At 43.7% G+C, this 144,179-nt stretch overlaps 2 protein-coding genes across 4 annotated transcripts in view; both read left to right on the top strand.

Moving 5' to 3' along the window:
- Positions 1–43,717, top strand: part of SARS1 (seryl-tRNA synthetase 1) — a 408,839-nt gene extending 365,122 nt beyond the window's left edge. For all 3 annotated transcript variants that reach the window (XM_088465014.1, XM_088465012.1, XM_088465013.1), the window contains 2 exons: positions 7,536–7,665; positions 43,362–43,717. In XM_088465014.1, the coding sequence (XP_088321140.1) occupies positions 7,536–7,665; positions 43,362–43,510 (279 nt within the window). In that variant the 3' untranslated portion in view covers positions 43,511–43,717. The remainder of the gene's footprint in view (positions 1–7,535; positions 7,666–43,361) is intronic.
- A 50,303-nt stretch (positions 43,718–94,020) lies between these two features.
- On the top strand, positions 94,021–126,272 carry LOC148436346 (uncharacterized). The gene is made up of 4 exons (XM_088465017.1): positions 94,021–94,074; positions 99,500–101,010; positions 125,005–125,165; positions 125,668–126,272. The coding sequence occupies exons 2-4, from the start codon at positions 99,749–99,751 to the stop codon at positions 126,270–126,272; spliced, it is 2,028 nt and encodes a 675-aa protein (XP_088321143.1). The 5' UTR covers positions 94,021–94,074; positions 99,500–99,748.
- Positions 126,273–144,179: the final 17,907 nt, after the last annotated feature.

Below are 144,179 nucleotides of genomic sequence, written 5' to 3'. Positions count from 1 at the left end.
GGTATAGGATAACCAATTAGAGTGATTCATTCAGTTTTTTTAAATAAATTCCATAGGTGATTGGATGAGCTACACATAAAAGAACTGGGAGAGCTAACAGTTGGCTTGCCTAATTGAAGAAGCTACAGCGAAATGCGCGTCGGCATTTAGCTGTATATGTCTAGTAGATGTGCTCAAGATTAATGTTTAGAATACTGATAATATGGTGTCCATAAGCTAATAACTGGCATATGTTCTAATGAAAATGGATCGCAGTTGCGACGTTAAACAAGAGAGAGACTTGTTGTTACACGTGCACCTACAGTATTATAACTAAGCCGGCTAATACTGGAGAACACGGATTGACCGTGGTAGCGACTGAGGTTAAAACCAAAGTAGACCATAACAATAGGGAACTAATTGAGTGATTGTGGCTGCAACATTATAAGAAACAGCGTGTCTATGCACAGTCTGAGCTGAATGACCGGGGGAAACGGCACAGCTAATATATGTATATTATGAGATACAAAAACATGCTGTGATAGTAGCCCAATGAAAATGATGTGCCGTGACATGCATGATGATTAGAGAGATGTAACAGTTTAATTTTATCACATTGAGATAGTAGGATTCAATAACTTTTGAGAAATTAATCTTACAATCCTCTATATACATGTTGTCACAGGGTTACATTTATATAACAACTATAGGTGTTACACGTGGGATAAAAAAAGGGAATTTTGCTGTTAATTGTGAGCATTTAAAATAACCTTATATCAGTTTGAGACAGTGTCCATTGAAATTGAAACATTTATAATGAAGGTTGGATACAATTGTTTCAAATTGATCCTGAGTAATAATTATATTAACACAATACTGTAACTACAACAATACTCATCTAATATAAGTGATTTCAGCAGCCGGTGTATTTGCGTTGTGGACAAAATGTGTTTCTATACAATAAATGAAAAGATGGACACCTATTAATTACAGTTTAAACATCTAAAGAGAGACAGACTGTTTACAGCCTTGTTTTTAAGATTTCATCTCTTTTCTAATAAATTTTATGTAGCTGATGTATGAAATAATATTCACAATAAGTTATGTTTTAATATTCTATATCTGTTTCAATATACGTGTGCATTAATTTAATAAGACTACTTTTTCTATGTTCTTGGAAATTTGTTGCTATTATTAGTCTAGGGATAGCACCCCTATATATTCTAAAATAATAAATGTATACAGTAAGAATATTATCACATGGGGAGTATATTGACTAGATTTTTTTGTCAATAAGATACTTTGGTGCAACTATTTCAGTTTGGTTTATAGAGAACGTCAGGTTCAGCATGTTAGGAGATGATTGATGTGCCTACACTGAACGACTGCTCTTTCAGTGTAGGCACATCACAGACCGACAAATAACTGCACGATTACAATGTCGTAATCGTGCAGTCGTTTTGAAGTCTTTTAGTGGATGGGCAGCTTTAGGAAGCTTGTGAAGGTCATTTGATTATCAAAACCAGTTAATATATACTAGGGGTGTGCACCGGCCACTTTTCGCGTTTTGGATCTGGATTGGTTTTGCCAAAACCACCCTTCCGTGTTCTGGGTTTTGTGTTTTGGATCTGTATTTTTTTTTTAAAAAGAATAAAAACAGCTAAAATCACAGAATGTGTTTGGTTTTTCTGCTCCTATGCTATTATTAACCTCAATAACCTTAATTTCCACTCATTTCCAGTCTATTCTGAACACACCACACCACACCTCACAATAGTGTTTTTATGTCCAAAAGGCTATGCTAAGCGACACGAGTGGGCGGCACAAACACGTGGCCCATCTAGGAGTGGCACTGCAGTGGCAGACAGGATGGCAGTTTGAAAAACTAGGCTCCAAACAGTACATAATGCAAAGAAAAAAAAAGAGGTGCAAGATGGAATTGTCCTTGGGCCCTCCCACCCACCCTTATGTTGTATAAACAGGACATGCACACTTTAACAAACCAATAATTTCAGTGCCAGGGTCTGCCACACGACTGTGGCTGAAATGATTGGTTCGTTTGGGCCCCCACAAAACAAGCTGGCAATTAATCTGTCCATGCACAAACTGGCTCTACGGAGGCAAGATGTCGTCCTCATCCACTGATTCCTCACCCTCTTCAGTGTTGTGTACATCCTCATCCTCACAGTCTATTAACTCGTACCCACTGGAATCCACCACCACAGGTCCCTCTGTACGTTCTGGATGCTGGTCTCCCTTAAAGAGTTGGTAATTCATTTTTATGAACATCATCTCCACATTTTGTGAAAGCAGCCTCCTACGCCTTTCGCTGACAAGGTTCCCGGCTGCACTAAACACTCTTTCGGAGTACACACTGGAGGGGGGGCAACTCAGGTAAAATAGAGCCAGTTTGTACAGGGGCCTCCAAATTGCCTCTTTTTCCTGCCAGTACAGATATGGACTGTCTGACATGCCTACTTGGATGCTGTCACCAATGTAATCCTCCACCATTCTGTCAATGGTGACAGTATCATATGCAGTGACAGTAGACATGTCAGAAATTGTTGCCAGGTCCTTCAGTCCGGACCAGATGTCCAAACTTGGTCCTGCCTGCCCTGCATCACCGCCAGCGGGTTGCTTAGGATACCTAAGTTTTTTCCTGGCAGCCCCAGTTGCGGGAGAAAATGAAGAAGGAGCTGTTGACGTGTCATGTTCCGCTTAAGCTTTAAACCTAGGATCGAGCACGGTGGCCAAAATGTAGTGGTCTGATTTCAACAGATTGACGACCCTGGAATCCTGGCAAAGCAAATGAAGGGCTTCATCCACAAGTCCCACATGCCAAGCGGAATCGCTCCGTCTTAGCTCCTCCTTCACTTTCTCCAGCTGCTTCTGCAAAAGCCTGATGAGGGGAATGTCCTGACTCAAGCTGGCAGTGTCTGAACTGACTTCACGTGTGGCAAGTTCGAAGGGCTGGAGAACCTTGCACAACACGGAAATCATTCTCCACTGCGCTTGAGTCAGGTGCATACCCCCTCCTTGAATGGCCTTTTGCTGCTCCTCCATCCTCTGAAGCATATAGAGGGTTGAGTTCCACCACGTCACAACCTCTTGCTTCAGGTGATGGCGGAGCAGGTTCAAGAGTGTTTGCTGGCGCTCCAGTCTTCGGCACGCAGTCGCTGAATGGCGAAAGTGGCCAGAAATTTTTCGGGCCACCCAAAGCGTCTCCTGCACGCCCCTGTCGCTTTTCAGAAAATTCTGCACCACCAAGTTTATTGTGTGAGCAAAACATGGGACGTGCTGGAATTTGCCCAGATGTAATGCCCGCACAATATTGGTGGCGTTGTCAGATATCACAAATCCCCAGGAGAGTCTAAGTGGGGTAAGCCACTGGGCGATGATTTCCCTCAGTTTCTCTAAGAGGTTGTCGGCGGTGTGCCTCTTACTGAAACCGATGATACACAGCGTAGCCTGCTTTGGAACGAGCTGGCGTTTCTGAGATGCTGCTACTGGTGAAGCTGCTGCTGTTGCTGCGTAAGGTGATATATCTACCCAGTGGGCTGTCACAGTCATATTGTCCTTAGTCTGCCCTGTTCCACTTGTCCACATGTCCGTGGTTAAGTGGACATTGGGTACAACCGCATTTTTCAGGACACTGAGGACACTTTCTGACGTTTCTGTACAGTCTCGGTATCGCCTGCCTAGTGAAGTGGAATCTAGACGGGATTTGGAACCGGGGACACACTACCTCCATCAATTGTCTAAATCCCACTGCACTAATGGCGGATACCGGACGCACGTCTAACACCAACATAGCAGTCAAGGCCTCAGTTATACGTTTTGCTTCAGGATGACTGCTGTCGTACTTCATCCTCCTCGCTAAGGACTGTTGGAGGGTCAATTGTTTAGTAAAAGTAGTGGTGTTCCTACTTCCTCTCTGGGATGATGAACGACTCCCAGCAACAGCGGCAGCAGGAGGCGTAGCAATGCAGGATCCTCCAGAGGAATCCCGGATAGGAGAGTCAGTCATGCCAGTGACATGGCCTGCAGGACTACTTCCGATCCTGACTAAGGAGGGAGTTGACGGTGTGGTTTGCAGGCGCTTGGATACAACAGGACAACGGGATTTAGGTGTCCCTGGACTGCTTACGGTCTTAGCCAAAGTTTCTGAACTTGACAGTAACTTTTTATGAACGCGCTGCAGGTGCCGTATAAGGGAGGATGTTCCTAGGTGGTTAACCTCCCAACCCCTACTTATTTCACCTTTACATATGGCAAGACAGTTGTTGTCCGGATTTGGATAGAAATATTGCCAGACCAAAGAGGTGGAATGTTTGGTCTTCTGCCCAGGCATGACCGTGATGGGCTTTTTCATCCCACGGACAACAACTGTCTCCCCCGGAGCCTGATTTAAACAAACCACATCACCATCAGAATCCTCCTCGCCAACTTCCTCCTCAGCGCCAGCTACACCAGTATCCTCATCCTGTTGTACTTCAACAGTGACATATTCAATTTGCATATCAGCAAGTGGACTGTGGGTGATCCTTTCAGCACTTGCAGGGGGCGTGCAAATGGTGGAAAGAGCCACCTCTTCTCGTCCAGTGCTGGGAAGGTCAGGCATCGCAACCACCACCACACTTGGACTCTCCTTGGGGATTTGTGATATCTTCTTAGAACACAGTTCTTCGCTGTGCTTTTGCCAGCTTAACTCTTTTTTGATTTTTTTGTAGTGGGAGGAGGGCTTCCATCGTCATGTGAAGCTGAACCACTAGTCATGAACATAGGGAAAGACCTTAGCCATTCCTTGCCACTCCGTGTCGTAAATGGCATATTGGCAAGTTTCCGTTTCTCTTCAGATTTAAATGTTTTTTTCAAGGTCATTTTCCTGAACTTTGTCATTTGGGATTGTATGTGCCCTCTACTATGACATTGGGCATCGGCCTTGGCAGACGACGTTGATGGCATGTTATAGTCTATGTCATGACTAGTGGCAGCAGCTTCAGCACTAGGAGGAAGTGGTTCTTGATCTTTCCCAATTTTATTTTTATCGGAGAAAGTTTGGTCCTCCATTTATGTGATATTGATATATACGTGCGGCTAAGGCGCACACAAACACAGAAAATAATTTTTTATTTTTGTTGGAGACCTTTAAGAAAAGAGCCAGCCGGCTCTTTACTTATGGGACACAGGCGCACGCTTGCCGCTGCTCCTTTGTTGATGCACGTGCAGCCACAGTGCGCACACTTCACAAACACAGAAATATATATTTTTTATTTTGTTTGGAGTGCCCTTTGGGGGTTACAGCACCCTTTAGCGGTCAATCCAGCCGGTCCTTTATTTATGGGACACAGGCGCACGCTTGGCACTTCTTTGTTGACGCACGTGTGGCTACTACGCACACAATTCACAAACACAAAAAAAAATATTTTTTTATTTTGTTTGGAGTGCCCTTTGGGGGTTACAGCACCCTTTAGCGGTCAATCCTGCCGGCCCTTTATTTATGGGACACAGGCGCACGCTTGGCACTACTTTGTTGATGCACGTGCGGCTACTGCGCTCACAAACACAAAAAAATATATATTTTTATTTTGTTTGGAGTGCCCTTTGGGGGTTACAGCACCCTTTAACAGACAAGCCAGCCGGCCTTTGACTTATGGGACACAGGCGCACGCTTGGCGCTGCTCCTTTGTTGATGCACGTGCAGCCACAGTGCACACAATTCATAAACACAGAAAAAATATTATTTTTTTTTTTGCACTTGGGGGGAGCACCCCCTGGACAACACTACAGCACCCCTTAAGGACTGGGACACTGCACAGGACTTTTGACTTTCAGCCCCTATGGACAACTGACTGCACAACACAGTCCAGCCAGCCCCTATGGACTTTGAAGTAGTGGACACAGCCCCTATGGACAACAGCAGCACAACACTACACAGCCCAGCCCAGCCAGCCCTAACTCCCACCCTCCCTCTTCACTGTCCACAGCCGAGTGAGAAAATGGCGCCGACGCGGGTACCTTATATAGGATCCAAAACCCGCGAGACCCGGAAGGCGGGATGATGACGTTTTGCCTCGATTTCAGATCTGAGTCAGGCGGGAAAAGTCGAGCCTGACTCGGATCGGGGGGCTCGGATTTCAGAAATCCGAACCCGCTCACCCCTAATATATACACATTTCATATTGAAATTAACAATCTTCTTATACCCATCATAATATTTTAAAACTTTAAAAACCAACCTTTTAGTTTTGAATTTTACCTGTTCAAATGAGCAGGTTAGGTATCCCAGCATCAGAGAAAAGTAACAAAATCAACCATGTTCCATCAAAGCCACTTAAGGTAAGTAAAAATCATAACAGCTTACCTCACCTTGTGGCCATCCGGACTATGATGAAGGTACACAAATGGTTATCCTTTTTTGTTATCAGCCTGAGGTGGAATCCAAGTACCAGCATCAATTGATACGGAATTCTCAATTAATCCAATAATAATCAGGTTCACAAAATAATGTTTGAAGTTCAAAAGTAGGGGTATTTAAAATTCATTCAATGTGTCTATCTGAAAACTTTTTCTCTCAGTAGCAACTGTCTTCTGTAATGTCAGTGCATGTGGATTTACCATAACCAACGAATCACATCACACGATATAAGATACACATTAGGATACGTAATGCAGGGAATATGGCCAAAAACTCAAGACTTAAGAAAGGGAGAGACGACTCAAAGTCTGGGGCATTCTGATTCTATCAATGGGCAAAGCATCACATTTTAGTACATTCTGTATATATGCTAAAGTTAAAGCGATAAAAGACCAGCCTGGTATATTGGCTGAAGGTTATATAAATCTCTGAAATCCATTTAAATTGCTATAATACTAAATGAATGTGCTGAAGTGAGGCCTTTTTGTCACAAATATACTTTTTTCTACCTATCCCTTATCCACTTTCCTGAACCCCTATTTTCCTGCCACATCACACACAAGCAGCGCAGTCTGTAAATGGCGAGGCACTGTCTCTCTAAGACTTTAAAGATGCAGACCCTAAATAAATATATTTTGCATGTTTTTTGAATTTGTGCTGAAGAATTAATTCTATATTGATGCAAGGTTTGTGCTTTTTGTGTTACGTGAGTTGGAACTTTCTGAAACTACCTTCATGCGCACAAACTGGCTGAAGTTTTTTATTGGAAGGTGGAATAAAATGCTTACATGTAAAAAAATTGGTGTTCTTTCATTACACTTATTCCTGGGAGCTAGCTAGTCTGAGGAGAATTTCCTGTTTTTTTGCTATGAAAATAAGGTATACAGTGCATTGTGGAGTTTGGTAAGTAGGTGAAGTATTTTGACTAAATAGGCAACATTAAGTGGGAAAAATAAAGTTTAACTAGAGACAGACTGTCACAATGTTATAAATCGATAAATTAAACAAGAACGCCTATGTGTGTTAAACTCAATAAATAATATTTTCAGATTTAAATTTGAAAGAAATTTGGTGCTGCTTAACAATAAAACGTATAAGCTTTTCACAAATTTTTTTGCATTTAATTTTTGTGTTGCAGGTCGAGTTTGTACATATGTTAAATGCTACGATGTGCGCAACAACACGCACCATTTGCGCGATCCTGGAGAACTATCAGACTGATACAGGAATTATTGTACCAGAAAAACTCAGGGATTTTATGCCTTCTGGTGAGTATGCATTGATAGTGAGGTTGTTTTTTTGTAATCCTACCACTTTTTGCTGCCTCTTTATCATTACTTTGTCCCATGCAACTTATCTAATATGTATTGTAGATGTAAGCTTGTGACAAACATGGCCTCATTTAAACATAGGGTAGTCAGTTCCAGTTTAATGCAATTGATCTATTAATTGTTTGATTAATCTCCATCACCACATGTGAGATCAACAGCCAGTCTGCAATGGAGAGGTTTTCCAGCCAGAATGAGTGGCACAGTGGGCATTTCCAGCACAGATGCCTTATTCATAGCCTGCGAAGTTGACAGCCGACTTTTGCACATATCTCTGGGGTTAGCCACTAATCTGACAGAACCCCTAGCTCTGTTTATTTCTGCGCTCACATAGCTTGTTGAGCTACTTCATTCCCTGAATATGGAGAGTGAGTGCGTGCGCCTATATCCGGTAATTCAGGGATGACTAGACATCTCAATGGAAGAGCTGTCTGGGAAACTAGAAGAGCTGTCTGGGTATAAGCCCTGGGAGAATCGGTGTAATTTCCTCCTCCTTTAGCGATGACTCTGGAAAGTTCTTCTGGGGCCAAATCATGAAAATCTAAGAATGCTGAGTAGTCTAATGTGCTAATGCTTACCAAAGTTTAGCTGAGCATGGGGACGCCCACTGCTGCCTTCTCATATCTGTCCAACAATGTGCAACAGCGTAAACATTGGTAACATAGATGCAGATAGGACAGTCACACAGTTTGTCAGTCAAATCTGGCCTGCCACAAACACTGCTGTTCTGACAAGCAGAGAAGTCTCATGCTGCAAAGATGGCACACCCATGAAACGGATTTTAAAAGGACCTTACATGCCTGCGCTTGCATAGCCACTCCCATTACCTCCCCCTAATGCTGACTACCTCTCACTCTGCGAGTGAATCCCCAATACAATCACTGCATTTGTGCATGCACAATGGCAAACAATCGTCTGATCTGCGTAAATATCTGCACTGCGTCTCGGAATCAGGCCCTTTATGCGTACTAAGATATAAAATTGAGGAAAAAGTATGCTGCATGGGAATCACTACTTGCGCTTCGCTCCCAGAAGCTTGCGCCATATGGCTAAAAAAGGTATGATTATACATCTGTAGTGCATTTTGTCTAAAGCCATCATTATTTTGATCCTGAGTACTCCAGCTCTTAAGGATAGTACAAAGATGGAAATAGAGACCATCCTTAAATCTAATTATGTAACTGCTGGAGCCTTCTTGAGGCCCATTTCAACATCCGCTTGGGTTAAGAAGTTGATGGAAAAATTATCAAAACAGCGCTTAAATATTCTGCAGTCAGAGAGAGAATTTAAAAATTGTCCATGGCACTAGCAATGATTATACCAAGAGGCAGCTGTCTGAGGTGAAAGCTAATAATTCTCTAAGGTTTGTCCTGTTCCAATATGCATGCATGCATACTGAGAGACTGGGCACGTGCTGCCTCTTCAACAGTTTCCACTGCTAGGGAAACAGGACAAACTCTAGCCGTGTGTAGATAAAGAACGGCCATGAATGGGGTAGGTATGGGAGTGCGGGGATTGGGACAGAGCAGGAGGGCGGGGTGGTAAAGATAATCAGAAATTGGAATGGAGTGGGGGGCAGAACAGAGCAGCATTGAGAGGATGAGGTGGGACAGAGCAGCAGGCAGAGTGGTTCGGGGTAGGATGCCAGGGGGCTGAGCAGCGGATAGATGGGGGGTGGGACAGATTGAGATCTGGTGCAATAGACAAGTTTATGAAATATTAATATATATTAAAGAAAAATTGTAATAACTATACTATACCAGTTAAGAATATGATATATTAGTATACACCAACACACACTTATTATCTCACTGCTGTGTGTCATAACATGTTATAAATTGTATATATAGCACATACAACATACTAATTGAATTAAAAGTTATAGTGATAATGCTAAATATTTCAGCTCTTGAAGTTATTGTGGCTTTTAAGACAAATATTAGATTTTGGGACTCAAGCAACAGCTAAAACTTCCAAGTATCCATAGATTTTAAAATAAATTAGAGGTAAAATTGGGGCTTTCCCCTACAGAAAGTCAGGAAGAATATTTAGCAAAAGTTATACTTGTGGTGCACTGGTCACATAAATAAATTAAAAAGTTACTTTTATTTCATATATTAAAACAATTTATAAACAAAAGCACATACTGTATAGACCCTAAATATTGATTTAATATGTCACAGTAACTAAACACAATAGGAGGTCACGAAAAACTATTACTGGAGTGTGTAGAGACTCAGAAATATATTACATAGGTTGCAAATTCTGTTTATCATAACTACAGATGTGTTCACATATATCTATCCTCTGTGCGCTACTAGTGAGTGCCATGTGCCTTGGTAACGCCAATCGTTCCATGCAACATTTTCTTTCAAATGTGTATTGTGTGCATACCAATGCAAATAGGATGCACAAGCAGCTTCTGCTGATTAGAATGATATGTGGCATGGCTATAGTCTGTGCTTGTGTGTCCTATTCTCATCGATGTGCGAATAATACCGCTTTTCTACAAATATCCCGGGTCTGACCCAGGATTAGAAACACGTTTCCAAGCCAGGCCAGACCCTGGACTTACCCCATTCCTACTGCTGCACCGATGCAGGATATTCCTGGATCGGTGCCGTTCATACTACACACGGGTGGAGTGCCGACGCTTGAAACTTCAGCTCTCCCCTCAACGCAAGACTAGAGTGGACCGTCAACCTGGAGGAAAAGGGGGGTCTTTATGGGAGGGTGTCTGATGTCATCGTTGTTACCAGGGATATGAGCAGGGAGAGATTACAGCCTTCCCATATGAAGCGGGGATGGGGTAAAAACTGTAACAGTCCAGACCAGGCTGTAATCTCTCCCTCAATGGTGACAGCTGTCAGACACCTTTCGATGCTGGAAATGGGTCCCGGGTCAGATGATCCGGGTTACCTGTTTACACTGAGCCTTATCCGCGTAAAACCCTGCTCGACCCAGGATTTTTTCCTAGGAGCCTCTTCCACTGAGCTGCGACCCAGGGTTGTGGAAAAGGAATATGACACATTTGAAGGGAAAAAGTCGCACTACCGAGTCATGGATTGACTAGAAGGGCTGTTTAATGCGCAAAGATGTGGACACATCAGTACATTGTGTACTGGCAACTGTTACAAGTAGGTTACATAAATCTTGTAAATTGTTCTCTGTGCTGTGTTAGATGCACTGTGGGCCTAATTCAGAGATGTACACTAACCCGACGGTTAGTGTACATCTCAGATAGTATATGGTCTGCATATACACAGGACCCATTCTGCGCATGTGTAGAACAGGTTCTGCGATCTCGCTCACAGACCACCCCCAAGCCGCAGCATGATTGACATACTGCGGCGTTTGGGGGGCGTGGTTGGTCACAGTTCCTGGAAATGTGGGTGCCATCCCCGTTTTCAGGGAGGGTTGAGGCCAGGGTCTGCATCGGTGGATGCAGATTTCCTGGCCTCGCAACTGCCAGATCCTGGCCAGGCTGCGGTAAGCTTAAGCTACCGCAGCCTGACCAAAGGAGCAAACCGCCGTGACCATCAGTGATCCCATGGTTGCGATAGTGATCCCACGCTGCTATCTTGGTTTCCTATTGACACCTCTGGCTGCATTTGTAATAGATGGAATTGTACAGTCGCTTGCGTGCAGCATTCCATCCATCTCTGAATCAGACCCTGTGTTTAATCATGAGTCCCTGCTGCCGGCATACATTTAGCCTTTCTGATAAGCATGACACTTGGTAAGAGAGTTCTATTTAGGGATGTGCGCCAACCTCCGGGTTTTGGTTTTGCCAAAACCTCCCTTGCGTATTTTGGCTTTGGATATGTATTTTCTTTAAAAAATTTATAAAAACTGCTACAATCACATAATTTGGCTTTTTTTGTTCCTACAGTATTATTAACCTCAGTAACACTAATTTCCAGTAGATTTTGACCACCTCACAGCTCACAATATTGTTTTCATCCAGGTTAGGTTTAGAAGTTTCTCCAAGCTAGCTGGCTGACTAAGCTAAATGGCAGCAGTGGGCAGCACAAACATGTGGCAGTTCAACCCCCAACATGGCACAGAAGGAAACATATGTTTTCATTAATCAAGAGGACTGAGGAAGATGGAGTATGTATGTAGTTGAAGGCAGGGAAAGGAAGGTTTTAGTAGTAAATTTAATTACATTTTTTGATTCCAAGGCAAACTTATGAGGGAGGGGAGGCATTTACAAAAATATTTAAATGATTCACATCAGTTCTTTCCCCAAAAGAATCCTAGAGTGCTACGCCTGCTGCTGCTGGGAGTAGATCTTCATCCCAGAAGAGGACCAGGAAGACTATTAGTACTACTTTAAAAAAACAATTGACTGTTAAACAATCCTTTGCATGGGGGAGCAAGTATGACAGCAGTTGCCCAGTTGCATAACGGATCATAAACACCATAACATCTATGCTAGTATTAGAGGTGCATCCAATATCCACCAATAATGCGGTGAGTTTTAGACAGTTAGTTGAGGTCCTGTGTTCCCGCTACCAAATCTCATCTAGATTCCACTTCACTAGAATAACAATTCCAGCCTGTACAGGGACGTTAAAAAATAACTTGGTGTCCTTCAAAATGCCGTTTTACCCAAGCAGAACAGAGCAAATGCAAGATTACTTGACTGTAACAGCCCACTGGGTGTGTGTATTGCCTTCAGTGGCACCAACAGCAGCAGCATCTAAGAAACAGCAGCTCATTGAGAGGCAGCCTACTCTGTGTATCACCGGTTTCACTAAGAGGCATACCGCTGACACCCTTTTAGAAAAACTCAGGAAAGTCATTGGACTCTCCTCAAGATTTGTGATTTCTGACAACACCACCAATATTGTGAGAACATTACAGCTGGGTGAATTCCATCATGTTACATGTTTTGCTCACGCAATCAACTTGGTGGTGCAAATGACAAGGCCATGCAGGAGATGCTGTCTGTGGCCCAACAAAATTCCTGGACATTTTTCGCCATTCAGCAGGTGCATGTAGAAGATTGCAGCATCTCCAAGAACTGTTGAATTTGCCCTGCCACCAGCTGAAGCAAGAGGTAGTTACAAGCTGGAACTCCACCCATTCTATGCTTTAGCGGATGGATGAACAGCAAAAGCCATCCAAAGCTACACAGCAAACTAAGACGTAGGAAGAGGAGGGGGACTGTACCTTACTCAAGTTCAGCAGAAAATACTTTTAAGTGTTGTGCAATGTGCTGAAACACACTGAGGTACAGTACTCACTGGTGAAGTGAGTTCAGACACTGCCAGCTTGAGTCAGGTAATTCTCCTAATTAGACTGTTGGAAAAGCAGCTTGAGAAACTGAACAGGAGCTGAAACAAAGTCATTTCGCTAAGTATTTCAGACTTGTAAATCAAGGCCTTTATTCGCTTTGCCGGGATCCAAGGGTTGTCATGATATTCCAATCAGATCAAAACATTTTGGCAACAGTGCTGGATCCTAGGTTTAAGTCATATGTTGTGTTTTCTTCCCAACGGACACAGAGCTGAATAGATGCGAAGAGCTGTTGGTAAGCAAATTGTCAGCTCAAGTGGCACGTGATGCAGCGAGGCTTCTCCTTCAGCTTCTCCAGCAAGTACATCTGCCAAGAAAAAAACGAAACTTTCCCAAAAGACTCACTGGTGATGCAAATGAGTCAACACAACCAAGTTGTGACACCAGGTCGGGTCTAAAAGAATTTCCTACAATTAATGAAACCTCTACTGTGACTCCATCTGATATGGTCACTATTCAAATATGGTTGAGGACTTTTGAAAAAAAAAAAAATTTAATGATAGCATCCAAATAGGCATGTCAGACAGTCCATTTGACTACTGGCACGGCAAAAAGGCAATTTTGAAGCCCTTGCAAAAACTGGCTTTGCTTTACTTGAACTGCCCACCCTCCAGTGTTTTGCTGAGAGAGAGCACAGCTGGGAACCTTGTCAGCAATAAGCGTAAGAGGCTACTTCCACAAAATGTGGAAAAGATTATGTCCATCAAAATGAACTAAATATTCTATAAGGAAGTCCTTTACTGCCAATTATGTCCAAAAATTACAGAGGCACTTGTAATGGTGGATTCCAGTGGGGACAAGTTAATATTGTGCGAAGATGATGTACACACTGATGAGGGTGAGGAATCTGATGAGGATGGCAACAACAACTTGCCTTTGTAAAGCCAGTTTGTGTATGTAGAGATCATTTCCTGCAATGTCAGCTGCCCATTGGTAGCTTGTTTTGTGGGGGCCCAAACAAACCAATCACTTTATGATTGAAGATATTGTTGATTATGGTGTTGGTGTTGAAGATGGCAGGTGCTTGGATCTAGCAGAGTGAAGGGAGCTAGCTGATGCTGAACTGCTTGTTACTTTTTTATACAAAGGTTCTGAATTTTGCAAACCCCCACATTTGCAGAGGATGCACTAGTGATGGAAGGAGACTCCTCTTTGAGTACACTATTGGAAAGGTCAGGCTCACACATGGCACCCACCAACACACTTCTTCTTTCCTCAGGGATTTGTGACTTTTCTGAGCACAGTTGGTTCCAGTGCCAATTTTATGTCTTTCTGCAGCCAATTCTCTCTTTGATGTTTTTTTCTTTACCAATGTAAAAAATTTGTTCTTTGATCTTAGATACCCTGACTTAAGCCCTGTATGCCTTTGGTCATCGGCTTTAGTAGATGATGTAAACAGACTAGTATCGTCATGACTGGTGGCACTGGCAGCAGCTCCAGCACTAGTATGTGGTTCCTGCTCTCCTCTCAACTGATCTTTCCCTATATCAACAAACACAAACCAAGTGGGGTACAGCACACATGTTAATTTGTACCAATTTTAAATATTACACTGCGGTATCAATGACTTAGTGTCACAATATTTTTTATGAATAATACACTGCGGTTCCACTTATTACCTCTTTTACACCGGAGCTAAAACCCGGGTTATTGCAGGTTAACCCGGGCAGCTCCCTGATGTAAAAGGGGAAAGACTTGGATCGCCGGCTCGAGTGACCCGGCAATACAACCCAGGTAAATAGCAGGGTTTAACACGGGCTGAGCCCGTGAAACCCTGCTGTGAGAACAGCGCACTCTGGGTCACGATGACCTGGAGTGCGCTGCAAGCCGGCCGCTTGGTCCGGCTTCAGTGGCGCTTGGAGATAACGTAATCTCCAAGCGTCCACTTTCAGGCCGGGAAAGCCGGGTCTATGCAGACCCGACTCTGGTGTGAGCGGTGCCGACTCGGGAATATCCCGAGTCGTTGCCGGCTAAATTCCGGGTCTGATCCGGATAGGAACTCTGTTCCAACTCCGGGTCAGATGCAGAATTTTGGTGGAAAAGGGGTATTAGTATCATATTATTTTTTTATGAATAATACATTGCAGTTCCACTTAGTGTCACAATATTTTTTATGAATACACTGAGCTACCACTTAGTGTCACAATACGTGTATGAATATTACACTGCGCTACCACTTAGTCACAATATTTTAATGAACATTATGCGTTTCCACCAAGTGTCATAATACGTGTTGAATAATACACTACGTTTCCACTTAGTGGAAACGCAGTGTAATATTCATTCAAAAAATATTGTCACACTGACCAAGTCACTATATATTTTCTAAATATTACACTGCGGTTCCACTTAGTGTCACAATACGTGTATGAATATTGTACTGCGCTACCACTTACTGTCACAATACGTGTATCAATATTACACTACAGTTACCACTTAGTGTCACAGTGTCACAATACGTGTATGAATATTACACTGCGCTTCCACTTGCAGTGTCACTCACAAAAGGTGTATGAATTAATATTACACTGTGGTCTGACTGGCAGCTTCACAGTAAAAAAAATAAAATAATATAGTACACTAGGATACAGCAAACAAAAAAAAAAATATATATATATAATTTATTTATATATATATATATATATAGGCTTTTATTTGTTTACACTGGGCACACGTGGATGGACAGAGCACCCCTAGATTGACACAGCAGCCCCTTTATAGACAGACCGAGCACCTCTAGACCGATAGCACCTCTGAAGGGCACAGCAGCCCCTAGATGGACTACAGAGCAGCCCCTGGACAGATATAGTAGCCCCTGGATGGACAACCAAGGACCCCTTGATGGACACAGCACCCCTGTAAGGACGAACAGAGCATCCCTGAACGTCCGTTCACTACACTCTCCACCGTGCCGGGGACCTTTATAGATTCCAAAACCCACTAGATATGACAGTGGGAGGATGACATTTTGCCTCGTTTCGGGATCAAAGTCAGGCGGAAAAACCCGAGCTCGGATCGCAAAGTTCGGGTCTGTCCGGTTCTCTGAGAATCAGACCCACTTATCTCTAGTTCTGTTATTTGAAGGTCAATCACCGTGGCATACATTCAACCTTATTATTCATGAATAAGCTAAGGTGTGAAACATACTTTGGTACGTGACAGGGACTGGAATCTTACACAATTACACGTGGTGTTCTGTATTCTTGCCGCTTGTGTTACAAATGTGCGCATAAATTGCACCATTCAATTTGCAGCTGGTGCCTGTGCAACGGTACGCAATGCCGTGCGCTATGTTCTCACCATGCAATCCTATGGGTCACAGTTGACTGGCGCGATTTGCTGCACAAGCGGCAAAGATGCAACTGGAAATATTCTGTATATTGCTCCTGAGCTGCTTATCTTAGTGACTTGATTCACATGTAGTATGTTTTATGTAACATACCTTTGTCTCAAGTGTATGCTGCATAATTGGGCTGAATGTATGCCCACGACGATTGACCTTCAAATAGAATAGATACTTACTAAGTATCACACTTCTCAGCAAGGTTGAATGTATGAAGGCAGCAGGGACTGTTTGTGTTTAATACCACATTGCCCGATACGATTAAATGCTTACCTACAGTGATCTCTGGGCCTGATTCAGAGCCGCTCGCTTTGAATCATGGCCGGGCTTTTTTTTTTTTTTTTGGGAGTGGCCTCTTGACCGCTCGCTTAGCTGTGGGTGACCACTCAGTTATAGCAAGTGGCCATGATGATGGTCGCAATGGTCAAGACCACCGCGATCATCGGGCTTGCGACTAGACCCTTGTGGTAGGGACTCGTTCAGCACAAGCCCAGAGAGCTTTCGGCTTTAACAGAGCCGGAAGCTATCCACTGACATCACTTGGCAAGCGTTCCCTCGCTTAACATCAACAGCTCGCCCCCTTTGGTGCGAGACCCGGAGCGACGGATTGCCCATCGTTAGCCGGGTCTCGTGCATGCGCACGACGGAGCCGGCTCCGTCGTGAGCATGCGCTGTGGGCCACCATCGACCTAGTTGCGAGTGCTCAGCGCTTGCGACCGGGTCTGAATCAGGCCCTCTGTTTCAATAAGTAATGGTTAGGTTCTAAACATCATATTACATTTTGGGCTAACCAAATGATCACTGTGATTATTGTCTGCATGCAGACTCTGTACAAGTGATCAGAATACATGGTGGGAATGAATCCTTGCCTGTAGCGATTAACTCATATAACACTTAGACCTTTATATATAAGTTAACAGCCTGTATAAACACCCCCAGTTAATATAAATCATACAGGTTTAAACCAATCACCTGCATAGTGGGGATGAACACATGCCAGCAAAGATGATTGGACATATAGAAACCAAAATTAGCTAATCTCACGCTGCTCAATGAGACTGTTTAGATGTCTGCAGAGATTTGTCACATGAATTCTGTGTGTGTAATACGTCTAAAAATCAAGAGTAGGGGAGGAATATTGACGCTTCAAATGAAGCAACCTACAGTGTTCTCAAAAAAGAGCTATCAATAAAAAGATCTGAAGCAATATAGTATATATAAGGGTGTCACGGCCAGGGTTTCTCGGCATGGTGGTCACCGAGTATTACCTGTGAGGTCATTGTGGCGGGGGGTGTCTGGCAGCGGTGCTGGTGTTTGGCGAGCGGCATTGACTGCGCGTGGTTCTGTGCGGGCACATTGTAACTAGGCCTAGTGAGGTCTGACGTTACTTCCATTCCGTTTGGCATGGGCGCCGCCATCTTGCCTGCAGCCATGTTATTCAAGCTGACCAATCCTGGTAGGTCATGTGTTCTTTCCAACCAGTCACAGCGCGGCACCGGGTATTTAGGAAGGTTCAGAGCCTTACTTCCATGCCAGTGCAACGTGTTTCTCAGCTGTGGCTGAGAGAGAGTACCTGTGCCTTACCTGTCTCCTTGGAAGCGCTGCTAGCCTGAACCTTGCCTACTCCAACCTGCTCAACTTACCCTGCACCCTCCATTTACCTTTTCCCCTGCCTGAGTACCTGAACCTGCTGTTTCCCTGCACCTTGCCTCCACTCACACCCAGCTGGACTTCATTACCTCTGCCTGCATTCTGTTACAGCTCACCATACCTGCATACTGGACTGTTCCTGCCTGGCACTACCTGGACATTCTCTCATTTATCTCACTGCAGTTATCAAGTGCACTTTAGTGCTATACCTGGACTTTATCATTTGCCATTCCCATGTCTTCTACGTCACTTATTAAAAACTCCACCTTTTCATTTAAATCTGCTTCTGTGTCTGCTCCTATCACCACCCCTGGTCCAAAACAAAATCAGAACTTCACATAAGGGTAATTGAAAAGTGGCGCTGCTTGCACTGTCACATCTGTGTAAACCATGAGGCAAAATGAAATGTTTATACTTATCCGTAATTGTTGAACTTTTTTGCCGCCTCTGTGATTCTCACTTTGTCTCCAACGTTAAGATTCCATATACTGTACATAGAGAGAAAAGTATATATAAAAGCGATGTGTAGCATCTTCTTTAAAGTATGGTACAAAAAACTTCTACACAAGAATGGAATAAGGCGCACCCAAACTCACTGAGTCAAAGATGGGTATGTGTCTATATCTTTAGAAATGAATCCACCAATGGTTACAAGCACAAACCTAAACTTGCTCTTGTGCAAAGCGGGACAAGGTGTATAAATGTATCTTTACATGGGACAAGATTCAATTAGTCTTTCACAAATTTTTCAAGAATGGGTTGGATGTAATTCTAGGTGTGTGCCAGAACTCAGAGGTATCTTTCACTACCGTAATTGTACTGAGCGATGATTCCAATTCTCGTTAAAAAAAGGTTTTAATTTAACAAAAACACAATAAGATGTGTCAAACAGATAACACAGTAGTGGTAAACGTTAGTATACACACATATTAAAAAATAAAAAAACATTCTCAGGGGGTTAACCTGCACTGTGATAAAATTGAGGCAATATAGGTGTCAGACTATAAGGGTCCGGTTCCCATACGGCCAAGATGATATAAAATGACACCTACTGTACCTCAGATGAATATGCCAGTGCAGGGATCCCCACAAGGAGGTCACCTTCCAGGCCAACAAGTTTTGAGATTTAAATCTCTTTTTCAAGGCATGAAGGTTGGTAGTGAGTCTATTGTTTAAATACTAGTCCACCGGGTAATTTCCAAGATGGTGCTTCTTCCGTTTCAGGTTCGTGCATCCCTGTGCTAAAGCTAGCCTTCGCTATGATAAATGACTCCTCCCTTCTTGTTCCTCTGATTGATGAGTCCTACGTCCTCCGGGTGGCTGTCCTGTATTCCCTTTGACAACATTAATTTAAAAACCACCACATTGCCTAACAAGTGCTCGACTGGAAGTTGCTATTCGGTCATGAGGGATTCTGGGAAATTTAGGCCCTCATTCAGAGCCGTACGCTCTGAGCAGAGCGCACGCTCTGAATGAGGGCCGTCCTCCATAATTATGGAGCGTCCTCCTGGACGCTCGTATAGCTGTGGGTCACCACCCACAGCCTGTACGAGCGTGCAGGTTGATGGCTGCGATGGTCTTGACCATCGCCACTGCGAGCCGGAGCCTGCGGTTGAGTTTTTCAACCGCAAGGCCCAGATTGATTTTTGCTCTATCAGAGCCAAAATCACTCCCACTGACATCACTAGTGATGTCAGTGGGCCGGCTTCTGACGGTAGGCGTTCCCTTGGGAATGCCCCCATCAGGGAGGCACGCCCACCAAAGGGGGCGTGCTGTCAATCAACATCGACAGCACGCCCCCTTTGATCAGACACAACGAGCGAAGGAAAGTCCTTCGCTCGTCGCGTCTGGCGCATGCGCACGACGGAGCTCCCGCCGTCGTGCGCATGCGCAGTGCACAACATCGACCCACTTGCGAGCGGACAGCCGCTTGCGAGTGGGTCTGAATCAGGCCCTTAGTTTTTCTATAGGAGCGAGTTCTCTTCATGAAATAGTGACTTGTCATATATATGGAAGATGTAGTTATTTTCAGCCAACCCTATTGGACAGAATAAATGCATCAATACTTGGCAGTGTTTTTAGTTAGTTATTTACCACATAATTATTATAGCAGCTTGAGTGAAATAACATTAAAAACAATTATTTAATAGATATAAGTATAACTCATTTAAGAGTGATAAAAAGGATGTGATGTGAAAACAATACGATATAAAAAGCAGATAAAATATAGGCAGGTGTTTTTTCTAGGCAGGTATTTTTTTCTTATAAGAACCATTTTAGCTCTAATCCTGATTTAACCCTTTTGGGTGAAGGGTTTTTAATTTAAAAATGGTTTTCATCTCGGTTTTTGAAAAAAAAAAAAAAAATATCTACATTTTTATCTCTCCAAGACGCTTTCACGTGCTGGAGGCCTAAGAATCTTTTAATATGTTGGATTGAGCAACCATGTTCCATTTTAAAATGTTTGGATTAGGAATGGGTGGTTTGATATTCCTTATAAATTTAGATAATCTCACTTTTAAAGGTCTTATTGTAAGTCCCACATATGCTAAACCACATGTGCATTCCACAAAATAAGTTACATTTGTTGCACGTCATAAAAGCTTGAATTTTCAGACCAACACCATTAATTTCTACTTCTGTATATTTGGTATTGTTATCCTTAACGTATCTACAACCCATGCACATCCCACAATGGTGTGTGTGTAATATCATGCTGCTTGAGAGGATTTAAAACAACAAGTATCCATGTTTAATCAAGCAACTGTTACTGTATGTAATACATCTCACTGCATAGCAGGGCTAACTAGAAGACTGCAGAGATTAGCATTCAGATACAAAAGCGTGTGTGCAAACAATTACTCCTAAGAGACAATTATTACATTAGGTGAATGAATCCTTACATGTAGCAATCATTCTTGATATCGCACAGATATTTTATAGAAGTGAATAGGCTGAATATACAGTATATCCTATGATACGTGAACACACAGGTGTAAAATAAATCAACCTCTGTGTATCATATACCAGGTATAAAGTGCAAATATGCATAAATAAACTCTACCCGCCTTACTCTAATACAGCCACTTCAAAGCTGCATATACTTGATCTGTCTGTATGTCTAAATATGGGGGGGTATAAGGGGAATGGGACACAACTAGAGCATTGCCACAATGACCTTATGTAAAACAAATACAGAAGAAAGATAAATGATGGATGTACTACTGTAATGAATATAAGAGATTTAATATAATAGGTTCACAGAGGTGCTCCCATACGAGTAAATTGAGTATATATACTGTCTGTATGTCTGCAGCAATTATTACTACTGCTTAATCAGGACTAAGGGACTGATTCATTACGGATAGCAATTGCAGCTGCAATTACGCACACAGTTCTGCTGCGAGAATATTCTAATGTTTGCAACTGCTCAGCCGGCATACTCTCTCACATCCGTAAGACCTTGCAGTCCTGCATATACATCTGTAACATCGAGTAACATAGGACCTTCATGAAGAATTACAGCAGGTCTGACCTGTCTCAGAAATTGCAAGTCTCGTTGCACGTACTCAAGCTGTGTATGCCGTCGCAGTGGCTAATTTATACACGCCAATGTAACGGCGTTCAAACGGACAGGCAATCCTGCATTTGTCCGACCACTCCCTCGTCACCATTTCTCAAACACTTGACGTCCTGTCACTCACTCTGCGATGGCTTTCTATCTAAATGCATTATTGCTGCGCTTTGCAGTATGCACCATCGACCGATCTGCGTACGCATTGCGATTTGTGATCAATCAAGTCCCCAGTAATTACATGTGAACACAGGGTCTCATTCAGACCCGCTCGCGAGCGCAGGATGCTCGCAAGCGGGTTGATGGTACCCAAATGCGCATGCGCACGACAGAGGCTGCTCCGTCGTGCGCATGCGCGAGACCCGGCAAGCGACGGGGAAGCAGTCGCTCGGGGTCTCGCACCAAAGGGGGCATGCTGTCGATGGTGAGTGACAGCACGCCCCCTTTGGTGGGCGTGCCGGGGCGTGGCTGCCCAGACGGAGGCGTTCCCATGGGAACTCCTACCGTCTGGGTCCGGCCCCACTGACATCACTAGTGATGTCAGTGGGAGTGATTTTGGCTCTGATAGAGCCAAAATCACTCCAGGGCTTGCGGTCACCGAGACCCTACCGCAGGGTCTCGTCGCAAACCCGATGGTCGCGATGGTCTTTACCGTCATCATGGACACTCGCATAAGCCGTGGGTGGTAACCCACAGCTATGCGAGCGTCCAGGCGGATGCACCAAAATAAAACGCCCTGATTCAGAGCGGGCGCTCGTTCAGAGCGTCCGGCTCTGAATCAAGCCCACAGTTTATTAAAATTGATCTTCTAAATAGCTATTCACTTTGAAGAAAGGACAGAATCTAAGCTTTTAGAATTTGATACTGAGTCATCTTCAAACTGCTTCATCTGAGTTTAGATACATGCCTGAAGTAGACAGAAGTATTCAAATCACTCCTATGCTGCCTACTAGATCAAACTGAAAGAGGACTGTAGATACATTTATGCTGCTCAACAAGGGTGGTTATTATACCCTCAGCACACATTACATTAAAAATATCTCTATGCCATTTATTATTCGGAGTACATAGACGCTGAAATCATAACTTGAAATGTAATTACTGCTAAGCTGCTTAATAGACCAAAAAGTATTTATTATTATTATCCTTTACTTATATGGCACCACAAGGGGTCCGCAGCGCATTACAAAGTACATAAACAAATGAGCACACAAGAAATGTGTTATTATTTACAGTACAAACAATACAGGACTAATACATGATTTATAAACATTGCAGCATAACACTTAAATAAGCAGCATGGTGTCAGCAACCAAGTGTTGTAAATTAAAGTATAAGTAAGGAAAGGAGAAGCACATGAGGTAAGAGGGGCCCTTCCCGTGAGAGCTTATATTCTAAAGGGGAGGGGGCAGGCAAGCAGGGTGACATAGATGGACTGGATTGTAAGGAAGGAACATGGAGTAGTGGGTTAGGATGAACGCTGGAAAGCTTTGAGGAAGAAATGGGTCTTGAGAGTCTATTTGAAGATTAGGAGCCAAGAAGCAAAGTTGTCAGGGAATTTTGAGCCAAGTCCAGGGGGACGAAGAAAGGCAGCTACTTGAGGAAGTTGGAAGAGGCGACTGATATGACCATTGAATGGAAATAATGAAATGGAGAGTTTAGAAGGTAAGAGTAGGTGTAGTGACCAACGATAGAAGTACTCCAACACTGTCTCCAGTCCAGGGAGTGTGAAAGAATGTGAGACCCCCAAAGGAGATAACTGCAGGAGAGGTGGTCTCAGATAGGTAAATCCAGGATTTGGTGATGGCTAGGAGATTCAAAAAGTTGGAAATCGGTCCCCATCCATGATGGTTTAGTTGATTATAGACAGAACTGGCTTTCCAGAGGAGACCGGATAGAGGGACATGGTTGGCAGGAGAGAGTAGGTGACTGTTAGGGTTACTGTAGTGTGGGGTTGAGATTTAGGCCCTCATTCAGAGCCGTACGCTCTGAGCAGAGCGCACGATCTGAATGAGGGCCGTCCTCCATAATTATGGAGCGTCCTCCTGGACGCTCGTATAGCTGTGGGTCACCACCCACAGCCTGTACGAGCGTGCAGGTTGATGGCCGCGATGGTCTTGACCATCGCCACTGCGAGCCGGAGCCTGCGGTTGAGTTTTTCAACCGCAAGGCCCGGAGTGACTTTGGCTCTATCAGAGATAAAAATCACTCCCACTGACATCACTAGTGATGTCAGTGGGCCGGCCTCTGACGGTAGGCGTTCCCTTGGGAACGCCTCCGTCAGGGAGGCACGCCCACCAACGGGGGCGTGCTGTCAATCAACATCGACAGCACGCCCCCTTTGATCAGACACAACGAGCGAAGGAAAGTCCTTCGCTCGTCGCGTCTGGCGCATGCGCACGACGGAGCTCCTGCCGTCGTGCGCATGCGCAGTGCACAACATCGACCCACTTGCGAGCGGGTCTGAATCAGGCCCTTAGTGCGGGAGGATAAGGAGAGTGTGGCTATGTGGTGGGCTTCTGAATGAGGAAGAATGACAGCAGGTGGTGGGCAAGGTGGAGGTTTAGTGTGGCGTGGGTTAAGAAGAGGTGTAACTAAGTAAAGGGAGGATGCAGTGCTTAGGAGTTATGGGAGATATGGTGGAGAGTACTAGATGGGATGAAGGGAGACAGGAGAGGAAGGAGGGAGAGGAGAAGGTGGAGGGAGTAAAGAGATGTGAACTGGTGGTAGAGGAAAGTATTATGTAGCTTCTGAGTGATGGGGGGAGCAGAAGAAAAGAAAGACATAGGACCTCATTCAGAGGCACTCGCAAAATGCGAGTGCTCGCTCTGAATGAGGGCGGCCGCATGTATTTTCTGACCCGGCATCCTGGCCACTCGCTAGGCTGTGGGTGACCACCCACAGCTTTAACGAGTGGCCAGGTTGATTGTCAAGACCATCGCGACCATCGGGGCTTGCGACGAGACCCTTGTGGTAGGGTCTCGTTTACCGCAAGCCCCACTGAGCTTTTGGCTCTATAAGAGCCGGAAGCTCACCACTGACATCACGAGTGATGTCAGTGGGGCCGCCCCCAGACGGCAGGCGTTCTGTCAGGAACGCCTCCGTTTGTGGAGCCACCCCCCCGCCCACAAAACGTGGCGAGCTGTCAATCACCATCGACAGCCGCCCCTTTTGTAGTGAGTCTCGGAGTGAGAGAATTTCTCTCTCGCTCCGGGGCTTGCGCACGCGCAGTGTGGCCGCTGTGCATGCGCAGGGCCCAACATCGACCCACTTGAGAGCACTCAAGCGCTTGCGAGCGGGTCTGAATGAGACCCATAGTGTAGATGAGTGTATTGAGAGAGAAACAGTAGTAGTAGTAGTGATGAGAGTGAGATACAGAAACAGTACACATAAGATGTTAAAAATCAGATAAAAGGAAGAACAGTGCTAGTAGATGTAAAGGCACATCTACAAGAGTATATAATAAACAAAATGAGTTTGGAGCTGTTAAAGTTGAAGAACTTTAAATTAAGGATAAAGTTCTTAAAGATGTACAGGTGTTAAACAATGGTAGATACTACAGTGGTATTGACATAAATTGACAGTGGTAGAGGAATAATATAAACAGTGTAGAGTAAAAAAAAAAATACATACAAAATTAAAATGGAGTAACTAACTGGTAGTTGCTTGCAATGCTGAAGCTTGGTGTTGGCGAAAGGTGCATCCAGGTTATAATGAAATCTGGTGGCTGAGTTGCAGGGTATCCAGAAGCTCAGAAGATCCTTTTCAATTGTTTCCAAGTTGTAAATAATTATTTTTAAATGTTGCTATCCTGTGTTCCTCCTGCTTAACTCCTGTCTAACTCTTTAAATTCTGTTGTATATCTAATACCACTTAGAAAAAAAAAAAAACATTTTGAAATAAAAAAACCTAAGCAGCCTTGTAACAGGCCTGCAGCCTGTAACCTACTGAGTATATAGTGAAGCATACATGTGTAGTCACTGATTGTACCTCACCACCCAATAACCTCACCCACACCAGATACAAGTCATACAGACCCTGCACAGCATCCCATGTATCCAGGAGTTAATATATAGTTCTATTGCTATACCTTAAGTTATTCTGGTTTTGCAGATAATAATGACAAAATTCCTGTAAAATTAGTATATTCAAACAGCAATGGTATTTTTAGGTTAGATGACTGGTGCCAATAGATTACCTATAAAATCAGTATATTCAAACAGCAATGGTATTTATATATCAGATGACTGGTGCCAATAGATTACCTATAAAATCAGTATATTCAAACAGCAATGGTATTTCTATATCAGTTGACTGGTGCCAATAGATTACCTGCAAGGTGAGAAGGGAAAATCAGTCATATCATTATCCCTCGCTGATCACAGAGGATAAAGCTAATAAGATTTTCTGTCTAACTCTTTAAATTCTGCTGTATATCTAATACCACTTAGAAAAAAAAACACTTTGAAATAAAAAACCTAAGCAGCCTTGTAACAGGCCTGCAGCCTGTAACCTACTGAGTATATAGTGAAGCATACATGTGTAGTCACTGATTGTACCTCACCACCCAATAACCTCACCCACACCAGATACAAGTCATAAAATTCTAATACAAACCGACCCTACACAGCATCCCATGTATCTAGGAGTTAATATATAGTTATATTGTTAGTAATACAAGGCAGCTTCTACCTCTTGTGTCCAGATAATCTTTTCTGGGCTATTCTTCTCCAGGCACTCAGCTAAAGCTACAGCTATGGTCGCAAAATTAGTAATGAACCTTTAATAGTAGCCTACCAAGCATAAAAAGATTCGTAGTTGGGTTTTACAAGTGGGTTTAGGCCAGATAAGCACTGTCTTCATTTTATTAGTCTGCAGCTTCACCTGACCACAGCCAACTATGTATCCTAGATACCGGGCCTCGCTCATACCAACTGCGCACTTTTCTGGGTTGGCTGTGAAGCCATGGGTACGGAGGGACTTGACCATTTTTACTTTGGGAAGATGATCCTCTAATTTCGAGTGAAAACAACAATGTCGTCAAGATATTCAACTGCTTAACCTTGGTGGGGCTTTACCACTCTATCTGGAAGGTGGCTGGGGCACCATGAAGACCAAAAGGCAGCATCCGATATTGGAATAGCCCATCGGGGGTTGAGAATGCTGTCTTTGCTTTCGCCTGCTCAGTTAGTGGGATTTTCCCATACCCTTTTGTTGGATCTAATGTTGTAAGGTAATGACTTCTGACGAGATGTTCCACTAATTCGTCGACTCGGGGCATGGGATAGGAATCAAATTTTGAGATTTTATTTAGCTGACAAATCATTGCAAAACCTCAGGGCGCCTGATGGTTTGGGTACGAGTATTATTGGATTGTTCCAGTCACTACTGGATTCTTCAATGACCAACAACCGCAACATCTCTTGCACTTCTTGCCATACTGATGCTTTTAGCTTTGGGAATTCGATACGGTTGCAGTTTTACCTTAACTCCCGGAGGAGTTATGATATCATGCTGTATAATCTGTGTCCGACCTGGGAGAGGATAGAAGACGTCCTGGTTATTTCTTACAAGCTCCTCGGGTTGTTGCTGTTGATTTGGATTCAGAGTCTCCTCTATAGCGACTGGACTGCCTGGACTTTTTACGGCTATGTTAGAGACCTGGGCTGTAACTCCTTTCCAGGGTTTTAGCAAGTTAATGTGATATATTTGCTCTGGCTTCTGCCTTCCTTGTCTAACTTTATAATTAATGGACCCGACCTCTTGTATCACTTCATGCGGTCCTTGCCAGTTGGCATACAGCTTGCTTTCCTGAGTAGACACCAGCACTAAAACGTTGTCATCCGGTTTGACCAACTAACTGCTGTTTTGTCATATTTCTTTTGTTGACGTTCTGTTTAAGGAGAGGCTCTGTTTGGTTGATTTGTTGGTACAACTGGAGCACAAATTGTACCACATTGGGATCTGGGGCTGACTGATTCTCCCATCCCTCTTTCAGCAAATTGAGGCTGCTCCGAGGCTGTCTACCGAACAAACGTTCAAAGGTATTAAATCCTGTAGATGCTTGGGGAACTTCTCGTAAAGGGCACATCCACTAGCAGACTTTAAAACGACTGTACGATTAAGACATTGTAATCGTGCAGTGGTTTCACAGTCTATGATGTGCCTACACTGAACGTTCAGTGTAGGCACATCAATCATCCCCAAACATGGTCAAACGGATGATGTCAGCAGGTTGACCAGCATGTTCGGGCGATGATAGATGTCAAAAACGATCAGCATGCGCATCGCTGGATGTTTTTGACATTTACATGGTCGATTTTTGAACGATTAATGAACTATTTAACTATATCGTTCAATCACTTATTTTAATTGGGTAGTGGATACCCGCTTTTATGGGAGCAATAGATCCCAGTCCCATTTATCCTGGGCCACAACCAGTTGTATTACTTGTTTTTTAAGGTGAAGTTAAATCTCTCTACTAGCCCATCTGTCTGTGGATGATAGACTGAAGTTGTTAGCTTTCTTACACCTAACAATTTACACATATCTTTCATCAGCTTTGATACAAAGGGAGTACCTTGTTCCATAAGCATTTCTTTTGTTATATTCAATCGGGAATAGACCATTAGCATTTATCTGGCTATAGTACTAGACTTGATGTTGTTGTTGTTGTTAATAATAATAATAATAATAATATTATTATTATTATCATCATCATTTATTTACAAAGCATATAAATAAGTTGTAGACAAGTGACTTACAGAACAATACAATACAGGACCAGGACATGGATAATATTCCTTAACGGAGTGTCCCCAAGTGGATTTGTAAACGGGTCCTACTATGTTCATTCCAATCCTTCCAAAGGTCACAGAAATGACAGGTAGGGGAACCAAGGGTGCATGGAAATGTGGGTGAGGACTGGTTCTTTGGCAGATAGGGCACTCTCGACAGTACTTCTGAACTGCTGGCATGATCCCTGGCCAGAAGAACCACTAACAACTGATACACTTTATTACCCCTCACGTTGGCTACCCGATATAACAGATTTCCTTTCAAAGCAAAGTAAGGGTCCGGATCCGGCCGTGATGTAGGAGGATGCGGCAGAGTTAGCTCAACTGATACCACAGCCAAGCACGGCAATCCCCAGGATGAAAATCCCCCTCGTACCTTAGCTAGCATCTCCAGTTGTCTGCCTAATAGGGGAGCGGTGGTGGAGGCAGAGAAGCGAGAGGCACGGACTCGCAGTGGCAGGCTGAGGGAGCAGAGTAGTGGGAACCAAAGCCGGCAGCCGTCCCTGGTATTACGGACGGAGGAGAAGCTTGGTGGAGTCCCTGGGAACAGCTGATCATGTGCCCACAGCAACTACCCGACGCCGCTTGCTTGATGTAATCAGCCGCACCCGTTCCGGACAGACGCCAGGGAGACACATGGATCGGGAGGTCAGGCTCGATCCTACTCTATCCCGGAGAGTAGGGATAACACTGCCCAGGCATGTGAGACTGCTGCTGGAGGAGTACAGAGGGTCTGAGGGCAGAGCCGCTAGTAAGTTGATGTAATGAGACTGCTCTATGAAGGACTTTGCTCTACTTGCAACAGAATAAGCTGCTCAGTCGTCTGTTAAATATGTGAAGCCAAGCTGGTAGAATTTCTCTTCACTCCCTGCATTGTTTTTTGTTTGGAGCTGATCTGCTGAGCAAACAGAGTCAAGTGACATAGAAGAAAGTAATATAGATATTGGCGAATGAGTCCACAGTACCACTATATAGTCTCACCAGTGGTCAATAGATGAAAAGTATACAGCTTACACAAGTCTGGTGTCTGAGGAATGGAAAAAGACAGCAGCTGAAAAAGATTCCAGCTTTAGCTGCAAATTGCAGTGCAGCATTGGATAAAGCCTAAAAGTAAATAAAATGAATAAAGGGGAATGCTGATCATTTAATAACAGAAATTGTGGAGACTTGAGATTGATAAATTAAGTCACCTTTTGTTATTCGACCACTAAATAAATAGATGTGAGTGGGGGAAAAGTGGAGATATAACTGCTGTAGACAAGAGAAACATGGATATAGGTGAAGGGTGGTGAGAAAAAGAATTGACCCAGTATTAAGATTAATAAAGATATATGGAAAAATACCTGACTTCGCCAATGCCAGTAAGACGACAAAAAAAAAATGGAAAAAGAAAAAGAAAAAGCAGCAGCTATACCAAAATTGATTAATATAAATTCTCCTCATATAGTAGAAAAAACACAGAAATCAGGGCGAATGGTGCCCAGCTTGACCCCCACATCACCAGAAAGTACAGAGGGTGTTCCGCCATTGGCATACGCAGATATTAATCGATATTTGCAGAGCCCTACAGTCATTAGACAAAGAATACACATGCATATCAGCAGCGCATGGTACTTTATCTCGGATCCATTATATCTTTTTAACAGATGTTTCAATTACTAATGTTGTAAAAACATTCATTACACTTTAGAAAAGCGATAGAGGAGTTTTGGGATGAATATGTAAATAACAAAGTACAAAGTAAAAATGAGGATCTGTTAAATTATTGGCAGGCATCCAAAGCAGTTATTAGAGGAAAGATTATAGAATATGTAGTGAGAAGAAAGAAAGAATGAACATCCCTATATAAACGGGCACAAAGCACATTAATAGAAGCATATCAAAAATATAAAATCGATTTGTCACAAAATGCCAAGCGGAGGTATAAGGAAGCAAAACTTCACTTTGAGGAAATTCTAGAAAGGGAGAGATATACATTATATAGACAGTATAGGTTCCATGCATGTGGAAATCAAACTGGAAAATTAATGTCTTAGAGGGCCTAAAGCTGTATCGGTAGTATCTAGTTATAGAGATGTGCGCTGACCCCTGTGTTTTGGTTTTGGATCTGTATCTCTTGTTTCGGATCTGTATTGGTTTTGCCAAAACCGCCCTTGCATTGTTTTGGTTATGCATCTGTATATTTTCTAAAATAAAATTAGAAAAACAGCTAAAATCACATAATTTGGGCCTGTTTTTTTTCCTACAGTATTATTAACCTCAATAACACTTATTTACAGTCATTTCCAATACATTTTGACCAACTCACATTGTTTTTTTTTTTTCATCTAGTTTAGGGCCAAAAGGTTGCATCTAGCTGGCTGACTAAGCTAAGAGACAACAGCTGAACATGTGGCAGTTCAGCTTCCAAGTTCCAACACAGATACAGTGTGTTGTACAATGTGGGTTGGATACACCAATAGCTTACTTACTGTGACAGCCATGTCGGCAGTGCGTGGTCCTGGCGGTGCGGAAGTGTTGGCAAAGTGGGGTTCCTGGCAGTGTCCTAAGTGCATAGTGTCTGCAGAGCGGGGTGCCAGCGGTGTCCTCAGTGCACGTGTGCTGACAGTGTTGGCAGTGCAGGGGTGCCGGTGGTGTCCTCAGTGTAGGCGTGTCGGCAGTGTGGGGTTGCTAACAATGTATCCTCAGTACGTGGGACAGCAGTGCAGGGGTGCTGGCAGTGTCTACAGTTCAGGGTGCCTGCATTGTCCTCAGTGTTAGGAGTACTGATGGTGTTGGTAGTGCATGGGTGCCCTTGGTGTCCTCAATGCAGAGTGCCAGCAGTGTCGGCAGTGGGGGTTGCTGCCAGTGGGAGTCGGCAGCAGGTGGTGCTGGCAGTGTCAGGCAAGGGAGACATCTTCCTAAACCCTAAATTCCTGTGGGCTTAACGCTGATTGGCCGTGACAGACTGCTCAGCCAATAAGTGTTAAGCCCGCTCAATGCAATACCTCGCGATCCGACATCGGGATCGCAAGGTTTTGCCACGGACAGGGACAAAAAATTCAGGAGGGACCGGTTCCCGGAAAACCCGGACCCGCTCATCTCTAGAAGTAACTAATTTGCGGAAGCCCGATGATACGTATGATAAAAATGGAGAAGAGATAGTAGCATTACTTAGAAACTTCTACAAAGATCTACATACGAACCAAAGATTTAATGAGGAAGCAAATGAAGATTTTTGGGATAAAGTAAGTTTACCACAATTAGAGGAAGAAACCGCAAGAAGCCTCTGTGCTCCAATAACCAAAATAGAAGTACAAAAAATGGGGTGTAGTAGGTATTACTGCCGGCCGCATAGCAAGGGTGAAGATCCAGATCTTCCCTAAGGTAAGTATCGTTAACCTAATTCTACCCCCTAACCCTCCTTTAGGGGTACCTAACCCTTACCTCCCCCCCAAGTGCCTAACCCTAAACCCCCCCTAAGTGCCTAAACCTTACCCCCCTTTCCCCACAGTCTAAACCTAAGTCTCCCAGGGGGTGCCTAACCCTAACCCCCCCTTCCCCTAGCCTAACCCTAAACTCCCGGGGGGTGCCTATCCCTAAGTCCCTCCCGGGAACCCTAACCCTCCCCCCCAGCGGCTGTCCGCGCCCGGCTTACCTTCATTCGGTATGCCGGGCGTGGTCTTCCGGCGTATGGATAATGAAGGCGTCAATCAAGTTTTCGACGCCTGTCATTAGTGCCACGCCAGGATTAGAGAGTCTGGAAGCCGGCAGTCGGCATTTAGAACGTCAGCTTCCAGATTACATCCCCAAAAAATTATATCCAGATTGAAGTCAGAAAGCTCCAGGACCAGATGGCCTACCGGGGGGGAGTATTACAAACTCTTAAATACTAAAATTATAGATATAGTATATTGGTATAATATAAGTATTTAATACAATAAAATCAGAGCTTCTCCCATTAAACACAATTCCAATTATGCCTAAAATATTAAAAGGTATAACACCATTCCAAGTAATATCAAATAAAATTAAATATTTAGATATATATCACATATCCAATAAACAAGATATATAAAGCAAATTATGGGACTGTAATTAATCAATTTAAAAACCAAGTTGGAAAAGTGGAAAGTTGTCATTATTGGGCAGAGCAGCATTGTACATTATACAAATGCTCCCGATAAGGATGCAGAAATCAGATGTAAATTTTTGTACGAGAATGTTGTCAGAATTTCTGTGGAGGGGTAAGAGCACGTATATCTACGTCTAAGCTAAAAATGAAAAGACCTGGCAGTACCTGATATTATGGCCTTTACTAGGGCGGCCCATTTCAGATATGTATGGTTGAGTCTCCCATATCCAAAATGCTTGGGACCAGGGGTATTTTGAATATCGTAATATTCCGTATTTTAGAATATTTGCATACCATAATAAATTATCTTGAGAATGGGATCCAAATCTAAACACAGAATGCATTTATGTGTTATATACACCTTATACATAAAGCCTGCAAGTCATTTTATACAATATTTGTAATAATTTTGTGCACATACATGAAATTCATTTATGTTTCATATACACCTTATACACAGAGCCTGAAGGTTATTGTATACTGTATTTTAATAATTTTGTACTTTAAACAAAGTTTGTGTACATTGAACCATCAGAAAGCAAAGGTTTCGCTTTCTCAATCATGCTAAAAATATTCCGTATTTCGAAATATTCCGTATTTTGGACTATTTGTATATTCAGAGACTCAACCTGTAATAGATTGGTTACTAGATAAAGCAGAATCACCGAATCTTAAAATAGAACAGGAAATGGTAGAACCATATTCGTTGAGTGCATTACTACATATCCCAAGAAATGTGCTTCCAAGGCATTTTGCGACAAATATGATATTTAAAGACCGATATCAGTCATGGTGGGATATAAATAAACTAATAAAAGGGAACCAAAGTTTGTCTCCGTATGTTCAGAAAACCATGTTTTGAGCCAGCAATGGAGAATGCAAATTCTGTTGGAGAACTAAGGGAATTAGTAAAATCAGGGATGTCTTTGATCCGGGTGGCGTTATAATGTAATTCCCAGATTTAGGGAGAAAAAAGCGGTTAGAACATAAACAATTTATTGTATTTACAACTGAGAGACTATGGACCTGATTCAGACCCGCTCGCTAGATGCGATCGCTCGCACCCAGCATATGTAAATTCGGCTAAGTGATGGCATGGCAGGTGCTCGCTCGGAAAGGCATTAGCACGCCCACTTTGTTTTGGAGAGCGATCACTTTCTCTATAGACGCCCTTTAACTTATGAGGAGACGCCCACTGGAGCACGTCATCTCCAGGAAGTGTATTAAAACATTGGTACATCGAGGACAAACTGAAGCGATCGCAGTGCTTGTGGTTGCCTTACCCTACCACAAGCACTGCGAGAACTTCAGTGTAAAAAACAGGCATGTGACGTGTACTATGATGCTGGCTGTTAATTATGGACTCTTCTGAAACGGCGTTGAAACACTCAGGCACTCCCCCCCGTTATTAGAGTCCTGCCCCTGTTACCACCCACAAACGGCATCTCCTGACACTCATTACACTAGGTTGTGATTGCTGGGGGAGCGAGTGGATTCTGATCGCTCCGACTAGTTTGTGCAGAACAAAGTCTACGCATGCGCGGTCGCTTACCATCGGCCAGGAACAAGCGAGCGGCCACTTGCGAGCGGCTCTGAATGAGCTCCAATATTCGATCAATGACAAAAGCAAGAGAAGAGATGAAAGAAGTTAATATTGTGGCCCCTGGGAGTACCAAGTCAGCCAATATCAGGGATAACTCACTCCCAGTATCCACCAGTTCCCCACACTTGCCGGCCTCCAACCTTGACTGCTACCTGAAATAGAGTAACCTCCTGCTGAGTTTATGGCCACATACAAGCTGCAGGTGGGTCGGCTCACTTTCCCAATCCCACATTCCATAGGCTTAGCCCGATTAGGACAGTCCCGGCGGATGTGTCCCAACTCCCCACACTCATAACAGAGAATGGCCCTCATCCTGGTAGGGACCTCTGCAGGGTTCTTGGTGCATGGGCGATGCATGAGTTTAGGCCCTCTGTCAGAAGGTTTCCCCATTTTAACCAAAGCCAAATATCTTTCGATGGCTTGGGCTAAGTCCTCATAGTTTTGAGGACCCGCCTGCAGGGTCCACCTTTGTAGGCCTCGTTCCAGACTCCTTACACAGTGATTCACAGCTATATTCTCTGTGATCTGTAAGCCTGTATTAATTTCTGGCTGTTGCCAGGTCCACACTAGGCAAGCCAATTCGTCTAACTGAACACATACAGAGTCATCAGGGTTAAAGTGCCAGTCATGGAACCTTTGGGCTTTTGCTGGCCCCATCACCCCGCTTTAGGCTAATATAGCACCTTTCAAATGAGAGTATTATTTTCTTTGTTGATCTGGCAGGTCCGTATAAGCTTTTTTTGGTTCTCCTGTTAAATACGGAGCCAGTCTTTTAGCCCGTTTTTCCGCTGGCCATTTCAGGCTGGTGGCCGTTTTCTCAGAAGTAAGCAAATAAGATTCCACATCATCCATTAGTGTCATCTTTTGTCATGGAGGCATCTTTTACCCGCTTTGTTTCAACTCTGTTAACTCATTCTCAATTAGCTGGTTACATTCTAGCTGAGCCTGGGCCAAAGCAGACAAACTGCTTATATGCAACTGCATCCATGCCTGCTGTGTCTGCTGACCGATAGCTAAGTTAGTTAGAGCTCGCACAATGTCCTCCATGTTTGTGTGAGAACTGCTTGTAAATTTAAACTTCGCATCTTTAATCATATAGCAGTGATACTTTAAGCATTCAATGTATATCATTCAAGGATAATTATCAGCGCTTGCTCCACACCTAAGCTAAATTACCACCACACCTGCTGCAGAATAACGAAGAGGCAATTGCCCACCTCATACGAACACTAAACCATACAAATGTATTTCTGCGTTGGTATGGTTGGTATAATTCAAAAAACAATATTCAATAATACATGTCCCATAAAATCCAGTAAATACCAATTTGTAAAATAATAGCAGCATTGAGTTACATTCGCACGTACATTAATATCACACAAACTTGGCAACATTAGAATGAAGCAATAAAAATAAAATGTCCATGATTTATCAGAATAGTAAATGTCCAAAGTCCTACCTTCTGTACCAATAGTTGTATTTGTGCAGATGGAAAACACACTTATATTGTAAAAAATACTAACTAAATAACTTTTAATAAGACACTGTACCCGCTATGTCGCTGACCATAAGCGCTCCCGAGCATCATCAGCAACATCGCCTGTCGGACCTGCATGCAACATTGTTATCGAGGGCCATGATGCCGAATGCAGCATGGCCCCCGCAGTTGCTGCTGGCATCGACAAGTGTATACGCACTTGCCACTGACAGTTCCCGTCACGAGGTTGGAACACACTGTGCATCATCTAGTGTGTACCAGCCTTACCACAGCAGAAAGAGCAACTTGTAACATTTATGTAACCTACTTTGTAACAGTTGCCACTACACGATGTAGTTATGATAAACATAATTTGCAGCGTTTAGCACAGGGTTGGGGAACCTTTTTTCTGCCAAGGGCCATTTTGATATATATAACATTTGTGGGCCAGGTGCAGTCTATGCCCCCTCCCTCTGACATCACATGGGGGCAGGGACACAATCTTCGGTGTTTATAGCAATGACCGGAGCATCCTGAGGATGCTCCGGGGAGCTGTAAGGGGAGCGGTGTGACCATCTGAAGCATCCTAAGGATTCTCCAGGCGGCACTGCTGCATAGATTCTGCCTGCCAGTTCCATTCTAGGCACCCTGCTAGTCAGATGAGGCTAGCAGAAAAAAGCTCAGAGGGCCAGACCAAATGGTTCCGCGTGCCTTATACGGCCCCCGGGCCTGAGGTTCCCCATCCCTGCTTTAGCAGAACTAATACACTATGTAATATATTTTTGAGTCTTTACACACCGCAATTATAGTGGATTTTGTGACCTCCAATTTTATTAATTTAATTAATTCCTGTCACATATTAAATCAATATTTTCCCACCCTGCCTAAATGTTTTAACACTTTGTCATTTTAGGGTTATATGTGCCTTTGTCTATAAATTGTTTTAATATATGATAAAAATTTAATTTTAATGCATTTATGTGACCAGTGCACCACAACACTTCTCTACTATTTAAATGTCATAGTGTGTAGGTAGCTGTTCTTTGTAGCACCTTAAAAAAATATTGGACAAGTAATTTGAAGTGAAAGTCACGGTGCGGTTGCTCTTTTGTTATTCATCATATACAAAAGGTATACTTGCATGACTTCACAATACCCTAAAGAGTAGTCCAAAGTCTGATGGTTAGATGTCTCAATGATATTCTTCAGGTGCTAATGTTGACTATGGAAGAAAGACGCCAAAGTCAGCCTATTGAAAATATAGCCATTGATCTGTGCTAAATGAAAATGTGTAATAAATAGCTTCTGCAAAGTTACTTTCCTTTTGTTCCATTCGCTGATAATGGAAATACTTGATTCATGACAGTAGTTACACCCCTTTGTGGAGGGAAACCAATAGGTAAACAGAATTGGTCCCCTAAGAAGTCAGAGGCAAAACCCTAAAACAACCTGTCTGCTTGACGGACAGCCAGCCCAATGAGAGAATACAACAGAAAGTGGTGCGCTAATTCAAGCAGAGATCAATAGAAGATTACTGGCAGCTGACACGGGGATTCCTGCCTGAATTTCCCCAAAACAAAATAGAAAATAAAGAATGTGCCTGGGACTACTAAACAAATATAACAACTATAAATGTTCAGCTGTAGGCTGTTTAATTCAATGTATCAAACAATCTATAAAATACACAGAACTGCAGTTCCTGAAATAAATATCAAATTTGTTACATAACATGCATAATGTGGCCCAAATTAAAAGCAACAATATAGACCTGGTAATAATCTCATAGAGAAATAGGCTGGTCCAGGTCCATTACCAGGTCCATATTGTTGCTCTTAATTTGGGCCACATTATGCATGTTATGTAACAAATTTGATATTTATTTCAGGAACTGCAGTTCTGTGTATTTTATAGATTGTTTGATACATTGAATTAAACAGCCTACAGCTGAACATTTATAGTTGTTATATTTATTTAGTAGTCCCAGGTGCAGACACACATTCTTTATTTTCAGCCCACTGAGAGAGACTGTGGTGGGGGCACACTGCTGCTCTTCTGGGATCAGTGGTTCAGATACATTTCAATTTCAACTCATTTTGAACCTCAAATCACCTGCTAGTGTACAGTTACTGTATTTTTACTTAAGGCATCCCTCGCCTTAGTAGATCCATGTACATTATTTCACAGAACAGAAAAAAAATCTATCTTTTACATTTCAATAACTGGTCCATTGTTCTTTTTCCCATATTGATGATATATTGCTGTCTGATAGTTTAGTGCAGTGGTTCCCAAACTTTCTCTGTTTGTGGCACCTTTATTGTCTCAGAATTACAGCACACAGTTTGGGAAAAACGTATTTTGTGACTAAGGGGTCTATTTACTAAGCACTGTTAGGAGACAAAGGGGTATTCAATATGAAACATTAACTTCACAGTCGAAGTTAACGTTTCATATCGGAGTTTTTACCTGCGTTAAAGTATCGGGCGCGCTCCCGCTTATCCCTGTATTCAATATGAAATTAACGAACGATCCTCCGAAGTTGGATTTGCGTAAAGTTACAAATTTTTCCTTTAAAAAATTGTAGGACCCCCCTAAAGTTGTAAAAACATGGGGGGACACTTTGGGTACCCCCGTTTTAGCCTTTAAATGAAAGTCGGGGATTTAAATAGCCGCAGCAGGTGTTTTTTCCCGACATTGAAGAAGTGTTGCAGAAGAGCACTTAGGTTATTTTGTTCATTTTTTTAAGTGGTCTCATCAAATTTGGGGTACATGAAAATGGGTACTAGCATATTTTTAAGTCCCTAAAGTAAGTTTTTAAATATTCTGCATTTGTGCACCTGCCGCTATAAATCTATTCTAGAAAACACCTGCCGCATACTTGCAGAATAGCCCTGAACCTATTTCCCTATTGTTAATAATTTTTTTCCCATTTTTTTTTTTACCCCAATTTTTAAATTCATTTTTTGGGGTGTCCCTATTTTTTTTTTAAAACTTTTTTTGACACAGTTCTTTTTTAAATGTCATTCCCAGGGGTGCAGGCTATTTTTTTTAAGCTTGCACCCCTAAACCCCAATTCTGCACTTTTTTTCGACACCTATTCAATGGTGAAAAGTTATCACCGTTTTTTATCAAAGACTTTTCAAAACTGCGAAAAGTCTTTGAAATTGAATAGGGTGTAAAAGTAAAACCTGCGATAATGACGTCATAGCTCAGATATTAACGCAAAAACAATGTTTTCGCTCCCATAATGAATACCCCTGAAAGTGAAATGAGAAAAGGTACCAGCCATTCAGCTCCCAACTGCTATGTCACAGGCTGTGTTTGAAAAATGACCGTGGGAGCTGATTGGCTGTCACCTCATCTTTCTCTTTGGGAAATCAGTCTGTACCCCCCAGAAAGATGCACTAACCATGGGGATCAATATAAATGTGTCCAAATAGCCCTAATAAAACTGTTTGGGGTACTGAAGTTGAAGTTGTTTAAAGTCCTTGTTATTAGCATCCTTGTAAAAGTGGTGAAGAATGGCATTAAGCAATATTTTGTAAATTGTAAAAATAAGAAGTCCTGTCAAATTTGGTTTATTTGAAAGTCATGTCTCTAAAATTAAGTTTTTAAAAATGTGAAAAACGCACCTGTTGCAAGCACCTGCAATCCTAAAAACACCTGGCCCATCCTTGCATACCCCAATAAGTCTATTTCGCTAGTTTTTATGCTTGTCCCCCCACGTTTTACTATTTCGCCCCCAAAATGAAAGTACTTTTTTGGGGCGTTAAGTTTTATCTAGGTTTTTTTTTTACACAGTTGTCCTTTGGGGGGCTGTCCCAAAGGTCCAGAGTGGTTTCCCCACCTTTGCACTCCAAAATAAAAATGTTGCACTTCTTTTCACCTGCTGTTCATAGGCTAATCTTTTTCGCCTATTACATTTGTGGAAGTATAGAAGCCATTTTGTATCTTATAAGAATACATCGTGTTTTCAAGTATGCCACGTATACATAGAAAGTAAATGCACAGGAGGGGGTTAATTCATTGTACAAGAGCCTGTCGCATACACAGAAAGCATATGTACATATAAGGGAATGTTACCATTTTTCTCCGATAATAAGACACTGTCTTATTTTATTTTTTTGGGGTCAAAAAAACTCCATAGGGCTTATTTTCGGGGTAGGGCTTATTTTAATTAACATTGACAGCAATTTCAATAATTCAATACAATTCTTTACTCACCTTTATTTTTTTTCCTCCTTTTCTCTCCTCTCCTCCACGGCGCTGCTGTAAATGTCGCCACGCACGCCAGCTGCTGCGCGCTCACTGTGAGAGAGTGAGACGCTGCAGCTGTGATTGGAAGCCACTGTTAAATCTTTAACAGCGGCATCTATTTCATGCGGGGGGCGGAGCTGGGGGCATTTTAGTGTAGCGCAGTCAGGGACTGGACAAAATGGGGATTTTGTTAGGTCTTATTTTCGGGGTAGGGCTTATTTTGGACCATTTTCCAAAAGTAAGGGTAGGGCTTATTTTCGGGGTAGGTCTTATTATCGGGGAAACACGGTATTCAAATGTTAGGAAGTCTTGAGACTGCCAGCTCATCAGTTTCACTGCAGATAATGAACAACAGATGTGTTACTTGGAGCTTATAAATATGAGTCTGTCTGTTAAATAAGCCAGAGGAGGAGATGCTTGTGGTTACATACACATTCGTGTCCAGTATTTATTTTCCCATATGATCATATGTAGGTTATGAATTGACTTTTCGCGTAGGAATTGAATTTGGAGATTAAGTTCTGACCATGCTACTTTTTTGCGGAAAACTGCTTTTCGCGTCTAATTGAATATGGCCCTTAATCTAATCTGAAATAGCTGACATGATTTTGAGAGAGAGAGAGGACTGAAATCAACTTGGTTTCTCCTTGGTGGGTAAAGCAATGCAACTGAAAATAATAATTTCTTTCCCAAGTCTCCTGTATCCACTTTATTCCTTACTGTTATTGTTGTCTTGTAAAGATAGGGCTATGATTAATACTTTATTTCACCATTTTATTTAGGACAGGAAAAAAATCTGGAATAGGACTTATATAGCTGTAATAGGGGAATTCATTTACATAATGTTGAACATTAAACCCAGGCAGCTCAATTACAAAATCCTACAAGTTGGATTCAGGGTACTGAAACATGTCCTCACAATCTTGAACATTTCCTCCAGTTATATGACCAAGAGATACTGTACAGATGTGTCCTCCTAAATCCTACGCTCAATAAACCGCGCTGCACGACTTGGCTGGCGTGAGTGAGCCGGCAGGTCCCGTGCTACTCTGCTAGCATGAGACATCTTTTTGTGCAATGTGTCTAGGATGCACCAGCAGACTGTGCTGTTTAATTTGATACGCAACACATATCCAGCTCTTATGTATCTGTGTGCAACTATGTAAGTGAACCACAACAGAACTTTGTAACACTTTGTACACCGATTCAGAGGCTCAGTCGCACACAGATACACAAGTGTCACATATCAAATTAATCAGCACAGTCTGGTGCTTCCTAGTCACATCACATTGCAACATGAGACGCATTTGCGGTGAAAAAAGACGCCCAGCGCTAGCAGAGTCTCGCTTTTTACCGTAACTGTAGCAAAGATGTATAAGGACACATCTGTACCAGTATCTATTGTTAATAATGCCCTTCTAATGTTCACAAGAAAATTGTGGCATATTTACCACCAACTCCCATTTTCCATCATGGCGATGCAACAAACCCTTTCTCACTGAAGGAATTCTGGAATCCAATCTGTGATTCAATTTGTGTCTTAAAATGCTGGAAAAAAAAGTCTCATATTCTGTCAAGGATTTAAAACTTTCCCATTGTTTGGTTAATTTAAACTAGCATTTTTACAAGGTCAACATTATGCTTGCAGATTAGCAAAGGTTTTATGCACTGTGATTTGGCTTAACTTCCTGGACTCTCTGCTCCATCACTACCCTCCTCCCCATGAGGCTATCTCCATTATACTTTTAAGCATGAAATCTTTCATCATGACAAATTAAAAACAAGTTTGTGGCACTGGCAAGAACAGTGTCCAAAATTGTCTACTGACTTTTTACTCTGCTTTTTAGGAAATCCTGGCTGCTTCTGGCAGTGTCCCATGTACTGCAGAGATATAAAAAAAAATCATAATTCCTGTTTGTGCCCATCTCATCATTTTGATATTGGCTTGTCATCTGGTTACTCATTTTTGAAATGTAGATCTAATTATTGCTTGTGGGACTGTTTCTAGGGCAGAATTTGGAGGTTCACTAAAGAGTATCTGGTCAATTACCTTCCCCTGATGGTGGAATGTGCTCTTTGGAATTCTACCTACAGCAGTGGTTCTCAAACTCTGTCCTCAGGTCACGTTTTCCAGGTCACCCAGCAGCTGCACAGGTGTATTCATTACTCACTGACACATTTTAAAAGATCCACAGGTGGGGCTAATTATTTCACTCGTGATTCTGTGAGGAGACCTGGAAAACATGCACTGTTTGGGTTCCTGAGGACCGAGTTTGAGAACCTGTGACCTACAGGTACCCAGAGTGTCTAAAAGCAGTAGGAAACTCCTGTCTATTTCGGCAGCAGCAAGTAAAAGTATGCTTCAAAAGTGGATTCAGAACTTCTCCTCTGCACCTGTCTTATTTTTCGAAAAACAATTTCATATCTTGAACTGGATAAGGCCTCTTTACAAAAAGAGATATACACACCAACTTTTAGACATTTTGGAAAATTTAGTTGCTACTTTTTCATACGTAAATTACACATTTGGAAAGGTTTCCTCCACACTGCCTACTATGAAACAAGATTGTCAATTGCTTTTTAACTCCACATGTATCCGTTCTCTTTACTTATGGTGCATACACACGGACGATCGTCAGCTATAACAATATCGCTGAATGATCTCCCTGCACCTTGCCAATGTGCTGGATGATTGATGTCGATCATCTAGCACACCACAATCCCACCAGCAACCCGCGATCAACGATCACGGTTCCCTATAGTAACCTGGTCGATATCGACCAGGTTGGCCTGCATGCACAGCCGATGGATGATATTGTTATCATCCATACGTGCGCTCGCATCGCTGGTTGCTGGTGGGTTAGAGGCACTGAAAAATGCATGATATGAACAATAACGATATGATCATTATCGTTCATATCGTGCATTTTTATTGTACCGTGTGTACGCAGCTTTACTCTAAAGCAGTGGTTCACAAACTCGCTCCTCAGGACCCCAGACAGTTCACATTTTCCAGGTCACCCAGCAGGTGCACCAGTGTGTTTGTTATTCACTGACACATTTTAAAAGAGCCACAGGTGGAGGTAATTAATTCACTTGTGATTCTGTGAGGAGACCTGTGCGTTAAACAGCCCTTCTAATTGCGCCATTTCGTGGCGTGACTCGGTAGTGCTGAGCGTCTTTCGTGTTACTTTTTGCCTTCAAATGCATCTTATTTTCACAGTGAATACCGAGGTACAGGGAGCTCCCGCATTGTTTGTCACTACTTGTAGCACATGGAGGATAATATATGTGGACACATCTGTAGTGATACTGCTTCTATCACAAAATGCAACACTAATCCTTTATTTTTTACTATTTTTTACTATTCATACATGTTTTGATTTAAAGCTGCAGAAACTCAGTGAGCGCAGACTTGCCTAGATTAGACTGAATTATATTTAACACCTGGCACAATTTCTGGATTAGCGGTCATATAATTTTATTTAAATGTCTTTTTGTTTCTTTGATATTTTTCCAGGACTAAAAGAGATCATTAAATTTGTGAAACCTGCCCCAATTGACTTGGAAATTATAAAAAAACAAAAGAAACGGCAAGATGGGGGAAAGACAAGTCAAAATAGTGGTATAGAATCTCAGATGCAGAATATGGAAGTGAACAGTGCTTAATATTATTTTGTAATTCCTGTGCATGACTCCACATGGCCAACTTCACCTGTATTACAGTAATTGAAATTTTAATCTCCCCTGCACTTTTAAGTACTGCCCTCTTGTGTTGTTGCATTGTACAATGGAAAATAGCTTGTATTTTATGTGGGCGATGTGGTTAAGGAGATTGGTTACAATTGCATAGCAAGTTAGAAAATAAAACAAGTTATTCAAATCAAATTGTATGAGTCTTTAATATAACCATTTGAAGAAAAAAAAGTTCTAGTGTTATGACTTCACACCATCCTGAAGAAGTTGGGTTTATTATTAAAATTAAACAAATCTGCTAGTTTATGAAATTTTTGTTTGTTGAAGAGAGACACTTTACACCTCCTGTTGTGTGCTTTTCTGGGACACAAACTTCATACCTGAGCAGAATTCCATCTTCATTTATTTATGTAAAATACAGGTACATCAGTTAACTGCAGTGCTCAATCCTTTGCCACAGGATTTAAATAAATATTGGAGACAACATACCTGGCTATTTTTTTTTTTAATGCCAGCTCAATCAAGAAGGGGCACCCAGGGCTGCCATCAGGGGGGTACAGCTAATACAAATATACTGGGCCCAGGCTCAGAGTGAGACCCACAGCCTGCTGATTATCTTGCCTCTGAACTGTTTCTTACAGGTAGTATGAAACCATTGCATATGAGCAGATCTATATAGTGTCTGGCTGCAGGGGATTAATGAGACACCAGACTGGAACTGGGAGATGACTGAACTGGTATAGTGGATGCCAGGCTGAGATCGGCTAGACTTGGATGCCAGGCTGGAACCAGATAGGCTTGGATGCCAGGCTGGGACCAGCTAAAGCACACTGAATCGCACTGGGATTGGCAGATACAATGGATACCAGGCAAAGTACACTGGACTAAACTGGGACCGGTAGGCTCAATGGATACCAAGCTGGGACCAGCTAACACACACTGGACTGGACTAGAATCTGTATGCTCAATGGATGCCAGGCTGGGACCGGTAGACACAATGGTTGCCTGGCTGGGATCGGCTAACACACACTATAGCATGTGCCTTCTGCAGGTGGATGTGAGAACTGTATTCTGTGTAGTGTAGGGGACACTGCTGAAGCCAGGTGTAATAGTGTAGAAGCACACTAGATGGATTTTGCACTCTTAGCAGGGGATGGTAGTTTGCAGAAATATGAAATGTTAACTGCGTATACGAACCAAAGTCTGCAGGTGGATTGGTGCAGAGAGAGTTCCGGACTGTTGAATCGAATATACAGATGTGCCCAGCTAGTTTGTTGCTCCATATGCTATGAAGTACACCATGCAAGGCGCACCACACACCACGCCATGAGTCGCGCCACACAGAAAGTTTCGTAATGTAGCATAGCACTGGAAAAAAGTCATAACGTGTAATACAACATTTTTCCCACCAGTTGTCTGATTTCCAATGCATGTTCTGTATCATCGCCCAATGATTGGCTGACAGAAGCGGTGATTCGGTACACTATACAGTAGTACAGCGTTTTCCACATGGAATCACGAATGTATAATAAAAAATGTCTAATAAAGTTTGAAATCATTACGCTCTGTATTACACACTGACTGTGTGGTTGAAATTGCACACTTGCGCCAATGTAAGTACTGTCAGCACTGTCCCAGACTTAGACATTGAAGTCAATTCATTACTTTAGAAACTACAGTACTGTAGTAATGGGTGAAGCGTGTGGCCTAGTGGTCCAATGCCTAGTCTCACTGCTTCTCCCATCTTGTCCCATGAGTTTGAGACCTTGAAAAGTTTTTTTGTTTTTTTTTGTTAATCTTCACTTTCAGTATTCAATACATGTGGAGCGCATGCCCAGTACATACTTTAGAGCTCAAACTTGCGTCAATGTCGGCGCTGTCCCAGACTTGAACACTATAGTGATTTCTCATGACCAGCAACTGGTAGTGGGCTCTGTTTGAGAGAGAGCTCTCTATTACAAACTGATTGTGCATTTAAAGCGCAAACTTGCTTCAATGTCAGCACAGTTGGCGCTGTGGTGGCTGTCAGCCAGCTCCAAGGGGTTATAAATGGCATCTCTGGTGCATGCCCAGTGGGAGAGTTGCAATGGGATTTCTGGCACATGCCCAGTGGAGGGGTTACAATTGGATCTGTGGCGCATGCCCAGTGGAGGCAAGCCATACGCCATGTAGCGCTATGCCATGGCGTATGGAAGATCATTGCACTGTGCATGACCAGTTGTCTGTATTACTACTGTATGCGGTTGAATTTTCACACTTGCTCCACTCTCTGCGCTGTCCCAGACTACTGTATAGTCATTTTATGACTTCAGAAACTGCTCGTGAGCTCTGTTTGAGAGCGGTCTCTGTATTACAAACTGACTGCGTTTAAAGTGCAAACTTGTGTCAATGTTGATGCTGTCCCAGACTTGGACACTAGTGATTTCATGAGTTCAGTAACTGGTAGAGAGCTCTCTGCATTACAAACTGACTGTGCGTTTAAAGCGCAAACTTGCGTCAATGTCAGCACGGTTGGCGCTATGGTGGTGTCAGAACCCGAACTGTATCCCTGTTTAAAGATAAACTACACTTGCCAAAGTTCTGTTGTCGCTGGAGTATCCTTCCAGGCTGCTGGCATGTATTGCATGGAGTATACAGAGTCCATGGGCATTGTCTGCTTGCTGGGGTCTTTCTATTACTTGGTTTTCTAAACCTGGTTCTGTCTGGGTCACATGCTTTAACACTTTTAATGGATTTCATGCATCTGGTATAAAAGTCTGTTACTAACTGAGCATTGTTGTCGGTGCAATGTTACCTTCAGGTTATTCCTTGGACTCCTGCCAGATCCTCGCTGTACCCGATATATGCTGTGGACTCTGCTTGCTCAGTTCTGCTACAGATTCTTGGCTGCACTATAGAACCCAGCGCTGCTATTGGACTCTCTGCTGCAATACTAAACCTAACTTTGCTAGTAGTCTCCGCTGTACTGCTAGTCCAGCTTTGCTGCCGTTTCATGGTCTCTCCGTGTTCACCTTTAACAAACAGTTGTCAACTGCATCATAAAAGCTGCTTCACTCCGGACTTCTGTCTCATCTCAGGGCTCAACCCTGCACCCCTTCACACCGGACCTCCGTCACATCTTGGGGCCCAACCCCATATCTGATTTCCATTGCACCTCAGGGCTCTACCCTGCACCTCTCCACACCGGACCTCCATCACATCTTGGGGTTCAACCCCAGCACCTCCTCATTCCAGATCTGTATTACGTCTTGGGGCTCAAGCCCATACCGGATCTTCGTCACAGCATGAAGTTTGACTCCTCACCTGCTAGTTTGTATGATATGAACTTTGTGTTATATGAACTTTAGTTCTTTCGTGGCTATCCTGACATCAGCTTGTCTTTGAATAAATTGTGTGTACTTTTAACATTGCGTGCCGGTGCTATTTCATGAGAAGGTCATTCCTTAAACCCCCTCAGTTTGTACCACCTGTTAAGCCTGTTTCTCCTCAGCTGGCTGTCAGCCAGCTCTGAGGGGTTACAAATGGGATCTCTGGCGCATACCCAGTGTAGGGGTTGCAATGGGATTTCTGGTGCATGCCCAGTGGCGGGGTTACAATGACAATGGAATCTGTGGCGCATGCCCAGTGGAGCCAAGCCATACGCCATGTATCGCTATGCCATGGCGTATGGAAGATCATCACTGCGCATGCCCAGTTGTCTGTATTACTATACAGTTGAATTTTAACACTAGCGCCACTCTGCGCTGTCCCAGGCTTGTACACAATAGTAATTTCATAACTTTAGAAACTGCTAGTGGGCTCTGTATGAGAGAGAGGTCTCTGTATTACAAACTGACTATGCATTTAAAGCGCAAACTTGCATCAATGTCAGCACAGTTGGCGCTGTGGTGGCTGTCAGCCAGCTCTGAGGGGTTACAAATGGGATCTCTGGTGCATGCCCAGTGGAGGGGTTGCAATGGGATTTCTGGCACATGCCCAGTGGAGCTGCTCCGTAGCTGTGGCATAAGGAAGCTCATATACTGTAGTAATGCACATGCCCAGTGTGTCAGGAGTTACACACAATGGAGCCACTCCATACACCAGTCAAGCTACAAGGAGGCTCACTACATGTACAGTACTGTAATCCGCAGCCGTCACATCACATACACGACAGATGCAATTCTTTCTAGGGCAGGCTTGTGGGCAAGGGGTTAGGTGAACTGCCTTGCTTTACACTTCCTGTCTGTCTGTTTGAGAACTTGATAATTTTTTTTGTATATGTTCACTACAGTAGTTCAGTATTGTTATCCAACCCTTACTAAACTCAATACATTATAATGTATATGTAGATGTGCCCAGCTACTATAGTTTGTTGCTCCATACACCATGTATCGCATTGCAAGTCACGCCCTACGCTGTGGCATATTGAGTCTCATAGCACTGCACATGCCCAGTTGTCTGTATTACTGTACATACTGTACTGACTGTGCACACTTGCGGTAATGTAAGTACAGTACTGTCGGCACTGTCCCGGACTTAGACATTGTAGTGATTCCATGACTTTAGGAACTACTGTAGTATAGGGTTGAGGCATGTGGGGAAGGGGGCTAATTCCTAGCCTCACTGCTTCTACAGTCTTCTTGTCCCGTGGGTTTGAGACCTTTAAAATAAATATATATATTTATTTATTTATTTTAATCTTCACTAATACATTATCCACAAATTCTGGCATTTCTATGCTACTTTATGCCACTGTGTGCTCAAGAAAGGGGTTTATGGCGCTCCAATACAGTACCCACGTACAGCACAAAGCTAGTTGCGCTACAGTATGGCATTTCCAGTATTTCTACCGCACATGCCCAGTGTGTCGGGATTCACACACTATATCCAAGATTACTGTATAGTGATTTAATGACTTTAGAAATTAGTGTATTAGGCTGTTTAAAAGTGGGGTCTCTATATTACAAACTACGCTTAGAGTGCAAATTTGCATCAGTCGGCACTGTCCCAGCCTTGGACACTATAGTGATTTCTCATGACCAGCAACCGGTAGTGGGCTCAATTTGAGAGACGGGTCTCTGTATTACAAACTGCATTTAAAGCGCAAACTTTCGTCAATGTTAGCACGGTTGGCGCTGTGGTGGCTGTCAGCCAGCTCCGAGGGGTTACAAATGGGATCTCTGGCACATGCCCAGTGAAGGGGTTGCAATGGGATTTCTAGCGCATGCCCAGTGGAGCCAAGCCATACACCATGTAGCGCTATTCCATGGCATATGGAAGATCATAGCGGGTCATGATTCACACACAGTGAAAGTGGGATCTCCGTATTACACACTGACTGTGTAATAATAATAAAAAATGTGTAACCTTCCAGGTTTCGAACCCGGGAAACTGGTTGTACAGATGCCTGCATGTATTGGTTTGATTTCTAACCACTACACTACAGACGCCTGCAATACCAAGGTTGCACCGGTCTTGAGTGTGTTCTACGTCATCGTAGATGTGAAGATGGCTAATCTTGTTCTGTTAGTTGCAATGTTGCTGTATGTAACTCCATTACCCGCCTCTGTGCTGCTATATACTGTAGTACCCTCCATAGACGCTTATTTGCTGTCAGCACTGTCGGCGCTCTCCCAGATGTCAGCACTGTCGGCGCTCTCCCAGACTTATACACAATAGTGATTTAATGACTTCAGAAACTACTAGCAGGCTCTATTTGAGAGAGCTCTCTGCATTACAAACTGACTGTGCGTTTAAAGCGCAAACTTGCATCAATGTCTGCACAGTTGGCGCTGTGGTGGCTGTCAGCCAGCTCCGAGGGGTTACAAATGGGATTTCTGGCGCATGCCCAGTGGACCGAAGCCATACACCATGTAGCGCTATTCCATGGTGCATGGAAGATCACAGCACTGCGCATGCCCAGTGGGTTGTCTTGCTACGATAGGCTTGTGGACAAGCGGTTAGGTGTTCCATCTTTCTACCTGCCTGTCCTGCCTGTTCTAGACCTTAATATATATATTTTTTTTAATTATTCACCAGTTCAGTATTGTTATCCAACCCTTACTAAACTCAGGACATTATGGGGTCTAGTTACTAAGCAGTGTGAGGAGACAGAGTGAAAATTGATAAGTCTGTGATAAGGTGCCAGCCAATCAGCTCCTAACTGTCATCTCACAGGCTGTGTTTGAAAAATGTCAGTTGGGAGCTGATTGGCTGGCACATTATCACAGACATCACTTTTCACTCTGTCACCTAAAACTGCTTAGTAACTAGACCCCTATATATACTAGATGTTTAACTTTGTCTCCCAAATTTTTTTTTTCTGCCCCCAAAATGAAAGTGATTTTTTGGGGTGTTCTTAAGTGTTTTTTCTAAATTTGATGCAGTTTATCTTTGGTGGACTGTCTGAAGGCTGCACGGGGGTTCCCGCAACGTTGCAGCCCAACTCAGCACTTTTTCCCGCCTGCTATTCATAGGCGAAATGTTTTCGCATATTACTGTACATTGCATTGACTTCCCGCCTTCTTTCAAATTGAATACGGCGATACTTTTCCACCTGGCAAAACTTTTTTAGCCAATATAGTCTTTTCGCTCCAAATTGAATACAGGCCTCAGTGTGTACAGTATGTGTACTGTACTATATACTACTGTAAGTGACGGGCAGCCGGGAAATCACTGGGATGGGCAACAGGGATACTGTTAAATGACTGCGGGCGGCAACCCCCATCGGCCAGCACCCCTGGTGAGGGCAATCCTGGCCAATAGGAAGATACACCCCTGCATCTGTGTGTTAATTGACTTTTTTTTATCATACAGTAGCTGCTTGCAACACGTAACGCACTGATCCGTGCATGCATCTGTAATCTGTTTTTTTCACCAATACAGTACTCCCTGATCCGTGCTGCAAGCATCTTCTGCTATTGCGTACAATCTAATATAAAAATTGTTAAACCGTGCACGATAGTTCTTACTGTACATGACATACTGATTTACAGTAAGATTAATGTTTAGAACTGTTGGGGTACTGTGTCATTATTCACAACAACCCCAACTGTACTGTACCTTGCAATGACAGATGCACGTGTTGGGTCTCAGACACACATAAAGACTGAATTACACACAAACACCAATTTTATTAATTAATTAACATTTTTATTTAACTTGACATACTGTAATATACTGTATGCAGTTAATCACACCTTTTTAATACTGTACATGCTTTTAGATAAGATGAAAACAAAATTGATTTGCCAATGGTCATTGCATGATGCCAACTAGAAAAAGTAAACAAAAATGATTGAACTGTACAGTACTGTACCTGTAAGTGCTGTACGGTCAAACACAGTAGTGTACAGTAAATTAAAAATATATTCTGTTACACAGTAGTTTAACAGTATATAGTATGAATCTACAGCACTGTACAGTATATACATTACTGCAGTTTTCTTAGTTACTGTATAGTATGCTGCCCATCCACTAAACGTGCTGAAAAGTGCCCAATTATGACATTGCAATCATGCAGTCGTTTTGTCAGTCTGTGATGAGCCTGCACTGAACAAGCAGTCATTCAGTGCAGACTCATCAATCATCTGCAAACATTGCTCAACCTGACGTTATCGTCAGGTTGACCAGCTTGTTTGCGCGATGAAAGATGTCTAAACGACCAGCGGCCACGAGCATCGCTGGTCGTTTTAGACATTTTTGCAAACTATTTATGAACAATTGAACGATATCGCTCACATAAACCATCTAGTGGATGGGCAATCGCTCAGAAATCGTGCACTTTTTTATCGGAAACGACCAGAGATGCGCGTGCCCGTTGGTCGTTTCCGACATCTACAGTATCATAGGGCAAACATGCTGAACAACCTGATGATATTGTCAGGTTCAGCATGTTGCCTAATGATTGATGAGCCTGCACTGAACATCTGCTCCTTCAGTGTAGGCTTATCACAGACGGAGAAACTATAGCACGATTACAATGTCGTAATCATGCTCGCGTTTTTCCGTTGACTAGTGGATGTGTGCCTTAAGTCTTTACTCAACAACTGTATTACACTATGACATTAGCATGCATTTCTAAGAGCGGTGCAGTGCCTGCTGCTGTGCAGGTGTACTTCTGTAGCTTGCATTGCACTGTCTTACCTTCAGCCCGTATGTTGCTCAGATGGTCCTGGAAATCCAAGCTGGACATGGACATGACTACTGTACAGTACCTAGGAGGAAGGAGATGACATGAGCACAGTCCTTCCTCAATGCCGACCAATGCGCCCTACCGGACTGAGGACTACACAAAAAAATTATTGTTTTAAGTGACAATCATCATTGGCACTTTTGGCCTCAGATACAGAGTTTCACCTATACTGTAGGTACTCACGCACCAGGTGCAGACTCAACCTTGCACCGGAGTGCAAGGTCCACTGTACGCCCTGAAAAAAGGAGGATAGGCAGAGACAAACAGACAGTAAAAGGCAGACACACAGGTTCTCACCGGAGATACTCTTGTTCTTCATCCTGCTCGATCCCACACACAGGTCCCTGCAGGAGAGAGAATATGCCATGCAGGGCCCTTTCCTGCTCTTAGTGTCACACTAATCTACATTAATATCAGACCTACTGTAAGTCACCGGCCTAACAAACTACAATGTTAATGTATAGTTGGCCTCACAGAGGGCCTACCTGTTACGATGGAAGAAGCTTTTTTTGGGGGGGGGGGATTCTTTAGTTCTTTTGCTTTCCACCCCCGTAGTCCTCTCCTGTCCTCAGCTTCTTTCTTCGGCCGCTGGCACGTCCTAGCCAGCGGCGTCGGGTCTTTCTCTCTTCAGACCTGGTGGTCTACAGTAGGTTGGGGCTAATGTACAGTTGGCCTAACAGAGGGCCTACCTGTTATGGTGGAAGAGGCTTTGGGGGGGACTTCTTTTGCTTTCCACCCCTGTAGTCCTCTCCTGTCCTCAGCTTCTTTCTTCTGCTGCTGGCACATCCTGGCCAGCGGCGCCGGGTCTTCCTCTCTTCTGACAAGTCCCTTTAAGTCGTGTTTGTTGATTGAAGAGCTGTACTTGGTCTCTGTGGGGAGGTCCTCAATGCTTGTTTCCTTGTCATGTGCAGCACCCCATTCAACGTGTCCTTTATCTGGTTCAGTTCCTCTTTTCCAATCCTGAATCTTGTCTGACATCTTGAGAGGATATCTTCTTTTAATTGTTGGGGATTGGTACTTTCTTCCGACTGCCATCAAAGTTCACACACTTGGTCCAATTGCAATAGAGGTCGTAGGGCACATGTTCTTGATATATTGCTTGTGTATATCGATGCATCTCACCATTGCCAGCTCTGTAATGTTCATTGTCCTTCTCAACGGTGATTACAGACAGTGGTATATCTGGCAATAGTGTTCCAAATACAGTCTGGGGTGGTTGACATGACAGGCGTTCCTAGTTAAAGTACAGGCAAGCTTGCATTGTTGATCCTCGATTCTTCAGCTGACCATTCAGGCAGGCGATATGATGCCACTGGTGTACTCTCCCACTGAGGCAGGCTGTATGATGGCACTGTTGTCATGTCCAAGTGCTCTGATGCCGCTGTAGTGTCTATGTCTAGCAAGTGGAATGATGGGTCAGTCTCCAAGTTGAAATCCTCATGGTCGTTGTTATCCTCAGGCTCAAATTCATCAGGTGTGACCATTTCATACTGTACTGCCTGGTCATGTCTGTTCCTGGTATGCTGTGTAGCGGCATCTTGCCATTCTTTAGTTTGCCGGATTACTCCATTAATTGCTTCCGCAATGGTGTCTTTCAGCCCTTCTTTCAAGTTGTCAATTTTCACCTCCAGATGGCACACTTTTCCCACGAGGTCTCTCACCATCTTAGCACAGCTACATGTGCATGCATTCTTTTCTTGAAAGGACAGTTTTTGATGGGTTGGTGAGTGGGATGCATCTTTCACAGGTTTACAAACCAGAGGCTCCAAGGTGTCCAGTTCTTCATTCAGTGTATTTGGTGCATCAATCACTGGTGTTTCCTCCCCGGTTCTCTACGTTCATTGGTTGCTCTGCTTTCCCTGGTCCATTTTCTCCTATGTGCAGATCCAAAGTCGCACACTTGGGCTTAGCATTTTTCCTCGCCTTGACAAGTACAGGTACATTTTCCTTCCCTGTTTTCTTCTTGGAAGGTTTGGTTGTAGATCATTGTGGCACTACTGCACTCAGCCTCTTGCTCAGTGGAAGTGGGCAACATGAGTCACCGTTGTAAAAACCTTTACTCTTCACCATTTTCACAGTTCGGTGCACTCTGAAATACACAAGTATAAAGACACTAAATACAGTATTAAGCAAAATAGTGGAAATATAAATGTTTTACATTACAGCACTGTAAACAATTACAGTACTCATACTGTATGTACTGTACTTTCAAGAATGTGCTGCTACTGTACTCTATACAACTCCAGTAATAACCCTTTCACACAGAAAAACAAATTACTGTAGCAGTTACAGTAAAGCACTTTACTGTACCTGGTGCAGTAATTTGCTGATGAACAGATATTTTTACTGTGTTAAAGGGTCACTTTGACCTTACATTTTACCTGGGTCGGAGACCTGGTAATTTTGACGTAGGTTTACCCTTTCACACAGAATAAATGCTCGTGTCCATCTGCAAATCACTGTGTAAAAGTGCTACTGTACTGTATGCCCAGTAATTTGATTGTCTGTGCCAAAAGGGGTACAAAGCGGGACCATCAAATAAACCTGTGCTTCAAATGCCAGATAAAGACAGGGTTTTCTGCTACAGTATTTTCTGTGTGAAAAGGTCAGGGCTATTTTTCTTCAAGATCTCAGTTCCTGTACCACTCATTAAGTACAGTTTACGGGGCAAAATTTACTTTTTATAAGATACAGTACTTTCAGTTTTAGTTGAGAGGTTTTTTTAAGTGGGTGTTTTTTCAACAGTAAATATATATTCAATCAAATACAGCATGTACAGTATATACAGTACTAAGCATACAGTTAGGAGACAGTGAAAAGTGACAAGGTACTGTACCAACCAATCAGCTCCCAACTGCAATTTTTCAAGGTTGTATTGTGTTGCTCTTTTCACTGTCTCCTAACACTGCTGTGTGTGTGTGTGTGTGTGTGTATTATATACAGTGTGTATATATATATATATACATACATACACACAAACAGTGTGCGTATATATATATATCTGTGTGTGTGTGTATATATATATATATATATATACACACACACACACCAGGCATACTGTACTGTCATGACCAGGGCTAAACATACTGTACTGTACAGTAAAGGCTAAAAAGTATTACACATTAGATTTCCTCACATTTATACCAGCAGATAATGTGAAATGTGGCCTGTTCGATGGAAACTAAGGGGCATACAGTACAGTATTTATCAAAGCTTGATGATAGATAAAATTGTGAAATATATTCAGTATAACCAACCAATCAGCTTGTAACTTACATTTTGCAGGCTGTGTTTAATAAATGATAGTTTTGAGCTGATTGGTTTTTTGGTGATATATATTTCCCAATTTTATCTCGCATCAAGCTTTGATACATATGCCCCTTAATACGCAAAGATGCGTCTATGAAGGAGACAACATACAGCACATTAGACACAGCAGTATTGCGACTAAAACAAGATGGCCGCTAGGACAAGACAGTCACTCACGGGAGACTAAAAGGGGCAGCGGGAGGCTAGGAAATGATCAGCGGTATACGGTGTGTGATAGATAAGCAAATAAGCATCGACAGCTAAAGGACAAGACATACTGTGGCAGCGGGACATTAGACACACAGCAATATTGTGACTAAAACAAGATAGCCGCTGAGGAAACACAAGATGGCCACGAGGAGAAGACTGCCACGGGAAACTGAGGGGCAGCGGGAGGCTAGGAAATGATCAACGGTATATGATGTGTGTGGTAGAAAGTCTGTACGCAAATAAGTGTCTACGGGGACGGGCAAAGGATGGGGCATACTGTGGCAGCGGAATATTAAATACAGCAATATTGTGACTAAAACTAAGATGGCCGCTGGGGAAACGCAAGAAGGCTGTGAGGAGAAGACAGCCACGGGAGACTAAAAGGGGCAGCGGGAGGTTAGGAAATGATTAGCGGTATACGGTGTGTGATAGAAACTTGATATGCAAATAAGCGTCTACGGCTATGGACAAAGAGAGAGAACAATGTAGTGTACAGTACTGTACTTACGTGGACTTGCAAGGCCACTGGGCCTAGCTGCAGGGGAGGGCTGGGGCCCTTTGGTTTCTCGAACTGTGGGGAAACTAAAAAAACAAGGTCAGAAAGAATTAGTGTGTAAGGAGAAGAGGTTGGAGATGCATCTTTAGTGTACGAGAGATTGACAAGGGAAAAAAATGTGAGAGAGAAAACAATGTAGTGTACAGTACTGTACTTACAAGGACTCGTAAGGCCACTGGGCCCGGCTGCAGGGGAGGCTGGGGTACTTCGGTTTCTTGAACTGTGGGGAAAATAAAAATACACCAGGACAGAAAGAATTAGTGTGTAAGGAGAAGAGGAAAGAGAGAGAGAACAAAGTTGTGTACAGTACTGTGCTTATGCAGACTCGCAAGGTCACTGGGCCCGGCTGCAGGGAGGGCTGGGTCCCTTCGGTTTCTTGAACTGTGGGAAAAATAAAAAAAACACAAGGACAGAAAGAATTATAGTGTGTAAGGAGAAAAGGTTGGAGATGTGTCTTTAGTGTACGAGAGAGGGAGACTGACAAGGGAAAAAAAGGAGAGAGCTAGAAAACAATGTAGTGTACAGTACTGTACTTACGCGGACTCGCAAGGCCACTGGGCCAGGCTGCAGGCTCCTGAGCAGGGGACTGGGGCCCTTTGGTTTCTCGAACTGTGGGGGAAAAAACACATGTCGTCAATTTGACTGAAAACAATGTGGAAAAATGTCAATAAATTCAGCCTGACAGTACTACTACTACTGTATTATTAGAGTTTACTGACAGTATACACTTGCTGTACAGTTTGGGCCATGGGCACTAGACCAGGTATGTATGAGGCGATATTGTTCCCCACGGTGCCGCCGTCGTCAAGTGTACTCTATACACACTTGCTGATGCCGGCAGCGAGAAAAGAAGAGGGGGTGGGAGGGTTAACAATATCCCTAATGCTGCATGTACAGCCCACTTGGGATATCGTTGACACCTCCATGGGAGCGCGCGCAAACATCCTGTAGTTGATTGCCATAATATTTTATCCATAAAGCAAAAAGAATGAAAATGCTTTAGAATATTTCCATAGAGCTTTGTTGGAAATGGCCAAGTACTTTACAATACTGTACAGTATCTGACATAAAAGACAATGTGAATCACAGTGAACTGTCTGTTTCAGTTCTTATGGAAGACCTTAAGGAGAATTTGAAAACAAGAGTTCAGGGATTACGGTAGATGCCCTTAGGGAATCGGCTATTGACCATGATAAAAATCTAACCAAGAGAAAGGAAATGCAAAGTGAGAAATTAATGGCTGTGTGTGAACAGGCCCTACAGGAACAGCATTCACAGCAGCAAAGGTACAATGGACGGTATGGTAAGGAAAGACAGCCACAGTCAGGTACAATACAGTAAGTGTTAGACGTGTGGACAAATACAGTAGGACATACAGTACTGTACAGTATAGCCAGGAAACTTAGATCGGGACAGTACAAGAAGGAAAATAGAGACTCAGGTTATTCTCAGGCACATGGGAGAAATTACCCTATACAGTACATACAACAGGAACAGGATAAATTGGCCTAGAAGGCATCAAGGATTAGAAAGAGGCCCACCACATGGGAATTATTCAGACAATACCCAAATACCTAAAACTACACTACTGTACATACTGTACCTGTAAAAATAAATGTTACTAAGACAATGATGTTTTAAGTGTACAGAAACTATTGGACTACTGTTCTGTATACTGTACCAAAAATCCTATGACAAGTCTCTACCGGAATAACAACACAAACCAATACAGTATACTGTAGTACAAAAACTACTGTAGTCTGTGAAGCTGGCATTGGGCCCAACATGGTACAGTATGGTATATAAAAAAATATACAGTACAGTATGACCAAGTAGCGCAACATCACACAGAGGCTCTGTGGGCGACACTGTTGCCACCCCACGAGCTGTACTTTTGCCTTGCAGGGTGCCAGGATCGGCACCCTGCTGCCAGAATTGCTGCCCTTTGCATACTTTGGATGCTATAGGCACACCCTGGCATTTAAAATTTTTTAGAGGGTCTATTTACTAAGCAGTGTTAGGAGACAGAGTGAAAAAAGATAAGAAAGTGATAAGGTGCCAGCCAATCGGCTCTCAACTGTCATTTTTCAAACAGCCTGTGAGATGGCAGTTGGGAGCTGATTGGCTGGCACCTTATCACTTTTCACTCGGTCTCCTAACACTGCTTAGTAAATAGACTCCTGAATCTGTCTGTGACTTAATAATGTCAGACTTAAAGGGGGCAGGGCCAGCACAGATAAACAGTGTATACAGTAGGTCAACATAGATTTGGTCGACAGGCATTAGATCAACCAGGAAAAATGGTTGACTGTGACTCATGATCACACACAGTATTTGCCAACATGGCAATAGATCATAATGGATGAAATGTTGCCAAAATATTTTTGACGACCAAATATAGTATGGTGGATCAACTTGCCTTTTGTTACTGTAGGTTTACTATACAAACAAGCTATGTCAACCAAGAGTGTGTCGCCCTTTAGTCCATGTACATTTAATGACCCTGTCAATCAAATCTCTGCCAGTCATGTGTGTTGTAACAACTGTCAGTCATCGTCAGATATCCAACACCCTACAGTGCAGTGTACTGTATGTCAGATTCATGCATTGTATTTGTTATTGTACTGTATACTGTAATTCATGTAATTGTACAGCAATATTGTACTTTACTATGTTGGAGACGCCTCCTTATTCGGCGTAGCCGAGGCACATGCCTGCTCAGCAGGTCAGACCAGTGCCGTTGGAGGGCCTGGATTGTCTGGCGGCGCCCATATTTATTAAATATCTCCTCTCTCGTGGCCGCCATCTTAACTACATACAAACAGCACGACCCATGACGCCAATTCACTACACACAGGTGCGTCACTCATTACTGCAGGCGTCTGTGGTGTAGTGGTTAGAACGCAAAGCAGTGTGGGCATCCTGGGATCGAAGCCTGGAAGGCTACAATTTGTCATTTTTTTATTTAAATTTTTGTTTAAATCTTCACAACAGGATTACACAGAAATCACATGGTGGTGTGTGAATTCTGTCATTTATACCAACACATACAGGTATCGACATACACACAGCATTGAAGTTCAATATTATTAAGTAGACTCTCCTCAACTTCCCATCACCTGCTATTTCTACTGTATGCTACTCTAAGCCACCCAGCTGTATTTTACATGAAACCACGATGCACTAGACATTGTATTGTTTGTATTGTACAAAATGCAGGAACATACAGGTAAGGGCAAACCTTGAGCTGACTGCTTACAGTAAATGGATTAACAGAGCGTCCTTTATTATGGTAATGAGATGCTCTTGCTTTGGGGGAAGGGACCTCATGCACTGTGTGTGACTCCTGATCCACTGGGCATGCGCATTACTACTGTATGACAATCCTTACGCCACAGCTACAGAGCGGTTCCACTGGGAGAGCACCACAGATTCCATTGTCACTGTAACCCCTAAACTGGGCATGCGCCAGAAATCCCATTGCAATACTTCCACTGGTCTTGCACCAGAGATCCCATTTGTAACCCTTCAAAGCTGGCTGACAGCCACCACAGCGCCAACCGTGCAGACATTGAAGCAAGTTTGCGCTTTAAACGCAGTTTGTAATGTATAGAGCTCTCTCAAACAGAGCCCACTACCAGTTACTGGTCATTAGAAATCACTATAGTGTCCAAGGCTGGGACAGCGCCAATATTGATGCAATTTTGCACTTTAAACGCACAGTCAGTTTGTAATACAAAGACCTCTGTCTCAAACAGAGGGCCTGATTCAGAGCCGGACGCTCTTTCAGAGTGCTGGCTCTGAATCAGGGCCCTCCTCTTTTTTTAGAGTGGCCTCCTGGCCGCTTGCATAGCTGTAGGTGACCACCCACAGCTATAGCAAGCAGCCATGATGATGGTCGCGATGGTCAAGACGCCGGCTCCCTCGTGCGCATGTGCACTTGGCCAACATCGAGCGCTCAGCGCTCGCGAACGGGTCTGAATCAGGCCCAGAGCCCACTAGCAGTTACTGAACTCATTAAATCACTATTCTGTACAAGTCAGGGACAGCATCGATGCAAGTTTGCGCTTTAAACTCAGTCAGTTTGTAATACAGAGACCTCTCAAACAGCCCACTCACTACCAGTTTCTGAAGTCATGAAATCACTATTGTGTCCAAGTCTGGGACAGCGCAGAGAGTGGCGCAAGAGTGCAAATTCAACCGCACAGTTTTTAGTATACAGTAGACACATTCATAGCGGCATACTAGTTGTCTTAGAAGATGGAGGATGGTGTCCTTTGACAGTGGTCACTCCATGTAGCCTTTTTAGGACACAAGGGCAGAGCTGACTGCTTACAGTAAATGGCTAACAGAGCGTCCTTTATTATGTTCATGAAAGTCTCTTGTTTGCTTTGGGGAAGGGACCTGATGCACTGTGTGTGACTCTCGACCAACTGGGCATGCGCCAGAAATCCCATTGCAACCATTCCACTATGCATGCGCCAGAGATGCCATTTATAACCCCTCAGAGCTGGCTGACAGCCACCACAGTGCCAACCGTGCTGACATTGACGCAAGTTTGCACTTTAGACGCACAGTCAGTTTGTAATGCAGAGAGCTCTCTCAAACAGAGCCAACTACCAGTTGCTTGTCATGAGAAATCACTATAGTGTCCAAGTCTGGGACATAGCTGACATTGAAGCAAGTTTGCACTCTAAAGTATGTACTGTACTGTAATACAGACTCCCCACTTTCGCAGTGTTTGACTACCAACCCACTAGGCATGTGCAGTGCTGTGATCTTCCATATGCCATGGCATACTGTAGCGCTACAGTACATGGCATATTATATGGCTTTGCTCCACTGGGAATGTGCCAGAGATCCCATTTATAACCCCTCGGAGCTGGCTGACAGCTACCACAGCACCAACCGTGCTGACATTGATGCAAGTTTGAGCTTTAAACGCACAGTCAGTTTGTAATACAGAGACCTCTCTCTGAAACAGAGCCCACTACCAGTTACTGAACTCATGAAATCACTATAGTGTCCAAGTCTGGGACAGCATCGACATTGACACAAGTTTGCACTTTAAATGCACAGTTTGTAATACAGAGACCGCTCTCAAACAGAGCTCACTAGCAGTTTCTGAAGTTATGAAATGACTATACAGTAGTGTCTGAGTCTGGGACAGCACAGAGTGGTGCAAGTGTGAAAATTCATCCGCATACAGTAGTAATACAACTGGACATTCGCAGTGCAATGATCTTCCATATGCCATGGCATAGCGCTACATGGCATATGGCTTGGCTCCATTGGGCATGCACCACAGATCCCATTGTAACCCCTACACTGGGCATGCGCCAAAAATCCCATTGTAACCACTCGGAGCTGACAGCCACCACAGCACAGACATTGACTCAAGTTTGCACTTTTTAAACCCACAATCAGTTTTTAATGCTTTACTTTTAAACAGCCTTTTAAACAACAACACTACTGCAGTAGTTTCACTATAGTGTCCAGAGCCAACAGTGGCAAAAAAAAATTATTCTTTTCCAGGGCTCAAACCCGGGACCAGCATTGTTGCAAAGCGATCACCTAATCACTAGCCCACAAGCCAGCTATATTAAGAACCGCACATAGCGGTCTCAGCCTTGTGCACTCCACCCACCCGCTGCTGTTTTAAATAATAATTAAATATTGTACACAGTACCCCACCATTAGAAAATATTTCATCCCATCTCAGTGAAAGCTGTGCGTGCATCTCATTAATCTATAGTATCGGTTATACCATGATAACAACTTGGGCAACTTCACTACTGTACAGTTATGTACAGTATGTGTACTGATTTGCATCCCGTTCTAAGAGCTTACTGTATGTATGTGATATTAAAAATATTGGTTGTGCGAACATGCAAACACCTTACAGTGTGTGAATGTGATATCCAGCCAATTTAACAGTATGGTATTCAGTACAAATTCCAACAGTGGAGCACTAGCCACCCAGCGGTTAAGCGCTGTATTACATGCTGTAGCGTATCCTTAGTTGAAGAATATTACAGTACACCACAAGTCCAGCCATCACATAACATTCCATGGCGCGACTCAGAGCCCTGAATGGCGCACCTTGAACAGCAATCTAGCTGGGCACATCTGTACACACAAAGTAACCAGCTTTCTCCAAATAGTATGCAGTTGAGGCTCAATGGTATATGAGAGTTGAGTGCTACAGGATCACTGAAACAAGAATCACAGGGTGAATGCAGGGTACACTGTAGCAGTGTCTGGCAGATGAAGATGGCACTGGCAGGATGAGCCAAGTACTTCTTGAAGCTGTAGTGCTGTAATTAGGGGTGTGCACCGGCCACTTTTCGTGTTTTGGTTTTGGATCTGGATCTTTCTTTGTGTTTTGGATCTGGATTGGTTTTGCCAAAACCACCCTTCCGTGTTTTGGGTTCTGGGTTTTGTGTTTTGGATCTGTATTTTTTTGAAAAAAAGCATAAAAACAGCTAAAATCACAGAATTTGTAGTTTTTTCTGCTCCTATGCTATTATTAACCTCAATAACCTTAATTTCCACTCATTTCCAGTCTATTCTGAACACCTCACACCTCACAATAGTGTTTTTATGTCCAAAAGGTTGCACCGAGGTAGCTGGATGACTATGCTAAGCGACACGAGTGGGCGGCACAAACACGTGACCCATCTAGGCGTGATACTGCAGTGGCAGACAGGATGGCAGTTTGAAAAACTAGGCCCCAAACTGTACATAATGCAAAGAAAAAAAAGAGGTGCAAGATGGAATTGTCCTTGGGCCCTCCCACCCACCCTTATGTTGTATAAACAGGACATGCACACTTTAAGAAACCAATCATTTCAGCGCCAGGGTCTGCCACACAACTGTGGCTGAAATGATTGGTTCGTTTGGGCCCCCACAAAACAAGCTGGCAATTAATGTGTCCCTGCACAAACTGGCTCTACGGAGGCAAGATGTCATCCTCATCCACCGATTCCTCACCCTCTTCAGTGTGTACATCCTCATCCTCACAAAGTATTAACTCGTCCCCACTTAAATCCACCACCACAGGTCCCTCTGTACGTTCTGGAGGCTGGTCCCCTGGAAGAGCTGATAATTCATTTTGATGAACATCATCTCCACATTCTGTGGAAGCAACCTCCTACGCCTTTCGCTGACAAGGTTCCCGGCTGCACTAAACACTCTTTCGGAGTACACACTGGAGGGGGGGCAACTCAGGTAAAATAGAGCCAGTTTGTACAGGGGCCTCCAAATTGCCTCTTTTTCCTGCCAGTACAGGTATGGACTGTCTGACATGCCTACTTGGATGCTGTCACCGATGTAATCCTCCACCATTCTGTCAATGGTGACAGTATCATATGCAGTGACAGTAGACATGTCAGAAATTGTTGCCAGGTCCTTCAGTCCGGACCAGATGTCCAAACTTGGTCCTGCCTGCCCTGCATCACCGCCAGCGGGTTGCTTAGGATACCTACGTTTTTTCCTGGCAGCCCCAGTTGCGGGAGAAAATGAAGAAGGAGCTGTTGACGTGTCACGTTCCGCTTCAGCTGACAGTGTGTTCACCAGCAGGTCTTTGCACCTCTGCAGGCTTGTGTCGGCCGGAAAGAGAGACACCACATAGGCTTTAAACCTAGGATCGAGCACGGTGGCCAAAATGTAGTGGTCTGATTTCAACAGATTGACCACCCTGGAATCCTGGCAAAGCGAATGAAGGGCTTCATCCACAAGTCCCACATGCCGAGCGGAATCGCTCCGTCTTAGCTCCTCCTTCACTTTCTCCAGCTGCTTCTGCAAAAGCCTGATGAGGGGAATGACCTGACTCAAGCTGGCAGTGTCTGAACTGACTTCACGTGTGGCAAGTTCGAAGGGCTGGAGAACCTTGCACAACACGGAAATCATTCTCCACTGCGCTTGAGTCAGGTGCATACCCCCTCCTTTGCCTATGTCATAGGTGGATGTATAGGCTTGTATGGCCTTTTGCTGCTCCTCCATCCTCTGAAGCATATAGAGGGTTGAGTTCCACCGCGTCACAACCTCTTGCTTCAGGTAATGGCGGGGCAGGTTCAAGAGTGTTTGCTGGTGCTCCAGTCTTCGGCACGCAGTCGCTGAATGGCGAAAGTGGCCAGAAATTTTTCGGGCCACCCAAAGCGTCTCCTGCACGCCCCTGTCGCTTTTCAGAAAATTCTGCACCACCAAGTTTATTGTGTGAGCAAAACATGGGACGTGCTGGAATTTGCCCAGATGTAATGCCCGCACAATATTGGTGGCGTTGTCAGATATCACAAATCCCCAGGAGAGTCTAAGTGGGGTAAGCCACTGGGCGATGATTTCCCTCAGTTTCTCTAAGAGGTTGTCGGCGGTGTGCCTCTTACTGAAACCGGTGATACACAACGTAGCCTGCCTTGTAACGAGCTGGCGTTTCTGAGATGCTGCTACTGGTGACGCTGCTGCTGTTGTTGCGTAAGGTGATACATCTACCCAGTGGGCTGTCACAGTCATATAGTCCTTAGTCTGCCCTGTTCCACTTGTCCACATGTCCGTGGTTAAGTGGACATTGTGTACAACGGCATTTTTCAGGACACTGAGGATACTTTTTCTGACGTTTCTGTACAGTCTCGGTATCGCCTGCCTAGTGAAGTGGAATCTAGACGGGATTTGGAACCGGGGACACACTACCTCCATCAATTGTCTAAATCCCACTGCACTAATGGCGGATACCGGACGCACGTCTAACACCAACATAGCAGTCAAGGCCTCAGTTATACGTTTTGCTTCAGGATGACTGCTGTCGTACTTCATCCTCCTCGCTAAGGACTGTTGGAGGGTCAATTGTTTAGTAAAAGTAGTGGTGTTCCTACTTCCTCTCTGGGATGATGAACGACTCCCAGCAGCAGCGGCAGCAGTAGGCGTAGCAATGCAGGATCCTCCGGAGGAATCCCGATAGGAGAGTCAGTCATGCCAGTGACATGGCCTGCAGGACTACTTCTGATCCTGAATAAGGAGGAAATTGACGAGGAGGGAGTTGAAGGTGTGGTTTGCAGGCGCTTGGATACAACAGGACAACGGGATTTAGGTGTCCCTGGACTGCTTACGGTCTTAGCCAAAGTTTCTGAACTTGACAGTAACTTTTTATGAACGCGCTGCAGGTGCCATATAAGGGAGGATGTTCCTAGGTGGTTGACATCCCTACCCCTACTTATTTCACCTTTACATATGGTACATATGGCAAGACAGTTGTTGTCCGGATTTGGATAGAAATATTGCCAGACCAAAGAGGTGGAATGTTTGGTCTTCTGCCCAGGCATGACCGTGATGGGCTTTTTCATCCCATGGACAACAACTGTCTCCCCAAGAGCCTGATTTAAACAAACCACATCACCATCAGAATCCTCCTCGCCAACTTCCTCCTCAGCGCCAGCTACAACAGTATCCTCATCCTTGCAGGGGGCGTGCAAATGGTGGAAAGAGCCACCTCTTCCCGTCCAGTGCTGGGAAGGTTAGGCATCGCAACCACCACCACACTTGGACTCTCCTTGGGGATTTGTGATATCTTCTTAGAAAGCACAGTTCTTCGCTGTGCTTTTGCCAGCTTAACTCTTTTGATTTTTTTAGTGGGAGGAGGGCTTCCATCGTCATGTGAAGCTGAACCACTAGTCATGAACATACTAGGGATCGACCTTAGCCGTTCCTTGCCACTCCGTGTCGTAAATGGCATATTGGCAAGTTTACGTTTCTCTTCAGCTGATTTAAATGTTTTTTTCAAGGTCATTTTCCTGAACTTTGTCATTTGGGATTGTATGTGCCCTCTACTATGACATTGGGCATCGGCCTTGGCAGACGACGTTGATGGCATGTTATCGTCTATGTCATGACTAGTGGCAGCAGCTTCAGCACTAGGAGGAAGTGGTTCTTGATCTTTCTCTATTTTATTTTTATCGGAGAAAGTTTGGTCCTCCATTTATGTTATATCGATTTGATATATACGTGCGGCTAAACACAGAAAATATTTTTTTATTTTTGCTGGAGAGTAGTGCACTTTGTGGGTTACACCAGCCTTTAAGAAATGAGCCAGCCGGCTCTTTACTTATGGGACACAGGCGCACGCTTGGCGTTGCTCCTTTGTTGATGCACGTGCGGCTACTGCGCACACAATTCACAAACACAGAAAATATATATTTTTTTGTTTTGGAGTGTACTTTGGGGGTTACAGCACCCTTTAACGGTCAAGCCAGCCGGCCCTTTACTTATGACACAGGCGCACGCTTGGCACTACTTTGTTGATGCACGTGCGGCTACTGCGCACACAATTCACAAACACAGAAAATAATTTTTTTTTTGGTTTGGACTGGAGTGTACTTTGGGGGTTACAGCACCCTTTAACGGTCAAGCCAGCCGGCCCTTTACTTATGACACAGGCGCACGCTTGGCACTACTTTGTTGATGCACGTGCGGCTACTGCGCACACAATTCACAAACACAGAAAATATTTTTTTTTTTGGTTTGGACTGGAGTGTACTTTGGGGGTTACAGCACCCTTTAACGGTCAAGCCAGCCAGCCCTTTACTTATGACACAGGCGCACGCTTGGCACTACTTTGTTGATGCACGTGCGGCTACTGCGCACACAATTCACAAACACAGAAAATATATTATTTTTTTAGCACTTGGGGGGAGCACCCCTGATGGACAGAGCACCCCCTGGACAACACTACAGCACCCCTTTAGGACTGGGACACTGCACAGGACTTTGGAGTGGACACAGCCCCTATGGAGAACTGACTGCACAACACAGTCCAGCCAGCCCCTATGGACTTCGAAGTAGTGGACAACAGCAGCACTACACTACACACCCCAGCCAGCCCTAACTCCCACCCTCCCTCTTCACTGTCCACAGCCGAGTGAGAAAATGGCACCGACGCGGGTACCTTATATAGGATCCAAAACCCGCGAGACTCGGAAGGCGGGATGATGACGTTTTGCCTCGATTTCAGATCCGAGTCAGGCGGGAAAAGTCGAGCCTGACTCGGATCGGACTCGGATCGGGGGGGTTCGGATTTCAGAAATCCGAACCCGCTCACCCCTATGTAAAATAGGTTAACTTCTGCATTCCAACTGTGATGAGTGCTGGTAATCCACTCAGTGTAAACATCTTTCTCTACAGTCAACATCTGCCTGCCATTCACCCAGATCTGACTAGTCACTGGCATCTGCCAGTAGTTTCAAGTGAGTAACACAGATTACTATGATTCCCTGAACAAAAGGAACCTCTCCTGAAAGATGACATATGATCAATGATGTATAGACATATCCCTGACTTACTGGGTGTCCTTACGCTATGTGGAGAGGCTGAGACACTCTGAATGTAGTAGCATACCATATTTTTCTTTAAATTAGTTAAATCGCAGAAGCAGTGAAAATATGTTCACAGTGTACCAGAGTTGCTAGTTTGCAGCTTTAACCACACATTAATTGGTTGTACATGTACAAAGTCACAAATAAAGCACATCTGAACCTAGCATAAGGAAATGTTACTGCCGTTCACATCTGAGCCCTGTTTACGCAGTTTTGGACTCTGTCGCACACAGATGTGTTTTTATTTATACCATTAAGATGCAGATTTTAAGTGATCTTGGCCAAATCACACGGGAACTTGCGTGCCGAGAGGGGCTATTTGGTGTGACTGAAGCAACAGTAAGAAAGGACATATCTACAGCACTTAAGTTGCTGTATAGAATGTTTGGCAACTGAATAAAGTCAGTCTTGGTAACAGATGTAGAAAGAGCATTTTTTATGGACAATCTGTGCTAAGAAAGTCTTTCTATAGGCATTCTTGTGGTTTTTCCAACATGGAGTAAATCACAACAAACAACAAGTAAGTATGGACCTACTTACAAAGATTTGCATTTGGCACTGACTGTACCAGTCACTTTATTGATCATGTTTATCCCAGGCATACTGTACATTGATGTCATTGTTGCACCAATTGTCCATTCTTAATAACAACCAAAACCTTTACCTATCCACCTGCCAAAAAAAGTTTGCTTTGCTCTTGTCAATTGTGACAGCAATTTCATAATTTTCATACTTAGCTGTCCAAGCAGAGGCCAAAGCAACACTGGTGTGGTTGAACAATGGAAAGGTGAATGTTCTACAGTGGCCAAGCCAGATCTCATCAAACTGAGAATCTGGGGCACAAGAATTGTTCAACCAACCTAAACAACCTAGAACAAATCTGCAAGGAAGAATGGGTAAAAAGCACTCCCAAACATGTGCAAACCTAGAAACTTACCCCAACAGATTTAAAGTCATTCCAACAAAAGCTTGTTCTACCAAGTACTAGTCTGCAGGGGTTGAATACTAAAGGTGCATGCACACACAATTATTTTTTGAACGATTATCAAAAACGATATCGTTCAATCATTGAAAAAATCGTTCACTTTCTGAGTTAAAAGATGAACAATTATCGTTCATGCGCGTTCACGTTTGTAGTTCAGTCAGACTGACCAACTCAATGATTTTCAGTAAGGGAATATGCAAAAATCGTTTGTAGTTAAAAAATATCGTTCATTACATTTAGTAAATTAACTATTTTAGTAAATGATTTTCGTCCATTTTTCCCTTGAAAAAAATGAACGAAAATCGTTTACTAAAATCGTCCTTTAACTAAATCGTTGTGTGTGTGTGTGTGTGTGTGTGTGTGTGTGTGTGTGTGTGTGTGTGTGTGTGTGTGTGTGTATGCAGCTTTATAGAGCTTTTACCTCAGAATCTGCTGACAGATAATGAATTATTAGTTGGAAAATCAACTTTAAGAGTCTACTCGTTTGCTATAAAAGTAGTGTCTGGAACAATTTGTGTAAAAGTCATTTGTAACAGACAAATCTGTTGACTTTTTAGAGCAGGGGTGGCCAACCCGTGGCTCTTTTCGGTTTCCCTTGCGGCTCCCAGCTCGGCAGACCCCTACTGGTACTGAGAACGCTGGTCTCTGAAGTGATCAGAGACTAAAGAAGCCTCTAATTGCTTTTGAGGCCAGCGTTCCCAGTGATGTAATGCACGGGTGATGTCATGACATCATCTGTTACCTGCACGCTAGTTAGATCCAGTAGCAGCAGCAGTGACAGTGGGACTCGCTAGACCTGGGGGCACTATCTTTGGGGATACGAATACAAGGAGCATTGCAAAAGAGGCACAACTACAGGGGGCACTGTATAAGGGCCATAACTACTGGGGGAATTGCTTAATGGGCACAACTATAGGGGGCATTGTGGAAGGGGCACAGCTACAGGGGGCATTTCATAAGGGCCACAACTACTGGGGCATTGCTTAATGGGCACAACTACAAGGGGCATTGCAGAAGTGGCACAGCTACAGGGTGCATTGCTTAATGGGCACAACTATAGGGGGCATTGTGGAAGGGGCACTGCTACAGGGGGCATTGCATAAGGGTCACAACTACTGGGGGCGTTGCTTAAAGGGCACAACTACAGGGGGATTTGCAGAAGGGGCACAGCTACAGGGGGCATTGCTTAATGGGCACAACTACAAGTGACATTGCAGAAGGGCAACAACTACTGGGGGCATTGCTTAATGTGGATGTGTTTTTTTATGTGGATCTGGCTTTTCTCAGTGTATTTTATGTGGATCTGGCTTGTTTCTGTGTATTTCATGTGAACGTGGCTTCTTCAATGTTTCTATATTGCTCTGACTTTTCCGTCACTTAAACAGTGAAAAAATGATATTGGAAAGTTTATGTAAATTGTGTATTTTCAATGTGCTGGACTCGCCCCCAGTGTGACTAAAAATGGGGGTATGACACAAGGTCATGCTCCTGCAAATATCATGCCATAGGCGTGTGCACAAAATATTTTTGTGACGGTGCGTACATGCTATCGGCTCTTTAACTTGACTACAGATATTTTTTGGCTCTTTGCCTCTGACTTGTTGGCCACCCCTGTTTTAGAGTGTTTAATATTTGTGCCAACTTCTGTTTTTCCTACTTCAGGAAACATAAAGATCACTCTAGAAATTAAATTTCATACAACAGCAGAGCAGTAGTATTGTGAGATTTGTTATAATGTTTTTAAGCTTGGGTACATGTCTCTTTGATACGTGGTGTTAAACTGATGTTTAAAACATATCACATATATTATAAACACTTACGAATAAGAAATATTAAAAAGAAAGTATTCTAGCAGTAAGGGATACATTTATTGTGTCCGACAGATTACATTTTCATGTCAGTTTCCCCTGTTTTTGCAACTCAGACATTTTCTTAAACAAATCATGGGTGTAAAAACACGATCCAAATAGAAATAGACATCCAAACATGCAAATAGAAATCAATAGACTATCGTACCAACTCGCAAGAGTTTTCAATAGACCGGAACACAACTCACAGATGTACTAAGAAACATGTTGATAGAATACAGAATAGAAGAAATGAATAGACCTGCCTGGGAGCTGCATGCTCGGAAAGTAGTTGGCATCCCAACCGCAAGTATTAAGGTTAGGGTGTTATGATCTCACACAATGCTGACTGAGGGCTAGACAAGATGATGAGTTGGCAGTCCTTCCACTTCGAGGACTAGCTGGAGTGTGGCTGTAGGAGGTTAGCACTACACAGGACAATATGGGCATAGGTATGTCAGGGACTGAGGAGCAACTGAGTAGTCAGACAATGAGTGGCAAGACAATACTAATTGCTACAGGGCAGGAGTGACCTGGACTGAGATGTAGCAGGATTACAGACACGACTGGACAAGACAAGAATAAACTATAACAAGACTGACGGAAAAACAGACAAGAACTAGATGGACACAACAAAATAAATACAAGGTATCAAATGTGGCCTTGAGGCCGTGGTGTGGCTTAAACAGCCGGGATGAGGCTTTGAGAGCCAGGTGCTACTTGGCTGGAAGCAGCCTGTGGGTTGAGGTGTGGCTGAGACAGCCGAGGTGCAGCTTTGGGAGCCGGGTAGTACTTGGCTGAGTTGCAGCCTGTGGGCTGAGGTGCGGCTTTGAGAGCCGGGTGATACTTGGCTGGAAGCAGCCTGCAGGCTGAGGTACGGCTGAGACAGCTGGAATGCAGGAACCAGACGGCAGGAAATTGAACACAGATGCAGCCAGAACACAGGCTAAAGGCAACTGGATAGAGAGCACAGCAGGTTGAACAGCTGAATACTGATACTCAGCTTGACAGGACATGCAGTATAGAAATACCACTGAACAAATGCTTACAGGATACTGGAACTGTGGACCTTAAGAAGGCCGGCAAAAGTTCAGACTTCAGAGAGACATGCATACACTGGTAGTCACAGTATAACCGGCACTGAGTGCAGGGCTGGCTGTAATGTAAAGGAAGCAGGGTCCAATCAGAGCCAATTCCTGGAGAAAGCAATTCCTAATCAAAGGCATATGTGCACCTGCTCTGCACACAGACAGCTAGTTAATTAGTGAGGCATTCGGTATGAAATGCCGGCTGCCGCATGGCCAGCAGTTTGATTCCCGGCAGCGGCAGGTCGACAAAAGAGCAGAGCCCGGCAGCGGAAGCCTGACAGCGCTGGAAATCCCGATCGTCCCTAAGGTAAGTACTTACTAACCTAACCAACCCCCCAAACCCTAACCCTCCTTAGGGGTGCCTAACCCTAACCTCCCCCCAAGTGCCTAACCCTAACCTCCCCCCTCTAAGTGCCTAACCTCCCCATCACTGCTGCCTAAACCTAAGTCCCCTGGGGGGTGCCTAACCCTAAGTCCCCCCCAGGAGTGCCTAAGTCCCCCCGGGTGCCCTAATCCTAACCCGCCCCCCCCCCCACCGCGGCTGTCCGCCTGTGGTGCCCGGCATCCACTCGATCGGGATGCCGGGTGCCTGTCTCCCGGTGTCGGGAAAATTACAGGCGTCTAGATTTTAGACGCCTGTCATTTAACCCTAGCCGGGATTGAGGATTTGGGAAGCCGGCGGTCGGTATTGCAGCCGCCGGCTTCCTAAACGAATCCCATTAGTGAGCACATGAGATCAGCACACAGACAGGCAGGAAAGACAGACTATGAGCTGTACAAGACAGGATTAGATGCAGTATCCCAATCGCAACTATGGCTGGGACCTGCCACCAAGATGATTCGCTACCTGCGGATCCTAACATAGGTTTAGGCTGCGGGGTAGAAGGATTAGGATGTGGGGGGAGGGGGTTAGAATTAGCATAAGGTAATTATGCTGTCTGTATTCTGACCTCCAGCATTTCGTACCCAGCACGTGTGTTCTGAGGAAGCTCTACAGAGATGTGCTTGTATTAATATACTTCCCAGTTAATATGTCCTATATAACTAAAGTACGATAGAATCACCATAGCGCTTTAAAACACACTGATTCCTAAAAATTAAATAATACACCTGCAGCGGTAAATGGCAAAAAAGGGGAACAAATTGCAACCCCACAGGAATAAAGATAGAGAAAATACAGCACTGGTAAACAGGTCTATATGAAATAAATGTAATAAAATAGAAATAATCAAGTATTGGACATAACATTTGAATTACAAAGCAAATAAATGTAAAACAGTATAAGAAAAAATAAAAAACAAAGTTCTCAATTAAAAATAAATAAAGATAAATAAATATAGTAAAGTGCTGATGGCTAGATGATAAATGGAGCTGTGCTGTACTCCGGATCATGAAATAACAGTCAGTGCATTTGTAGGCAGTTCGGGTGCATCAAGTGTTAACACTTACCACAACATATTGATTGATAGCTTTATGACAACAATATAACCACTGTACTGTAACAATAGTGTCCGTTTAAAGTATCCAGAGGAATAGGCAGCGTGAGGCTTGTAGATTAAAACAGGCTAGCATATTGAAGTGGTCTGGGTGTCACCCCGTCCGGGTGCCACAATACTTGAATACTAGTACTACTAACCAGCATCAAGGTCTCAGGCAGCTGCAGATACTATCGTTGCAACCGCCCTAGGTGCCTTACCTGTGGCTATATTCGAAACAGAGTGAAAGCCGTCACATCAGCAATAAACAAAACAGACTATACAATCAAAAATGTTATTAATTGTCAAACAGAATATACAATTTATATGCTGAGTTGCACTTGCCTGAAGCAATATATCGGGCGTACAACAAGGCCCTTTAAAGAGAGGTTTCGAGAACATCGTGCCAATATACTTAAGGGACTGATGACACACAGTGTATCTCAACATTTTTTCGAACATCATAATTGTGATCCATTAGAGGTTTCTATCCTAGGAATTGACACCATTAAATCCACTTTGAGAGGAGGTGATTATTTTAGAAAACTTTGTAAAGCAGAATCAGAATGGATCTTCAGACACTGGTCCCTGATGGGCTCAACGAAGCCCTAGAATTTGTTGATTGATCTCCTGATTTGGCTGGCGGTCGCCGTCTGCCATCCACATGTACTGTCCGGTCAGTGGATGGCACATGGCGCCCCCCACCCATCTCAGCCATCTTTTTTTTTACATCTGATAACCTTTCCTCGTCTCCTCTCATTTTTATTATTATGTAAATTTTTATTTCAGTTTGTACATGTGGGCATTCACAACTACAGGTGCGATATGTCCCCATCCTGAACTGCCTACAAATGCACTGACTGTTATTTCATGATCCGGAGTACAGCACAGCTCCATTTATCATCTAGCCATCAGCACCTAACTATCTTTATTTTTAATTGAGAACTTTATGTTTTTTATTTTTCTTATATTGTTTTACATTTATTCGCTTTGTAATTTTAAATGTTATGTCCAATACATGATCTATTTCTATTTTATTAAATTTATTTCATATATTCCTGTTTACCAGCGTGGTATTTTTTTTCTATCTATATAATTAAAGTTAATGTATATATTAATCACCTTATCTAGATGAACTACAGGCCCAGCATCAATGGGTAATTAATGTTAAGATGGCTATACACTCTCAATAACACTGCAGTTAGGAGACAGGCCATTTGGAGTATTGAAATTGGAACTCCTAAATTGAAGCCTTCATTTAACCCTGCGTCAGGCGCAGTTGGCCTGACAGGCAACACAAAGCTGTTCTCGCTCACCTCTCCGCCGCAAGGAGGCACAGGGGCCTGCCCCTCCTAGTACCTTATTATCTCTAAGTGCTGTTTGAAACCCCCCTAGTCAGTTTTCCCGCCGCCTGCCTGGAGTGCAGTAGTGACCTTCTTGGCCTCTCACGCTCATTGCCCCTTAACTTGTCCGACTTTTTATTTTCTCACAATTTTGTGTATTTTGCTCATTTTATAAATTAAAACTACAAAGGCTGTGGGTATTTTGCAGAAATATGTAGGTCTGTCCAGGGTGGCCTTTTAGGCACACTGCGCCTCTTAAAATTTAGTATTTTTTGTTTTACTTGCTTTAAGGTTGATAAATGTTGTTTTGTGAATCAGATTTCCATATATTCTCTCTTTGTACATCCTAATGAAGGTCACTGATCACTTTAAGAACATTAGAATTGAATTAATTAGGTGCTAATGACGATTTTCTAACAGGCGCCTGAACCTGGGAGTCCCAGAGGTGCGCCTGACGCAGGGTTAATAAATAATGCAGTATCCTGTATACACACTTAAATATTGTGTGTTAGATTTACACATTGATGTATGAGCTAATAGTTGTGTTTGGCTAAAAAATAATATATATAGCAACAATATATAAACACAGTCCTTGGCAACTGTATGTGCATTAACTTTGTAATGGAGACATATGCCTGGACATGACTAAATAACTGTAATATAATTAGATATTCGGTTAACACATTATTGTACATGTGTATTATGGTGACATACCATGAATAATAACAGGTCTGCAATGTAAAAGCTTTTTTAACAAATTTATGTGATACTTATAGATTTTTGGCTTCCAAACACTAAAATGACTCCCGATTTTGCATATCACATCAAGTTTTTCTGCAAAACGTGTATTTATGAATAAGTAATTTTTTTCATATTCTTTAAAGTAATAAATGTATTCTGCTTACATTTATTATAAAACATTGTCTTAAATGAATTCAGTCGGTAGTATAGAACATTGCAATTCAGTTCTCTTCATAAAACTCCCGTATAGAAGATCTATGTAACGCAATACGTTCTTTCAGCATTCTGACTGTTTTGCCAACATAAAGATGGTTGCATGGGCATTTAATGATATATACCACAAATTTGCTTTCACAGTTAAGACGATAATTGATGTGATATAATCTCTTAGTCTTGGGGTCTTCAAATTGGTCACCAGTAAGCAAAAACCTACAATTAATGCACCCTGAGCAACGGAATACTCCTTTCTTCAAAGACAGCCAAGTTCTAGGGCTCTTGATGCTGATGTCAGATTTGGTAATGATGTCTTTCAAATTATTACTTCTTCTATAACTGAAGAGTGGTGGATTTTTACAGCATTCTGCTAGAAGAGGATCCGTTTGCACTATGTGCCAATGACGAAGCACTGCACTTTTTATAATTGGTGAACTGATAGAAAAAATAGTGTTGAAAACCAATCTTTCTGATTTTTTATCGGTAGTTTTGCTGCTATTCAAAAGCGTGGTTCTATCAAGTTGTATACATTTCTGTACAGCTTCATGAATTTCATTAGGATCATAGCCATGAGCTATGAATTTTTTGCCCATTTCGTTTAAAGCACTGGTTAAATCATTATTACTGGAAGTTATGCGTACCACTCGGAGAAGTTGTGAGTATGGTAAACCCTTTTTAAGAGGTAAAGGGTGAAAACTGTCTGCGGCTAAAAGAGTATTTTTATCTGTTAATTTCAAATAAATAGAAGTCTCTATTGTACCAGTAGAAACATCTACAAACACATCAAGATAGCTAATTCTCTGTGTACTGAAACTGATGGTAAATTTAATTGTACTTATACCAGTATTCAAATCATCCACAAATTTAAGGAGATTCTGTTCGCCACCAGTCCACACCATGAAGATATCGTCTATATACCGTACGTAAAAATTTATATATTTAGCCAAATAATGAGACATAATATGTTTTTTCTCATACACGTACATGTACAAATTCGCATATGCCGGGGCCATATTCGAACCCATCGCTGTGCCCCGGCGTTGTAGGTAAAAAGTGTTATCAAAAAGAAAATCATTCTTATGTAGAATTATATCAATAAGCAAAATAACAAAATCTGCTGGTGGACCTTCTTGGTATGAACTGGTGGTAAGCAGCTCTCTTATGGCTGACATGCCATCTGTATGTGGAATATTGGTGTAAAGATTAACGATGTCCATCGTTACTAATAAGACATCGTTAGATGGTAACGAAAACTGTCTCAACAAATTAAGAAAATGAGTGGTATCTTGTATATAATATTCAGATTTTTGGACCAGTGGCTGTAACAGAAAATCAACGTACTGGGAAAGTGGTTGGCATAAAGAATTTTGAGAAGAAATTATCGGCCTGCCAGGAGGATTAACTAAACATTTATGAACCTTGGGTAAGATATACAATAAGGGAATCACAGGATAATCTTGAGTTAGAAACTTTGCTGTATTTTCATCTAACCAAAAATTAGATAAGCCCATATTAATGATGCTATCAATTTCTTTTTTATATTTCCATGTAGGGTAAGTAGATAGTTTTTGATAGCACGTCTGATCGGATAGTTGTCTCATCACTTCATTGATATAGTCAGATCTATTTAAAATGGCTATGCCTCCGCCCTTATCGGCTGGCCTGATAATTATTTCTTTATTATTTTGAAGAGAATTAATGGCTGCTAAATCAAAACCCTGTAGAAGGGGAGGGGTCAAGTTCAAATCTAGACAAAGAAAAATCCGGCAGAGGCAGGAACAAGTTCAAAAAGAAATAGTGGTGTTTAATCTATCAAAGTATACTCCGACAAATAATGAACTTGATGTACTTTCTAAGGGACTTACGTTTGTGAAAACATTTAAACAGAAGCCTTTTGACTTTGAAGTAGACCTTTTTAGATTTCAACGCCAATTAAAATTAAGACAATTTTTTGGAACAAAGGGAACACAAACAGAATCAAAGAAAAAAAATTTTAGACCAAAAAGCACGTTTGATCCGATGGTACAAAGTCCTTTCATTGATACCTTTATCAAATTAGTAAAAATAGATGTAGTGCCTGCTATATATAAACAAAAAATGTCATATAACAACCTTACTGGTGACCAAATAGCAGCCATTAATTCTCTTCAAAATAATAAAGATTATTATTAATAAAATTAATTTATTCGAAATTAACAGATAAAAATACTCTTTTAGCCACAGACAGTTTTCACCCTTTACCTCTTAAAAAGGGTTTACCATACTCACAACTTCTCCGAGTGGTACGCATAACTTCCAGTAATAATGATTTAATCAGTGCTTTAAACGAAATGGGCAAAAAATTCATAGCTCGTGGCTATGATCCTAATGAAATTCATGAAGCTGTACAGAAACGTATACAACTTGATAGAACCACGCTTTTGAATAGCAGCAAAACTACCGATAAAAAATCAGAAAGATTGGTTTTCAACACTATTTTTTCTATCAGTTCACCAATTATAAAAAGTGCAGTGCTACGTCATTGGCACATAGTGCAAACGGATCCTCTTCTAGCAGAATGCTGTAAAAATCCACCACTCTTCAGTTATAGAAGAAGTAATAATTTGAAAGACATCATTACCAAATCTGACATCAGCATCAAGCGCCCTAGAACTTGGCTGTCTTTGAAGAAAGGAGTATTCCGTTGCTCAGGGTGCATTAATTGTAGGTTTTTACTTACTGGTGACCAATTTGAAGACCCCAAGACTAAGAGATTATATCACATCAATTATCGTCTTAACTGTGAAAGCAAATTTGTGGTATATATCATTAAATGCCCATGCAACCATCTTTATGTTGGCAAAACAGTCAGAATGCTGAAAGAACGTATTGCGTTACATAGATCTTCTATACGCAAAGCCTTCCAGACTATTGATGGTAATACTCCTCCTGTTGCCAGACATTTCGTTGAGAATAAACATAATCCTCTGGATTTTAAAGTTATGCCTATTGACCACATACCTCCATTTCCAAGAGGCGGAGATCGTAATAAACGTCTGCTTCAGAGTGAAAGTCGATGGATATATAATCTACAAACACTATCCCCTTCAGGTTTAAACGAAGAACTGAATTTTAATTGCTTTTTGTGATTACGTTTCGTTAGTACAGCAATATACTTTTTTCTTTTTTCTTATATATAAGTGTTTAATTGTTTGTTTGTCCTGTATTCTGTCACATAGTGTAAGCGCTACTGAGGTCATTATCTTTTGCACTGAGTAAGTTAGTTCAAAGCATTAGTTTTATTGCAGTGTTTATGTGACCGGAATGTCATTTCCGGTCTTTGACACGCATACTCCATTGGCACGCACGCGTCACTTCCGGGTCCCCGTTGGACGCGGCGGACAGCATGGCCATGGATATGGAAACATGATTAAGGTGCGTTAAACGGGTGCATTTGATTGACCAACAGGTGTGATTCATTTGTGGTGGTACATATGGGACAGACGTGCGTTGTGTCAGTTATGCCCCAGGAGGAAGGTGCCGGTGGGCGCCGAAACAGCTGTCGGGCTTCCTCTCACGATGCTGCTATATCGGTTCATGCTGTATGGTCACTGATAAGTACCCTTTTGGATATGCACTACCTAGCACTATTTGGCACTTTTAGTGAACTGATATGATGTTGTTTCTGACGATTTTTTGATATGGAACTATAAAACATTTTTTTGCATTGAACAGTGGTGTGCTGGTGTACCATTTTTTGGTTTCTTTTCTATATGCATTATAGGACCAAGCACCCAGCATTTTAAAATATTAGTTTGAGTGTGCAGGACTTGCAAAATATTCTATATATATATATATATATATATATATATATATATATTTATGTTATGTATATAGGTCTGTGTATACATTTATATATATATATATACACCTATATACTGTACATAACACACACACACATATATATATATATATACAAACATACACATATATATATATATATATATGTGTGTCTGTGTGTTATGCACAGTATATAGGTGTGTGTATTTATATATATATATTTCTATAGGTGTGTGTGTGTATATATATATATATATATATATATATATATATGTGTGTGCAGTTATTCAGGATGGCACTTCCATGTAAAAATCCAGCAGTCCCGTGTGCCCTCCATGGAGAGTAAGCAACTTCCCCAATACAAACACAATGTCAGCGGCACTCCAGTCTAATAACAACACCAGGCAGGCATACTATCTATAGTATACCTGCCTGGTGATGTTATTATACTGGAGTGCTGCCAACATTGTGTTTCTGTGTCTGTATATGTGTGTGTATGTGTGTTTTATTTATATATTGCGCTTAGGGAAGAGAACCAGCATTAGAGCTGACTGTCTATTGTTGTTTGAACTTTAGTGCAGTACTCTTAAGGCAAACATCCACTAGACTATTAAATTGAGCTGGTCTTATACGACCAGCAATGCGCGCTCCCGCTGGTCATTTAGACATCTATCATCATACAAATATGTTGTACAACCTGATGATATCGTCAGCTTCAACATGTTTGTAGATTGATGTGCCTACACTGAACGACTGCTCATTCAGTGTATGCACATCACAGACAGACAAACGACTGCACGATTACAGTGTGTGCCTTTATATTATGCTTATTGTTATATTGTGCACCATGCTACGGATTGGACGTTGGCCGTTTAGATGGATTCTTATATTGTGTCTGGAGCCATCGGTTGTTCGATTATTCATGTCTTATGTGCTATTTATTATTGTTTTTCTATGCTAGAGAGATCCGGGGGGTTATGTCAGTTTGATTGTTTTTAGCTTTCTATTATGGTGTAAATTGATATTGATGTTAGTTTCCATGGCACCGATGGCTGTCCCTCCAGGCGGGGATGGGAGGAGCCACGCTAGACGCTGGGCCCGGAAGGAGTGACTGTGTATTGGTTGCCATGGTCGCGACTCTGGCCCATATCGCACATGGGTGACGTCATCATCCAGCGCTGGGACCGACACTGTGGTATATATACTGTATGTGTGTATGTATAGACATATGTGTGTGTGTGTGTGTATATATATATATATATATATATATATGTGTATGTAATGTGTGTGTGTGTAAATATATATATATATATATATACACATGTACTCTGTATATGTGTATATATATATATACTCTGTATATGTGTATATATATATATATATATACTCTGTATATATGTATGTGTGTGTGTATATATATATATATGTATGTAATGTGTGTGTGTGTGTGTGTGTAAATATATATATATATATATATATATATACATATACTCTGTATATGTGTATATATATATATATATACTCTGTATATGTGTATATATGTATGTATGTGTGTGTGTGTGTGTGTGTGTGTGTATATATATATATATATATATATATATATGTGTGTGTGTGTGTACAGAGCCGCCATCAGGGGGGGACTGCCGGGACTGGAGTACCGGGCCCGGACACTTGGGGGCCTGCCCGTCCGCTCCTACCCCCTGCTCCTCCTAACCCCTGCTGTCACCCAAACCCAGGTAAATCCTCTTCCTCTGCACCCTAACACAGCCACAGCCACCGGCCAGACTCTCCGGGGGCCCTGCCCGCTCATAGACATAGTACCTCCACCAGCCCACCCACGCCGTACATCTCGCCATTATTAACTGTGTCACAGCAGGAACTGCTACTGTGCCGCCAAGCTCTATGGTCTTGCTCGTCGGTGCAGCGGCAGATCCTGCTGTGACACAGTTCCTCCTACCTGCAGGACTGCTGGGAGTGCGACGCTGACCTTGTGACATCACATCGCGTCGTGCTCCCTGCCGAAGAGAGGAGCCATTGGTCACAATGGATACCTGGACCAGCTAACGGAGGATCATGCAACAGTAAGAGAGGGGGATACAGGCTTGAAAGACAAGGGGGTGGAAAGGGGCAGAAAGCTGGAAAGACAAGGGGGAAGGTGGCTTGAAAGACAGGGGCAGGAGGCTGGAAAGACAAGGGGGCAGGTGGCTTGAAAGATGGGGCAGGAGGCTTGAAAGACAAGGGGGCAGGTGGCTTGAAAGACATGGCGGAAAGTGGGCAGGAAGCTGGAATTGCACAGGGTTCTGGAGATGACACAGGGCAGAGAGATTGGAATGACGCAGGGATCTGGAGGGGAGATGTTACAGTAAGCTGGAATGTTGCAGAGCTCTGGAGGTGACACAGGCAGCAGGAGGCTGGATATGCCATGGGGTATGCAGCTGGAAAGACATGGGCATAGATGGGACATGGAGCAGGAGGCTGGAGTGACACATGGGCAGGTGGCCTGAGGGGACACAGGTGACGAGTCTGGTTGAACCTTTGTTGTATGATAATGACATTAGTTATATTCCTACACAAACAGGCATTTTCCAGACAATGGGATTTCCTACATGAATAGTGAATACCGAGTGAAGACACCGTCTGCCCAGGGATAATCAATTTCTTCAGAGGTTCCCCATCGCCTGTGCCAAATATATTATAATTGCACATAGTACATGTACTAGGATTTTGGATGTGCAGAGAGAGAGTCCAATGAGGTGCAAAACAAAAGATGTGGAAAAGCAGTTCTACAGATTACATGTTTTGTGTTGCAGATAATTGCTCTGTTCTCTCTCTGCAATTCCAAAACCCCAGCACATGTACTATGTGCAATTCTATTTGGCACAGGTACTATGCAAACAGTCCAGTCACTGTGATCCCCCTTCTCATCCTGTCCAGTGCCCCTCCATCCAGCCCAGTGTCCCCCACCATCTCACTGACTCCCCCCATCTCAGTGTCTACCCCCTTCCATCCCCAACCAACCCACTGCCTCCACCTAACTGTCCCTCAGCAATAACCCCACCCCAGCCTGTCCAGTCACAGTGTCCCTCCATCATTCAGCCCAGTGTACCCTTTCTACAGCCTAGTGTTCCCCCCCTCCCATCACCATCTCACTGCCCTCTTTCCATCCAGCCCAGTGCCCCCTATATATCACCCACTGCCTCTCCCCATTATCCTCTACCTGGCATCACCCACCGCCTCTCCTTTTCTTCCTCTACCTTTCATCACCCACTGCCTCTCCCTGTCACCCACTGCCTGTCACACTATCCCTGGTACTGCCTCTCCCTTTCACCTTCTCCCTGGCATCCCCCTCTGCTTTCTACAAGGCATCACACTCTCCACGTCATTCTCTGCTTCTCCCTATCACCCACGGCCTCTTCTCTTCACCCTCTCCCGTCACCCTCTCCTGTCACCCACTACTTCTCCATCTCCCACTATCTCTACCAGTCACCTATCTCTCCTGCCAGCCACTGCCTCTCCCCGTCATCCACCACATCACCCACTGCCACCCCCTGACATCACCTTCTGAGTCCCCATGCCCATTCCCTGGTGCAGAGCCGGTCCTAGGCATAGGCATAGCAGGCAAATGCCTAGGGCATTTGCAATGCCTTAGGGGAATCCCGCCACTCGGCAGCCCACCAGTACTAATAATGAGTCACACTGACTCATTTGTTGCAATACTCTCTCTGCGCTGCCTGTGGCTGGCAGGGGGCCGTACCGTGGAAGGAGGAGGGGGGGGCTTCTCTTACCATCACTGTATGACCAGCCTGTCACTAGACTGACTGCCTGAGACCCAGCCCCGCCCCCAGAGTCCCCGCCCCCTCTTCATCTGTTCCACATTCCTACAGTCCTTTCCCTGCCTGAGACTCCGCCCCCTAACCCCGGGTCCCCGCCCCTTCCTGCAGTCTAGCCCTCTCTGTCACAGCCTCTACTCTCCTGTGACTGTCATCATGTGCCATGGAGACCAGCCCCAGCAGGGACCACACATCCACTTCCAGGGCAAGTAAGTGCCAGTCTAGGGAGTGGTATCTGCATGCAATGGGGAGATGTGTATTGTTTTTTGTTTTCTGGGGGAGGGAGGTTGGAGTGTGTTTTACTGTCTGTGGTGGGGGTGTATTAATGTAGTAGTAGTGTGTTAGTGGGGGGGTGTGGGGGGGGGAGTATTAATGTAGTAGTGTGTGAGTGGGGGTATTAATGTAGTGTGGGGGGTGGGGGCTGTATTAATGCTATATGCATGTGAGGGGTTTGTTCATATTATCTGTGCTACAAATTATATGAGGGTCAGTGATGTTCTCTGCATTATATGGCACTCACTGCAGGTCTCTGTGCATTATATGGCTATGACTGCGACACTCTCTATATTATACGGCGCTAACTATGACACTCTCTATATTTTTCGGCGCTCACTTCTACACTCTCTATATTATACGGCTCTCACTGCGACACTCTCTATATTATATGACTCTCACTGCGACACTCTCTATATTATATGGCGCTCACTACGACTCTATATTATATGGCTCTCACTGCGACACTCTCTATATTTTTCGGCGCTCACTGCTACACTCTCTATATTATACGGCTCTCACTGCGACACTCTCTATATTATATGACTCTCACTGCGACACTCTCTATATTATATGGCGCTCACTACGACTCTATATTATATGGCTCTCACTGCGACACTCTCTATTATATGGCTCTCACTGCAACACGCTCTATATTATATGGCTCTCACTGCAACACTCTCTATATTATATGGCTCTCACTGCGACACTCTCTATATTATATGGCTCTCACTGCGACACACACTATATTATACGGCTCTCACTGCTACACTCTCTATATTATACGGCTATCACTGCGACACTCTCTATATTATACGACTCACTGCGACACACTCTATATTATACGGCTCTCACTGCTACACTCTCTATATTATATGGCACTCACTGCGACTCTCTATTATATGGCTCTCACTGCGACACTATCTATTATATGGCTCTCACTGCAACACTCTCTATATTATATGGTCTCACTGCAACACTCTCTATATTATATGGCTCTCACTGTGACACTCTCTGCATATATGGCTCTCACTGCGACACTCTGCATTATATGGCTCTCACTGCTGGTCTCTGTGCATTATATGGTGCTCACTGCGATTCTATATTATATGGCTATCACTGCGACACTCTATATTATACGACTCACTGCAACACACTCTATATTATATGGCTCTCACTGCTACACTCTATATTATACAGCTCTCACTGCCACACTCTCTATATTATATGGCTCTCACTGCGACACTCTCTATTATATGGCTCTCACTGCGACACTCTGCATTATATGGCTCTCACTGCGGGTCTCTGTGCATTATATGGCACTCACTGTGACACTCTATATTATATGCCGCTCACTGTGACACTCTCTGCATTATATGACTCTCACTGTGACACTCTATATTATATGCCGCTCACTGTAACACTCTCTGCATTATATGGCTCTCACTGCGACACTCTCTATATTATACGGCGCTAACTACGACACTCTCTATATTATATGGCTCTCACTGTGACACTCTCTATATTATATGGCGCTCACTGCGACTCTATATTATATGGCTCTCACTGCGACACTCTCTATTATATGGCTCTCACTGCAACACTCTCTATATTATATGGCTCTCACTGCGACACTCTCTATTATATGGCTCTCACTGCAACACTCTCTATATTATATGGCTCTCACTGCGACACTCTCTATATTATATGGCTCTCACTGCGACACTCTCTATATTATACGGCTCTCACTGCTACACTCTCTATATTATACGGCTATCACTGCGACACTGTCTATATTATACGACTCACTGCGACACACACTATATTATATGGCTCTCACTGCTACACTCTCTATATTATACGGCTCTCACTGCTACACTCTCTATATTATATGACTCACTGCGACACTCTGCATTATATGGCTCTCACTGCAACACTCTCTATATTATATGGCTCTCACTGCAACACTCTCTATATTATATGGTCTCACTGCAACACTCTCTATATTATATGGCTCTCACTGCGACACTCTCTGCATTATATGGCTCTCACTGCGACACTCTCTATATTATATGGCTCTCACTGCGACACTTTCTATATTATATGGCTCTCACTGCGACACTCTGCATTATATGGCTCTCACTGCGGGTCTCTGTGCATTATATGGCACTCACTGTGACACTCTATATTATATGCCGCTCACTGTAACACTCTCTGCATTATATGGCTCTCACTGCGACACTCTATATTATACGCGCTCACTGTGACACTCTCTGCATTATATGGCTCTCACTGCGACACTCTCTCTATATTTTATGCCGCTCACTGCAACACTCTCTGCATTATATGGCTCTCACTGTGGGTCTCTGTGCATTATATGGCTCTCACTGTGACACTCTGTATTATATGCCGCTCACTGTGACACTCTCTGCATTATATGGCGCCACTGCATTATAAGGTGCTGAATGCAGGTCTCTGTGCATTTTATGGCACTCATTGCAACTTTCTGCTTTATATGGTGCTCACTGCGAAGCTCTCTGTATTATATGCCGCTCACTGTGACACTCCTCTGCGTTGCACTCTGCATTATATGGCGCTACTGATACCCTATGTGGTGTGAGACCACCACTCACTAGTTCCTCCACTGAGCTGCAGCAAGTAAAATGGACATGGGAGGGTATTCTGCGAATGCCCTACCGCAGCCACCCCTCACATCTCACGGCTCCTTCTCCATCCATAGCCCAGCACCCACCAAGTACAGCAGGGACAGGCCAGAAGCTGGAAAAACAAGCAGGGGTGGGTGCGACTGCCTCCCTGGCCCTGAAGAGAGTGAGTCTAAACTGTGTACACACTTAACGATGTGTACTCAGCGCAAGATCGCTAGCAGCAGGATCCGGCAGGGGATCCAGTATCGGCAAATGCATACACACTTGCCGATGCCGGGAGCGTCAGAGCAACGGCAGGGCCATGATGCATTCCGCAGCATAGCTCCTGCTGACGATATCACCTGATGGACCTGCATCCAGCTCCAATGGATGATGTTGCTGTTGATGCGCAGGCACGCGCTATCTTCAGTGACATAGCGGGTACACACTGACCATTGCGGACAATGTGTTGTCCGATCCGCCAGATCGGACAACATAACGTCTAGTGTGTAGCCGGCATAAGGGACCCCATTTATTAACAAAGCTAAACACCAGAAGCATAATTTTATTTAGAGTGGCAGTTACACAAACGAAAATGCCCCTCTGGCGAGTTGCAGCAAAGTCCTCCTTGTTGGCCACATCCTCCGCTCAGCCTAATGCTACCAGTTATGGGCTTCTGTGTAATGCGCATGCGGAACGGTCCATCTGAACATGTGTATGCCACTTAACCCAGAGGGGACCCGGTAGTGCCTGGAAGTCAGAAAGGCGGCGCTGGATACCCGTTGCCGGCAAAGGGGACCGCATTGCTCTCACCATCTAAAAATGGCGGGAACGATGCTGTGACAAACAGCAGTAATCTTAGATTATCGCTGTTTGTTAAATACAGAAAGAATGACCTAACCCTTTTAGTGAACGCTAAAGGTGTTATGTATCATTGATAATGGTCAGTTGGTAGAGAGGTGCTGCTGGATTACTGAGAGGTGTTAACTGTGCTGGGAAAGGGGTGCATAGAGACCAGCCTGGCCAGGGGTGCTGACTGTGCTGGATGACTGACGGGTGCTGTGCTGGGAAAGGGGTGCATAATTAATGAGCACAGGGGGTGCTGTGCTGAATGGGTAGTGGGGTAGTCTATACATCCCCTTCAATATTTGTACCTGGAAGTGACATGCAGTGAGGGCGGAAGTTCCATGCCCATACATTCCACAATGTATGGGGTTTGCTCGCCACAGGTTTATATTCCCCCAATATGCCCACGTGGATAGTAGGGAATGACTTTGGACAGTAACTGATGACTGCTTGATAAGGGGTGCTGTGCTGGGAAAGGGGGTGCTGGATGAGGCCAGGGCTGCTGTGCTGGGAAAGGGGGTGCTGGATGAGGCCAGGGCTGCTGTGCTGGGAAAGGGGGTGCTGGATGAAGCCAGGGCTGCTGTGCTGGGAAAGGGGGTGCTGGATGAAGCCAGGGCTGCTGTGCTGGGAAAGGGGGTGCTGGATGAAGCCAGGGCTGCTGTGCTGGGAAAGGGGGTGCTGGATGAGGCCAGGGCTGCTGAGGTGGGGAAGAGTGTCTTTAGAGTGTAGTGTGGTGGGATTTTCTGCTAGGGGGCACCATCCAAAATCTTGCCTAGGGCACCAAATTGGTTAGGGCCGGCTCTGCCCTGGTGTCACCCACTGCCTCTCCCTGTCACCCTCTCTGTCCTGTCACCCTCTGCCTCCCCTTTGTGTCACTATCTCCCCATCACCCTCTCTGTCCTGTTACCCTCTGCCCTCTATAAGGCATCACCCTCTCCCTGTCACCTTCTGCTTCTCCCCTGCACCCTCTCTCTCCTGTCACCCTATGCTTTCTACAAGGTTTCACCCTTGCCACATCATTCTCTGCTTCTCTCTGTCACCCACTGCCTCTCCCTTTCATCCTATCCAAGCGGTAAACTGTCAGCCGCATCGGCCAGTGTATGCCCATCCGCGGCCGACAGACAGACATTTCCTTGTTCCTTCCTACGGAAGGAACGGGGAAATGTCTCCTCCTTCCTACGGAAGGAACAGGGAAATGTCTCCTCTGTCGGTCTGACAGACATTTTATCTGGCCGTGTATGCCCAGCATTAGTGAGGAGGATCAATATTTTTTATCCTTCATAAATGTGCTATAGAAACTACACATCAAGCTTAATTGACACAGATTTGGGTTAATAGAGATTTGGCTCACTGCATGGAATGCACCGTTTAAACCTTTAGTAGGTTGACAGAATCCAAGCAGGTGAATCCCCTTTCACTTCTGCTATCTGATCAGTAGAGGGTGATAGATGAGAGAGTGGAGAGGCCCTGCCTGGGGTGAAAGATAGTTGGAAATGCACTTCTGTTGTCGTGACAGTAACCACCTGTCTGTGCTGGTGTCAGATGACAGTGCAGAACTAGATGGGGGAGGTCCTGATGAGAGAGCGGGAACAACAGGGTGTCTAGAAGCATGTGCAGTGGTCTTGCAGTACTATTTCAATAACAAAGGATAAGGCAAAAGACGCTGGTAGATTACATCACCATTCCCTGCATGCTTCAGCGGTCATATTCCAATGGAGATGGCTGCGTTCTTGTTTGCTGGGGATGACGATTGTTTCACCTAAAGGGGTTGTTCACATCATGACAAGTGATTTGTCATGATGATCATTTTGCCTAGAGGGCTTGTTCACATCATCTCCAGCAAACAAGGATGCAGCCATCTCCATTGAAATACGACCACTGAAGCAAAACCGGTCTTACGGTGTCGGGATTTGAACTGCCAGACAAAGGTCCAGTGGTCATTCATACCGATCCTGCAAATACCCATGCAGGGAGATGGTGAGTCTGTACGCCAGTACTGACCACTGCACATGCATCTAGATAGCCAGTTGTTCACGCTCTCTCATCGGGACCTTCCCCATCTAGTACTGCACTATCGTCTAACACCAGCACAGACAGGTGTTTACTGTCACGACAGCAGAAGTGCATTTCCAACTATCTTTCACCCTAGGCAGGGCCTCTCCACTCTCTCATCTATCACCCTCTGCTATATGTATGGTGACCAGACAGCAGAAGTAAAAGGGGAATCACCTGCCTGGATTCTGTCAACCTAAGGTGCGTATCCACATAGCAATTTAAACAAGCGATTGCACGATAATGACAATGTTATCATGCAATCGTTTGCAAATCGCGCATGTATCGGGCACATTTTCTGTCAGAAACGACGAGTGATGCGCTCATGCTGGTCGTTTCCAACATCTATCATTGCCAGAACATGCTGGTCAACTTGACGATCCGGTCAGGTTCAGCATGTACAGGGATGATGGATGTGCCTACACTGAACGTTCTCTCATCTCACAGACATGGAAATGACAGCACGATTACAATGTTGTAATTGTGCTGTCGTTTCCATGTCTAGTAGTGGATCTAGCTGGCAGATCACTGCCAGCGCTGACTGTTTTATATATCTTTTTCAATATTCATTCTGCAATTTCACACATACTGTATTTGTAGCAGTTTGCTGCAGGTGGATACATGCTGTGGTCTTTTTTTATCTATTCATTTATTATAGGTATTTACTTTGAAGCGCTGGAAAATTTTCTCTTTTTTTCTTTACTTTGCCAGGATTTCTATAAATGGGCACACTTCAGCCCTGTTTGGTCTTGGCAGTAACACTAAATAGGGATGACCTCTTTCTCCAGCATTATTTGTGCATGCCCTAGACATAATTGTATGCTTAATCCATGCCCACTTAGACATCTAGGATTTCTTGGCTGGTGCCAACATGAGTATAGTAATAGCACTGTATGTTCTTTCTAGTTGACTCCACTAGCTCCATGCATACTCAGAATTAACTGGGAACAATCTAACATGTTCCCTTTCCATGGGGCTCTTACATATCCACCATAAAAAGAAAAGGGTAATAAATCTTGTGCCAAACTTGTTTCAGCCAAAAGCTATGTATCTTGATCCAGAATTAAATGGACATTGTACACTCAGATATGCAAAATGTTCATCAGTTGGAGAATATGGAACACAATCATAGAAAAATTGTATTAGAAAATTATACTTGATTGATAGTCACTGTAGCACACGCTGAGCGCAGGTTCAAAGCATGCAGGTGAATGCCCCACAGAGAACTAACCAGGGAGGGTTAAGTGACTGAACAGACTTTGGTTTATCCACTACCAGCGGATCGTGAGCAGTTGCAAGTATAGAAATACCCAGGTTTTTATCTTTGTGTTGTTCCATGCTGATACAGTGTGGTACCCCTATAGTTATGGGGTTACCCCTTAGTAAATTAGGGAGGCATTTAGGTGACCTTTAGCCCCTGTCAGTTTTTATAAGTTTATACAGCACCATTGGCCCCATAAGCAAGTAAGAAAACTCTTACTGACCCTGAAACCCACTGAGCATGTGCAAATAGGGGGGAAGAAAATACCCCATGATAATTAATTTATTTTTGTGGGAAAATCCTGCCCCACTAACTGGTAGCCTGAGTGTCCAGACAGAGATCCTTGTAGGCGGCCTCTTGCTGGGGGTCCGCTGTCCACTCATAGAAGCCAGACCGACAGGGAAGAGAGAGATGTGAAGGTCTTAAAAGAGCGAGCCCTGAGTAGAGGGAGTGAGGTGTGAAGATCTTTCTGTGGAGTGCCCCTGGATCTGTGGAATATGGGGAGAGTGTTCACCCCTTGGTTGCCTTGGATTACAATTACTGTACTCCATAGCAGAGAGTACCCCACTGGAGTGTTATGCCAAGCCCCTACAAGTGCCTTACCATAGATTATAAATACTATACTCCGTAGCAGAAGAGGAGTACCCCACTGGATTGCCATACCAAGTCTCTACATGTGCCTGAGGTGTAATTACACCCACCGTGAAGACTAAAGAACCCTGCTAAGCCTACCAATGTTGCTTCTCCCTATTGCAATCATCACCTATGCCTGGCAGCTCACTGCAAGACCCCAGAGGAGAGAGGCCCCATTTTTCTGCCAGCTGCCCAGAGAAGTGCCTGCATCCCGGAGGCTCCCTGAGACTGAAGTATACTGTCTTCTGGGAGGGACAGTAGTTACCCTGAAGAAGGACTCGTTGCCCCATCGCCGTCTGTGAAGCCCCAGCCGAGGAAAAGGTCCCACGAGTGACGAAGACACTGTCGGCCCCCACACAGGCAGAAGCTAGGACAACCCCAGAGAGGAGCATGAGGACCCCGGGAGTATAGCCTGCTCTGTCGGAAAAAGCTCTGGAATAGGAACTACAATGCACTCACCCACCTGCCTGCTCAGAGTCCAGCGGGCGGAGCTCTGGTGTGGTGCTTTGCACCCCTGAGCTCCGCTGGATGTCATTGGGAGGATGAACAGCCACTGCAAGGGGTGAGACAACACCATCTCCCACTAACACTACCTTTATCCCTGCCTTGTTTGCGGCCTCCTCTACCACTAGTTAGTACCTCCACCTCTGGGTCACCTTCCTCTTTCTGGGTCCAGAGTTAGTGGGGAGCCCATATTACCATTTAGATTGCCCGTATTAGGCTGGATTTAGAGGTTGGCTTAGAGTCTGAGACTAGCCCTTAGGAGGTTACATTTTCCAGCTGTGTTAGGAAATTAACAGGTAGGATACTCCTTTCTCTGTCCCATATGCCTGGCTGATTTGGGGTATTGTTATTTCTCTCCTGTGAACCTCCAGCTCATGCTGGGAGGGGACATGATTTGTCTGTGTCAGCTCATGTTTGATGCAACCATATGGGATGTCAACTGTTGCTGTGATTCTAATGCAATCTGTATTTATTCTTGCTGATGTTTTTTTATTAAATGCTGATCTCTCCCAAGGCACTGGGCATTTTTGCTTTTAAATATTGTCAATGCTGATTTTTCTTGCCATGAAATGTGTACGTATTTGCTGGTAGTGGTGTGAATGTAAATATATTTAATGCACTGCTTGGTTGCCGGTATTTACAGCAGGGACAGTCTATGCTAATGTAATGTATATCCATTTTAAATGCTGGTTCTGTAATGCAATGTATTTGAATGTAATGTTTCTTTAACTCTGTGTAACCCAGGCTGGCAACTTCTGTGGAAATAGTGTGTGGCATATGCATGCATGTATGTATTTTTCTCAGCAAAGGCTCAAAGACTGTTTTTAAACTATTGCAAGTTACCAGTGAACTACTGCTTCCAGCATAGTCTACATGGTGTCCCTATTTTTCTTAGCAAAGGCTCAAAGACTGTGTTTAAACTATTGCAAGTTACAATGAACTACTGCTTCCAGCATATCATAAGTGTTGTCCCTATTTTCTCAGCAAAGGCTCAAAGACTGTGTTTAAACTATTGCTGGTAAACTACTGCTTTCAGCATAGCCTAAGTGTTATCCCTATTTTTTCAGCAAAGGCTCAAAGACTGTGTTTAAATGATTGCAAGTTGCCGGTGAACTACTGCTACCAGCATAGCCTAAGTGCTGTCCCTAATTTTTCCGCAAAGACTCAGACTGTGTTTAAACTATTGCCGGTGTCGAAGCTGAATAATTGAGTGAGACAAGTTCAGTTTAAAATTTAATCGCAGCGACGCCATCTTGCGAATGGCCGCAAGACTCCATTTTGGAATTGAGATCGCAAGACACCATTTTTGTGGTCAGCGTCAATTCAAGTTATAATTCAGGAGCTAAGAACAGATGGCAATGTTTTTGTTAACCTACCAAGGGCAACTGGAAAAAACAAGCTTTCTGAGTAAAAGTAAATAAGAAGAGACAATGGGTATTTTTACATACAAATTGGGAATCCCTGGATGCAGATAAAGTATAGTTGTGGCAATTGTAATATAATATCTACACAATTGGATTTGTCTGAATCCTAGACAGGATGGCCCCAAATTCCACAGCTTGAGGTGATAAAACATTTGCATTTCACACAAGAGTCTGTGAGAACAAAAGAGGTTTTGTTTTCCTTTGAACACACAACAGGTGGGGGCCTGCTGACAGAAGGCATGTAGAACTACAACCCTCAGCCATCCACATTGCTGGATGTTCACTTCGTGTATGAGAGATTATGCACTTAAATCTCACCCATTAATAACTAGCGTCCTTATATCAAACCCCAAATACTCACACACTACATATTCGCACACAAGGTTCCATTAGCATCAAATTGTATGATTCAAGTTGGTTAAGTTAGTTTAAATGCTAAGAAATAGAGGTTTTTGATATCTAAGGTATTATACATGATAAGCAAGGTGTGTTTAGTTTCGTTCTGATGCGTACGCTTTTTACAGAATCCCGGTGTTATCGGTGGAGAGATCACATCATGCAAACTCAAGTTACGGATCGCAGAACTTACAAGCAACAAAATGTTTAGTTGATAGAATGTTACAGGAGGCGTTACCAGAAAGACTCCGGCTGTTAGAGGCAGGGAAAGTCTATTTGAAACAACCTGTTAAATGTGTCGTTACATATGCTTCTCCTCTGGGAACCAATGAGATCAGCAGGAAGTTCTCCCTTTGTCCTGTTTCAGTCTGGGGGGGAATAAATTCATGTGTCCGAACACTGGTTTGCCAGTTCATGCTGAATTTTGGGTGAACTGAGGATATCTAGTCAGAAGTCTATCTCTGGGTCCAGAGGCGCAGCGTATGTATAACCGTACTTGGGTCTGTATTATTTCCTTTTACGCCTGTATGTATAGATTGCGTGTAACTGACTGTACTTTTACCTGAATAATACTTGTGCGTTGGAAACACAGATTCCACTCCTGTCTTTATTTGCGGTTAAACTGCGTACGCAATTAGCGTTCTGTTTAGAGGTTTTAGGCAGGGTTTTGTCTTAGAAGTTCTAGGCAGGTGAATCTTAGAGGTTTATAGGAAGGAATATACTAAAGGTTAATACTGACTATTCAACAGTGGGGGCTCATCGGTTTATCACACTATCCGATACACGATAACACTCGGTCAGTCCTCTCTCAGCAAAAGGGTGGAGGCGCCTTTTGAGAGACGCATTAGTCTTTCATTACCACAGTGTTGCTGAGAGCGTACTGCCGGTTATTGTGTAGAGGAAGCGCTGATTAGAATCCAGGGACAAGAGAGGAAAAAAAAAAGTTTGTTTTTTTCCTCTGTTGATAGAACCTTGTGTTTAGAGGGGTGCTGCAGTATTTGCGTACGCAGCTAAAATGCATTTTTGCATAAGCAGTTAAAAAAGTAATTATACGCTTGTGTGGTAGTCGCATAATTGTGTATGCGGACGATCACACAATAGCGTATACGCACTTCCAGTTCTGCTGCCACGTGTTTGAACAAAGCCATTGAGGTTTATATTTTTTTTTCTATCTACCAATATCTGGGTTAAATGTTTATTTTCTGTGCAGAGAAAAAGTGTGTAATAGTGTGTGTATTGTTGGCAGGGGTAATTTATTCCCTAAAGTTAAGGGTACCGTATGATCCTTAAGGGCTAGGTGCAAGGGTTAGCCTAGTCGCTCGGTAAGCAGCTTTACCGTTCTAAACACAGTAGCAGGTGTACATGTTATCTTTGTTGTATAGAGGTGCGTGGGAGTGGCCGACATATAAACTCTCATAGGTTTGGAAGTTTCCTTACTAAAGCTTTATCCGGGTCTGGAAGTTGCCTGTTTCAAAACTTATCAAGGTGTGGAAGTGGCCTTACGAAATCTTATCCAGGTGTGTGGGCGCCGCCGACTTAAATCGTTCACAGGTAAGTGAAAGTATCTTGATTGTCTTTCACCAGTTTAAATTTTTATTGAAAAGCGTAGGAGTTGTCTCAAAATGGGAGCCGCGCAAACGGTAGAAATGTTAAGCAATGATGTGCTGCTAATGGAGGCTCCAATTGGATCAGCCCGTCGTATTATGCATACTAAGTACGGTACTTATGCAATAAGGTATTGTGATATATGGTTTAATATGACGAGAAACAGTGTTAGACCGTTTCCCAGAATTGGTAGTTTTGATAAAAATGTGTTAGATAATGTCCAGGATCACATCAGTATGGTGCGATCCCGAGAGAAAAAGATTAAGTATTTTGAATGTTTAAAAATATGGCAGCATGAAGGGGATGCTTGGCTTAAAAATGTGCAAACGACGCAAACTAGCGTTGCGAACGCATTGCCAGAAAATACATCCACGACGCTGAGATGCAATACGGGCAAGCCGCAAATTGGCGCGCACGTGCGGCAAAGTAGCGTCGTGGAGAGTATTGCCAGCAGTTCACGATACCAATAAAAATGTAACAAGTAATTTGTACCCCCTCTTAAGTAACCATAAAGAAAATGTTAATGATGTAGAAGATGAGCCTATTGTAATGTCTGCCATTTCCCATGCTGTACAAATGATAGATGCTGCATCACCACAATCACGAGTGGTGCCGCCGTCTCCATCGGTAACAGCAAGGGAAGTGTTAATACACTCTGCACCCATTGAGGAAGTTGTTAATACCATACGTAGCAGCAGCAGATTAAATCCCCAGCCAGGTAACCAGGTCAGAGGTAGCAACGCTGCCGGTCTGCATCCCATTCGGACAATAACTGTTCCAAATGGAAATGCAGATGCAAACGGTGTAGTGCCCATGAGGGAAGTAGTAATGCATTGTCCATGGACAAGAGCAGAACTGAATTCCATCATAAATGATTTCCCCAATCCCAAAAAGGAACTAGCCAAATGTCAAAGATTTTTGAGAAATTTGGGTAGTTCTCATGAACCCACTAATAAAGATTGGCGTGCGGTGTTAAGGGCCTGCCTGCCACACAATACCGACGTGACAAAATTTATCATGGACTGTGTATTGGATGGCGACGTTCCCTTAACAGACCAAGTAAACCAAGGTAACATTTCCCGCATTGTGACTCAATTGGGTGTATATTTTCCAGTAGTAGTTAACTGGAACAAAATCTTCACAATCAAACAAAAAGAGTGAAACTGCAGAAGAATATTGCGACCGGGCTCTGCAGGCTATCACCCAGTACACTGGGATAGAAGAGATTAAAGATAGCATTCACCACAGGGGAATGATAGTCACGATATTAATGGATGGGTTAAAAGAGAATTTAAAAACTCGGGTTCAGACCTCACAGCCTGGTTGGCGGGGACTTACAATAGATAACCTCATAGAGTCTGCCATAGAACATGACAAAAACATCTCAAAAAAGAGGGAGACCCAGAGCGAAAAATTAATGGCTGTCAGTATACAAGCTCTGGAGAGAATAACGTTAACATCACAGCCAACAGATACGCTTGCACTTGCACACACTCTCATGCCAGAACAAGTTGCTCTCACTAACCCCACTCAACAACAAACACAACTCTATCCCACTAACCCAATGCAACAACAGATCCCAGGATATCCACCCACTTCTTTTCCCCCACAATACCCTTACCCTCCCTATCCTTACCCATATCCACCACCTTTGCCCTCTGCTCAAACTTCACAACAACACATGCTTTCACCTGAATCACGGACATGTTTTAATTGCAAACAAACAGGACACTTAAGTAGAAACTGCACAGTAAAAAGAGTATGGACCCCACACCAAGGGAAACCGGGATATCCCCATAAGGGATATGCACAGAGATCAGCAAATATTCAGCAAGCACCAGCTCCAATTGTAGCTGTAAATGCTTTATTGGAGAATGGTAGCCAACGCTAGGGGTCAGGTCATACCTGTAGTCTACAGATAGTCAGGTTAACGGGAAGTACTAGGGAAGAACCGGTCTTGATGGTTGATGTAGCTGGTACTGAATATCCTTTTCTTGTAGACACAGGGGCGACCAAGTCAGTGATGAAATCTCCCGTTAATTTACAGGTGACCAACGAGACAATACCAACAATGGGTGTGACAGGTAAAGTGGAACGTTATCCTTTAACCAGGCCCGCGGAGGTTAGTATTGGGCCGTTGCATACCAGACATTCTTTTCTTCTGGCTGCCGCGGCTCCTACTAACCTGCTGGGCAGAGACTTGTTATGTAAAATGGGATGTGTCATATATTGCACCCCTGATGGTGTATATTTAGATATCCCAGAGAGAATGGTATACGAGGTGCGGGATATGTTAGACACCCCTCAAAGGATAATGTACCACTCTACAGTTTTAAAAGAAAATCCATCACAAGTAGATGAAATGTTGTCCCAAATTCCAGATTCCCTTTGGACAAAAGATGGACAGGACACTGGATTAATGGCAAACGTAAGCCCGGTAATGATACACTTAAAAAGCGGTAGGCAAGCTCCAAAAATTCCCCAGTACCAACTAAAACAGGAAGTAGAACTAGGGGTGTTTCCAATAATCGAGCTATTATTGCAACAGGGAATTTTAGTTCGTACAGCTAGTGTAGCCAACAGTCCCATCTTTCCAGTAAAGAAGAGTGGTGGGAGGGGTTATAGGCTGGTGCAAGACCTTAGAGGTGTTAATAAGGTAGTAGAGAGCCAATTCCCTGTAGTGCCGAATCAGGCTGTCATCCTGATGCAGATCCCACCAAATGCAACCCATTTCACTGTCATTGACCTCTGTTCTGCTTTCTTCTCTGTGCCTCTCCACCCTGACTGTCAGTACCTATTCGCATTTACATACAGAGGTGTGCAATATACATGGACACGATTGCCCCAAGGTTTCATAGACAGCCACAGTATTTTCTCCCAGGCATTGCATGACTGTTTACAAGCTTTTCAACCTGCCAATGGATCAGTTCTAATTCAATATGTGGACGATTTATTGCTATGTTCTGACTCATTGATGTCATGTGTGAATGATACTAAACTTTTGTTACTTCATCTCTCGCAAACAGGACACAAAGTGGCTAAGGACAAGTTACAGCCATGCCAGCCCAGAGTAAAATATTTGGGACACTGCCTAACCCAGGGGTTATGACATCTCACAAATGATAGAATCCAGGCCATACAAAACATGACACTGCCGCAGAATCAAAAGCAAATTCGTACCTTCTTGGGAATGTGTGGATATTGTCGAATGTGGATCCCAGGTTTTTCTATTTTGGCCTTGCCTTTACAGGAACTAGTCTCTTCCTCAAAGCCCGCTCGTGTCACACACACTGAGGAATCAGAACAGGCTTTTCTTAATCTTAAGGATAGCCTGACAAAAGCTCCTGCATTGGGAATACCCGATTATGAAAAACCTTTTGATTTATATTGTACGGAAGCCGATGGTTGTGCTGCAGGTGTCCTTACACAAAAACATGGTGATGCCAGTAGGCCCGTAGCATACTACAGTGCCCAATTGGACACGGTAGCAAGATCACTCCCCACCTGTTTGAGAAGTGTAGCAGCTACCGCTTTATTGGTGAGTAAAAGTGAGGACGTAGTATTGGGCCATGATATGATTGTCTACACTCCCCATGCTGTATCTGCTCTGTTGAACTCAGCTCAAACCAGACACGTCTCCTCGGCTAGGTTCACCAAAAGGGAACTAGTCCTAATCGCTCCTGCAAATATTACAGTTAAACGTTGCAGTACGCTGAATCCAGCAACATACCTACCATATGTACAACATGATGTACAAAGGGTGGAAGGAGAGGAGTTGCTGGCGGGAGGTGAGTTCAGCAGACATGATGACACCCACGATTGTATGACATATCTGAATCAGACCTTTACTGCTAGACCTGACATACATGACACACCTTTAGAGAATGTGAATGTGACTTTCTATACGGATGGGAGTTGTCATAGACAAACGGACACAGGTGAATTATGTACAGGTTATGCTGTTGTAAATGACACAGACATCATGGAAGCTAAACCTCTCGGTGCTCCTCACTCAGCCCAGGTGGCAGAGTTAGTAGCACTGACTAGAGCATGTGAACTGGCAGCAGGCAAATCTGCTAACACTTACACTGACTCTAGGTACGCATTCGGGGTGGTGCACGATTTTGGGGCTCTATGGCGTCTGAGAAATTTTATGACAGCAACAGGCACACCAGTTGCACACTCCCGACACATAAAACATCTCTTAGAAGCAATCCAACTGCCCAAAGCAGTGGCAGTAATTAAATGCAAGCCCACACATGTGAGGATGACCCAGTGTCACTGGGCAACAACAGAGCTGACGAAGCTGCAAAATGGGCAGCGGGGTTAAAAATGCCTTCTCCAATTGAAACAATTATGTCATTCCAAACCATTGATATGCTGAAATTAATTGAGATGCAAAATTTGTGTTCACTTCAGGAAAAATCCATATGGAAGTCCAAGGGGTGTGGGCAAGAGTCCTCCGGGCTCTGGAGGGACAGACATGGTAAGCCAGTAGCCCCCAAGGCATATTACCCCAGCCTGGCTGAAGCAGCACATGGTCTGACTCATCTGGGTAAACAGGGCATGTGCAAGTTGGTGAGGGCATACTGGTGCGCACCAGGGTTTTCTTCACAAGCAGAGAAGATAGCAATGTCCTGTCTGACCTGCTTGAGAAAGAACATAGGGAAAGCGATCCCTACCGAACCGTCCCACATTCCACCGACTGATGGACCTTTCCAGGTGATACAAATTGATTTCATCCAATTACCACTATGCAGGAACCTTAAGTATGTATTAGTGTGCACAGACGTATTCTCTAACTGGGTTGAGGCCTACCCAGCAGCCACTAATACTGCTGCGTTTACTGCCAAGAAAATAGTTCAGGAATTTGTATGCAGGTACGGTATCCCTAGAATCATCGAAAGTGATAGGGGTACCCATTTCACAGGTGATGTTTTCCAAAATATGTGTAAGCTGATGGGTATTAATAGCTGACTTCACACCCCCTACCGACCGCAAGCCAGTGCCAAGGTAGAGAGAATGAACGGGACTATTAAAAATAAGCTAAGTAAAATCATGGCAGAGACTGGACTAGGATGGCCAGAAGCTTTACCTTTGGTCCTACATAGTATAAGGACCACTCCTAGATTTCCTCTGAATCTGTCCCCATTTGAAATATTGTTTGGTAGACAACCCCATTTGATTATAAGTCCACAGGAAGATCTAAAGGGTAACAACGAGGTAACTGTGAAGTATCTTATATCAATGAGTAAGCAGTTAAAGCAACAGCAGCAGAAAGTGAAATTGTTGTCCCATGATATACCTGAAATGAAATGCCATGATGTTGAACCAGGAGAATATGTAATGATCCGAAATTTCTTACGTTCAGGTTGTTTGACTGATCGGTGGGAAGGTCCGTACCAGGTGCTGCTGACAAGTACTACATCTTTGAAGGTGGCCGAGAGAGATACCTGGGTCCATTCCACTCACTGTAAAAAGGTCAATCAACCGATGGAGAAACAGGTCGGAGACAAAGCTGATAGTGTGGATCTGTCACTCGCGAGCTTGTTCCGGGAGGATTGAAAAGGTTGTAGTGAGATACCTGAACTGAGAGAAATTTGCAGGTCTTGTTGTGACAATGGACGGGCCTGCTGTGTTCATTTTCATATTCTCTTTTAGAGTGTTCACCATCCTGGTCAGTTCGGGAATACCCAGTGTCTGTGATGGGGGACCTATTGAGGAAACAGGAGCTGATGGCAGTGCTGATGGAGTGGAGAAAGGAGGAGTGCAATGCCAATCAGGGGAGTGTCTGACCAATCTTAGTACTGTTATTGTTAAGAGAGCTGTCATTCCGGATACTCGGGGAAGGTGTGAAGGGTTATCGTCTGAAGATTCCTGTATTTGTGAGTTTTGTGGGTCCCTAGTTGATGAGAACTGTATTCAACGGTGCCAGCCTAAATATAACCCGTACTGGGGAGGGTATCCTTTAGAGGATTATCACAGCATGGTAGGCAAAGTGTTAAATCAAACCGATTGCTGGGTGTGTTCACATGTGCCACAGGGACAGCATAATGTAGGGTTGGTGCCATTTCCGCTGAATACCACGGAAATTTTAGAATTACAGAAGGGGAAAACATTGGATGGAAAATTTCTCTCATCCAAACCGCCTCATTTCAAACTCTATCAATTTCAAGTAGATAAATCACTTTTGTGTTTAAACATAACCAACCCCAATAAACCCGGAGGTTGGGAAATTACGGGGAATAATCAGACGATGACCTTCTCACAAAGAGCTGATAATGAGTCCATAAACTATGATCTGCTACGCTCAATTAAATCAAGTGGGAAATATTTTAGGTACCGGTATACATTGAGTTCCACCAAAGAAATGATTGGTAAAGTACCAGATGGTTATTGTGCTAAAATAATACAACCAGAAACTTGCATATACCAGATAGAAGAGCCTGAGATAGGATTGTTTGCAAGAGAAATGTGTTTAATGATAATGATGCATACCATTCCTTATATTCTCTCTGATAATGTATATTTTATATGTGGAAGAAAAGCGTATAAATGGCTCTCCCCGAGTTCAGAAGGTTTGTGTTATCTGGGAAGAGTTGTCCCAGAAGTTATGACCCTCACACATGTTGAAATGTTGGGAATACATAAAAACACACCGTCACCATATCTTCACACACAATATGAACACAGAGGCAAGAGAAATATGATACCTGGTGATATGCATAAAGCCGCTCAGTTAATCAGTGAGACAACTGGCTTCCAAGTTTTAGTCGCCCTGGATCCCACCAGAATTGCTAGGGGTACATTAAATTTTAGATATATCCAGGAACTTGCTAAATTAATAGATAATATCACCGAGATGTACGATGACACATTCAGGTACACAGGGAGAGAATTGCAAGCGTACAAGAAAGAACTAGTGCAACACAGGCTAGTGTTGAATTATTTAACTGCTGTTACTGGAGGGTATTGCATAATGTTAGCCACCCAATTTGGAGTAAAGTGTTGCACTTATGTCACCAATGATACCAGCGACCCTAAGGAGGTGATAGACCAGAAGATGGATGAGATTCTGCAGTTAAAGTGGGAATTTTGTAAGAACCATAACGCATCAGTGGCTGAAGCAGGGGAAAAGATAGAAGGATGGGTGTCATGGCTGAACCCAGTGAAATGGTTCTCGGGTCTAGGAGAGTGGGTCCAGGAAGTGGTCGCCAGCGTAGGCAAATTCTTGATCCTTATACTGATTGTCATCATAGTAATTGGCATATGCGTCCGGTGTGTTCCTATTGTGTTGAAGTGTGGAAAATGTGAAAACAGAGTGAAACGAAGGGATGAAACTATGATGGTGGTCAGAAATGATAATATGTATACCGAGGTAGATACAGAACTGCACTACAACCCTGAGCTAGGAAGTACCATCATTTAAATGTATAATATTTAGACATGCATAGAAGATATTATTGAAATGTTATTTATAGAACACCCAGACAAAAGTCTCAAATTCCCCTTCAAAACTACTGTTATAAGACTGGTGCATTCCCACATCTGTCACATGATCTCCCAAGATCCGCGGTGTGCGTATAATAGTAGTTTTATGCCCCGCCTAGAGACACATTGTTGATGGATTAAGAACCACCTTGTGCCATCCCATGATAACACTAAATAATATGTGAATGTAAGCCCAAAATAAATTTTTATAGCAGATCGTGATAGCATGTTGTTTGCTATCAAAGGGTGGACTGTCGAAGCTGAATAATTGAGTGAGACAAGTTCAGTTTAAAATTTAATCGCATCGACGCCATCTTGCGAATGGCCGCAAGACTCCATTTTGGAAATGAGATCGCAAGACACCATTTTTGTGGTCAGCGTCAATTCAAGTTATAACTCAGGAGCTAAGAACAGATGGCAATGTTTTTGTTAACCTACCAAGGGCAACTGGAAAAAACAAGCTTTCTGAGTAAAAGTAAATAAGAAGAGACAATGGGTATTTTTACATACAAATTGGGAATCCCTGGATGCAGATAAAGTATAGTTGTGGCAATTGTAATATAATATCTACACAATTGGATTTGTCTGAATCCTAGACAGGATGGCCCCAAATTCCACAGCTTGAGGTGATAATACATTTGCATTTCACACAAGAGTCTGTGAGAACAAAAGAGGTTTTGTTTTCCTTTGAACACACAACAGGTGGGGGCCTGCTGACAGAGGGCATGTAGAACTACAACCCTCAGCCATCCACATTGCTGGATATTCACTTCGTGTATGAGAGATTATGCACTTAAATCTCACCCATTAATAACTAGCGTCCTTATATCAAACCCCGAATACTCTCACACTACATATTCGCACACAAGGTTCCATTAGCATCAAATTGTATGATTCAAGTTGGTTAAGTTAGTTCAAATGCTAAGAAATAGAGGTTTTTGATATCTAAGGTTTTATACATGATAAGCAAGGTGTGTTTAGTTTCGTTCTGATGCGTATGCTTTTTACAGAATCCCGGTGTTATCGGTGGAGAGATCACATCATGCAAACTCAAGTTACGGATCGCAGAACTTACAAGCAACAAAATGTTTAGTTGATGGAATGTTACAGGAGGCGTTACCAGAAAGACTCCGGCTGTTAGAGGCAGGGAAAGTCTATTTGAAACAACCTGTTAAATGTGTCGTTACATATGCTTCTCCTCTGGGAACCAATGAGATCAGCAGGAAGTTCTCCCTTTGTCTTGTTTCAGTCTGGGGGGGAATAAATTCATGTGTCCGAACACTGGTTTGCCAGTTCATGCTGAATTTTGGGTGAACTGAGGATATCTAGTCAGAAGTCTATCTCTGGGTCCAGAGGCGCAGCGTATGTATAACCGTACTTGGGTCTGTATTATTTCCTTTTACGCCTAACTTGTGTATGTATAGATTGCGTGTAACTGACTGTACTTTTACCTGAATAATACTTGTGCGTTGGAAACACAGATTCCACTCCTGTCTTTATTTGCGGTTAAACTGCGTACGCAATTAGCGTTCTGTTTAGAGTTTTTAGGCAGGGTTTTGTCTTAGAGGTTCTAGGCAGGTGAATCTTAGAGGTTTATAGGAAGGAATATACTAAAGGTTAATACTGACGATTCAACACCGGTGAACTACTGCTTTCAACAAAGCCTAAGTTTTGTCCCTATTTTTTTCAGTAAAGGCTCAAAGACTGTTTTAAACTATTGCAAGCTGCCGGTGAACTACTGCTTCCAGCATAGTCTATGTGTTTATCCATTTTTCCCAGCATAGGCTCAAATATTAGCAAGGACTGTCTTTAATTGCTACATTCTGCTGGTGAACTGATAGGTCTAGAATAGTTTGTATTTTACGAGGATTCCTCACTTCCTAAAATAAAGTTTTGTAACAACTGTGTTTCCTGTAATTGACCTTTACTTGCCAGCTGAGGTCACCGGTAGAGGACAGGGAGGTTTTAAGTAGGGATGTGCAGGCTCGGATAGTGCACGTCGAGTTTGGATTTTTCCCTCCAAAAAAACAGAACTCAGAAAGAGGCTAAACGTCATCTTGCATGGACAAACATCATCTTTCCTGGACTTTTGTCTATCCAAGCCTGCACACCCTAGTTTTAAGTAATCACATCGATATTGAAAGCTGTGAGTTTGTATTCTGTCCATGGTGCATTTTATACTGTTGTTATTCACTCACTTGTAAAAATAAAACTGCGTTGTGCCTTCCTTTGGGTCTGGTCACTGTCTGCAGATACAGGAAATTATTAAGGCTTGCCGCTCTGTCACGGTTTGTGATACCTCAGCTATGGGGAGATCGGCCACCGAAGCTCACTGAATACACCTGAACCTGGTGCTAGTAGTGGTGCATCATTATAGAAACTTTCAGAGCATCACACCAGTATATTTTTATCTTTCTGGTACAGATACCATTTCTGTTTTTATATTCATAAATTGTGATATTAAAGCATTTTAAAAGGAATCTACACCATAAGAGATGTTTTCTTTTTTTGTATGAGCTCCACACTAAATGATCATTTAAATCGAGGAAAAGAAACCCATATGTGCATGTACTTGCAGATTAGAAGTAAGCCTAAAGCTGGGCATGCCTGTCAGACATTTTATATGGCAGCATGCCAGCCCGCAGTTGTTGCCGGCATAAATGGATATCTCACAATGTACAGTATTAGCCCTGACTCTGCCCCCGAGGGAGGAGACATTTCCCTGTTCCCTCCATGGGAAGGAACACTGGAAATGCCTGTTTGTCGGCCACGGCTGGGCAGGGCCGGATTAACAATGGGCCTCCCTTTGAAAATAGGCCCAGAGCATACACAGGCTGCAGTGTCACCAGCAACAGCCCCACTCATTGCCCAGCTCCCTCACCTCTCGGCCGACATATAGCCACAATCGCGGTCTCATAGCCCCCTTGGCCCCGCCCCTCTCCACTGGTAGACTGGTCGACTAAAGCCCCGCCCACCTCGGACCTGCTGAAGCTCCGCCCCCGAGTCAACCGAAGCTCTGCCCCCTCCCAATCGTCCTGCTGTGATGCTGTGTCAAGTGTCAACCAGTCAGACTAGCTCAGTCAGGAGGGGAAGCAGCAGGCAGTCAGGCAAGCACATCCAGGTTATCCTTCCACAGGTCAGTGTATTCCTGGCCACTGTGTATTTATGTGTCTATTTATGAGTGTGTGTATATATTAGGGGTGTGCACTGGCCACTTTTCGTGTTTTGGTTTTGGATCTGGATCTTTCTTTGTGTTTTGCCAAAACCACCCTTCCGTGTTTTGGGTTCTGGGTTTTGTGGTTTGGATCTGTATTTTTTTTTAAGAAAAGCATTAAAACAGCTACAATCACAGAATTTGTGGGTTTTTCTGCTCCTATGCTATTATTAACCTCAATAACCTTAATTTCCACTAATTTCCAGTCTATTCTGAACACCTCACACCTCACAATAGTGTTTTTAAGTCCAAAAGGTTGCACCGAGGTAGCTGGATGACTATGCTAAGCGACACGAGTGGGCGGCACAAACACGTGACCCATCTAGGCGTGACACTGCAGTGGCAGACAGGATGGCAGTTTGAAAAACTAGGCCCCAAACTGTACATAATGCAAAGAAAAAAGAGGTGCAAGATGGAATTGTCCTTGGGCCCTCCCAAGCCTTATGTTGTATAAACAGGACATGCACACTTTAACAAACCAATCATTTCATCGCCAGGGTCTGCCACACAACTGTGGCTGAAATGATTGGTTCGTTTGGGCCCCCACAAAACAAGCTGGCAATTAATCTGTCCCTGCACAAACTGGCTCTACGGAGGCAAGATGTCCTCATCCTCCTCATCGACCGATTCCTCACCCTCTTCAGTGTTGTGTACATCCTCATCCTCACAGAGTATTAACTCGTCCCCACTGGAATCCACCACCACAGGTCCCTCTGTACGTTCTGGAGGCTGGTCTCCCTGGAAGAGCTGATAATTCATTTTTATGAACATCATCTTCTCCACATTTTGTGGAAGCAACCTCCTACGCCTTTTGCTGACAAGGTTCCCGGCTGCACTAAACACTCTTTACGAGTACACACTGGAGGGGGGGCAACTCAGGTAAAATAGAGCCAGTTTGTACAGGGGCCTCCAAATTGCCTCTTTTTCCTGCCAGTACAGGTATGGAGTGTCTGACATGCCTACTTGGATGCTGTCACCGATGTAATCCTCCACCATTCTGTCAATGGTGACAGTATCATATGTAGTGACAGTAGACATGTCAGAAATTGTTGCCAGGTCCTTCAGTCCGGACCAGATGTCCAAACTTGGTCCTGCCTGCCCTGCATCACCACCAGCGGATTGCTTAGGATACCTAAGTTTTTTCCTGGCAGCCCCAGTTCCGGGAGAAAATGAAGAAGGAGCTGTTGATGTGTCACATTCTGCTTCAGCTGACAGTGTTTTCACCAGCAGGTCTTTGCACCTCTGCAGGCTTGTGTCGGCCGGAAAGAGAGACACCACATAGGCTTTAAACCTAGGATCGAGCACGGTGGCCAAAATGTAGTGGTCTGATTTCAACAGATTGACCACCCTGGAATCCTGGCAAAGCGAATGAAGGGTTTCATCCACAAGTCCCACATGCCGAGCGGAATCGCTCCGTCTTAGCTCCTCCTTCACTTTCTCCAGCTGCTTCTGCAAAAGCCTGATGAGGGGAATGACCTGACTGAAGCTGGCAGTGTCTGAACTGACTTCACGTGTGGCAAGTTCGAAGTGCTGGAGAACCTTGCACAACACGGAAATCATTTTCCACTGCACTTGAGTCAGGTGCATACCCCCTCCTTTGCCTATGTCATAGGTGGATGTATAGTCTTGAATGGCCTTTTGCTGCTCCTCCATCTTCTGAAGCATATAGAGGGTTGAGTTCCACCGCGTCACAACCTCTTGCTTCAGGTGATGGTGGGGCAGGTTCAAGAGTGTTTGCTGGCGCTCCATCCTTCGGCACGCAGTCGCTGAATGGCGAAAGTGGCCAGAAATTTTTCGGGCCACCCAAAGCGTCTCCTGCACGCCCCTATCGCTTTTCAGAAAATTCTGCACCACCAAGTTTATTGTGTGAGCAAAACATGGGACATGCTGGAATTTGCCCAGATGTAATGCCCGCACAATATTGGTGGCATTGTCAGATATCACAAATCCCCAGGAAAGTCTAAGTGGGGTAAGCCACTGGGCGATGATTTCCTTCAGTTTCTCTAAGAGGTTGTCAGCGGTGTGCCTCTTACTGAAGCCGGTGATACACAGCGTAGCCTGCCTTGGAACGAGCTGGCGTTTCTGAGATTCTGCTACTGGTGACGCTGCTGCTGTTGCTGCGTAAGGTGATACATCTACCCAGTGGGCTGTCACAGTCATATAGTCCTTAGTCTGCCCTGTTCCACTTGTCCACATGTCCGTGGTTAAGTGGACATTGGGTACAACGGCATTTTTCAGGACACTGAGGACACTTTTTCTGACGTTTCTGTACTGTCTCGGTATCGCCTGCCTAGTGAAGTGGAATCTTGACGGGATTTGGAATCAGGGACACACTACCTCCATCAATTGTCTAAATCCCACTGCACTAATGGCAGATACCGGACGCACGTCTAACACCAACATAGCAGTCAAGGCCTCAGTTATACGTTTTGCTTCAGGATGACTGCTGTCGTACTTCATCCTCCTCGCTAAGGACTGTTGGAGAGTCAATTGTTTAGTAAAAGTAGTGGTGTTCCTACTTCTTCTCTGGGATGATGAACGACTCCCAGCAGCAGCAACAGCGGCAGCAGTAGGCGTAGCAATTCAGGATCCTCCGGAGGAATCCCGGATAGGAGAGTCAGTCATGCCAGTGACATGGCCTGCAGGACTACTTCCGATCCTGACTAAGGAGGAAATTGACGAGGAGGGAGTTGACGGTGTGGTTTGCAGGCGCTTGGATACAACAGGACAACGGGATTTAGGTGTCCCTGGACTGCTTACGGTCTTAGCCAAAGTTTCTGAACTTGACAGTAACTTTTTATGAATGCGCTGCAGGTGTCGTATAAGGGAGGATGTTCCTAGGTGGTTAACCTCCCAACCCCTACTTATTTCACCTTTACATATGGTACATATGGCAAGACAGTTGTTGTCCGGATTTGGATAGAAATATTGCCAGACCAAAGAGGTGGAATGTTTGGTCTTCTGCCCAGGCATGACCGTGATGGGCTTTTTCATCCCACGGACAACAACTGTTTCCCCCGGAGCCTGATTTAAACAAACCACATCACCATCAGAATCCTCCTCGCCAACTTCCTCCTCAGCGCCAGCTACACCAGTATCCTCATCCTGTTGTACTTCAACAGTGACATCTTCAATTTGCATATCAGCAAGTGGACTGTGGGTGCTCCTTTCAGCACTTGCAGGGGGCGTGCAAATGGTGGAAAGAGCCACCTCTTCCCGTCCAGTGCTGGGAAGGTCAGGCATCGCAACCACCACCACACTTGGACTCTCCTTGAGGATTTGTGATATCTTCTTAGAAAGCACAGTTCTTCGCTGTGCTTTTGCCAGCTTAACTCTTTTGATTTTTTAGTGGGAGGAGGGCTTCCATCGTCAAGTGAAGCTGAACCACTAGTCATGAACATAGGGATAGACCTTAGCCGTTCCTTGTCACTCCGTGTTGTAAATGGCATATTGGCAAGTTTACTTTTCTCTTCAGATGATTTAAATGTTTTTTTCAAGGTCATTTTCCTGAACTTTGTCATTTGGGATTGTATGTGCCCTCTACTATGACATTGGGCATCGGCCTTGGCAGACGACGTTGATGACTAGTGGCAACAGCTTCAGCACTAGGAGGAAGTGGTTCTTGATCTTTCCCTATTTTATTTTTATCGGAGAAAGTTTGATCCTCCATTTATGTTATATTGATATATACGTGCGGCTAAGGCGCACACAAACACAGAAAATAATTTTTTACTTTTGTTGGAGACTAGTGCACTTTGTGGGTTACACCACCCTTTAAGAAATGAGCCAGCCGGCCCTTTACTTATGGGACACAGGCGCACGCTTGGCACTACTTTGTTGATGCACGTGCGGCCACAGTGCACACAATTCACAAACACAGAAATATATTTTTTTATTTTGTTTGTAGTGCCCTTTGGGGGTTACAGCACCCTTTAGCGGTCAATCCAGATGGCCCTTTACATATGACACAGGCGCACGCTTGGCACTACTTTGTTGATGCATGTGCGGCCACAGTGCACACAATTCACAAACACAGAAATATATTTTTTTATTTTGTTTGGAGTGCCCTTTGGGGGTTACAGCACCCTTTAACGGACAAGCCAGCCGGCCTTTTACTTATGGGACACAGGCGCACGCTTGGCGCTGCTCCTTTGTTGATGCACGTGCAGCCACATTGCACACAATTCACAAACACAGAAAAAATATTAATTTTTTTTGCACTTGGGGGGAGCACTCCAGACGGACAGAGTACCCCCTGGACAACACTACAGCACCCCTTTAGGACTGGGACACTGCACAGGACTTTGGAGTGGGGACAGCCCCTATGGACAACTTACTGCACAACACAGTCCAGCCAGCCCCTATGGACTTTGAAGTAGTGGACACAGCCCCTATGGACAACAGCAGCGCAGCACAGCACAGCACAACACTACACTGCACTACACTACACTACACAGCCCAGCCAGCCCAAACTCCCACCCTCCCTCTTCACTGTCCACAGCCGAGTGAGAAAATGGCACCGATGCGGGTACCTTATATAGGATCCAAAACCCGCGAGACCCGGAAGGCGGGATGATGATGTTTTGCCTCGGTTTCAGATCCGAGTCAGGCGGGAAAAGTCGAGCCTGACTCGGATCGGCCTCCTGGTACAAACGACAATGGAAAGGCAGCGTATATACTTGTCAACGTTTCAAAGCCTTTATTATGGCTTTTTCATCAGGACTAACATAACATACAAAACACTGCTTACCTTAAAACAGATCAATCACCCAGTGAGCAGACGCGATGCCCGGAACGGGACCACTCCCCCGGCGGGCGGCGCCATATTACCACATCATCAGACTCTAAGTCACATGCTGTGCGCAGGCTGATGACGGAGGTGCTCCCCATCACCATGGAAACCAGCATAATCGCATACAATCTATACAAAAAGACAAAATCCACAGATGTAAAAATCTAATAACAATGGACTAAACAAACAGATAATGCAAAATACAAAAAGATGAATGGTCAGCTGCAACCAAACTACAGTAAATGACTATAGATAGAAAAAACTTAGAGAAACATTACCCACAGATAGATTACCCAATTGGGATAACACTAAACAAGTAGGGGTGTGCACCGGCCACTTTTCGTGTTTTGTGTTTTGGTTTTGGATCTGGATCTTTCTTCGTGTTTTGGATCTGGATTGTTTTTGCCAAAACCACCCTTCCGTGTTTTGGGTTCTGGGTTTTGTGTTTTGGATCTGTATTTTTTTTTAAAAAAAGCATAAAAACAGCTAAAATCACAGATTTTGTGGGTTTTTCTGCTCCTATGCTATTATTAACCTCAATAACATTAATTTCCACTCATTTCCAGTCTATTCTGAACACCTCACACCTCACAATATTGTTTTTAGACCAAAAGGTTGCACCGAGGTAGCTGGATGACTATGCTAAATGACACGAGTGGCCAGCACAAACACGTGGCCCATCTAGGAGTGACACTGCAGTGGCAGACAGGATGGCAGTTTGAAAAACTAGGCCGCAAACAGTACATAATGCAAAGAAAAAAAAGAGGTGCAAGATGGAATTGTCAATGGGCCCTCCCAAACAGGACATGAACACTTTAACAAACCAATCATTTCAGCACCAGGGTCTGCCACACGACTGTGGCTGAAATGATTGGTTCGTTTGGGCCCCCACAAAACAAACTGGCAATTAATCTGTCCCTGCACAAACTGGCTCTATGGAGGCAAGATGTCGTCCTCATCCTCCTCATCCACCGATTCTTCACCCTCTTCAGTGTTGTGTACATCCTCATCCTCACAGAGTCTTCATTCGTCCCCGCTGGAATCCACCACCACAGGTCTCTCTGTAAGTTCTGGAGGCTGGTCTCCCTGGAAGAGTTGATAATTCATTTTTATGAACATCATCTTCTCCACATTTTGTGGAAGCAACCTCCTACTCCTTTCGCTGACAAGGTTCCCGGTTGCACTAAACACTCTTTTGGAGTACACACTGGAGGGGTGGCAACTCAGGTAAAATAGAACCAGTTTGTACAGGGGCCTCCAAATTGCCTTTTTTTCCTGCCAGTACAGGTACGGACGGTCTGACATCCCTACTTGGATGCTGTCACCAATGTAATCCTCCACCATTCTGTCAGTGGTGACAGTATCATATGCAGTGACAGTAGATATGTCAGAAATTGTTGGCACGTCCTTCAGTCCGGACCGGATGTCCAAACTGGCCCTTGACTTATGACACAGGCGCACGCTTGGCGCTGCTACTTTGTTGATGCACGTGCGGCTACAGCGCACACAAGTCACAAACAGAAAAATAAGTTTTTTATTTTTTGGAGCACTTATGGGACACAGGCGCATGCTTGGCGCTGCTCCTTTGTTGATGCACGTGCGGCTACTGCGCATACATTTCGCACACAAACACAGAAAAAAAAGAATTGTTTATTTTTTGTGGAGCGCACTTTGGGGGTTACACCACCCTTTAACAGACGAGCTAGCTGGCCCTTGATTTATGACAGGCACACGCTGATGCACGTGCGGCTACTGCGCACTCAATTCACAAAGACAGAAAATATTTTATTATATTTTTTTGGCGTGCACTATGGGTTTTTTTTGCACTTGGGGGGAGCACCCCTGATGGACAGGTCACCCCCTGGACAACACTACAGCACCCCTTTAGGACTACAGCCTTTATGAGACACTGCACAACACAGCCCAGCCAGCCCCTATGGACAACTGACTGCACAACAGAGCCCAGCCAGCCCCTATGGACAACAAACTGCACAACACAGCCCAGCCAGCCCCTATAGACTTTGGAGTGGACACAGCCCCTATGGACAACTGACTGCACAACAGAGCCCAGCCAGCCCCTATGGACAGCAAACTGCACAACACAGCCCAGCCATCCCCTATGGACTTTGGAGCAGTGGACACAGCCCCTATGGACAACAGCAGTACAGCACAACACAGCCAGCCCCTATTTACTTTGGAGGAGTGGACACAGCCCCTATGGACAACAGCAGCACAGCGCAGCACAACACTACACTACACTACACTATACAGCCCAGCCAGCCCTAACTCCCACCCTCCTTCTTCACTGTCCACAGCCAAGTGAGAAAATAGCGCCGACGCGGGTACCTTTTATAGAATCCAAAACCCGCGAGATCCGACAGCAGGATGATGGCGTTTTGCCTCGATTTCAGATCCGAGTCAGGCGGGAAAACTCGAGCCTGACTCGGATCGGACTCTGATCGGGAGGGCTTGGGGAGGTTCGGATTTCAGAAATCCAAACCCGCTCACCCCTATAAACAAGGTACCGATCTCGGCTGCACAGTACACTATAGGATATCTAAAAAGACACCCATTATGTAGCTATTAACAAAAAAATATCAATAACACCATCTCTAAGACACATATAGAGATAACTAGGTACCAGAACCTAAGATTAAGAATATTAAGAATATTTAAGCCGTATCCAAGAAAAAAACTAATGGAAACAATTCAATCCTAGATTCTTGGTGAGCCCCTTGGGAGCAAGGGTCCCCAACGTATGAATCCAACGAGTCTCACATTGGAGTAACTTCAACGGGTGATTACCACCTCTAATAGAGACTGGCACATGGTCTATCATGCGGTAACGTAGAGAGGCAAGGGTATGCGGCACAGTGGCAAAGTGCCTTGCCACAGGCTGTTCGCTGGTACCTGTATTCAAAGCCGCATGGATAGCCGAGCGGTACAGAGCCATACGTTCTTTAAAAGACCTTTTGGTCTTCCCTACATATGACAGCCCACAGGGGCATAACATTTGGTATACCACAAAAGTGGAATTACATGTAAGAGTAAATTTAATGTAATAGGGTTTTCCAGAATGTGGATGATAGAACACATCTCCGGATAGTAGATATCTACAGGTCATACAGGTACAGTGAAAGCAACCCGGCCTTTGGCCAACATTTGAAGAACGAAATAGTTTGTTAGGAGCAGTGATATCAGCTTTAACGAGAATATCACGAAGATTACGGCCACGAGAGTAACAAGGCATAAGTCTGGTATTAGACAACTGCAACTCAGGATCTGATTGCACCATGGGCCATAAGTTTTTAGAAGCTCGATTAATTTTAGGACTAACACTATTAAAATGATTAGTCCAAATAAATGCTGAAGACTTATTGATTGGCCTGGACCTTACTTTTTAACAAATCGGATCTATTCAGCTTCATAACCTTCTGTTTACTCATCTCGAGTTCATGGGGATTATAACCTCTTTCCAAAAATTTTTGTATCATATTGTCCATTTGACACTGCTAACACAGGGTCAGAAGTGATACGTTTAACACGCAATAATTGCGAATATGACAATCCTCGCTTCAATGCCACCGGGTGACAGCTATCATTATGGAGTAAATTGTTCCTGTCTGTGGTTTTAGAAAACAGGCTAGTAGTGACCCTACCTAAATTAATAGAGATCAACACATGCAAATAATGGATCTGTACATCACTGATATTAAAGGTAAATTTAACAGGAGATTGACTTAGATTATGGGTTTCGATTAAAGTAATAAGGTCCACTTTAGGGCCCCTCCAAAAATCAACAGGTCATCAATATAGCGCGTGTAAAACACAATCCTATCTGAGACTTCGGGGCAAGCAAAAAAGATGTCATTCTCAACAGAAAACATGAAAATGTTGGCGTATGATGGGGCCACATTGGACCCCATCGCACAGCCAACTAACTGTAAATAAAAATCTCCATCATACAGAAAATAGTTTTTTGTCAAGATCAAATGTAGCAAATTCATAACAAGCAATAAATCTGGACCCATATAATCTGGATGATGAGATAAGTGATTCATAGTAGCAGCTATACCAATATCATGGGGGATAATGGTATACAAACTACACACATCGATACTTCACATCCAAATCTCTTCATCAAAAACAGGCAATGCATCAAGTTTCCTCAAGAACGTAGACGTGTCGAGGAGATAGCGAGGGTGAGATCTAATTGTCGGTTGCATAATAGCATCTAAATAAACTGAAGCAGGTTGGAATAATGATCCCCTAGCCGCAATAATAGGGCGGCCAGGTGGGGTGTCCAGAGATTTGTGAATCTTGGGAATGGTGTAAAATACCGGCAGAATTGGATGTGACGGCAATAGAGCATCCTGTAACTTGGTAGAGATGATATTCTTAGATACTGCATCTATCAATATTTTTTTCAATTCCTCCTTGAATTCACTCGTTGGATCTGCTTGCAAGCGTTTATATGTCCTTACATCATCAAGGTGTATAGCCACTTGCATTTTGTAGTTAGTCAAATTCGGTATAACCAGGGCACCCCCTTTATCAGCCGGCCAAAACATAAGTTCCTTATTGTCAGCTAAATCGTGCAATGCCTTAAATTCAAGCTTATTTAGATTTTGTCTTATTTTTGGAAGATTAGTAACTTCCTTAGAAACCTCAGTGCCCAAGAGTCTCATATATGTTTTTATGGTAGGATTAAAAGACAGTGGCTCAAACATAGACCGAGGCAATAGTTTGTTCAATTGTGGTGGTATATCAGAGCTAGGTTCATTCAAGTTTGGTTTTGCTTTAGCAAAAAATTCTTTCAATTTCAATTGTCATTGTATATTGTGCTGATCAATTTGCCATTTAAAAGAATTAAAGGGTACTGTGGGTACGAATGAAAGTCCTTTACCCAGTACACTCAATTCAGTGTCAGTCAATGGGTAAGAGGATAAATTCACTGCTAGATTTTGTGAGGCAAGGGGGGGGGTTTGACACGTCCTTTGTCTTCGTTTTTGACCCCCTGTCTGGTATAGGATCTCCACCTACCGGATCTTGGGCTCTTGTTGGCATGCCTAAAGGGAGAGCATTATTCCTTCTGCCCCTACTAGTAGTTGCCACCTCATTGTCACTAGCCGATGAAACCAATTCATTAGAAGACTCAGTATCCACAAACTTTCTCCCATTCCTCCTGAAAAAAGGTTTCTTATTTCTGTTATCAAGCCCACGCCATGAGCTAGTAAATTGGTATACAGTATTTAGCTCATAGTCTTCATCGACTTTCATTCTTTTATTTTTCTTAAATTTAATTAAATCAGACTTATACGAAGCCAACTGGCTTTCAAGCTTTTCAAGCTATTTAACTTTGGGATCTTTTTCCACAGAGGGGATTTGTGCGTCAATTCGTACGTGGCTATTTTATCCTTTGTGGCGTTTAATTCTTTTGTGGACTGCTCAATTATCAAAAGGGTCAAATCAAACGAGCATTTATTCAGGATTGAGACCCAGCGTCTACAAAAAATAGGGTCATGTCTCCCAATCGTAGGACTATTTTTGATACGCAACCCCCTTGGAATTTTCTTAGCCCTATAATATTCACTTAGGGTTAAGCCATGGTAAAAGAAGTCAATTTCTCTCTTTTTAAGCTTCAATAAGTCCCGATACAAAACTTCAACAGGGAGAGACTCCAGTTGACCCGCATATTGGATGTTAAATAGAATCGCCTCTGCTTCTGATTCTGAGTAGCTAAAAGCATCTCAAATCGCATACACAGGTTGTTGGAAGCCACTAATTGCCTCATCATTCAAATTATCAGCCATAATGAAAAAAACTGTATTTGTAAGGCTTCAGTATAAAGGCAGTTGTGCAAATCGTAAGTCTAAAAGCTTAAAGAAAATGTCAACAATAAAGTCCATATACCAACACAGTGTTAGAGGAAAAAAAAAAGGTCCGTATACAGTATAAGTCCAGCAGCTTTAGATCAATAGCAGCAATAATTAAAAAAAAAAAATACAACTATAGCTAGAAAATGTCTCAAAATTCATCTGTGCAAACAGCAAATCCAGCAGCTTAAAGTTAATAGCAGCAACATGATCCATCCATCAAGCTTAGTCCATGGGGTGAAAATTATATCCCCTTAATACACTGTTAAAATCATACTTTATTAGAAAATCAATTAAAAAATCACACATGCAAAGTAAAAAATAGAGAGATATAGCTCCAATGTAGTTTGGTTGCAGCTGACCATTCATCTTTTTGTATTTTGCATTATCTGTTTGCTTTAGTCCATTGTTATTAGATTTTTACATCTGTGGATTTTGTCTTTTTGTATAGATTGTATGCGATTATGCTGGTTTCCATGGTGATGGGGAGCACCTCCGTCATCAGCCTGCGCACAGCATGTGACTTAGAGTCTGATGATGTGGTAATATGGCGCCGCCCGCCGGGGGAGTGGTCCCGTTCCGGGCATCGCGTCTGCTCACTGGGTGATTGATCTGTTTTAAGGTAAGCAGTGTTTTGTATGTTATGTTAGTCCTGATGAAAAAGCCATAATAAAGGCTTTGAAACGTTGACAACTATATACGCTGCCTTTCCATTGTCGTTTGTACCAGGAGTGCCGCTGTACTGTAACTTCTGCATGAATTCTTCATTCGGGCACCAGGGCAAGTTTATGATTTAAAGGTAGTGCCGGACCTTGGTTGTTTTTTTTTATCTCTCTCTCTCTCTCTCTCTCTCTCTCTCTCTCTCTCTCTCTATATGTATATATATATATATATATATATATATTAGGGGTGAGCGGGTTCGGAATTCAGAAATCCGAACCCCCCCGATCCGAGGCCGATCCGAGTCAGGCTCGACTTTTCCCACCTGACTCGGATTTTGAAATCGAGGCAAAACGTCGTCATCCCGCCTTCCGGGTCTCGCGGGTTTTGGATTCTATATAAGGTACCCGCGTCGGCGCCATTTTCTCACTCGGCTGTGGACAGTGAAGAGGGAGGGTGGGAGTTAGGGCTGGCTGGGCTGTGTAGTGTAGTGTAGTGCAGTGTAGTGTTGTGCTGTGCTGTGCTGCAGTTGTCCATAGGGGCTGTGTCCACTCCAAAGTCCTGTGTAGTATCCCAGTCCTAAAGGGGTGCTGTAGTGTTGTCCAGAGGGTGCTCTGTCCATCAGAGGTGCTTCCCCCAAGTGCAAAAAAAATAAATATTTTTTCTGTGTTTGTGAATTGTGTGCACTGTGGCCGCATGTGCATCAAGAAAGGAGCAGCGCCAAGAGTGCGCCTGTGTCCCATAAGTAAAGGGCCGGCTGGCTTGTCCGTTAAAGGGTGCTGTAACCCTCAAAGTACACTCCAAACAAAATAAAAATCTCTGTTTGTGAATTGTGTGCACTGTGGCTGCACGTGCATCAACAGAGGAGCAGCGCCAAGCGTGCACCTGTGTCCCATAAATAAAGGGCCGGCTGGCTTGTCCGTTAAAGGGTGCTGTAACCCCCAAAGTACACTCCAAACAAAATAAAAAAATATTTTCTGTGTTTGTGAATTGTGTGCACCGTGGCTGCACGTGCATCAACAAAGGAGCAGCACCAAGCGTGCGTCTGCGTCCCATAAGTAAAGAGCCGGCTGGCTCATTTCTTAAAGGCTGGTGTAACCCACAAAGTGCACTAGTCTCCAACAAAAATAAAAAATTATTTTCTGTGTTTGTGTGCGCCTTAGCCGCACGTATATATCAATATAACATAAATGGAGGACCAAACTTTCTCCGATAAAAATAAAATAGGGAAAGATCAAGAACCACTTCCTCCTAGTGCTGAAGCTGCTGCCACTAGTCATGACATAGACGATAACATGCCATCAACGTCGTCGGCCAAGGCCGATGCCCAATGTCATAGTAGAGGGCACATACAATCCCAAATGACAAAGTTCAGGAAAATGACCTTGAAAAAAACATTTAAATCATCTGAAGAGAAACGGAAACTTGCCAATATGCCATTTACGACACGGAGTGGCAAGGAACGGCTAAGGTCTTTCCCTATGTGCATGACTAGTGGTTCAGCTTCACATGACGATGGAAGCCCTCCTCCCGCTAAAAAAATCAAACGAGTTAAGCTGGCAAAAGCACAGCGAAGAACTGTGCATTCTAAGAAGATATCACAAATCCCCAAGGAGAGTCCAAGTGTGGTGGCGGTTGCGATGCCTGACCTTCCCAGCACTTTACGGGAAGAGGTGACTCTTTCCACCATATGCACGCCCCCTGCAAGTGCTGAAAGGAGCACCCACAGTCCACTTGCTGATATGCAAATTGAAGATGTCACTGTTGAAGTACAACAGGATGAGGATACTGGTGTAGCTGGCGCTGAGGAGGAAGTTGGCGAGGAGGATTGTGATGGTGATGTGGTTTGTTTAAATCAGGCTCCGGGGGAGACAGTTGTTGTCCGTGGGATGAAAAAGCCCATCACGGTCATGCCTGGGCAGAAGACCAAACATTCCACCTCTTTGGTCTGGCAATATTTCTATCCAAATCCGGACAACAACTGTCTTGCCATATGTACCATATGTAAAGATGAAATAAGTAGGGGTAGGGACGTTAACCACCTAGGAACATCCTCCCTTATACGGCACCTGCAGTGCGTTCATAAAAAGTTACTGTCAAGTTCAGAAACTTTGGCTAAGACCGTAAGCAGTCCAGGGACACTTAAATCCCGTTGTCCTGTTGTATCCAAGCAACTGCAAACCACACCGTCAACTCCCTCCTCGTCAATTTCCTCCTTAGTCAGGATCGGAAGTAGTCCTGCAGGCCATGTCAATGGCATGACTGACTCTCCTATCCGGGATTCCTCCGGAGGATCCTGCATTGCTACGCCTACTGCTGCCGCTGCTGCTGTTGCTTCTGCTGGGAGTCGTTCAACATCCCAGAGAGGAAGTAGGAACACCACTAGTTTTACTAAACAATTGACCCTCCAACAGTCCTTAGCGAGGAGGATGAAGTACGACAGCAGTCATCCTGAAGCAAAATGTATAACTGAGGCCTTGACTGCTATGTTGGTGTTAGACGTGCATCCGGTATCTGCCATTAGTGCAGTGGGATTTAGACAATTGATGGAGGTAGTTTGTCCCCGGTTCCAAATCCCGTCTAGATTCCACTTCACTAGGCAGGCGATACCGAGACTGTACAGAAACGTCAGAAAAAGTGTCCTCAGTGTCCTGAATAATGCTGTTGTACCCAATGTCCACTTAACCACGGACATGTGGACAAGTGGAACAGGGCAGACTAAGGACTATATGACTGTGACAGCCCACTGGGTAGATGTATCACCTTATGCAGCAACAGCAGCAGCGTCACCAGTAGCAGCATCTCAGAAACGCCAGCTCGTTCCAAGGCAGGCTACGCTGTGTATCACCGGTTTCAGTAAGAGGCACACCGCCGACAACCTCTGAGGGAAATCATCGCCCAGTGGCTTACCCCACTTAGACAATTCCTGGGGATTTGTGATATCTGACAACGCCACCAATATTGTGCGGGCATTACATCTGGGCAAATTCCAGCATGTCCCATGTTTTGCTCACACAATAAACTTGTTGGTGCAGAATTTTCTGAAAAGCGATAGGGGCGTGCAGGAGACGCTTTGGGTGGCACGAAAAATTTCTGGCCACTTTCGCCATTCAGCGACTGCGTGCCGAAGGATGGAGCGCCAGCAAACACTCTTGAACCTGCCCCACCATCACCTGAAGCAAGAGGTTGTGACGCGGTGGAACTCAACCCTCTATATGCTCCAGAGCATGGAGGAGCAGCAAAAGGCCATTCAAGCCTATACATCCACCAATGACATAGGCAAAGGAGGGGGTATACACCTGACTCAAGTGCAGTGGAGAATGATTTCCATGTTGTGCAAGGTTCTCCAGCCCTTCGAACTTGCCACACGTGAAGTCAGTTCAGACACTGCCAGCTTGAGTCAGGTCATTCCCCTCATCAGGCTTTTGCAGAAGCAGCTGGAGAAAGTGAAGGAGGAGCTAAGATGGAGCGATTCCGCTCGGCATGTGGGACTTGTGGATGAAGCCCTTCATTCGCTTTGCCAGGATTCCAGGGTGGTCAATCTGTTGAAATCAGACCACTACATTTTGGCCACCGTGCTCGATCCTAGGTTTAAAGCCTATGTGGTGTCTCTCTTTCCGGCCGACACAAGCCTGCAGAGGTGCAAAGACCTGCTGGTGAAAACACTGTCAGCTGAAGCGGAACATGACATGTCAACAGCTCCTTCTTCATTTTCTCCCGCAACTTGGGCTGCCAGGAAAAAACGTAGGTATCCTAAGCAACCCGCTGGCGGTGATGCAGGGCAGGCAGGACCAAGTTTGGACATCTGGTCCGGACTGAAGGACCTGGCAACAATTTCTGACATGTCTACTGTCACTACATATGATACTGTCACCATTGACAGAATGGTGGAGGATTACATCGGTGACAGCATCCAAGTAGGCATGTCAGACAGTCCGTACCTGTACTGGCAGGAAAAAGAGGCAATTTGGAGGCCCCTGTACAAACTGGCTCTATTTTACCTGAGTTGCCCCCCCTCCAGTGTGTACTCCGAAAGAGTGTTTAGTGCAGCCGTGAACCTTGTCAGCGAAAGGCGTAGGAGGTTGCTTCCACAAAATGTGGAGAAGATGATGTTCATAAAAATTAATTATCAACTCTTCCAGGGAGACCAGCCTCCAGAATGTACAGAGGGACCTGTGGTGGTGGATTCCAGCGGGGACGAGTTAATACTCTGTGAGGATGAGGATGTACACAACACTGAAGAGGGTGAGGAATCTGTGGATGAGGAGGATGAGGACGACATCTTGCCTCCGTAGAGCCAGTTTGTGCAGGGACAGATTAATTGCCAGCTTGTTTTGTGGGGGCCCAAATGAACGAATCATTTCAGCCACAGTTGTGCGGCAGACCCTGGCGCTGAAATGATTGGTTTGTTAAAGTGTGCATGTTCTGTTTATACAACATAAGGGTGGGTGGGAGGGCCCAAGGACAATTCCATCTTGCACCTCTTTTTTTTTCTTTGCATTATGTACAGTTTGGGGCCTAGTTTTTCAAACTGCCATCCTGTCTGCCACTGCAGTATCACTCCTAGATGGGTCACGTGTTTGTGCCGCCCACTAGTGTCGCTTAGCATAGTCATCCAGCTACCTCGGTGCAACCTTTTGGACATAAAAACACTCTTGTGAGGTGTTCAGAATAGACTGGTATTGAGTGGAAATTAAGGTTATTGAGGTTAATAATAACATATGAGCAGAAAAACCCACAAATTATGTGATTTTAGCTGTTTTTATGCTTTTTTAAAAAAATACAGATCCAAAACACAAAACCCAGAACCCAAAACACGGAAGGGTGGTTTTGGCAAAACCTATTCATATCCAAAACATGAAGAAAGATCCAGATCCAAAACCAAAACACGAAAAGTGGCCGGTGCACACCCCATATATATATATATATACAGAGAAATTAAACGGCACTCACCAGATATATGAAAAAAACTTGTTTATATATGCAAAAAACAGGATTTGAAATACCCATAGCAGCAAGATACAAGGGTTCAGTCCAGTCGACGTTTCGATCCCAATCCAGGATCTTTATCAAGACCTCAGCAACCATGCAACAACAGATTCTGATAAACAGCCACGTGCAGAATATACACCATCACCATAATAGCCAGACTATATAGCCCAAACAATTAACACTAGGTGCCACCCCCAGCCGCACAGCCTGCTGGGTAGCAAAAGTGGTACAACCATAATAATGTTATTGAATTCTTCAACTAGAGCCACTCACTTGAAGCAGAGTATTGCTGACTGTATACAAATCGTACAGTGAGATCAGCGCTATCTATAATAGTGCTAACAGCATAGTATTGTTGGATAAAACGCGATAACCGGAAGTGACATGCGTTCCACGGTCGTGGAACGCACGCCAACACCGGAAGTCGCGTGTTCAGTGCTCACCTGGAAACAAAGATCCAATTAACAACATCTTAGACCAAGGTGAATGCGACCACCGGAAGCTGCATGCGCTCCACCACCGTGGAACGCATGCCAAAACTGGAAGTCACATGTCCATCAATGATAGTTAGTCAAAGGGCAATGTAGATCATGTGCAACTACTTTAGGACACATGGTCCATATATATCAAAACATACATAGGCGCCATCTGCTGGAATGTCAGCATTATTACACATATACAAAAAAATCTACTTTTACAATGTGCTGTTCACAAACTTGGAATGTAATTAATCGTTATGGGTAGATAGTATGGCTATTAAACACCAAGTGTAAATTAAAAACAATTATGAAACCACAATACTAACAAAATATAACTAATAAAAAAATGAAAAATATCACCAAAAATAAAAATAAAAAATGAGAATAAAAAACAAATAATAATATCATGTGCAAGGCCAAAAAAATAAAAAATAAAAAAATTAATTATTTCAAAAAAATATTATAGGAATTTGACTCATTCAGTCCTCTAGGAGCCAGTGTATCGAGATAAAAAATCCATCTGGCTTCACATTTGCACAAGGCCAGTTCCCGATCTCCACCTCTAGCAAAGGCTGGTATATGGTCAATGAGCATGCACTTAAGACTTGCCACAGTATGTCCATGTTCAAGAAAGTGGGTTGCCACTGGTTTATCTGATTTTTTCTGTTCAAGCGCCATTCTGATCGAGGAGCGATGATTCGCCATTCGTTCGCGGAAACACCGCTTAGTCATCCCCACGTAATGGAGGCCGCACGGACAAATTAGCATATAAACTACAAAGTTCATCAAGCAGTGTAGTCGATGTTTAATCTTAATTCTTTTTCCACTGTGTGGGTGAGAAAAAGTACTACCAGTCAATAGTGATCTACAGGTAGTGCAATCTGCACATTTAAAACAGCCCATTCTCATAGATGGAAACCAAGAGGCTGTAGTTGTTGCTGGTTTTAAAGTCGGTCGCATAAGCATATCCCGTAGATTGGGCCCACGTTTATAGGCACATATTGGTGGTCTTTTACCAAGTGCTCCCAAGTCCGGGTCAGTTGCAATAATCGGCCAATGTTTGTTGACTATTCGTCTCGAATAATTCGATGTAGCGTCAAACTTGCTGGAAAAAAGAATTCTGGTAGGGTCAATTTTGGAACCCCCAACAGACTTACCGTCTGCATGCCGTATAATGGCCTTCTGTAGACATCTCTGTATAGTTGTGCTAGAGTACCCCCTTGCCACAAATCGTGCAGACATCTCATCAATTTGTACTTTAGCCCTAATGTCAGAAGAGTTATTCCTAAGAATCCGTAGAAATTGAGAGATCGGCAAATTCTCTTTTAGATGACTTGGGTGTTGACTACTCGAATGGAGAAGGGTATTCCAATCAGTGTCCTTTCTATATAAGGCAGTCCCAAGGACATTATCATCAAGAAACACTGTAACATCCAAAAAATTCATTGTCGTAGAGTGAATATTACTAGTAAATTTAATAGGAGAGGCCAAACCGTTTAAATAACGAACCATATCCATGAACTGGGTTTCTGTACCTGACCAAATCATAAAAAGATAATCTATAAATCGTCTGTAGAATATTATATTGTCACCAAAATTTGGCAAAATGTGTGTCTGCTCGTACGTCGCCATGTACAAATTGGCATACGCCGGAGCTAAGTTCGACCCCATGGCGGTGCCAGTATTTTGTATATAGAAGCTACCGCCATATTGAAAATAATTATTAGTCAAGACCAATTCAGCGAGTTCAACCAGGAACTCAATTGGTGGGCCACAATGATCAATCTTAATCAGCGCTTGTCTAATAGCATGTAGTCCACCTTCATGTGGAATAACGGTGTATAGCGAAGATACATCTAATGTGGCCAACCAAATTGGCCCAGTGGGTAAACTCACTGATCTCAAATTTCTTAAAAAATCATCAGTGTCTCTTAAATAGCTAGGCATCTGAACTACCGCCATCTGGAGGAAAGAGTCGATAAATTGAGCCACTGTCTGTAATGTTGAATTGCGTGCAGAGATTATCGGTCTCCCTGGTGGGTCAATCAGTTGCTTGTGGACCTTAGGGAGGGTGTACAAAATAGGGCACACTGGATGTTCCACCACCAAGCAACTGGCAACCCTAGAGTCAATCCACCCCTGCTGACATGCACGTTTAATAGTTGTGTCAACATTATTTTTGACCGAAAGCATCGGGTTGACAGCAACTTTAGTATAGGTAGAAGTGTCAGATAGTTGGCGTAGTATCTCTTTATTGTATGCAGTCCAATCTTGGACCAATGTTGCCCCACCCTTGTCCGCCTGTCTCACAACTATTTTGTCATTTTTAATCAAAGACTTTAATGCCAATCTCTGAGCAGGGCTTAAATTATCAAACTTAGGTTTACTGCTGACAAGCGCCATGTCCTGTTCAATAAGTCGCAAAAATGTTTTGATACTGGCATTGGTGCTTAAAGGATCAAAGCTACTAGGAGATTTAAATAATTGATCTGGCACTGAGTTATTATTATTGCCAAAAAATTCACGTAACCTCATCTTTCTACCAAGTTTATAATGATCTACTGTAGATTCAAACCTATCATGTACTAGTGTGGGTACAAACGAAAGGCCTAGCGATAATACCTCCAATTCGGCATCAGACAACTTATGGCTAGAAAGATTAAATACTGTATTTAGTACCGGCTGCCCCTGCCTCGCCTTCTTCCTGTGTCTCCCTCTCCTCGTAGGAAATCTAGACCTCCTCTGGTGGATCTGGTCACTCTGCCTAAAAAAGAACCACTGGGAGGCCTAGATTCACCAAGATTCCTCTGGTTAGGGTCTGTAGTTTCACCCTCTGAGTGGGACTGAGATGATGAAGATTCATAAAAGCGGGGTGTCCGTGTATATGCTCTCTGGTGACGTCTAGATCTATTGCCACCCACCTCACTCTTTAGCCATTTGTAAACCTGATGGTTATTATAGTCATAATTAACAGTGCTCAATTTTTTCCTCTTAAAGGCTATTAACTCTTGTTGGAAACCATTAATTTGTTCTGTAATTTTGTCACTCCAGTTATTTGTTTTATCAGCAGATAATAATGGAAGTGAGCTTTCATTAAACATGGCTATTTCTTGACGTATTTTAATCAATATATATATGTAGAAATGTATATGGGCATATACTCATATATATATGTGTGTCTGTATGTGTGTATATATATATATATATAATATACATACATATAATATATATATATATATATATATATATATATAGATAGATATCGGTACTGTGGTGGCACTCTCAGGACTTTCAATAGATAGAAGAAAAATCGGAGCCTAAGCCGATGAGTTAGCCAACGTTTCAATCTCTTTTATTAGAGATTTTCCTCAGGGTCAACCAAATATATAATGCAAAACATTTAAATACACAAGACACTCACCCTCATGCAGCAGCATCAGCGGCCCACGCCGGGAACAACGACATCATCACGCGGCGTCACACAGACGGAGCGTTCAGCGTACACAGTCACCGGGTGGCCTCTGGTTACCATGGTGACTACACCCAACACCTCAAGACAAAATTACACAAAGTAACATCAATTTAAACACTGATGTGTATAAATTGGAAGTGGATACTGTCCTTGAGTCGGCAGCAAATTGTAACTTAATTTCAATCAAAACGTTGAAAGCTCTTACTCAAGAGCACCCGGTGGTTCCTCTTCTTTACACCCTGCCAAAGGTGCATAAAAACCTTGCCCCCCCCTGGGAAGGCCGATTATTTCGGCTCGGAAATCTTTATTTAACCCGATTTCAGTATATCTGGATTACTTTCTACAACCCCTGATTCAGTCTGAACCCACCTTGTTGAAAGATACAACATCTTTTATCATGAGACTACAACAACTATCAAATATACCAGTTTCTGCTATTCTCTGTACCATCGATGTAGTTAATCTATATATGAATATTCCACACCAGGAAGGGTTAATGGTTGTGTAAGAAATTTTGTCTTCCAAAGCCAATTATGCGGGCCCACAGATATCTTTCTTTATAGATCTGTTGGAATTAACATTAAGTAGAAATTATTTCTACTTCGACGGGAAATATTTTCTCCAGCTTCAAGGTTGCAGCATGGGGTCTAATGTATCTCCCTCACTGGCTAACATCTTCATGTTGAAACTTGATAAACAACTATTTTTTTATAATCCTGCCTTTTTCCAACATCTACAACTATATGTCCGCTATATAGATGATATTTTTGTGATCTGGAAGGGGTCTCACGAGGAATTTATGACAGCGATGAACTCGATCAATACGATGCATGATACTATTAAATTTACGTTTGACAGCAACCCCCATAAGATCAACTTTTTAGATGTGGAAGTTATTTGGAATGTATCATCCATTGAGACCAGCCTTGTTATTAAGCCAACGGACAGAAACACCTTCCTACATGCTGCCAGTCACCATCCTGTGGCACTGAAAAAAGGTTTGCCTTTTTCTCAATTTATGCTCATTAGAACAATAGCGAGCGATTACTTGGATGTGGAACAACAGATGGAACGGATGCTACTTAAGTTTCATGACAGAGGCTATATATTAAAAGAACTTTATAAATCTAAGCAGAAAGCAATGAGGTTGTCTACGGCATCCCTCTAAACAACAACAGTCTAACAATATGATTTTTGTAAATACTTTTAATACAGGTAGCAATGACATTAATCATTCAGTTAAAAAACACTGGTCTGTCATCACCAGCGATCCTAGTTTAAAATGTCTAAATGATGCAAGACTTTTATATGGTTATCGTAGAGGTCCTAACCTCAAAGATCGCTTGGTGAAAAATGATGTTACAAATTTCTCTGCTCCATTAATGAGGAACTTTCTTTCAAAAAAACCAGGCTGCTACAGATGCTTAGGTTGTGTCACCTGTCGCTACATGGAGACGGGACACTATATTTCTCATCCTTACTCAGGTCGTAACATACTTATAAAATTTGCCTTAACGTGTACAAGCACTTTTGTGATTTATGTCATAAAATGCCCCTGTGGCTTAACCTATGTTGGTAAGACAATCTGTCAGTTCTGAGAAAGAGCAGCAAAGCATTGGTCGGTTATCAGGCTGGCATTAAGTGGACGGGACTCGGACCAACCAGTAGCCCGTCATTTTAAAGATAATCACCATTCTTTGGCTACTTTGTCTTATAAAATTGTGGACCATGTCCCACTATCTCCCAGGGGAGGGGATAGAGAGAAAGCACTCCTCCAACTAGAAGCGAGATGGATCCACATGATGAACAGTGTGGCCCCTTTTGGGCTCAATGAGAATTTACATCTCTCTTGTTTTCTCTAATCTAGAAATATTATTTTGTTGTGCATTTTATCTTACTTAATGAGTCTGTGCCTATGCTTATATAGTTTGGTATTTAGCCAACAGGGTTCCCTCCACTTATCTGAATTACTGGTAGTATATATTATATGTATTATACATTATACAATATATATCTTTTCGAAGGTTTAGTTTGTTAGTTAATAATGTTCCCATTGTAATTTTCACTCTTAGACTTTCTCAGATTTTTTCTGAAGATAGATTGAGGATGTGCTCTGCACGTTTCATCCCTTTATATTAATTTAGTATGATCATTTTTTCTAGCCAGCATACCTGTTTGTAATAGCTCCATTTAGTCTTATGCCACGTGCATGTATTTTTATACGAACTCCTGCGGCGCAGGCTGAGTTATTGTGGCTGTTTAAAGTGATGTTACTTTGTGTAATTTTGTCTTGAGGTGTTGAGTGTAGTCACCATGGTAACCTGAGGCCACCCGGTGACTGTGTACGCTGAACGCTCCGTCTGTGTGACGCCGTGTGATGACGTCATCGTTCCCGGCGTGGGCCGCTGCTGCTGCTGCACGAGGGTGAGTGTCTTGTCTATTTAAATGTTTTGCATTTTATATTTGGTTGACCCTGATGAAAATCTCTAATAAAAGAGATTGAAACGTCGGCTAACTCATCGGCTTAGGCTCCGTTTTTTCTTCTATCTATTGAAAGTCCTGAGAGTGCCACCACAGTACCGATATCTATCTTGGAGGACCTACAAATTCCCCCGGGGGGCACCAAGGCACGGTTTGTGTGTTATACACGTGGAGTGCCGTTTTTTTTTAAATATATATATATAGCATGCAAAAACCGCTGCACTCGCAGGACTAAATAAATGAGGCTCACGACTCCAATATGTCTGTGTTCGACGTTTCAGTCACGATGACTTTTATCAAGAACGAGTCGTCAGTCTCATTTATTTAGTCCTGCAAGTGCCGCTGTTTTTGCATGCTTTATATTGGTTCTCATACCATCTGAGGGCACCCAGGCCAGTACGTTATTTACAGTGGAGTGCCGCCGTGATTTTTGTGTGTGTGTGTGTGTATATATATATGTGTATGTATATATATATATATATGTATATATATATATATATATATATATATATACATACACACACACACAAAAAGCACGCCGGCACTCCACTGTAGATAACGTACTTGCCTGGGTGCCCTCAGATGGTATGAGAACCAATATACTGGCCCCGATGCCTCTGTGAAATAAGCTGCATGCACATTCTCCAAAAAGATGCAATATCCAAGTGTATTAACAAATTGGGGGTGATTCAAATGTTCTGCCGGTGGCTTTTTTTTTTAAGACGCCCGACAGAGCAATTCAATTGTTGCTCTGTCAGGGCACGATAGCCGCCGACGTCGGCATTTCTGCACGCACTCAGGAGGGTGCGAGCAGAAATGAGTGAGAAACACCCTGGTTAGGGCGTGCTAATCGCAGTTAGCGCGCCCTTACCAGAATTTTAGAGGGGTTTAGCCGTTTTACATGGCTAAACCTCGTCTCAGACGGCGAACAGGGCGATAATTAATGAGTGCCCAGAACAATTGAATATCAAACTGGGCGCTCATTATTTATCATGACCTAAAAGACATTTGAATCGCCCCCAATCTGTCAACGTTTCAGGGCCTCCGCCCTTTTATCAGGACACACTTTACACATATCCTGAGGTTTATGTGTAAAGTGTGTCCTGACGAAAGGGCGGAGGCCCTGAAACGTTGACAGAATGTGTTAATACACTTGGATATTGCATCTTTGAATAGAGAATACGTGCGCCGTGTCTCATTTTTGGAGAATGTGTATAACACACGTCCGCCAATCAATAATCCAGTATACTATAACCCCGGTGTCCACAGTCCAAAATGCCAAGTAAGCACTTAATACAGAAAAGGAGCAAGACGGCAATCAGAGGATTTTGTAGAAAAATCTAAATCACATCTCCATATAAAACATCAACGTTTCAGTGCACCGTCTTCAGGATGTACAAAATCAATATATCACCTACAACAATTAAATGATGTAACTTACCAAGCTTTATAGGGTGTTCCACAAGCCTCACCACATGCAGAGACCGGAGTTTCAGCGGATCGCGGCTACGGCATTCTCTAGTGACGTCACGTTGCGACCTGGGTGACCGGAGTGAGTTGCGATGTGGGCGGGGCCTGATGGTTCGCAACCATTAAGCCCCGCACCCTTTGCCGTAAATTACAGAGATTGGCGCACATTTACATAGGGGTCGGGGCTAAATAGCACAATTCATTAAGAATCTCATCATTAAGCCCCACCCCTTACACAGGGACCCGCGATCCCCACAGAAATTCTCCCCATTCTGCCCACTTCACTAAGAAGTGGGCAGAATGCGGGAGAAGTGCCTGCCCTTATTGTGGTGCAGGGGGTTACCTGAAAAATCAGTAGCCTACCGTGAAAACCGGGAGGGTAGGCATGTATGGCCCAGCTATACCCTCCATGGAACTAAACACACCCAGTGTCGGACTGGGGCATGAAGGTTCCCAACGGGGGAATGCAGTGATAGGGGCCCATACTTATGGGTGTAGCCAGCCTCCAGAGTAGGTCTGGGCGTCTTTAAATATATATATAGTAAACACTGCTAGTGAATGTATGATAATGTACCAGATTAATAACAGTAGAGCATTAAAAATACACAATAGTCCTGTGCAGTATAATTCAAGTGCACAGTCTGGAACTTGATCCCTAGAGGAGGAGGTGATCCCTCAGGCAGTGGGGCCCACCAGGGGTTTCCCCTGTACCCCTGTGGGCCAGTCCGACCCTGAACACACCCACAGCCCTATGTAAACCACAATTGTCACAACCTTATATTATCAGTCTGCAGCACTTGTCACACCTCCTGCAGCGACGCACAACAGGCCCTTCATAAATTTCAGCTCCAGGCCCATGTGGACATTAATCTGGCACTGCGGCTGGGTATATACTGCTCGATGCGGCCGATCTTAAAAATATCGCATCAGTTGGACATGCTGGACAATCTGGCATGACCGACCGAGCGATATTTAACCCTCTGTTGCCCGCACACATGCTACAATTATCGAGATGATCCGAGGATATCGGGCAGATCGCATTAGTGTGATCATCATTTATAACCCTGAATCCTAAGGTGTACTTATAAGGAAAGTGGGATTCGTGTTTAAAGAAACCTCTACATGTTTATGCTACTTTGTGTTCTACACACTTGTGATTGAAAGTTTTTTATTATCACCTTTGCGGAGTTAGTTCTCTGTGGGGCATTCACCTGCATGCTTTGAACAGAGCTGGCCCTAACCAATTTGGTGCCCTAGGCAAGATTTTGGATGGTGCCCCCTAGCAGATAATCCCACCACACTACACTCTAAAGACACTCTCCCCCACCTCTTCATACATGATACTCAGTTTTCACTTACCTCTTAGGTTCCTTTTCTTTTGTCTCTTTCTTTAGGAGTCTGGCAGAGGACATAAAATTGTGATTCATTTGCCCCCATTTTTACATATTTATTACATATCTCTCTCTCTCTCCCCATGTACACACACACAAACACACATATATACAGCACACACACTGATCCAGTTGCAGCCCACCTCACAGCACCACATACTACCCCTTCACTGCCCACCTCACAGAACAGCACCCCTCTCAACACAGCAGCCCTGGCCTCATCCAGCACCCCCTTTCCAAGCACAGCAGCCCTGGCTTCATCCAGCACCCCTTATCAAGCAGTCATCAGTTACTGTCCAAAGTCATTCCCTACTATCCACGTGGGCATATTGGGGGAATATAAACCTGTGGCGAGCAAACCCCATACATTGTGGAATGTATGGGCATGGAACTTCCGCCCTCACTGCATGTCACTTCCAGGTACAAATATTGAAGGGGATGTATAGACTACCCCACTACCCATTCAGCACAGCACCCCCTGTGCTCATTAATTATGCACCCCTTTCCCAGCACAGCACCCGTCAGTCATCCAGCACAGTCAGCACCCCTGGCCAGGATGGCCTCTATGCACCCCTTTCCCAGCACAGTTAACACCTCTCAGTAATCCAGCAGCACCCCTCTACCAGCTGAGAGTTCAGCTGACTTACTTAGGGCCCCATTATCAATGATACATAACACCTGTAGCGCTCACTAAAAGGGTTAGGTCATTCTTTCTGTATTTAACAAACAGCGATAATCTAAGATTACTGCTGTTTGTCACAGCATCGTTCCCGCCATCTTTAGATGGTGAGAGCAATGCGGTCCCCTTTGCCGGCAACGGGTATCCAGCGCTGCCTTTCTGGCTTCCAGGCACTACCGGGTCCCCTCTGCGTTAAGTGGCATACACATGTGCAGATGGACCATCCCGCATGCGCATTACACAGAAGCCCATAACTGGTAGCATTAGGCTGAGCGGAGGATGTGGCCAACAAGGAGGACTTTGCTGCAACTCGCCAGAGGGGCATTTTCATTTGTGTAACTGCCACTCTAAATAAAATAATGCTTCTGGTGTTTAGCTTTGTTAATAAATGGGGTCCCTTATGCCGGCTACACACTAGACGTTATGTTGTCCGATCTGGCGGATCGGACAACAAATTGTCCGCAATGGTCAGTGTGTACCCGATATGTCACTGAAGATAGAGCGCGCCTGCGCATCGACAGCAACATCATCCGTTGGACCTGGATGCAGGTCCATCAGGTGATATCGTCAGCAGGAGCTATGCTGCGGAATGCATCATGGCCCTGCCGTTGCTCTGACGCTCCCAGCACCGGCAAGTGTGTATGCATTTGCCGATACTGGAACCCCTGCCGGATCCCGGTGCTAGCGATCTTGCGCTGGGTACACATTGTTAAGTGTGTACACAGTTTAGACTCACTCTCTTCAGGGCCAGGGAGGCAGTCGCACCCACCCCTGCTTGTTTTTCCAGCTTCTGGCCTGTCCCTGCTGTACTTGGTGGGTGCTGGGCTATGGATGGAGAAGGAGCCGTGAGATGTGAGGGGTGGCTGCGGTAGGGCATTCGCAGAATACCCTCCCATGTCCATTTTACTTGCTGCAGCTCAGTAGAGGAACTAGTGAGTGGTGGTCTCACACCACATAGGGTATCAGTAGCGCCATATAATGCAGAGTGCAATGCAGAGGAGTGTCACATTGAGCGGCATATAATACAGAGAGCGTCGCAGTGAGCGCCATATAAAGCAGAAAGTTGCAATGAGTGCCATAAAATGCACAGAGACGTGCATTCAGCACCTTATAATGCAGTGGCGCCATATAATGCACAGAGTGTCACAGTAAGCGGCATATAATATAGAGAGTGTCGCAGTGAGCACCATATAATGCACAGAGACCCGCAGTGAGAGCCATATAATGCAGAGAGTGTTGCAGTGAGCGGCATAAAATATATAGAGAGTGTCGCAGTGAGAGCCATATAATGCAGAGAGTGTTGCAGTGAGCGGCATAAAATATATAGAGTGTCGCAGTGAGCGCCATATAATGCAGAGAGTGTCACAGTGAGCGGCGTATAATATAGAGTGTCGCAGTTAGAGCCATATAATGCAGAGAGTGTCACAGTGAGCGGCATATAATATATAGAGAGTGTCGCAGTGAGAGCCATATAATGCAGAGAGTGTTGCAGTGAGCGGCATAAAATATATAGAGAGTGTCGCAGTGAGAGCCATATAATGCAGAGAGTGTCACAGTGAGCGGCATATAATACAGAGAGCGTCGCAGTGAGCGCCATATAAAGCAGAAAGTTGCAATGAGTGCCATAAAATGCACAGAGACCTGCATTCAGCACCTTATAATGCAGTGGCACCATATAAAGCACAGAGTGTCACAGTGAGCGGCATATAATACAGAAAGCGTCGCAGTGAGCGCCATATAAAGCAGAAAGTTGCAATGAGTGCCATAAAATGCACAGAGACATGCATTCAGCACCTTATAATGCAGTGGCGCCATATAATGCAGAGTGTCACAGTAAGCGGCATATAATGCACAGGGACCCACAGTGAGCACCATATAATGCAGAGAGTGTCCCAGTGAGCGGCATATAATACAGAGTGTCGCAGTGAGAGCCATATAATGCAGAGAGTGTCACAGTGAGCGGCATATAATATAGAGAGTCACAGTGAGTGCCATATAATGCACAGAGACCCCCAGTGAGAGCCATATAATGCAGAGTGTCGCAGTGAGAGCCATATAATATAGAAAGTGTCGCAGTGAGAGCCATATAATATAGAGAGTGTCGCAGTGAGAGCCATATAATATAGAGAGTGTCGCAGTGAGTCATATAATGCAGAGACCTGCAGTGAGTGCCGTATAATGCAGAGAACATCACTGACCCTCATGTAATTTATAGCACAGATAATATGATCAAACCTCTCACATGCATATAGCATTAATACAGCCCCCACACTACATTAATACTCCCCCCACTCACACACACTACATTAATACACTCCCCCACACTCACACACACTACATTAATACACCCCCCCACTCACACACTACATTAATACACCCCCCCACACTCACACACAACTATATTAATACACCCCCCCACACTCACACACACTAAATTAATACACCCCCCCCACTAACACACTACTACTACATTAATACACCCCCTCCACAGACAGTAAAATACACTCCAACCTCCCTCCCCCAGAAAACAAAAAACAATACACATCTCCCAATTGCATGCAGATACCACCCCCTAGACTGGCACTTACCTGTTCTGAAAGTGGATGTGTGGTCCCTGCTGGGGCTGGTCTCCATGGCACATGATGACAGTCACAGGAGAGTAGAGGCTGTGACAGAGAGGGCTAGACTGCAGGAAGGGGCGGGGACCCGGGGTTAGGGGGCGGAGTCTCAGGCAGGGAAAGGACTGTAGGAATGTGGAACAGATGAAGAGGGGGCAGGGACTCTGGGGGCGGGGCTGGGTCTCAGGCAGTCAGTCTAGTGACAGGCTGGTCATACAGTGATGGTAAGAGAAGCCACCCCTCCTCATTCCTCGGTACGGCCCACTGCCAGCCACAGGCAGCGCAGAGAGAGTACTGTAATAATGAGTCAGTGTGACACATTATTAGTACTGCTGGGCTGCCGAGTGGCGGGATGCCCCTAAGGCATTGCAAATGCCTAGGGCATTTGCCTGCTATGCCTAGTGCCGGCTCTGGCTTTGAACCTGCACTCAGGGTGTGCTACAGTGACTATCAATTAAGTAAAATTTTCTAATACAATTTTTATATGATTTTGTTCCATATTCTCCAACTGATGAACATTTGGCGTATCTGAGTGTATAATGTCCATTTAATTCTGGATCAAGACACATCACTTTTGGCTGAAACAAGTTTGGCGCAAGATTTATTACCCTTTTTTCTTTATTGTATATGTTTGTACAAGTAACCAAATCCTGTAAAAGTGTTTGGTCCTGCAGCCTACTGTAGCGCCAAATATCAGGTTTCTATATATTTGTTGTGTCTTACATATCCACCGTCTGCCCAATATCCCTTGCAGTGGACCATTAAATTAAAATCAGAATTGCCAACTCACTCTGATTGTCAGGGAGACTCCCTGACATAGTAGTAATCTCCCTGACTGTATGCGTTCGGAATCCCAGTGGAGGGGATGCCGACGCTTACAATACCGGCATCAGAATACAGATGCTGGGCACCAGCATTTTCGACCGCCGGGATGCCGAAGGTAAGTAGCTGGGTGGGGGGGGAGGGATAGGTTTAGGGGTTAGAGTTAGGCACTAAGGGGGGAGGCTAGGTTTAGGGTGCGGGGAGGCGGAGGTTAGGTGTAGGCACTGGGGTGGGGAGGGGGGGTTAGGTTCAGTCACCAGGGAGGGACGGTTAGCATACCAACCACCAAGTGTCGGTATGTTAACCCTGTCTGGATCCAGACGTCGAGATTCTGACTGACTGGGTCCCATGTGTTGGTATTACATAGTCTGATTCCCTGAAGACACTAGCAATCTCCCTGATTGTGCCTTATCCCAATTATATGGGGGGATAATCAGTGCCATTTCCTTGTATTGGTTATAAGGTACAATGATGTATCAGTGTATTTTCATCAAGAAGTAGATCTTACTGAGCAACTGCTGCTTTGAGGCCCATTTACATGTGGAGATAAGTTATCTTTATGACGCGCCTCTTTGGCAGAACAATAAACGTAAATTTTAACGCTGTGCTCATAGGTGTTGCTTTCACAATCTCCCTGAAATGTTTTTTCAAAAGTAGGCAAGTATGATTCAAATACCTGGGCATTTTGGTAACTGACGTTCTAGAATTTGTAAAATTCAGCATTGACCCTGTCCTTATTTGAAAAGTAAGAAACCCACTTGGAAGAGACACCCAGATCTATATTCCTAATCGGGTCTTCCAGGATATTAATAAATATATCACATCCCTGATTTGGGGGAGAAGAGTGCACAGAGCCGTAGCTAGCGCTCTGAGCACCCTGTGCCAGCCCCGCCCCTTTTACGTGAGACATGACGTCGCTCAAAAGGGGATGGGGCCGCCGGCAACTGAAGCTCAAGCAGTACCCGGAGCGTCTTCAAGACACGCCGGGCAACTGTAATTATGGCAGGGTGCCTGCCTGTAGCATCCGCGGGACGCTACAGGCAGCACTGCTGCAGTGATGCTGGCTGCAGGACGCCGTTACAGGCACCCTGCAGTCAGAAGCAGGGGCCGTGGGTTGTCGACGGTGCCAGCCACAGAGCTCTGATAGGGCACAAATAAAACTCTGTACACTCTGCCTTGCCCTGCCCAACCTATTTTGCAGCTCAGCCGACATACCAGATTGAATGGTTGAATAAGTCAATGGAAGGAAACTTGATTTATTTCCTGTTAGATTAAATGGGGTCTTCATTGCATAATTTGCAGGTTGTACTCACAGGCCAAAAGCCTAGAAAAATAGCTCCATTTATTCGGCAGGCATCTGAGATCTGGTTGTCTATCTATAATCTTCTAGGTAACATGGAAATGGACAAAAGAAGAAAGAGAAAAAAGAACTCTCTCACAGTGCTTTTTTCTCTTTCTTCTTTTGTGTATTGTTCATTACTGTCTATGGCAGCACCCCCATGGGATAATTATACATTTGTGAGTTATTAATAAGTTGGGGCCACTATATCAATAAGTACTTTTAAATTAAACCTTGTGCAGAGGTGTTCTCCAAGTTCCCCATTCCCAATTTATAAACATGGAAATGGAACCTGTCACTTAACTGTGGTTTAATGGTAAACTAGCCAAACTGCGCTAAATAAAAGGGGCATTTGGTATAGAATGGGTTAAGTGGGCTAGTTATGTTCTGATAACAACCTCTTGTCTTTTCACCATTTACTGCTCTTGCAGTCCAGCTTACAGGTGGGCCCCTCAGCTCATTGTCTCCCCACTTAAAGGTGTTATTTGGAGATTTGATACTAGTCAATTTCTTTTTTCTTTCTGGGCCTGATTCAGCAAGGAACGCAAGTGAGAGAACGCATGGTGCTAACCGTTGTTTGCGATCTGCGCATGCGCAGAGTACGCAGGGAGCCCGCAGAGACCTCCAATGTTGATTGACAGGATGTGCCATTTGTGGGTGGTGACAGAGGGGTAGTCAGCCGAATGCAGGTATTCCTGTGCATTCACACGCCATTACAGGGGCTTGCATAAATTAATCTCAGCTGCGCCGCATGCAGCCGGACACCTCTCTGTGTGCAGGAATCTCTCTAGTCCTGCGGCAGGGTCAGGTCTACCTTTAGCTTGCATGCAGCTTCAATGGCACTCGATGTTCCTGATGTTTACGCTGTCAATCAAGGCAAAGGTGGGCGTCTTTATGTTTTGCTTTGTGTCTGCCTCTTGTGCTGCAGGTGCCGTGCAGATGCAGATATTAGCATATTCTTGCAGCGGCTGGGTGCGTGGGTCTGCTAGCATGCTTTCCTTGCTGAATCAAGCCCTCTGTACTCTGCTGTCACCGATTAAACAGGGAATATCTCCGATGATGAATGTGGCGTGCCTACAAAGTCACATATATATTCTCCATAGGGTCTATGTAACACCCATCATCCTATTTATAGTATAAGATGTACTGATTCTAACTGACCAAGAGGTCAGGCCCCTTCATGTTTGTTTTGGCACATGCTTTGGGATTATCTTGTTTGATGTCTGGGTGGAGCTGAAGAATTGTGTACAAGCTATTATGATGGCGTCTTTTCCTTTGAGGTGCCCGATTTGTCTGTTCGGGGTCACCCTACAGGATTTCCTGAATATTTATTTAAGTATATAATTACAATGTCTTCACTTGCAAAGGTCATTGTGGCCAGAGAGTGGAATGCTATGGAGTCCCTTACCATACTTGCCTGGAGAGCACTTGTTAAGAATACTATACAACATGAGAAATTTATGTATACAAATAAAAATGCCCTTCTGCTCCACGGGAGGATTCAGACCTCCCTGAGCTTGCCTTATAACATCTGCTTTATGGTTTGACAGGTGTACCACCCCAGTCAAACTCCCCACCTGCTACTCCACAAATATTATATAATATTGTCACCTTCTCCAGGTTGCAGAGAGTATTGTTGTGTTTTCACCTTCAGAGGTTTGGTCAGCCCTGCACATCTATTATACAGCTCTTATGATGCTCCTGAGAGCCCTCATATTTGCTGTCTTTCCTGTTCTATACTAATCAGGAATTTTACCACACTGTAATGTTTGACCACTGGACTATCCAAGCAATAAACAATCCCTTTGTTTATTGTTGGATGTCTGTTTGGTTAAACATGTTTTTGTTGTGTTGTTTTTTTTTCCCCTTATGTAAAGTTTTCAAAATCTTAATACTCATTTAAAGGGTTGTGACGTATATCACAACATAATTCTTTTGTTTTGCATCAAGAAATTAGTCTGCATTCCGGAGCACAAAATTCCCTTATGAACTCTACAGTGCATCCGGAAACTATTCACAGCGCTTCACTTTTTCGACATTTTGTTATGTTACAGCCTTATTCCAAAATGAAATAAATTATTTTTTGTCCTCAAAATTCTACACACAATACCCAATAATGACAACGTGTAAAAAGTTTTTGGAGATTTTTTGCAAATTTTATTTAAAAAAAACAACTAAGAAAACACATGTACATAAGTATTCACAGCCTTTGCCATGAAGCTCAAAATTGAGATCAGGTGCATTCTGTTTCCACTGATCATCCTTGAGATGTTCCTACAGCTTAATTGGAGTCCACCTGTGGTAAAGTCAGTTGATTGGACATGATTTTGAAAGGCATACACCGGTCTATATAAGGTCCCACACTTGACAGTGCATGTCAGAGCACAAACCAAGCATTAGGTCCAAGGAATTGTCTGTAGATCACCGAGACAGGATTGGCTCAAGGCACAAATCTGGGGAAGGGTACAGAAAAATATCTGCTGCTTTGAAGATCCCAATGAGCACAGTGGCCTCCAACAGCTGTAAACAGCTGTAAATGGAAGACGTTCGGAACCACCAGGACTCTTACTAGAGTTGGCCGGCCGTCTAAACTGAGCGTTCGGGGGAGAAGGGCCCTAGTCAAGGAGGTGACCAAGAACCTGATGGTCCCTCTGTCAGAGCTGTGGAGAGAGGAGAACCTTCCAGAAGGAAAACCATCTCTGCAGCAATCCACCAATCAGGCCTGTATGGTAGAGTGGCCAGATGGAAGCCACTCCTTAGTAAAAAGCACATGGCAGCCAGCCTGGAGTTTGAGAGTCCTTCCGGTGCATTTTGGCAGACCATGAGAAACAAAATTCTCTGGTCTGATGAGACAAAAATTTAACTCTGGTGTTAATGCCAGGCATTATGTTTGGTGGAAACCAGGCACCGCTCAGCAACCAGGCCAATACCATCCCTACAGTGAAGCATGGTGGTGGCAGCATCATGCTGTGGGATGTTTTTCAGCGGCAGGAACTGGGAGACTAGTCAGGATAGAGGGAAAGATATAGAGATTGATATCTGCCAATAATTGCGCTAAGAAAGCTGCTAAAGAATAGTATTAATCTCCTTGGTGTTATCCTCACCAAAAATACATTAGTGCAAACAAATAATTGGAGAATACCACTCTGTGCTCACTTTAAAATATAATAATTACTTATCTTAATTGTGTGATGTGCCGATTTTTGAACCTCAATTCCTTTTACAGTGGATGCTTTATATAGTAGATGTGAAGTATATACTCCAATGGTGATGAATATGTGGGGACATAAAGCATAAACACAATCTAGTGCAGACGTTTTTAAGAGCAAATATTTAAATGTATAAAATCCACTCAAATATACAATAATTCAATGTCAAAAGGTTGATATATAAAGGTATATACAACGTAACCCAATTGTAATATATATTGTCCATTCAGGTGTGTACTATCCATATATCCATAGTGGATGGTAAAAACAATCACGCTTGAAACAGGAGAAATAATTTTTACAAAACCAGGACTATTTAATAAAATATGTCCAGATAATAAAATCCCAACGACTTTAAAATAAATGTAGCAATTTTTTACAGCTGATACATCCAAAAAAGGTGAAGGTGGCTTCCTACCAGAATCCAGTGGTTTTTAGTGCATATAAGAGTATTCTCACTGCCCGCAGTAATACACCAATCTCTCAGATGGAATGGCACCATCCTTCTCTGGTCTGGTCAGAATAAACCACTTAACACCAATACCGCCAACGCGTTTCAATCAGTGCTCTGATCTTCCTCAAGGCTTGGATGTTTATAACTCTCCCCATGGGTATTTATACCCAGTGGGATATGGTGCACCTAATTGCTGGGAGGAGCCACCCTCACAAAAATATACACATTCACAATTATTACATAGATAACTCTCTGATACACAAAATATCTACCTAAACAAATAGTCATAACATCGCTTCATTAGTATTAACATAAGAACAGGCAATAATCTTGTAATCTTTGTTTAGAAACAAAGAATTCTTAAGGACTTCCGGTCCGGCTATTACTTCCGGTCCGGCCGTCAAATGCGTCCCCGCAAGGCTCAAGGCCATACATCTATCTGGCCCACATCACGTAAGGGACATGACTATCCGGTCCGCCGTCCACTTCTGGTTGGGACAGAAAAAGCGTCCACGTGGTGCTTCCATAACAGGGTTCCTCTTTAGTAACTTTTAGTGGGGGAACCAATTACATAGCGTGGTGCATTAACCTCTGATCCGGATGTTATTTCCGGTCCTGTTGAAAACAACATCCCCGCTATGTGCTCTTATGGAGGTTCCTCCCCGATTGTTCTAAAAATGCAGAACAGACAAGAGGAGCAACAGCCATATGAAAATCAAACCATAACAATTATTGCATTTATGGGAAATCCAAATATGACTCTTATTAAAGATTGCAAACAAGTCACAATGTGTTACCATTTAGTCTATGTAAAAAACCTTCAGTGGCCATTTTGGATCCTGGCATACATATCATTACAATTTAATTAAATGTTTATGATATACATTACATAATCCCTTCTGCAAAGTAAACAACTTAATACTGTATGTAGTGGATTGCTAATTATCCTACATAGACTTAACAGCAATTTACACATTCATAGGAACGTAAGTAATTAGGCTATAATATAACAAAATCTGGAAAAAGTGAAGCACTGTGATTACTTTCCAGATGCACTGTATGTAAAACGAAGTTAACAGCTTTGGTGCATACTTGGGAGTGATTTTTTTATATATATATTTACTTTGTTCTTCTCTCCAGTAATAGAGGAACATATTAGAAAGGGTGCATACACACCAGGATGATATCGGCACGATTTGGCGTATTGTCACGACAAATCGTGTATATCGCCTAGTGTGTACGCACTATTGCATGTTCCTGCTGGTCACATGCGTTATTGTGTGATTGGATGTGCTGCACAGCCAATCACAAGATCTCGAATGCGGCGCTATACATATTAATGAAGGACGGAACAAGCAATCGTTCCGTCGTTCATTAAATCGTGCAGTGTGAACCAGCAATCATGGGCTGTCCAGGGTGAAGACAAATTACCCTAAACAACAGCACCATTGCCGGTCATTTAGGTGTGTGCCCAGCCTAACAATTGTCTGTTATTCTACCTTGCACCATAAACTAGCTTGCTCAGATCTATATTATTAGTGGAATGTATTGAGCAGCACAACGGCATAGTGTCTCACAGCACTGAAATCAGGAGTTTATTTCCTGTCTTATCTGTGTGGTGTTTGTGCTCTTCCTGCACATGGTTTTCCGCCACACTCCAAAAGTATTCCATAGACAAAAAACATTACGGTTTCACATGTCCCATTAGGGCTTCTTAGACATGATCTGAAATGTTACAATACCTACTGAATTTGTGCCATTCAGCCTTAATGATCGGAATACAGATATGATATGCCATCACACCCTGTGGTTAACTGCAGATTCAGCACTCGCACAGAGTGATATTGCTGTCACTCACAAAATGGTGGAGCTGCTAATTCACAGAATTGTGCGCTCATTGGAATACACACATAAGACGCATTTGAAGGTAAAAAGAAGCACTAAAATGGAGGCTAGATGTATGTGGCCCCATCTGTACCAGCATGCGGGGGAGGATTGCTGGGACCTGTAGTTCCACAGCAAAAGACAATATTTTTAACTTTTTCATTTGCACCACACACTACACAATCAACCCAGCACCCACCGTTCCAGGGGTGCCCGGGGATAGTCCCGGGTTATCAGCCTAGGCCTGGGGTGGCCTGGAGAGAGGGACCCCTTTATTTGGGGGGTCCCCAGCTCCTCCCTGTCTGGGCTGAGTAGCGGTCAGGAGTAATGCTTTGACTGGGGGACCCAGTGAAAGGGCTCCCCTGGCTGTGGCATTACCCCCTCCCCCCGCATAAGCTGCATGTGCTATCTATTCGCATCGCTGTGTGAATAAGACGCATTTGAAGGTAAAAAGATGCACAAAAAGATGCTCAGCGCTATCGAGTAACACTGGGCTCCCGGATGTGTGGCGTGACTTGTAGTGCATGGAGGATAGATGTATGTGGGCTCGTCTGCACTTGGAGAACCACAAGTATCAGCATGCAGGTAATTATGGGCCCGCTGGTACCTGTAGTTCCGCAGCAAAAGAAAATATTAAAGTAAATACACTACACCGATTTTTGAAAGTAATTTATTTAGCTGCACCTATACCTGGGGGGCAGCAGCCTTTAAGCTCTTTTACTGGCCGCCGCTGCCCCAGGACTTCTAGGCATCTTCTTTTTTTAATAGATCTTCCACTCTCCCTCCCAGCAGACGGACTGTCATTCCGCTTCCTCATGCTAGTTTATATAGGCCAGCCGAGGAGGCAAGGCGATGATGTCGGAGCCATGATTGGCTTGCGGTGGCTTTCTTTGAAGTGAATGGTAGGACTGTTTAATTGGCTGAGAGGTAGACGGCTCACCTCACTCAGCACTGGGATTTCTATAGTGAAATCCCAACACTGAGCCATCATTGGGGTAGTACTGTCCTTAGAGGATAGTACTAATGTAAGTGGCTCACGAAATTAAGTTTTTTTTTTTTTTTTTGCCAAGACCCTGGATTGCCTACTGTGGAACAAAGAGGACGTGATACACGCATACTGTAGGAGGAGGTGAGTATGGATTTTATGTGAGATAGTATGTGTTATTAAAAAAAAGACAGGACATGTACACCATTGACAGTAACATTTTATTATTTCTTTTGCAGTGGAACTACAGGTACCAGAGGGCATGCTGGTACTTGTGGTTCTCCAAGCACCAGCATGCAGGGTAGGCTTGCTGGGGCCTGTAGTTCTATTGCAAAAGATGATATGGGGGTTCCCCAGCTCCCCAGGGATCCCTGGCCTTGGCTGACCAGCAGTCAGGGTTGATGCTTCAGCTGGGGGACCTGGTGAAAGGGCTCCCCTGGCTGTGGCATTAGCCCCCCACCATAAAAAGTCCGGTACTGGTTCTGGATAATACAGTGGGACCCTACTCAAATTTTTCGCCTGTATTTCCAGAACCAGGACTGACTCAGTGCCCAGTGCTGGTTGCGCTGAATATGGGGGACCCCTACATCGTTTGTCCCGTGTTTAGCACCAGGACTGGGTCTGCAAAGCACAGTTTTTGGAAGGCAATGCCTTTTTTTAATTTTAGCACTTTCCTTTTTTTTAAAAACAGAGCAGCACAGACGGATCTCACTGATCCACTTTGGCATCCGTGTTTATTTTTATCACACACAGATGCAGGCATCATGGATCTCCACGCATCTGTCTGCCGCCGGGTCCCGCAGCTTTCACAGCTGACCACACCACCGTACCCCCCTACCCCCCCAGGGTCCTGGATGCAGCTAACAGCCATTTCTTTTCCGCAGGTCCCACCGCCACTACCGCCCACAAAGGACAGCCATCTTTGTGCACCCAAGGGAAGCCACAGTGAGTACACCTACTGAAGGCACCTACTGAGGCTGCGCAAGAAGTTAAAGCTTCCTATCTATATAAAAGGGCATTTGTGAGGTAATAGTTTAAAAACTGTAACTTTCTAATTTACCTGCACCCCCAAAGCGCCTACCCTGGAACAATAACTACCTAATAAAACAAACCCCAAGTCTAAATTCGCCCTCTACCCCGAGTTATGCCTTCCCAAATATCCCCATAGAGAACAGCAGAAAAGTGGTCCTGAGTGTCCGAAACTTTAGACTACTCACAAATCCTCTTTTTTTTACTTTTTTTACCCTAACATTTGGCAGCACCGAGCGACAGTTCTACCCATCCATGCCAAATTTAAGCTTGGTACCTCCAATAGCTTTAGAGATGTAACCCCTTAAACACCATGGCCCCATCTCTGGAATTCTCTATGGGAGAATGCAGTTTTTTTCGATTCAGCCTTAATATAAGAGCACGACTGTGCTCTTATAATACTGGTAACTAAATTGAATTATGGCAAAATGAATTCTAGTGTGAGTGCACACATGTACGTTAGGGAAATGAAATTGTTAGCTCCAATGGGGCAGGGACTGATCTAAGTTATGGTTTCTTCTGGCTATGAAACATCCAAAGTATACATGAACCTATAGCCCCAGGTGCACCATAGAACATAATTTAGACATGCACTGTACACATTAGTTAATCAGATCTTGAATTAGCAATATATTTTTAAATATTTAAGTAAAAATAAAGTGTGCTAAATTGCTAGCAGAGGTTTTTAGTTATAAGATCAATCTCTTTTCTTTC

The sequence above is a fragment of the Taudactylus pleione genome, unplaced genomic scaffold, assembly GCF_031769625.1.
Source record: "Taudactylus pleione unplaced genomic scaffold, aTauple2 ptg001800l, whole genome shotgun sequence".
Taxonomy (NCBI): domain Eukaryota; kingdom Metazoa; phylum Chordata; class Amphibia; order Anura; family Myobatrachidae; genus Taudactylus; species Taudactylus pleione.
Note: the sequence above shows the minus strand (reverse complement) of the source record. Positions and strands in the feature narration are given on the sequence as shown.

Excerpts from the sequence above, each read along its gene's own strand:
- LOC148436346 (XM_088465017.1), top strand. The coding sequence starts at position 99,749 with ATGGACGGGCCTGCTGTGTTCATTTTCATATTCTCTTTTAGAGTGTTC. Across the intron at positions 101,011-125,004 it reads ATGTACGATGACACATTCAG|GGTCAACCAAATATATAATG; the intron begins GTACACAGGGAG and ends GATTTTCCTCAG. Across the intron at positions 125,166-125,667 it reads GGTGGCCTCTGGTTACCATG|ATCTGTTGGAATTAACATTA; the intron begins GTGACTACACCC and ends CTTTCTTTATAG.